This window comes from Xiphophorus hellerii, chromosome 24 (genome assembly GCF_003331165.1).
Source record: "Xiphophorus hellerii strain 12219 chromosome 24, Xiphophorus_hellerii-4.1, whole genome shotgun sequence".
Classification (NCBI taxonomy): domain Eukaryota; kingdom Metazoa; phylum Chordata; class Actinopteri; order Cyprinodontiformes; family Poeciliidae; genus Xiphophorus; species Xiphophorus hellerii.
Genome location: NC_045695.1, coordinates 11,551,209 through 11,694,550, shown reverse-complemented (window position 1 = coordinate 11,694,550; position 143,342 = coordinate 11,551,209). Strand labels below are relative to the sequence as shown.

The 143,342-nt window shown below is 38.3% G+C and overlaps 8 protein-coding genes and 2 long non-coding RNA genes across 16 annotated transcripts in view; 5 read left to right on the top strand and 5 right to left on the bottom strand.

Annotated features, from left to right (window-relative positions):
• nid2a (nidogen 2a (osteonidogen)) overlaps window positions 1–3,250 on the bottom strand; it is a 25,161-nt gene extending 21,911 nt beyond the window's left edge. Inside the window, exons 1-3 of the mRNA XM_032557224.1 lie at window positions 2,858–3,250; window positions 1,591–1,776; window positions 1,296–1,412 (exon numbers count right to left, since the gene is read on the bottom strand). Of these exons, the coding sequence (XP_032413115.1) occupies window positions 1,296–1,412; window positions 1,591–1,776; window positions 2,858–3,250 (696 nt within the window). The remainder of the gene's footprint in view (window positions 1–1,295; window positions 1,413–1,590; window positions 1,777–2,857) is intronic.
• A 3,886-nt stretch (window positions 3,251–7,136) lies between these two features.
• ptger2a (prostaglandin E receptor 2a (subtype EP2)) lies at window positions 7,137–23,440 on the top strand. Its single transcript, XM_032557052.1, has 3 exons — window positions 7,137–7,310; window positions 9,493–10,467; window positions 20,162–23,440. The coding sequence occupies exons 2-3, from the start codon at window positions 9,589–9,591 to the stop codon at window positions 20,438–20,440; spliced, it is 1,158 nt and encodes a 385-aa protein (XP_032412943.1). The 5' UTR covers window positions 7,137–7,310; window positions 9,493–9,588; the 3' UTR covers window positions 20,441–23,440.
• Window positions 11,400–19,149, bottom strand: LOC116716169 (uncharacterized). Its single transcript, XR_004338400.1, has 3 exons — window positions 18,594–19,149; window positions 12,226–12,231; window positions 11,400–11,411 (listed from the first exon to the last, which is right to left on the bottom strand). It is a non-coding gene; the product is annotated as an uncharacterized LOC116716169 (long non-coding RNA).
• A 7,455-nt stretch (window positions 23,441–30,895) lies between the features above and the next one.
• Window positions 30,896–53,721, bottom strand: LOC116716204 (uncharacterized). The gene is made up of 3 exons (XR_004338408.1): window positions 53,372–53,721; window positions 42,088–42,184; window positions 30,896–30,980 (listed from the first exon to the last, which is right to left on the bottom strand). It is a non-coding gene; the product is annotated as an uncharacterized LOC116716204 (long non-coding RNA).
• An 831-nt stretch (window positions 53,722–54,552) lies between these two features.
• txndc16 (thioredoxin domain containing 16) lies at window positions 54,553–72,512 on the bottom strand. Of its 4 annotated transcripts, none has more exons than XM_032556482.1 (21): window positions 72,420–72,512; window positions 62,340–62,408; window positions 61,879–62,056; window positions 61,659–61,741; window positions 61,500–61,573; window positions 61,138–61,212; window positions 60,771–60,892; window positions 60,544–60,634; window positions 59,892–60,060; window positions 59,635–59,804; window positions 59,486–59,546; window positions 59,267–59,384; window positions 59,036–59,182; window positions 58,894–58,953; window positions 58,414–58,612; window positions 57,759–57,895; window positions 57,507–57,591; window positions 57,099–57,240; window positions 56,363–56,532; window positions 56,081–56,271; window positions 54,553–55,127 (listed from the first exon to the last, which is right to left on the bottom strand). In XM_032556482.1, exons 2-21 carry the CDS (start codon window positions 62,397–62,399, stop codon window positions 54,925–54,927), a joined length of 2,535 nt encoding a protein of 844 aa, XP_032412373.1. In that variant the 5' UTR covers window positions 62,400–62,408; window positions 72,420–72,512; the 3' UTR covers window positions 54,553–54,924. The 4 variants fall into 4 exon arrangements, with proteins under 4 accessions (XP_032412373.1, XP_032412374.1, XP_032412371.1 ...); XM_032556483.1 differs by lacking the exon at window positions 72,420–72,512 and adding an exon at window positions 62,748–62,844; XM_032556480.1 differs by lacking the exon at window positions 72,420–72,512 and having other exon boundaries at window positions 62,340–62,609.
• On the top strand, window positions 63,652–75,596 carry gpr137c (G protein-coupled receptor 137c). The gene is made up of 8 exons (XM_032556484.1): window positions 63,652–64,354; window positions 68,634–68,683; window positions 68,808–68,915; window positions 69,029–69,167; window positions 70,088–70,237; window positions 71,442–71,567; window positions 71,653–71,777; window positions 72,443–75,596. Exons 1-8 carry the CDS (start codon window positions 63,980–63,982, stop codon window positions 72,726–72,728), a joined length of 1,359 nt encoding a protein of 452 aa, XP_032412375.1. The 5' UTR covers window positions 63,652–63,979; the 3' UTR covers window positions 72,729–75,596.
• Window positions 75,597–76,880: 1,284 nt separating this feature from the next.
• acp2 (acid phosphatase 2, lysosomal) lies at window positions 76,881–84,230 on the bottom strand. Of its 3 annotated transcripts, XM_032556487.1 has the most exons (14): window positions 84,104–84,230; window positions 81,917–82,115; window positions 80,274–80,369; window positions 79,530–79,616; window positions 79,387–79,447; window positions 79,216–79,307; window positions 79,040–79,138; window positions 78,846–78,935; window positions 78,362–78,445; window positions 78,222–78,270; window positions 78,019–78,107; window positions 77,564–77,670; window positions 77,314–77,489; window positions 76,881–77,219 (listed from the first exon to the last, which is right to left on the bottom strand). In XM_032556487.1, the coding sequence occupies exons 2-14, from the start codon at window positions 82,004–82,006 to the stop codon at window positions 77,074–77,076; spliced, it is 1,266 nt and encodes a 421-aa protein (XP_032412378.1). In that variant the 5' UTR covers window positions 82,007–82,115; window positions 84,104–84,230; the 3' UTR covers window positions 76,881–77,073. The 3 variants fall into 3 exon arrangements, with proteins under 3 accessions (XP_032412378.1, XP_032412376.1, XP_032412379.1); XM_032556485.1 differs by lacking the exon at window positions 84,104–84,230 and having other exon boundaries at window positions 81,917–82,324; XM_032556488.1 differs by lacking the exon at window positions 84,104–84,230 and having other exon boundaries at window positions 77,060–77,219; window positions 77,339–77,489; window positions 81,917–82,327.
• A 1,090-nt stretch (window positions 84,231–85,320) lies between these two features.
• Window positions 85,321–99,133, top strand: LOC116715828 (insulin receptor substrate 2-like). Of its 2 annotated transcripts, none has more exons than XM_032556513.1 (3): window positions 85,321–88,181; window positions 88,477–88,973; window positions 96,257–99,133. In XM_032556513.1, exons 1-3 carry the CDS (start codon window positions 85,501–85,503, stop codon window positions 96,259–96,261), a joined length of 3,183 nt encoding a protein of 1,060 aa, XP_032412404.1. In that variant the 5' UTR covers window positions 85,321–85,500; the 3' UTR covers window positions 96,262–99,133. The 2 variants fall into 2 exon arrangements, with proteins under 2 accessions (XP_032412404.1, XP_032412403.1); XM_032556512.1 differs by having other exon boundaries at window positions 85,322–88,181; window positions 88,474–88,973.
• An 11,586-nt stretch (window positions 99,134–110,719) lies between these two features.
• Window positions 110,720–115,772, top strand: lig4 (ligase IV, DNA, ATP-dependent). Its single transcript, XM_032557120.1, has 3 exons — window positions 110,720–110,800; window positions 111,719–113,792; window positions 114,185–115,772. The coding sequence occupies exons 2-3, from the start codon at window positions 111,724–111,726 to the stop codon at window positions 114,843–114,845; spliced, it is 2,730 nt and encodes a 909-aa protein (XP_032413011.1). The 5' UTR covers window positions 110,720–110,800; window positions 111,719–111,723; the 3' UTR covers window positions 114,846–115,772.
• Window positions 115,773–118,599: 2,827 nt separating this feature from the next.
• Window positions 118,600–143,106, top strand: LOC116716157 (transmembrane protein FAM155A-like). Its single transcript, XM_032557033.1, has 3 exons — window positions 118,600–120,037; window positions 137,813–137,984; window positions 139,243–143,106. The coding sequence occupies exons 1-3, from the start codon at window positions 119,351–119,353 to the stop codon at window positions 139,539–139,541; spliced, it is 1,158 nt and encodes a 385-aa protein (XP_032412924.1). The 5' UTR covers window positions 118,600–119,350; the 3' UTR covers window positions 139,542–143,106.
• Window positions 143,107–143,342: the final 236 nt, after the last annotated feature.

The window sequence follows — 143,342 nt, the reverse complement described above, 5'->3', positions numbered from 1 at the left end:
TTATTTGTGATGAAAAGGGAGGATGAAAGACTCCCAGCTGTGGATCTCTGCAACTCCTCCAGAGTTACTATAGACATGTTGAATGTTATTGATAAGTGATCGTCTGAACGGAGCTAATTTAAATACCTGCTATGCAATTGATCTGTCAGAGATGGTAAGTGGGTTGTATTATTTATTTTTTTACTGAACCCAAACACTGGATTCTACACTTCTACATGTTAAGGTTTTCAAAGTCAAGCTATTACCTGACCCTTGTAATGTGATACATTAGTAGCAAAGCACTGTGTCCCTTTTTATTTTATATATCATGCTGTATATTTAAGATTTAGCGTGTTATGTTGGTAGTTTAGGTAGGCTAATAGCTAAAACCAATGGTATTGATCTTCGGTGAGTAGGTTTTTGCCCTCCAGCAGGAAGAAGGCGGGATCTTGTGTGTGGACAGCCGTGTCTTGGTGGATTGGCAGTACTCCTTCCTTCATTTACATAATCCCAACAAAATACATTACAGGTTGCTGTTTTAACATAACAACGTGGATTTTCAAAGCATGAGTTGTGAAATACTGTAAATCTGGTCAACTTGCTTTAGCTTATATCTTGTGGAAAGGAATGAAACAGGTGCACAACATGCAGCTAGTTTAGCCCACTTATTGCGCCATTCATCATGGGAGCAGCAGCTGGAGCTGGGCACATCTGTCAAACAGCTCCTGCAGGGAAATCCTGGTTGAATTTTTTGTTGACCGTTTTAATCGTACGGACATAAGACACATACTTTGTGCACTTACTATTTGTTGGTTCTAGCATTTGTTGAAGACTTTAGTGATAACTGTTGATTCATTTATTGGTAGTTGCAAGGTAAACAAACGTGACTCAAGTTGTAGCCTACAGCTAAACTCTTGACCCAGTTTCAGCAACTTATTTCCTCTCTACATTCCTCTCAAAATCCCCAAACTATATGAAACAATATTTCTAGAAACTTTATGAAGACTAGGTAACAGGAGAGTTGGTCTATGCTTGAGTGGGCAAGGTTAGTGTGGGAACTGGAGGAAGGAGTAATGGGTTGGTAGGGCAGGGGACTCTTTGATGACACTTAAAGATGGCCTCTGACCCTTTAAAAAGGTTAAGAGGCAGATTAGGAGGGGAAAGGTGGGGGTTATGTACCTCCCACCTCAGGATTAGTATGAGCGAAACACGATTTACAGGAATTTGGGACTGTGTGTCTCCAGAACACCAAAGTCCGCTAGCAGGGGGTTGAATTTGGACAAAGATTGTGAGTGTTGTACCTTTGTCTGCCTTACCTTGTTGGTAGCGCCAGTGGCTCGAGCTTGTTCTTCGTACGCAGCGACGTTTTCCCACGTTGCCACCACGGCGTGTGTGGGAGTGAATTTTGCATCTGGGAAGCCCCGGTGAACCTCCTGGAGGTGTAAGATGAATGAACCAACGGATGAAGAGAGGAGAGAATGACAAATGAACAAGGGAAGGACAATGGAATGCACTAATGGAGGATGAACCAAAAGGGGAAGAAGCCAAATCTGAAGCACGGTTTTTACATTTTTGAAGTTTGAAAACCAGACAACTTCAAATCCGACATACCTGAGCAAATCTGTTAAGTACACTGGGTGTTTCAGTAAGGCGGTAGTAAATGTTTCCTCGTCCTCCACTTGTGTCAATGTCGGCCAGGAACGGAGCCACAACGGGGAAGTCTGTAGGCAGACCATCATCAACATACTGCTTTTCCATTGGCAGGTCCTGAGCCGAGACGATGCCATTCGTGGCCACCTAAACCAAGACACAAATCTTTGGTGTTAAAAATGACTCCAAATGAACCCACATCCCCTATAAGCCACTGGAACCCCCGGGAACCACATAATGAACCTCTTCATTACCTCCCTAAACCACTGAAACAGCCCCAAGGATCCCCTGTCTGGACCTGATTATGTTTAGGAAACCAGCAAACCACATTTAAATGACTTTCAGTCTGATATTATCCTTGATGGCAGAGCATGACCAATAATTCCTGTGAAGTGTGATGCAAAGAAGCACAAAATGTGAACAATTAGAATCAGAACATAAAATGATTACTGCCCACACTGACGAACTTTTACTAGAAACATCCCTGTTTAGTACTCACTTTATTAGGTACATATGTTTAATTACTTAATGTTTCCAATTTAAATGTCAGTTTAAATTGGGAAATGGCAGTACAAAAGCTTTTAAATGACTTGATGAAGTTCAAACCGATGTTTGTTCACTAATGTTTTCAAACCAACCCTTGCAAAACAGCTAAATTTATGAAGATTAAATTGTTGTAAAAATTGAGAAAATTTATAATTTTCCTTCCACTTCGCTAAATAGACCTCATAATAGATGATGGTGGCAACAGCGTATTGTCATTCATTCATTTTTTTTAGATTTTTATTAGCAAATTTAAAAATAAATTACAACACGGTGGATTCTGTAGTTTGGAAATCTGTGTAATCTGTTTCTTACCTTTTTTGTTATTATTATTACGACTAGAAATGATAATTTATTCATACAGAAAAATCTCTTGAAACTTACAAGAGGGACCTGTTAGATACATCAGCAAATGACATAAAAATAATAACAGCGTCACCTGGTTCGTTTATGATTGTTGAAGTACATTAATAATATTCTAACATTAAAAAAAATCTATAAACAATTATAGCTAAACAGTAATTTTCTTTTCTTTTGTTTTTTTTTTTTTTTACATCTTTTTACTGCAGGAAGTCTTTCCATGTTAAGGAGAATGACAAACTGGAGCAAATTTGCAAATGCATTAGAACAAATTAAGCTGTTACAAACTAAAAATGGAGGAAAAACTAAATAAAAAGTGACTTACATAGAGCTGGGAAAAAGGGGAGTCAAAAAAGTAAAAGGGTCTCGGTAGGGTCAGCGCTCTGGATGTCTCATCGTCGCCCTCTGGTAGAATTAAATCTCCGTTCAAATCCCCGAAAGGGAACAGATCCGTCCTCCGGATGGCTGTGACCACACACACGGTGCAGCTCCAGCAGCACAGCAGAGCCGCGGTCAGCATCGCTCCTCTGTCCATGGGCAGGCCGAGCAGCTCTGGGAGCACAAACAGCCGGACTCGGAGAGCGGAGCAGCGGAAAGGAGGAGAACCCCGCCGGGACCCAGCCGCTCCTGCCGGGGCGGGAGGGAGGAGCTTAGCCGCGCACTGATTGGTCACAGGCGGGCTGAGTGACACGCTGCGTCCCGGTGCTGGAAGTAACATCTGGCTCGAATTAAGAGAAAAAGACAAATGGAGCATTTTTAATCCGGATGTAACAGTATCCGTTTCTCAGTACTCATGAAGACATATGGTTCCGTAACTATTTTAATACACACACGCACACACTCAAAAACTATAAACTTTCAAAAAATATTTCTATTAAGATATTACTAATGAATTAAAGAAATCACAAACTTTAATTTGTCGTTTTTACTTTTATTTATTCAGCTTAATCAAGTCAGCGACATCAATCTGACTCATTTGTGCCATCTAGTGTCTGCACCAGTGAAATGCAGCCTCACTTTAAATCCTGTCCCACTCCTTAAACTTTTCCACATTTTGTCACGTTACAATCACAAACTTCACCCTATTTGGCAACACTTTATTTAAAAGGGTGTGGATAAACACGATATATGAAGGAGTTTTCATGAATGTTCATGAAGACACTTCACAAGAAGTGTAAATAATAACTTTTAATGCAGTTACTTTGCATTAAAAGTGTCATTATTTATCAAAAAACGCAACATTTTTAATTGACCTTGAATGTAACTTTTAGTGCAAATTCATTTTAAATCTCAGGTAGAAAAAGAGCAAAAAACCAAACAGCTTTTAAAGTCAGTGTATAATCTTGTACCATGTGAATCTTCTCATTTCTGTAGCAAATGTTGACAAATTTAAACAATATATTGTGAACAAGTGTTAAATTTAGGTCATATTCTCAAGTGTTTCAAGAAGAGAGCGCTGTCTGAAACACAAAGTTGGTGATTACATGGATAAAAAAAGAAAAAGGACTGAAGCTTAATTTAAAAAAACCCACACAATGTTTCTTTGGAAAAAAATAAAACAACCAAAAAGAAGGTAAATACTAAAAAGTAAATGAGAATCATCATCTAAATGTTACATGTGCTTTATTACGATTTCATGTGATAGATCAACAAAACGTAGTGCAAGATGATTGTGAAGTTTAGAAAAAAAATATGTATGGTATTCAACAAAAAACAAATGTAGAGAATGCTTCTCAGATTTTCAAATAAAATAGCAACAAAATTATGTGTCAACAAAATAAAATGTCAATATGAGACACATCTGAGTGTCTTCTATCAGAACAATGAAGTTCAGATTTAATTAATAATCGAAATGTGTAATTTCATAGCGAGTTCATGGCGTAATTACTCAAATAAATCTACAGGTGGCGCCAAAGGCAAGCTTAGATTCATTTTCCTTGTGGCTGCGCATGTTGAGTTAAACATGCAGTAACATACAGTTCGCTGAATTAAACTTAAAAAAGTTAACGCACTGGACTATACAGAGGTGGCTGAAAACTGAATAATTCTGATATTACATTAATCATCCTAAAAACTACGTGTGTTTACCGAATGCTGGCTGCTCAGGTCTCAGTGGAGACATTTGATATTCAATAAAATTCAATCAATAATTCAGAATCAGCAGGGACTGAAATGCGTGCTGTAAAACCAAGGGAGTGGGAAAACCAAGGACCTTAACGTGACACAGCAACCGAGGCAGAGAGAGCTGGGAAAAAACGCAACAAGGAAGGAAAAAATAAAAACCGCAGAGAAGGAAAAGTGAAGGTAAAGGAAGTAAAATATGGTCCCATGTTACTGAGGTGAAAGAGGTGAAGGGAAGCGAATATGGAGCAAAGGAAAAAGGAAACAGCAATGTGGATAAACAAGTTGAAAGATCAGGACTTTCCTTTTAGATTTTTGAAATCTGAACCTGAACGATTAGTTATATAGCTCTTACTTTATAACAACTCTAACCAGCTTAGAATGCTTTCTAAATATATTCATATGTCTTCACATTTTATTGTGATTTTGATTGAAAAGTGAAATGAAAATGATCCATTTACATTTGTGCAACTTGAAAATCTAAATTTTATACTTTTACAGAACCATTTTTTGCAAGTTTGTGCAAAAGAAAAGCCGCGCCAGAGCATGATGCTGCCACCATAAAGGACAGTGTTTCTCAGATAATGTGCAAAATCTCTTTTTTAATTAAGAAAAGTTGAGAAAACCTTGTATTATCTTCCACTTCTCAATTATTTCCTTTTTTGTGTTGACCTATCGTATAAAATCCAATCAAAATTCATCATGTTTGAGGTGAAAGAATGAAAAATTGTGGATTATGAATGCTTCTACAAGGCACTGAATATTCTAAATAACTGAAAGTGGGCAAAAAGAGAGCCGAAGAGAGACCAGGGATGATGAGACAAAATTACAGCAGAACCATTAGGGATTCATTAATGGGCCTGAATGAAAGCACTTTTGCAATTTAAAGGCTTTCAGCATACATCACTTCCCATTTCAAGACCAGACAAGCATTTTTTCTACTCTTGATAATAGGTAAAACGATGCGACAACAACATTTCAATGCATTATGGAACACTTAATATGTTTTCACTAACATAAGCAGATGTTCTGCGTCTTTGTGGCTGGCACCATAATGGCTGTCTGTTGCCAAAAAGGAATCCAGCAGAACCAAACCCTGAAAAATAAAAATAAATATTTCCAAAAAAAAACCCCGACCATTTTTAGTCACTTGTTGATTAGTTCTTTACTTTGTTGTGGCCGTAGGGGAATGGGGCCAAGCCACTGATTGTATCTCCGGGTCATAAGGGACGTATCATAAAGAAGAGAAAGTTAGATGGGAAATGAGACGCTCATATCTAAAATGTTGTAGGAGGAAACCCTTGGGACACTTTTAGGAAGCAAACACACATCTTTCACGCTCCACATTTTGACCCAGGAGAGTAGGCGCATGCACACATGCACATACTGAATGCTGCATGTTCTCAAAATATCACATAGCAAAGAGGAAGCAGTTTCTGCAGAAGGTTTTTAGAGATATGAGACGTTTCGCTGCGGCATGTACAATCTTAGCTGTTTTTTTTAAAAGAATTGCAGCCTCAGGAGCTTAAACGGGTCGCAGCGTGCAAAACTCACACCAAGATGACCGACTGTTTAAAACAAAACGAGTGTAAAAACTCTGAATTGCTTCAAACTGGGAGATTATGTCACCAGAATGCAAAAACACCAACAATAATAAGAAACTAATGTTCTCTTTGAGACCTTATCAGCCGTACGTATCAGTATATTCATTTAAAAATGTATTTCTTTAAGTTTTGCAACCACAGGATTACAGTGAGGTGGACAACATTTTCAAAGTTTTATTGAGTTTAATTCATTTCTAGTTTTGGTACAAAGTATTAAACATTACAATAATATATTATTAATTTGTGGTGCCAATTTGCAAAATGTTTTTAGGTAAATGTAACCTTCTCAGAATTTAAAGAAGAGAAACTTGAAGACTAATTTTAATTGTTTTGTGCAACAAGTGCTTTCTTTTTTTTAATGAAAATTATCACTTGTAGCTGGATAAAATTTAAATAACACGTTTTTGTGAAGATTTCTATTAACATTTTGAGGCATAATTTATGTAGTCAGTAACCTGTAAATGTAGAATGTCTGTAGGAGGAGGAAAAAATCTTAAAAGAAAAGATTTACATTTACTAATCCATCTCTAAACCTCACTTCTTCTCATAAAAGAAGAATAAGATCTGGGGAGTTTGTAAAATAATTATTTGGGTTAGCACATTTACAGATAGTGGTTTAACTGTAACAAACTGTGGAAAAGTTGAACAGGTAAAACGATTGGGAGGGAAAAAACTTTATTTATTTCTGTATATTTGTTTTAAATCCAGACTCCCGTTGAAAGTTCCATGTAAACGGATCTGCATACAGAAAGCTGAACATTACCGAGGTACTTCCCAGAATGCAAAGGCGTGGCGGCCAGCTAACCAGCTCAAACTTGCACAGCGGCTGTGGGCGTGGCTGCGGCGTGACGTCACCGCCCCGCTCTCTGAGCCCCAGTCAATTCATGCCCGCTTCATCACATCGCGTCGCGCCTCACCCCTACCAGCGGCTCACCTTCAGAGCAGCGCGATCCCAGAGGAACCAAACTACACCTGGATGTTTAGGAGCTGAACTTGGTTTGTTTGAATTAGAGGATGGCAGAAACGCGCTGGAGGGATTCACTTTGACGGCAGGTGAGAACTTTATCATCCAGGTGTTTTTGGTCGCTGGGGGGTCCACGCGGATCTGACAGTAAGGGACACGCGCTGGGTTTTTTTCGCTCCGTGTAAATATTTCCGCGATGTAAATAAAAACGCTAGACAATGCTTTACAACCCGCTTTGGCACAATGTAGAAAAATGAAATTAAAACTCCAGGTTTTAAACAAAATTCTTCTTGTCCAAACATTATTATTATTATTACTATTAAGCCTTATTTTCTTTCTCTATATACATTTTAATCTCGGAGTATGTTCAAAAGCTGTCATTTGTAGATTTGACGCAGCCAACAGCTGGACACATCTGTTGGAGATGCGGTTTGTGGCTAAAAGTTGGAGGCAATTCTTCCTCTTCATATTGATTCAGTGAGATCTGATGCCCCCGTTCTTCAGCAGGAAAAGAGAAAGCGAGTCAGATAAATGGTTGCAGGGCCACATAATCATGCAAGTTTCAAAGAACTATGTGCTTGGAAGAAAAGCTCACAAACCTAATTTGGTATTTAAATCCCATTTTTACCTTTACTTTTACTTCCACTTCACTTTATGTGAGTAAATTGTTTTCAGTTCTTGTGTGTCCAGCCCCTATGAAAAATGAGAGTTTCCAGCTTCTTGTTTTAGCAAAAAAATTAAATATGCATTTCTGACAAAATTCCCATGAAGTTTGTCGCTATAAAATCTGGAAAGGTTGACTGAGTTTGAATCCCTCCTTGAAGCGACGTAATTTGAGCATGGCAGCACCTGCAGGAATTTACAGGTCTAATGTTCGAGCAAGAATTGTTTCCGAAACAAGACGCTTGAATATCTGAGCATACGTGCATTTCATGCATTTCTCAGGAAATGGGATGACAGTTTACAGTTCAGCTTGTCAGCTGATGGCTGTTAAATCATAAGATGAGGAACTAATCCTGGTTTCGCAACTCTACAACTGGAGCAGTACTGAATGTTGTAAAATATGCAACGCATTACTTCTTTAATTACAGATGTACTAACTTAACGTATGCTCCGTACAATGCAAGTTAATCTACACAAAGTGATGAAACATCAAATTAGAGCGGTGCAGTGAGTCGGTTGTTGACGTCGAGTCCAAACAGTCTGAAACTCAGGGAAAAAAGTAAACATTATTTACCGATGAGACTTTTAGGTTCTTTGTTTGATGGCGGTAGATAAGCATATAAAAGCAGGTTTTACAACCTTGGAGCAAAGTTATCTGATGTTCGAGCAGAATCAGAGGATCTGCTTTCCGTAAAACGGTTCTGCAACCTGCAGGAAGTTAAAATGGGTTAAATATATGAAGGTAATTTTGAGAATAATTTTCCCAGCATAATAATAATGAGGTTACAATGATTTTTTTTGTTTTATTCCATATTAGGCTTAAACATATCTCCTCTTTTACATAAACATGGCAGGTTTAATTCAAGAAAAAGTTTTTGTCGATGTTCTAAAAACGTGTTTTATTAATTCAGTCAAAACAAGTGTATCAGTAGTCTTGTAGATTTTGAGACTTTCCACTAATTTCATTTTGTTGGAGTGAGAAAAAAACTTTAGATTGTAAAAATTGTAGACTCCTTTACTAGGAAATGAAATGTAACAGCAGCCGCGCTGATAACGTGATTGGTTTTACTGAATTGAACTCTTTTTAATCAAACTTCAAATAACCTTACAGGAAACATCTTGGTCTGCACAATGTTCTTCCAAGTGGTCAGAATTTCATGAAATCTCATTTAAAATAATCGTGACTAATATTTGACTATTGACTATTTTGACTGGACTATTTTTCCTATGCCAAAAGAAAAAGAAACGCACGCTGGACATGTCAGGAAAAAAAATGGAGGCCAGAGGACTTTTTATACCAATACATTTGTACCATAATTTGGATATTTTGTTGCTTTGATAACTGATGATTTAAGGTCATTCTTAGTTTTTGCTTTTTTTAATAAAATGTATAATTTTGATTTTATGACTACTGTTCTCCATAATTCATTAAAGTATCTAACTACAAAGAGAAATGAAATGATATACAATGTTTTGGTATGTTAGTACAAGATTTTTAGGAAGAGATGAAATTGCAACAGAATATTAACTACCTGCTGGATTAGCTAATGAATTGTTTAATTGTTGCTGCGCTCAATCTCTAAAACACTTTTCTGTTTGTTTTAACAGGATGGCTCCAGACAACTACTTAAAGATCCATTTTTAAGCTTCTGCTGAAATTGCAGGAACAGTTTTTCATTAAAGGAAAGAAGAAAGGCTTCTGCCATGTCAGAAAACAAATATACCATATGCCACTCCGAAGACGATATAAAGCATAATGAATCCCCAAAGATCAGCGCCATCATGTTTGGCTTAGGAGTCTTTGGGAACGTTGCTGCCTTGGTGATCCTGGAAATCCGTCGGCGAAGGGACTCGAGAGCTAATGACAGGCGGCACAGAGGATTGTTCCACATCTTCATCAATTTTCTGGTGTTCACAGACCTGGCTGGAACCTGCCTGACCAGCCCCGTAGTTCAGATTGCCTATGCATGGAACAAGACCTTGGTTGGGATGGCTCCTATGTGTAGCAATACTAGCAGTGCTGTTGACAGCTGCACTATCGGTTCTAGTAGCAGCTGCACTAGCAGTGTGTGTAAGTACTTTGGCAGCAGCATGACCTTCTTCAGCCTGGCCACCATATCGCTCCTCTTCATTACAGCACTGGACAAATGCTTTGCAATAGGACACCCCTACCTGTACAACCGGGTTGTCACCAAGAAATGGGCTTACATCACAATCTCTGTTATGTTTCTTGTATGTTTCCTATTCTGTTTGCTTCCCTTCGTGGAATTTGGTACATATGTGCAATACTGCCCTGGCACATGGTGCTTCATTGACATGAACCCCTGTGACATTAAGCACCGGGTCTATGCTAACTTATATGCCACAATTATGCTGGTGTTGGTGCTGTCGATTGTGGCCTGCAACGGTTTCGTGGGGTACCAGCTGTTCCGGATGTACCGCCGTCGCAACAGGCAAGGCTCAATGATGAAGAGCATGAGATCCAACAGCGAGCGCAAGGTGTTTGTGGCTCATGAGGTGGAGCACCTTATCCCACTGGTCTTCATGACTATCATCTTCATCATCTGCACATTGCCCATGGTGGTAAGATGACACATCTTGATGTTATCACTTAAAACATCAATCCTAGCAGTAAATGTCGATGTGTAGTTTTCTCAAGGTATTATAGAAATGCTTAGTTTTGGGCTCAGAAGATAATTGTGGTGCCAAGATAGGTGATTTGTGTCTTCCACCCAATGATAATCATTAAGCATCACTATGCAATAAACTATGCAATACTATGATTTACTAATCATAGTACTTCAACAAAGCTTCTGGCAGCTATGATTAGAAATGTACCAATCAGAAATTGACGGAGTTCTGACCTAGTTTCAGTCTACTACTAATAACTATAGCTATTGGTGACAGAGTGGACTTTTGAAAGTCTTTAGTCTTTATGAGCAATTGATAGAGTTGTTAAGGTCATTTCCTGGAAACTGTAGACCAGGGGTTGGAAACTCAAGAGGCGAAGTCCTGCAGGTTTTAGATGCACCTCTGCTCCAACAACTGATTCATATCATTGGATCACTTTACCTTTGCTCTTCTGTTTCCAAAATGCTGCCAAAATGTACAAATCTAACATTTTCCATACTGGTCACAGATCTGAAGCTCAAGACAGATGAGATGAGTCTTAAACAGAACAACTTAGATGTAATGTGTAATATATTGAGCTTGGAACTTGAAAAGGTCAGTTGCATAACTGCAAAAAAAATTCACAAGTATAAAATGACGTGACAAAGTCTATTTCTCTACTGAGAGCCTGACATGCATCTGAAGAAACTGCTTTCCTGTTAAATAGCTTCAGACACATTTTGTGCTTCCACTAACTTCATTTTAAACTCCTGATGGATAGAAAAATAGGCTAACCTTGAATATTCTTCCCTCAGGAACACCGTCTACACTGAAGAGTGTTGTCAACGTAACCTAAGGAATCATGTGTGCATTAAAATTAGAATATATTGGATTTTTAGCTTTCTAAAAACTAATAACTAGCCTTTATGCAACATTTGTAAACTAAGATTGAGCGCAGTCTTAGTTTACGCTCACCTTTTGCTTTTGCTGCAAATTGAGAATGGATTATTAGCTTATTAATGTTAAGCGTAGAGATGCTGACTGACATAAAAAACCAAACCTTAGAATCATTTTGTGAGGTCATAAACTAGGTATTTCTCCCAAATTAATATCAGAACACATTTTGTCATCATATGATAGTGACAAAAATATACCATCAGCGCAGAATGAGAACTATAATTGAAGAAAATGGAAAATATTTATGATAGTGACTACCATTATCTGCTTCATTAGGTGTCAAAGGTTAAGGTAAAATGTCAGAAAAAGTCACAAACTCTCAAATAGACAGAACTATTTTCATTTTCTCATTTTGAGGTAAGCAAAAAACCTTTGACATTTACCACTGTATGACTTCTCGTATATCTGATCTGATCAATATCAGCTAAAAAGTGAAAGACTAAAAAAACTTGCTCTGTGGTTTGGTGTTTTGTCGGTCAAGATCTCAACAGAAGCAGATGCAGTTTATCGCTTCATTCTGGTACAGGTTTAATATCTGCTTTATTGCATTTCTATTTCATATCGGCCAGAAACAATGGAACATTGATGGTGCTGATGCCAAAAGTTAAAATACTAGATTGATACATCTAGCTCCCATAACAAAATACATTTATGTCATATGAGATTTCTATATTTAATGCCTAAATAAAACATCTAAATACATCACACATTTTAAAGATGAAAACCATCAATAACCCATTTGAAATAGGAATAAACAAGAAACACAAAGCAAACTTTGTTCTAAAGGAAAAACGTCTTTGCTACCAGCAGGCGGCAGATACAGCAGCTGATTATAATTGAAGTTTAGGGGAGTCAGGATGTAATCAGTAATATCATCAGGAAGCTGTTTGGATGGGAACTGTAATGAGACGATAAGGGTATCTGGCTTTGAAATTGGAATCATAAATTTCACTAATATCACATCTGTGATGTGTCTGATAACAACCTAGAAGGGCTTAGCTAAATAACACTGCGTCAACCTAAAAGAAACCAGGTTTGTTTAGTTTGGCTAGCTGACAGAAATGTGATGATGGAGCTTTAATTTACCTGGTATCATTTTCTCAGCAGAGGATTAGCTGTTTACTGCTATGTGGCGGCAGTAAGAAGTTTGCATGCTTTCATCATGGGCCTGGATGTCATTTTTTGGGCGTTTAATTATAAATATGACATTTTCTATTTTTTGGTGGCATTAGGAGACATTTTTGGTGGTTTTTAAATATAAGAATATCAGAAAATAATAATAAATCATCTGAATTAAGCATACAGGCTCTTCAATGTTTGGTTAAATAGCCCTCAGCATGTTTTAGAGGCTTTACACCATTTAATTGTGGCTCAATATTTCATCACTTTTATTGGTAAAATTGATAAGAGTCCATTTATTTTGGAATTTTAAGCCAAGTCAAACATGTTTTCTAAATAATGAGGTCAGGCTTATTTGTGAAACTTAATGTCAGAGTGCCTTGTTGGAACAACCAATTCTGTCCATTCCTATCCAATTTCAATTTCTTAATTGAATTAATCTAGATTGTTTCAACATGAAGTTGAAGAAAATTTAAGCTTAGTTCAGAAAGTTGAGCAAAACCAGTGAGATTTTTGGATTCAACACATCAAAATGAGCCTAAAACAGCTGAAAAACCCCCAGACAATCTTTTGCTGTTGACCAGTGTTATCATTCACCTCCAATCAAACAGCTGGTTCTCTGAAAGCTCTAGTTGTACAACATTCATGGTGATAATGAGTGTATGTAAACATCTGAGCTGCCCTGTACACCGACAGCCAGTTTGATTAAACAGATATAATGAATATCTGAAACAAGCTTATGATTAGCAGATGCCAGAGCTGACTCTGCGCTTTCCCTAGACTACCTCTAATGGTTTTGGCACAGACAGAGGGGATTCTGGGTGCTGCAATCAATGAGTACCCATAAATGACTCATCACCCAGCCATTACGCTGTCTCAGTGCGACTCCTGAGTAATCTGTATGGAACCACATTGGTTTTTAAGTGACACTTCTGACATGACATGCAAAATCGATAAGGTTTTCCATGCAGCGTTAGATGCTGTGCACTTAAGTGTGGACAACTGTAATGGACCAAAGTGCCGTCTTGTGCATTGTTGTCTCAGCTGTTGCTGGAAACCATCGTCTCTGCAGCAAAAGCTAAATTCTGCTTCGAGCTTGGTTTTTTAAATAGTGTTGTTAATATTCCACAGACAGACCACAGTAAGGCTGAACCAACTGTTCAAGCTGTGTTCTTGAAGACTCTTGCAACAAACACAGTTGAAGTAATTTATTTGATCAAGCAAACATTTTACTAACTTAACACTTTGGTATGCGACACTGAAGCATTGTGACAGTTTTAATGTACTTAAAAAATTATCTTTACTATAGAGTAAGTGGAAAAGTCTTCAAACTGATTCATTGTACAACCTCAAACTACAATGTATTTTATTTACTTATTATATCACCACAAAGTGGCACATAAATACAAAGTGGAAGGAAAATGATGTGTTCTTTTTTCCAAATATATTTTTATAAATAATCCAAAAGTGAGGCATTTATGCAATGACGACAAGTGAAAGCCATTAGAAGTCCGGTTTAAAGTTTATCACAAGTAATAGAAAACATGCTCAAGAATAGAATAGATTATTGATCCCCAATGGGAAATTGTGTATTTGCTGACAAGCTACTCAAACCAAGGTGTAAATATTAGTAAATACAGATATAAATCTATAAATGAGTCCAGAGAAATCTTAGATTAAAGAGTTTGGTATTGTATAATCTGATGCATACAGGTAGGAATGAAGACGTCTTGGATGAATCTGTTTAACAAACATTACATAGATGATACAAATATTAGTGCTGCTATTTAAATTGCCTTCCAGCTCACAAGGGTAACACCCATGTAGGCAAATAGCACACTGGGATCGGCTTTCGTCGCCTTCTCATCAGGAGGCAAAATAAAACATAATCTGGGTAACAGAGGAGAAACAAGGACAGCCAGGTAAAGGCAGCAGGGCAGAGTCTAGAATACTAAATTATATCAGATTCTCTGCAGTTCAGGATGAACATGAGTAAGGATTTGTTGCAAAGATAAATATCTAGACAGCTGGGCATTTTGGCAGCTCCAGCTCCAGATGCTTTCCAGTCTGCAGAGGTCATGACCTGCAAAGACTGGTCCAAAGAAAGAAAGAAACAAGAGACAGGACCACAGGGGGACAAGGCTTGGCCAGATTAGCTTGAGGAGATAATCTGGCCAATGATAGCTGATCCGATTGCAGAGCGGGTTCAGATAAACTCCCATAAGATTTCAATAGAAATACAGTATGTTGCAACAGAGAGTGAGTCTCCGTTGGTCTGATTAACCTCTGACCTTTCTAGCAAGATCCAAACACAGACTCAAGCTTGACAGACGGCTAGCTCAGAAAAAAGTAAACCTTAATAAAATAAAACCGATTTCAGCTGAGAGATTATATAAATGTTCTGAAGCTATAGATAACCTGAGTTTGAGTTTAATAATAAGAAACTCAGGTCACAAGTGGGCCCAGAAGAAAGAGGATAAATAAACAAAAAGCTTCAAGTGACGAGGTTCAGTAAAGCGGAATAGACTGGACTTTGGCAAGGCCTTCGGCAAACAGCAGACATTCCCATCGCCCCGTGTTTCACTATTTACACACTGATGATTACAAGTTTATACACAGGAGAGCCTTCACGTCTGGCTTATTTCCTGTCTATTATCACGTCTCGTCATGTAATGGTAGTTTCAAGTCATCAGTATAAATCTGATCATATGTTCAAAACCGTTCCAGTAACGTGTTTATATTAGTTTCCAAACAGCAGGATGTAGGAAACCTTCACCAATATTGAGTTCTAGAAGGCTAGTTCAAAACAGTCCAATGCTTTGCTCTTAGCCATTTTGGGGTATTTTTAGCTGTGCTTTGGGTCATTGGGTCCTGTTGGAAGACCCATAGGCTGCAGTGATAGTCTTGGGATCTCATCATGCCTTGCACAGATTCAAGACACCCCGTGCCAGATGACGTAAAGCAGCCCCAGGATATAACCAGGCCTCCTCCATGTTTCACAGCAGGGACAGCGTTCTTTTCTTGATATGCTTCGTTTTTGCATCTGTGCACAAAGAGCTGATGTGTTTCGGCAAAAAGCTCCAGTTTTGTCTCATCTGTCCAAAGGACATTCTCCCAGAAGCTTTGTGGCTTGTCGATATGCATTGTGTCCAATTCCAGTTTAGCTTTTTTATGATTTCCTGTCAACAAAGACGTCTCCATTTTATCTCCAACAAAGACGTACCTTTACCTTGGAGTTTACCTTACATTTCTTTAGACATTGTTATAGCCTCTTTGGTTACCATTTGTATTATCCTTCTCTTCAATTTGTTATACCCTTTAGCTTAACATACTTGTCTATAACGCCTTTCTAATCTCCTGGGAAAACTCTCCTTGGCTTCCTGTGGTTCATGATTACAAGCTTGGAGACACCTGTAATGTAGAGGACACACCTTAGTTTAACATGGTGCTAAGGTCATGTCCCTCTTTTCTAGAGGTACCATTACTTTTGTCCAGGCCTGGTTGGTTAGTTACGTTTTTTAACGATTCTGTTGGACCATAATTCAGAAGCAATATCTGGTTAATTTTAAGTATTTTTTAATTTATTTTCAACTTATTTTCAGTTTCAAGTTATTTCAATGACCATTGTAGGCTTTTTTTTTACACTGCTCAAAAAAATAAAGGGAACACTTAAACAGGTGTTTAACACTTAAAGTGTTCCCTTTATTTTTTTGAGCAGTATATTAACAGACGGTTACCAACAACTTAGTCCACATGTGTATGCCATATATTTTAGATTTTATTAGGTAAACTCATACTTGCTTAACTACCTACTTTCTAGAACTACATATTGTATTGAATGTAAATATTCATTGGATTTATTCAAATGTCAATGTGAGTAATATTTGAATTTGCAAAGAACTGCTTCGATGTTTGAATTGATAGATTATTGTATTTCAAGGACTATGCATCTAAACTCTGTCCTTACCAAACAGATTTGGTCAGCTGGATGGACTTTCACTGTCCTTGATTCCCAAATATGAAACTTCAGCTCAAAGAAATTTTGTTTTGGGTTAATTGAACCTGTTTTCATGATGCAATCCTAATATTGTGTAGCCCAAATAAGTTTTTGGTGAAAGGTTGACAAAATGTGAACAGGTTCAAGGAGGAGACTTATTGAAAAATTGTTGTAGATATCTGATTTTAACACACATTCTGAATACAAGGCATAGTTCTGCATTTTTCAAGCTTTAAAGTTGACAGACTTCAGTCATGATAAGTGTTTCATAGCTGCCCAAGGGCGCACATTTAAACCTACTACAGCAGATGAATAATTTACTAAGAGCCTTATATAAATACTCATGGGGGCTTAAGAAAGTGACACCACAGTCTACACACTGACTAGACTCCTGGATTATATTACATTTTTCTTCCAATATGAAGCTGCAGCATGATGATGGGTGTAAATGTGAAGAGCCTGCAGTCATATTTTATTGCATTAATGATTAAAAATGCCGAATAGCAGCGTTCCAGACAGAAAAAGAAAGAGACTCGCTCATGGAGAGGTGGAGAATGCATTAGTATTGCTTTATCAGGACCAGTCCTTCAGTTAGAGCTCAAACTGAAGATGGTGTTCTGTGATCAGCCTCTTCCCATTAAAGTCTTTATTACGCTTCCTGTTGCTGCTCAAAGAGGAAAATAGTCTCGCAGTGTGTGTGAAGCAGATTGCATGGCTCAGCCTGGATAAAAACAAACAAAAAAACTGTTTTTGTTTCTCACACATGTTTTGGACTGACAGTAATCAGAGAAATGATACCATGTGGCAATAAAAACTGGTCCGAACTCAGACAAAACAAAAGCATATGGACATTCTTGTTTTTATAACAGTTTCTGAAATTTACGCAGTATTACAGCGGCTTGTAAACTCTCAAGGTAGTGGAACCCTTTTTTTACGTTCCACATTAACAGCTGCTGATGTGCCGCTGTGCAAGACTTAATAGGCATGTTAAGCTGAGGAAAATGCAGCAGTTCAACAGCAGCAAATAGCCAAGCTATTAGCTGCATTTTTGTGCATCATTACTCCACAAAATAGATTAAAAAATGCAGTGGAAAGCCAAAGATAAAAGCAGAAGGACAGAGAAAATGACAGTAAACAGAGGAAAAGGAGAAAATGATAAATGGAGAGAATATACTCACTCCACAAAAGCTGCTTTTATAACTCTATATTGTTCCTTTCTGACGCCCCTGAGAGGGACGGTAGTGGCATTTTCTAAACCTGTGAACTAGTCACAGCTTCCATGGATTGTATAAAAAGCCGGTTCCCAACCTTGGGGCCATTGCTCCAGGGAATTTACCGCTTCTCATTTGGGCTGTCAAAGTTGCTGATTTATTCCACCCAACAGGGGGAAAAAACAGAGAAACCTGCTGCTCAATCTTCACACCAGGAACACCAATCAAATGGTTTCCTGTAAAAAGGCGTCTTACTTTAAAAAGGTCAAATACGTCCTACTATTCTCAATCATGGAGAACAGGAATGTAAAAGGAAAACCAACATTTTGGAGTTAGTGAGGGAAAAAAAATCCGTTTAATTTTAGTTTTGAAGGAAAACATTAAAATGCAATGAAATACATAAATGGTATAATTATAATCTGTGGATTTTGCAACATTTACTGTTTGACTTTTATCAGCATTTACTTTGAGCACATGCCAGCTCAATCAGTCGGCTAGAAGTTGAGATTGAAGATTAATAGATTAGATGTATTTGTTTTAAAAGCATAAACTTGACTTGTTTTGATAATTTAAGAGGAAACCAAATGTATTCTTACAAACCTCTACAGCACGAGTCAAACTGGAGGTCTGGGGGCAAAATGTGACCTGCTGAAGCTTTTTATGTGGCCCTCTAGACTCCAAAATATATCCATAAGTTGTATTTTTTCACAAATCTGCAAAATTCACACAAAATCAACAGATCCCCACAATTTTTCTGATTTTTGCTGCAAATTTTTCTCAAAATTGGCCAAAAACATTGGGTATAACTAAGTAACTGCTGCCTCAGCCTTTCTTGATGTGAAGTTATAGTCTGTGATCGATACATCGAGTAATAAAAAGTCACATTTAGCGTCATAGATTTGCACAAATATTGTAAAAAAATTACAAAATTTAATCTAATCATCTTCTAAATTTAAGAAACAAAAATCTTTCAACAAGCACTTCTCCACTAATCCTCTGAAAGTGAAGTTTGTTGTCTGCTAAACCAAAGATAATGTGAAAAATAGCAGTAGAGAAAAGCTAGCAATCTTTGTTTTATAGCATCTAATTATTTCATTAAACGTGTATCTTGTGTGTAAACCGAGTTGGTGGACATCAGCAGAGGAATGTCAATTTGCTTCTGGCTCAGCATTAAACATCCGGCACTTATAAAGCCACAAAACACACAAATGAGAGCTATCTGTTAGTCATTGGCTTGAAATGAACTTTAATATCTTGAACTGAGAACATACTGTGTGCTCTGTAAACATCCTGTCGCCACCTTACTGTCTGCTTTACTGAGATAAAATCAGAAGGCTTTTGTTAATGTCATTGCAACAACGTATGACAAAGATGTTCTTTATGTGGTTATTTTGTTGACAAGAAAGCTGAGAAGAGAATCTAATCCCTTTATCTTCCTGCACATTTGCAGAAAATATTTCCTATAATATAAAAAAACAAAACAAAACAGGTGGCTGCAGTAGTAAAAACACTTTTCTGCTTGGAAAGGCAAAAGCAGTTTTGATTCCTTAAATTATTAATGGGACATGTTGATCATCACGTTTTCAAACCACCAACAGAATAGTGGAACTAAAACAACCAGTGATTGCCAAAGAAGTCTTTATTTATTGCGCAATAAAAACCAGATTTCAGAAAATTAGCATGATTCCCTGCATTAAATTATTTTACAAACAATGAATACAAATTAAATTTTGGGGGGATTTTATTTGTAAATAATAAACAAAGAATTGAAAACCATTCGCTTTACATTTTGTCACATTATATCCGTCTAAAATACAGCTCTGGAAAAAATATAGAGCCCACTGCACTGAACCCCACTGAAAACCTCCTGGTTTTTCCACCAAATCTTGATTCCTAAACTCTTCCTGAGTTAAAACATTAGTATTGTTGTTTTTAAATGAATATGAACTTGTTTTATTTGCATTATTTGAGGTCTGAAAGCACTGCAGGCTTTTTGTAATTTTTCTAAAAACAAATGTTTGAGACATTTTGTCAGTAGTTCATAGAATAAAAGAACAATGTTCATTTTTACTCAAACATACACCTATAAAAATTTAAATCAGAGACACTGATCATTTTAAGTGAGCTCTTAGTTTTTCTATAACTGTACATTAAATTTGTGGTTGTTTAACAAAATGTGAAAAAGAGAGAACTGTCACGTAGTGAACTGTGGTTGTCAGTCACAATGAAGCATTTGGTCAGTACTACGAACAGAAACAAGGAATATCCAGTTTCTCAGTACAAAGAGGTTTCCACAAAAATAGAATATGGAAACAGCATGGGGGAAATGAGTCGTTACGGTCATAAAGCTAATTTAACACAAACTTCTCCATTAATCTCACAGATCCGAATGTTCTACAACTCTATCAGAACCGAGGAGAACCATGAAAATGACCTGCTGGCCCTCCGGTTCCTCTCCATCAACTCCATCATCGACCCGTGGGTCTTCATCCTGCTCTCCCCCAGCGTGTTGCACTTCTTCTGTTTGTCGGTCTGCAAGACCCGGCTGGGGAAAATCAGAGGCTCTGTGAGCGAGACGACGCTGGCAAAAGGCAACTACCACGTGGAATTGTCTCGGCCGAACATGTGGACCAGTTGTCCTCCCATGGAGGAAAACATTTGATCACAGCAGTGCTGTTTGTGACTCCACGTTTCTATTTATTGCAAGTGTGCAATCCTGCCTGCCTGCAGGGCTCACACAAGCTGGAGAAGTTTGACGGACTGCAATCATTTTCCTGGGTGTTTCCATTTCATTATGATAGTAATAACAGCTCCACTGGGCAATTAAAGACCACTCCCACTCACTTTGTGGTTTTCTGCGTATTACCGTTGAATCCACAAAGACTTTTCTGACACTGTCATGTAAGGTTGCTTCTACTATTTACTCTCAGTGAATTAATTTACCAGTAAAAGCCAATTTGCTCAGCAGATAATCAGATGGCGCAGCTTTGTCTTTGATGGGTCGAACTAAACTGAAGACACTGAAGTGAACTAAATACAAAGATAAATATCACAGCAGACGTTCTCAGATTACAACCACAAGTTTTAGTGTCTGTGACAGACAAACAGAAAGTACAGCTTTATTTCTTCCTCGTCCCTGCTGAGGCCACAACACGTGCTGCCACCACAATGTGCCATTTTGTGGATGTTCAATGTTGTTTTTCAGAGCATCTTCTTCCACACATTTGCAGCAAACGTTGGCACCAAAATGCACCATCTTCCTTTATCTTCACCTACTGGTTTTATTTGGTCAACCACATAAAATCCTAAGAAAATACCCTTTTATCTGAGGATGTAGTGCGACATTTGATCAATGATAGCAGAGAAAAACTGACAAATTGGTTTTCACATGCCAGTTGGAAAGGTCAAAGGCCAGAAAAGCTCAGAGATTTTTTGGGGTCCAAACTTTCACTCAGGGAATGAGTGAACATTTCTAAAACTTACTCTCTTGCAGTTATTTCGTTTTTACTCACATGTTTATTATGTAGCATAAATATATTTAACAAAACTGTTTTTTGTGAGTTTCCATTATGGTTTGACTTGAAAAAAAATCCTCTGTTTGAAACAGTGTTGGGGTCGCTGTGGCTCAGGCGATAGCAGGCATGTGGAAGGCGTACTTTCCTCATCCTGAAGTGTCTTGGAGCAAGTTTCTCCAAATAGGCCACCATCTTGCCTGGCAGCTCCACTGGTATTTTTATGTGTGAGTGAATGAGAAACGCTGTAAAATGCCTTGTTGAACTGCAGTTAGTCAATTCTGTCCTAATATATTTGTGTAACTGTGTTGCGACTTGTTAAATTGCTGCAAATAACTTCAGCATTGATGCTGGAAGAAAAATCATTTCTTTTTTGGTGAGGGGTTGTGTGGAGCGTCTCATCTGCAGCATACATCGATTGTACCTCAACCTACCTCACTTTTATTTAAATAAACATCCTGACAAATGACAAAATACGCCGTCTAATTTAAAGACATCACCTATCAGTCGGTTACTTATATGTTGTGTCACTGTAAAACGGGTTTACTGATTTACTGATAATTGAAACAACAGCTTATTTGTTCCCCACAAAGCTCAAAATTATAAACACAATCTTTATGTACTCTGTTTAGCCTTCCTGTTATCTACTGCTCTCTCTCCCTGTCTTGCAGAATGATGACATTTTTGAGTTTTTCACCGATTTTTATCAAGCTAAAAATCTGTCAACTCTTTCCACCCGTTAACTTCTTGGTGCATCACTGACTTTCATCATTTTCATCCACATCTTGCTTTAATTTAGGATAAATACAAAAGTGTCATTCAAACTGCTTTAGGAATTTAAAGGAACATCTTGAAATGTTTTTAAAGTCCTCTTCAAAAGGAAATAAAGACCTTTTTAAAAAAAAAAAACAACCAAACTTTTAAATCCTCAAACTGACTGTAAAATTAATCTACCAAGTGGAGAAAAATCCTAAAAATGTCAGTTTTCTTTCAAAACCATGACATTTTTTTTCCTGGCATTGACTGCAAATGTCAGGCTGTAAAGACATAGTGGAGCTTATTATATACCCATCAATAATATTCATAATTACATAAGATTAATGTCAGATTAAAGTGAATTCTTGTTACGATTTCTTTGTGTTTTTATGTGGTAAAATATTTATTGTTGCAGAGTCTGACAGTTAACTACTAAAAGACTTTTACTAATAATCACTGTGTCTCTTCTTCCAAAGTTTAAATAGGAGCCCGTGGTTTGGCAAAAAAAATCCTCAACAACACATTTTTTGCGGCCGTTTCTGCCATAAATCTGTCATCAACATGAGCTGGAGTTTCTGATGTTTCCTACAGCAGAACAATTTAAATTTTAACAGCTTTAATTACATGACAGACAGTTCTTAGCAATGTGTGAAAGTAGATTCTGTGAGCATCAGGTAAATTGGCTTAGTGCTGAAAAGTGAGCTTATTGTATCTGTTACTCTATTTTTTAAATGTTCAGTGTTTGCCATCATAACCTACTGCTTCCTGTCAGCAATATGGATGGTTTTTGCTATAAAGGTCAGTGATTTTGTGAGTGTGTGTGTTTATTTAAGCTTGCAAATATCCATTTAACATGTGTGTGTGTGGACGTATGTGAGCAATTGTAATGTGAATGAACAGTGTCAAACCATAATGCTGCCTATCTGGTTGTCTGTACTCTCCAAGTACTGTAAGATGAAAAATTAATGCACTGAGCACACAAGCATGTTCGGATGAGTTTTATGGCTTGTGTAAATAAACATCTCATCTAGAAAATATTCTGTCTAACCTGCTTGGTAACCCGCAATGCACAAGACGACACACACACATTTATCCATGTTTTCTGGCTTCTGTAATGTATCCTCAACAACTCCAGTTCCTTAACTTCCACCTAATAATGTTCAGACTTACAATTAAGCCTTGATTAACATCCCAATAAACACTGAATTAGTGGAAAGTCCCCCCAAAAATGTAGAAAAACAAGATTTAACGGAGTTTCAAGATGAGTTCCAGATGTAAAGGGAACACTGAATTGTATTTCAGTTTCCACTCTTTAACTTTGAAAAATGTTTCCTGATTGTGTTTGAATTCTTTGTTTAGGACAATTCCTTCTTTTAATAAAAATTAAACAACCATTTGCCAGTTTTTGCTTTGTGAAGGAAAGCTTGTGGAAGTAATTTTTTTACAGTGCATAAGTGAAAAAGAAACATCTGAAAAGTGTGGGGTCGAATTAAGCACCTTTACTCAAACACAAATAGAAAACAACACTACAAACTTCCTTTAAAAAATACCCTAAATTGTTTGTTTGTATTTTATTTTGAAAGGGGAGGAAGCATGGATTCTATTAGCATGTTTTCAGTGAAACTTTTATCCACATTATGGATTTTACATCTTTTCTTTTTCTCTATATTCAGCTTTTCCTACATTTTCTCATCTTTTGCCATAGTTCAGTTTAACAAGGTTTTCTCCAGGGTTTCAGACAATAAATGTCACCAATAAGCCAGTCTCTTAAATCCCGTTGTTTAAAGACCTTCAGTCGTTTATTTCTTTATTTATTGCAACCGCCAGTCTGGCTGTCATAAGCAGAAAGTCTCTTGGCATCAGAAACTGTAGATGGGTTTTTGTGTTACTATTCCCAAAGAAAAGAAAAACCGTACAAGTAAACAAAGCAACAAAAGAGTAGTAGAGATGTTCCTACTTTAATAATTTGAATGAACCTTAAGGGCACTAGTGAAAGCTGAGTCTTTATAACCTGTCCATTGTTTGAGGTTATGCAACAGAGACTCTGCGAGAATTGAATGACTCACCTTACTGCCATTATAAAACAACAATAGGTAGCCTGCATAATGGAATATTATAAATTACAGACATCCTCACAATCACTTAAGTAAACTGGTAATCATTCTAGTTTAATAGGATTATAATAGGATTCTAAATTTACATTTAAAGGGGCAGTATCATGTATTTTCAAACACATAGTGTCATTTTATTATTGCATAATCAGTAATTGCATAATTGTTATAAAAATGTTATATATTTCAAACTCGACTTTGCAATTTAACACCTTGAAATTGGGCCTATGTCTCTTTAAGAAACTCCGCATTCAGGACGTCATCACAACATGGCTCCTTTATTAACCCTTTAACAACATTTTTATCAACGTTTTACTGAGAAGTAGCTCCTATTATGAATTAAGCAGACGCACAGTTCTACCAGGCGTTTGCTAATTGCTGCTGGCTAGTCTGAAGGAGCTTAGGGGGATTTAGGGATGCTCTGTGAGGCAGAGGCCCGCAAGCTTAGAAACTGTGGCAAAATATTACATTTTGCTTCCTGTTCTGGTTCTTCAGACTGGAGCAGCTCATCTGTAGTTTCCTGTTAGAGTAAATAAAATCACAACAACAACAGTTTAATTTTAGTTTAAGATGCTTAAACTAAAATTTAATTCAGCTGAATGTGAATGTCTGTTGAATTCTGCTTTTATAGCAGATAGAGTATCACTGAAAGGACCTCAGAAAACAAATCTCTCTTTCTTTTAAGGCCTTAGCATTGTGGTTTCTGTTTCCTTTGTTCGCTGAATCATGACCTACATTCAGTTTCCAGTAATAGTAGCACAAAGACATCTTCACACCTACATATAGTCATGCAATACATGAGTATACTTATTCTCTGTGAACTGGACCGCAGACATATACTGTATTTACTAAAGTATTCTCCACATTTTTCAACTACAAGCTTCTGAGAATTTTATTGGGATTTCTTCTTCATAAATTAACACAACGTAGCAGAAAATTATAAAGTGAAAGGAAAATGATTCATGGTATTCAAAACTTTAAATATGCAATAATCATTAGGAATATGTGAAACATTTCCCTTCATTTTTCTGGTTGTGTTTTAGGATTACAGATTGACCTTGTCATTAGTAAACATATTGCAGAATGTAACAGGTTAATAGATGGAAATAAATGTTTTTAATACATTTATAGCTGAAATGTTGATATTGGTTAAATTTTATGAGCACAAATGTAATTTCCCCCCACATGTAATTTACTTTATCTGCTTTCTAACAATTACAATGTCCCATTGATAAATATTTAGCATCTTAAATGACAGACCAGACATTTGGAACGGAGAAGCCTAACTCAGTTTATCTACATTATTGATTAGATGATCAATTAACCCTGTCAGGTTAATTAGATAATGAAGCTTTGATTAGGTCAGAGGAAGGGAAGCAGGATGAAAGGACCTCACGTGAAAATATTCATCCACTATAATACATTTGAGAAGGTTTTTCCATGTATTGAGTCATACCAGCAGATATCTTGACGCCAGCTTTGTAGTGAACCAAAACCCAAGCAGAGACAGAGCTGGGAGTGAACGCAATCTAACAGAATCACAGGGTGATTGGCAGTAAATGGCACACAAATGAGCGGGAAATGACGGCAATTAAAACGAAATCTGATGTGCAACCTTTCCACAGCCAAGAATAAGGGGAAGGAAAATTACGTTTTCCCTCAAATGTAGAGTCACCAATGACTGATTTAGATTGTAGTTTATTAGGTTCAGTGGAAAAAAAGATGTTTATATCCACTGTATAAAAATATATTTATTCCCCTCACTGTCCTGTTTTAGTACAAATGTATTTCTTTAAATCATGAACATTACAGTGGAATTAGTTGGGTGTTTTTCTACAGTTGAGGTTTGATGCAAATTATTTCATAACCTGGTAAAGACCTGATAATTTTAGTATGTTCTGGTATGAAAACTTGAACCAAAAAGAGTGTACTTTCTTCCTATGATTGTAAAATCATATTTCCAGATTAGAAAATGTTCTTTTTAGTCACTTAGAAAGTCCAACCTTCTCCTGTGAACATTCATACCTTGAACATTTCGTTTTATCTGCTTCTGAAAACACTACACTTACTGTGACAAAGTAAATGTAACATTTAATTAAAAGTTGATTAACCAGTTTACAAGTTAATCCCTAAAAAAAGCAATAGCTTCACATGAGGGAGCTTGTTTTTGTTTGATTTTCATTAGACGAATCTTGTCACTTTTTCAGAGGTCTATTTAATGAGTGCAATATGAATAAGGTGATTAAAATTACAACAAAAAAATTAGATTGAGTTGAAGTTGGAAAAGAGCAACGCTAAAAACATCTGAGTATCAAGTAAAAATGTTCTAATTTTACACATTTAAAGAGTAACTGCTGTCTTCCAGCATTAGACACAACACTAAAGCAATCTCACTCTTACCTATTAAAAATAAGTAAATACAACATGAGATGAACATCACATAATACTGTTCAGTTATTTCTGTAGTCACTTATTTAGACTATTCCACAGAGTCGTCTATAAAACCTTTTAAAATGCCAATAATACAGAGCAATACCCTCTTGAAAACCAAATGCAGTGTTTCCTAGCCTTTGGCCAACTATCAAGCAAAGTATAGCAATATAACAATTTTTTCTGGACAATAGATTGTCCTAGAAGTTGCTGCAATAAATGATAATGTTGTTTTTAAACCATTTTCAAGTAATATAACAGTAATTGCATAATAATGCAAGGACACAATCTCAAAGATCAATAAACTTTCAATTCTGATGAACACTTAACACTGGAACTAGAAGACAAAGTACATAAACAAAACCATAAATAAAATGAGTTATAGAGTCTTTGTAAACAAAATTGTTCTTCAAAAAATGGCTAGCTGAGCCCAAAACACTAAACTGATTTTGGTAGAAAGAGACAAAAGAGAAAAACAACAAATCATGCAAAATTTTACATATTATACTAAATAATAAAGACAGGGAAGCAAAGCCTACCAGTGTGATCCACAGGAGGTGTAGGATGGAGATTCCCACACTCATGTGGTATATCAGTCTTCCAACAATGTTTGCTTCATTTCTACTCTTTTTGGCAAAGTTTCAACAAAATTTAGCTCTTTAACCGTCTTAGCACGACGCTCAGGTAGAGCGCAGCAGATGTCACAGTCGGCCAACTGGGTGACCCATCAGCTCTTCGGTTCATGAAACCATAAAAAAAGGTAAACCAGTGACCCACCAGAACCGCAAACACGGTAAAAACTGCATATTTATATTCACTCTTTAAGTCTTGGTCCATTGTCAGCCAGACAATGCGCCTAAATACAGCAGCAGATAAAAATGTGGGATTTTCAGCGGTTCATCGGATCAGGAGATGCACTTACTTTTTGACTGCAAAACTCACAAGAAAGGAATTATGAGTTGCTGTACATCTTGTGATTTTCAGATCCTCTGAGTCTTGCATGAAACCTTTGCGGTAAAACAACCAAACTTCCTGTTTTTAACCACAACTAATTCCACATTAGTCTCTAATTCTGTCAAATGACTACCAACATAATTACTCTGCACTCTCATTGCAGATGATGTTTCCTTCTTTTCAAATGTAAAAGCAAGGCCTTTCTACCTTGTTGGTCAGAGTATGATGCTCTGGAAATTTTGAGGGTTGGTTGACATTTGTAGGCGTACCATGACAAGAACGTGACAAACCTAAAAGTTTTTATAATGTTTTGTGAGGATTTGTGTTTACTGGTATATAAATAAAAGAAACAGGACATTCTCTTTTAATAATGTAGTTGAAGACGAACGCAGAGGTGTGAAGTTCGTCAGCCGTCTTCTTAAAACAGCTATATACTGTATGTCCCTGTGTCACAGTTACTTTAAAATTCATGAAGGAAGTCATGATGTAATGAACAGATTAAGCATAATGGTGTTAAAGTGTCATCAGTTTGTATTCTGGGAACTCAAAAAAACAAACAAAAAAAAAATCCGTTGTACCCTAAATGAATTTCTTGTGCTTGTTTGCACGTCCAATTAATTTGGACTGGTGCCTCCTACTATTGTGCAAGACATGAGCAATGTACAAAAATATGGCTGTGCGTCACAACTTGTTGTTGACACCAAAAATGTGACATTAGTCTCTATTTCTCAGCTTCCAGGTCAGCTCTAATTAAACACAAATTTCAACAGTTTTTGAAGACAAGGTCACATTTATTCACTCCTCGTTCATAATCCAAAATATTTAGCTCAGGTAAACCTATAGTGTATTGTTCTACACTAAAAAGATTATTCATGCACAATCTTAATTGTATTTGTGAAATAATATTGCCAATTGACACAATTTTGCTATTTTTTTTTTAATAAAAAAGAGAAGATAAAAGATTTTACAGACATCCTTTAAATGTTTTGCTGGTATCAATACAACTCTGGATTGAATTTAAGGTTTAATTTAATGTTTTTGATAAGTTACATCATAAAAAGTGACTTTATTGGAGTGGTGTTGTTTATGTATCGGGCAGTCAGTGGAAAAGAGTAGAGAAAGAAGAACCGCCTCAGGCTACAGTGTTTGAAACACCATCTGTATTCCTTGAATGAAGGTATAGAAAAAAAAGATAATAAAAATGCAAATTGTTTGTTATTTTCAAACTTGCCTACAGGCATTTGTGTGAAGTCCCACATTGAGCGAGAGCAAGTACAGAGAGATACAGTATATAACTGTTCACAGCTTCAACAACTATAGGCCCAAGGGAGGTGATGCATGTTATGTACGATGCGTTACGATGGTCTGGTTGCAATTATGGACTTTCTGAAAGACACCCGGGTCATCCTGCTGCTTGGACTGTTATTGGGGAAACTTTGTTTCACTTTTCTCCCACTGGCTGGGTAAAAGTAAACTAATTAGCTGATTTCCTCATCTTTAACCTTTCACTAGCTGTTGCCAGTACAGCGTCTTCCAGTTATCTAGTTAGGCTCATATGTAGCTGCCAGTCACATAAATGTAATAGAAACATCCAAGCACATATCCTAGTAACTGCATGATGAAACACAGACAGAATCACTGGTAGAGAAACCTTGAAATTAAATTACAGCAAATGAGAAGCCCAGTCTGGACTATTTTGTTATTTTCTATAAAGTCTGCTGTTCTGACATTCCTTTCAGCCTTGTCTACACTCTTTAAAGTGTTTGGTAAATATGCAGTGCACACAAGATACACTGCTGTCCTTCAAATCAAAAAGAGTTATAGCAATGTCTTTTCCTATGCTAACAGGAACCCAGTATCTTCAAAGATATTTGTTTTTTCTAAGATCTAGGCAATGGTTATTCCCAAAAATATAGATATGGTTTAAATGCCTGTCCATACACGGCAAAGTATCCCTTATTTGCTCAGAAAGTCTTTAAATATACTTAAATAACATGGTAATTTTTTGATTTAATCTCGTCTGTAATAGAATAACTACATAAAATTAAAGGAGAGATGCTATTCTATCTGCAAAGATGAGTTACAAGGATTCGTGACCAAAGAAAATGGGGAAAAATATAATCTGCTTTATTTTTACCTGTCTAACCTAAAGTTGTTCTTGTTTCCCAAAAGTCTTCCTCTGATTCACTGATCAGTCCTCCTGACTACCCATTCCCCAGAAGCTTCATCTTCTGAGAACAGTTTGGAGATCATCACCCTCCAAGAATCAGTAGGGAAGCTTTTATTTTGTCTTATGCTACTTTCATCTAATTGTTCCTGCAAATTTTTTGTCTATTTTTTTTTCTGTTGAAATTTGTTGAATCTGGGATTTAATCTGGGAAATCTACAGAAATTCTCTTGCTTGTTTAAATGTCTAAAAACATGACTTCTAGATTGTCTTTAGGTAAAAGTGTGTCAATGGATGAATGTTTGATCAAATTTGACTGATGTTTGATTCTTTGACTTAAAGAAGAAGGTGATCTGATTAGAAAAAAATCTAAAAATCACATTTTAACTTTCATAATCCAAGGATTCCTTCAGAAAAATTGCTAAGCCCGGTGCTAGGGCAGTCATTCGTCCAGCAGCCCGTCGTGTTTTGAGTTATAAAATGTTTAAAGTTGACAGGAAATTTGAAGATATCACCTGATAATCATGTGTTATTGAAAGATACCTGAACACCAACTATAAAGTCTTAAAAAATGCAAACATTTTAAAAAGACTTAAATAAGCAATGCTTAGCCTGGTGGGACACAAGTAAAGCCTGGTGACCCGCCAGGCTTATAAAATACTGGGGAAACCCTGCAATGGAAAAGCAACAACACACACTCCCTCCATAATCATTCCCATGCTGCAACATGGCAACAAAAGAGTCATACTTTAAATAAGATTATCTCAGAGTGCTGTATATGTATCCACAAAAAACACACTTTTCAGATTACTTTTAAAATTATACTAAAAAACACACCATATTTCCCTTACAGTTATGAACAGCTATGTATGAATTAATCCTAATAAAATCCCATTAAAACATATTTTTCATGTCTGCAGTTTGCCAAAAGTGGAAAAGGTCAACACGTTATTGCAGGACACTGACTGTATTTAGCAATATGGGGTAAGCAATGAAATTATGAAACACATGAATGGCTTAAGGTTCTTGTTTTTCTCTTTTTGCATATTCTATGTAAGCGGACAGATATCAGATTTCAAATATTTAATGGTCACTAACACCTGGGAAATTTGAATACATATTTTTCTAGAAATGTAAATTCCCCAGCAGCGATCCTGTTAGAAACCACAAACAAATGTGTGACTCACCTCAACTAAACTCACCATCAAAGCTGTTTACAGAGTCAGAGGTACTTGTTGCATTCTTTGACGTTTTCTCATTGTCGTACTTCAACTGAAATGAACAAAGAAGCAACAGGGATTTATTTTTTTAAACATCCACAGCAATGATACAAAAGTACAAACTTCCTTCTGTTAAAAATAGAGATTTATAATATAACTTAATTTGATTGTTTTTGTCATTAGATACTGCTGCCCCAGCAGATTGATGATCAACAGTTCCAGATCAATCAATCAATCAATTAATTAATTAAGTTTATTTCAGCAACAAGGCAATTCAAAGTGCTTTACATGATAAAGACACAAAAATACAAAGTTATAAAACATTCAACAATTGAGAAAACTAGTCAACATTTGACATTTTGTCAAGTGCCATTACTCATCAAATGTTTTGGTCAAGGTTTCATTGATTATGTTTCAAAAGCAATTCCAAACAGGTGGGTTTTTAATCTAGATTTAAGGAACTCAGTGTTTCAGCTGTCTCAATGTTTGGTTCTGGTTCTGGGGATGCAGACCCAGGGTTTCCCCCAGAAAACTTGCTAAACTTGCTAAACTTGCTATGGCATTCATCCAGCCCACCGACATGTTTTTGAGTTAAAAATGTTTAAAGTTGACAGGAAATTTGAAAATTTCATTTGATAGTTATGTGTTATTGGAAAACTGGACGGTTAATACATAACCACCAACTATAAAGTCTTAAAAAGAGGCAATAATTAAAAACACTAAAATAAATGAACAGTGCTAAGCCTGATGGGTGCACAAGTAAAGCCTGGTAGCCCACCAGGCTTATAATACACTGAGGGAAACCCTGCAGACCCTCCAGACTATTAAGAAAAAAAGCTCAGTAATGATGGACCTTTAAATGTTACAAGTAGAAGGTTTTCCAGATGAGGTGTTGCAAAGGCATTTTGATAAAAAATAATACTTTAGAACCTTTTCAAAACATTGATTACAGAAGCTGTAAGTCATAAATTACTTCAAACTGATTCTTTAGTCAGTCAGACGACTGACTAAAGAGTGCTAACAACAGACGGAAGAACTGTTGATTCTTGAAAACATGCCAACTAAATCTCTACTCTTGTTTTTCTCCTCCGTCATAAAGCCGCTTTCTCTGAAAATCAAAACCACTGTCTTCTACTGAGTAACCCAGATGTGGTTCATGTGCAGAAAACAGCAATGAAAACAGAAGCAAAATTTCGCAGAAGCTCCAGTAGAATGAGTCAATGAGAGAGAGGAGTTATTAGCTTTGGACGGATTTCCCCTTCAGCCCAGAGAAATGAGGAAAAATTGCCCAACTTATGAATGTCCACCTTCAACAAGCAGTCTCTGGACACCTAGATAAAAATAGCAGCACAAAACCCCAAAGCTGTGGTTCAAAGCTTGATGTTTGTAAAGCATTACTGGAGCACAAAATCAGAATGAAAAGTAAAAAATTCACATGGAATCCAGGAAGCTTCTGACGTCTGTGTGTATCACTTCACCCACTTATACTATGAAATATTACACGGCAATTCCCATTGTTCTCAAGTCCAGATGTGTGACCACCAGTTCCACTTCAACTGATTTTTTTTATTTATTAAAAAGAAAGGATTTAGTTTTTATGTTCCAATTGGATAATTGATGGGTGATTCTCACAGTTCCAGCACATGTGGAACCAGTTTTTCTGTGGTGAAGCGAATTAATACATGCCAATATGTTACAGTTACTCAGTTTTTAGTAAAAATGTTTAAAAAGAAACATTGTTCCCCACTTATGTGTAAGATAAAGAAACACGTTTTTATTTCAGGTACATGAAATACATATACATAATTCAAATTATTCCAGTCTAATTTAGTTCAGGTCAGTTCAGTCCAAATCAAAACCAATTGCTTCTATTAAATTTGACTTGGTTTGCTCCAGTTTAATGAAGGTCACTTGAATGTTTCAACTGATCTGCTCTTCTAATTTTTTCCTGTTCAGATTAAATATTTTTATTGCAACATATGACGAAACATGAATGATGCAAATTACAAAATACAACTAAAAAAACTAAAACTTATGCACAACACAGAAAATGCTGCAACTATATATATTAAAAAAAAACAGCAGATACGAAACACTAAAAACTCACTCCACAAAACAGAAGTGCTCCACACCACTAGGTGGCACCAGATTTGGTAGTTAGTTAGAGTATCATCTAAAAGGTTATTGGAAATAGTTGTTGAATTGAAAATTGATTCTAGATTTAGTTGGTGCCGCCAAATCATATCGGAGCAAACCCCGAGTAAGAAATGTGTTATACTTAATGTTTTTCACAATAATATAGAACAGCAGCATATTTATGTAGGTAATATAACCGACTCTAGAGTCCCCCTAGTGGTCTGGATCAGTTTTATGAAGGAAGTTTGCAGTTTGGAGTTTCATATTTGCTGTTTTTGCTATTTAAGGGTTAAATACTTTTTAAACAGATTACACTACAAGCCTTGGAGCTGCCCTGCAGTTATCTACATGTACTAATTAAAGCTGATTATAATTAAAGTTTCCCAAGAAGGCAATGCAGTCAAATGAAGATATTTTGGATTATATAGTTTCCATCCATCAAACAGCAAGTGTGGACAAGACTGAATGACAGATTAAGAGAAAGAATTTAACTTAAGAGTTTGAATGAAATGGGTTTTTTTTTGAGAAACAGTCTAGCTTAAAACATGTAGGAAAAAAGTTTCATAGATTTTCTGAGAACAAATTATACAGGTTCAACTCAAAAAAGTATTCTCTTTTTTATTTAAATTTAATTTGATGATTTGCTTTTCAGCCCTCATCTTAATGTTAAACTAAGAAAGACCTTTAAATAAATTGGAAGAAGATCTGGTTCCAATCACCGGCTTTAGGCAATAAATTATGATATTTAACAACTACAACATGTAGAGCAATGTGTGAAAATCCTTTCATGACAACATTCCTTTTTAACTTTTATCCCCTCTTCTGCATCCAGTCACAAGTTGCCACATATTTTGAAGATTATGGCAAGAATAAATCAGTTGTCTTGAAGAACAAAAAGGTTAATAAATAAAAACAAGAGCTCAAAAAAGAGAGTATTCCCACCAAAGTTTTTAGTATATTTTTAAAGTGCTGACATCCAAATTACATCAATAAGGTCCTCTAGTTTTTCACAAATCTGAAAAATTCACACAAAATCAACAGACCTCCACATTTTTTCTTATTTTACTGAGCAATGAGCAATTAATAAAAAGTCACATTTAACATCATAGGAATTTGGTAAAAATTCCTTACTAATATTTCTAAATTAGCATCACAAAATCTGTGATTTTGATTTCAAAAAACCAAAAAAACATTCATAAAATCCTGGATAGACTGGTCAGTGTGAATAGATAATATTATTTAATTTTAAGGGAACTTATTGAATTGATATTTTAACAATTTAATGGTTTTATCAATACATTCTGGCAAAACCGGTCATTTAAGAACAATCAGATTTTTGATCAGATGAAACTGAGTTTGACGCCTCTGACCTAAAACAAACCATTAAACCCACTAAGGACTGGCTGTGACCCGTCAGGATGTATCTGTTGTATTTAATCCAAGTTAAAAAGCAAAATAAATGTGTTTTTGGACTCTGAACCAGCTGGTGAAGTGGTGAAAAGGGTGAAAAGTCACTGGTCTAGACTGAATTTTTCCAGGGGACAAGTATGACTTTTTACCCGAAATCTAAAAGTGCAACAACAATAACAGTGTTTTCAAAAAGAAAAACAAAATCATCTTTCATTTGTTCCAATTGAAATGAGCCCTGGCCAAGAAATAATAACATCTGAGAAGCAAAACAAAAAAAAAAAAACAGAACAAGAAATGATTCATAGACGAGTTTCAACATTTCTTACAGTTAAGTTCAATGAGCCGTTCCCGTATTTTCTCTTCCCCCACTGCAAGTCCAAACACGTCCAGTTTCACCCTGCAGTCGTCACTCCCTCCTTCATTTGCTCACTCGGCTCTTCACAGACTGTCAGAGTTTACTGTAACCAGTTGAAAATGTCAAATACTCCTGATGTTTGTCGGATTGATTGAAACCAGAACAAAGGCGCGAGTGGCTCCGTTTGTCAAGCGCACATATGTGTTATGTAACGGCTGTCTGAAAAAGTGTTGCTGTTAAATCTACCAGTGACCTCCAAAGTTTGCTCACTGCTGTGAACTCATTAGAGCTGAAACGATTAATCGTGATTAATCGATTATTGAAACAATCTTCAATTCATTTAGAAATCGATTGATCTTTATACAGACTCAAAAAAGGCCATTTGCTGAAACAACAACACAGTCAGAGCAGGAATTACGCAAAAACAGCCCAACAATTTGCATTTAAGATAAGAAAATGCTTACACTAAAGGAAAGCTATGTTAATTTTAGCCCCATCTCAGATCAACCACAGAGGTGGAGGTGTGATGGTGGGGGTTTTGTTGCAGAGGTTATGAAACCACCATTAACTCCTCTGTAAACCAAAAATACTCTAGAGTCAAATATGAGGCTTTCTGACAGCTGAAGTTTAGTCCAACCAGAATCCCAAACACAGAAAACAGAAAAATAAACACAAATGTTGCAATGATCTAGTTAAAGTTCACTGGTTAACAAAGCTGTGTTTGATATGAAAAGAGATATTTCACCATATTGTCAGAGAGCTGGAGCAACACTGACAACACAGCTAGTTTCATAACCAAATGAATCATTCTTCCACACTTTAAATAAATGATGGCGCTATGGAATCTGTGGTGGATTATGCATGTTTGAGGTTAAATTTAAATCTATTTTATAAATGATTATTTTACCTTCTTTGAATCTAAAATGCATTCCTGTCACAAAACTGAGGGTTAGAAATCAGCAAACAAAAATTACTTAAAAGTTTGAATAGTGTGGTAAAAATTAAAGACATTTATTCATCTTTAAAAAAAATTTTTTTTTAAGAGAAAACTGAAATTTAATTTCTGTATAAATTCACAGATTATTTTTACATGCGACTGAGGAGCTGCCACCATTAAAAACACAAACTCTGACTCGAAGATGTTCAGTTTCTGCCACAGGTGAATCATCAGATTGTAGATACTGGCTGCAGGCTACATCCGTTCGATATGCATAATTAGAATATGTAATGAATAACGAGGAAATTCCCACACAAACCGGCATTTTCTATTTATTAATACATGCCACATGCTCTATGACAAACAGTAGAGCTTTGAAGATGTAGATAAAATTTCCTGCTTGTAATATATATACAGTTTGATCAGTTTTTGCCTTTTTGTCACTTAAATGTTTGTAAGACAACCTAGGTACATTTAAAAAGAGGTTTTTATACTGATTCTGTTTATTTATGGTACTTTGGTCTGTCACAGTTTTACTGGACGATAAATTGTCCCAGAACTTATTACAATATAGGATAATATTGTTGTTTTAAGGTAATTTTCAAGTAATAATGACATTCTCGAGACTAAATTTTTAATTCTAATAAACATTTAAACACTGGAACTGGAAGACATTTGAAATATCCAAAATAAATAAATAAAAAAAACCCAACAGAAATAACAAATAAAATGAATTATGAATTCTCTGTAAACAAAATTATCTTTCAAAAAAGGGATAATTGAGACCAAAACACAACTTTTATCATTCATTAAAAAAGAAAGAAAAGAGAAAAGTGATAAATCAAGCAAATGAAAATTATTGAGTTTCTTTTAATTTATCATGCGATTAATTGATTTATTGTTTATTGCCTATTGGTTCTGTTTTAACTAGCCTGACCTGCAGAACAGGAAAGGCGATTTCTGACAAAATGAATTAAAAATAATAAAATAAAAATCAACACGTCATTCCCAACATTCAGGAAGTCACAATAACACAAAGGCCTATTTCATATTTATCTAAATAAATAAATAAATATAATTTTCCATGATTAAATCTGTTGTAAAAGGACTCAACAACTGGTAAAGTTTTTATGTAGAAAACATTTTTTGAAATCACGTACTTCTCATAATTTTGTTGGTCTAAAACATTAAAAATAACACACATTGAGGTTTGTGGTTAATTCTGACTAGGCTTCATATATTTCCTATTTTAAACATTATAATGAGGGAAGGGGAGGAAAAGACCCAAATACAGCAAAATAACAAACAGTCCAAACAAACAAAAAATCCAACATTTAAGAATAAGAATGGAAAAAAAGTGACTAAAGATTCATAAGAGAATATTTGACACTAATTTTTGTCTCAATATAAGTCAACACTTATTTGAGGAGCAGAGAGCTGGGAATTTTTTTTATCAGATCATCTCCCTGATGATGGGACATCATCACATCCCGCTCCGTCTTCCCACGCTCCGCTCATCCTGGTTGGAAAACAGAATCACGTCATTACAGATCCCTGTAAACTCAGACCAGCAGGATGTGTCTGTTTTCATGCTGATGCTTATGACACGGCAGCGAAAAACCACAGCTTTGCCCCGAGTGTGTGTGTGTGTGTGTGTGGGTGGGTGTGGGTGTGTGCGTGGGTGTGTGTGGGTGTGTGTGTGTGTGTGTGTGTGTGCAAGGCATTGCATCTCTGTGCAAGGTTGTGTGTGGAGATTCTTTCACTTGCACTCCTTAACATCACATGGTACTTAGAAATACACACCTACTGAGGATTGCAACACAATTTATACCTAAAGTGTGTTTTTTATTGCCACGTAAAACCAACACAAAGCAGCAGATGCACTGAGAGGTTTTACCCCGTTATTGTTTTTACAAAATCATTAATAAAATTAACAAAAAGTGGAGATTAGTATCTTTATCGGTCCCAATTTTGAAAAATATTCTAGATCAGGTATCGGTGATAATTTGCTGGATCGATTCACCCTCATTCTGCGCTTTACGCTCTGAGCGACATCATGCTTTATTATTTATTTTATGATATATTTAGAATTCCTAATTGCACTTTCTGAAACATTCAAAAGAAAGTTTTGTTGCAGTTTATATAATCAGTTAATTTATAATTTTTGCCAGTTTCTTTATTATTTATTTTAAATTTGCTGTTATAGTCCTAACTGCACTGACTGAACAAAGGAAAGTTGATTTTACAGCTATTGGTGTATTTTAGTGTGTTGTACTGGTGCAGATTATCAAATAAATATGTAATTTAGTACATTTAAGTTTAAGTTTTTAAAAAACTAAAACATCTTGTACTGTTTTTCTGAATCAGATTCTATCAGCTCATACTAATCCTCAGATATCTGGATCAGTATCGGAAGTGACAAAAGTGGATCAGTCCATTCCTAACAAAAAAATTGACAAAAACCTTTTGTTAAAAAAGCCTTTTTTTTTATCCTGACTCATTCATAAATAATAAAAATAGTAAAACCTCAAAGGCGGTGCATACTTTTAATAGTTGCTGTAGCTTTTAAGTTGAAGGGGGAAAAAAATTACTTTTACACATTAAAAATTAAAAAAAGACAATGATGGCAGCATCATGATGTGGTGACAAAAGAACAGAGAAGCTGATTAGAGCTGATTATCACTGGTTTTCTAAGTGATTAACCAGTTATATAGCTTTAAGTTGAACTGGTGTCAACCCCAGTATTGCAATAATAATATTCCATATTAATTTTATTAGTTAAAATGTGTTTGTTTTTTTTACCACAATGATTTATTTCTCATTAATTGCTTTGAGAATTTTGGATTTTTCCATAATAATCAGACGCATTCGGCACAACGGGACGAGCTCCATGTTTGTTGTATTTGGCTCTGATTGGACGCCGGGTCTGATGAAATAAATCCCCACTCGGTGGTCCTGGAGTAAAACCAAGAAACAGCTGCTGCAAATAAAACAACTTATGGAAGTGGACAAGCTGAAGTCGGAAAACACAGGATGCAAATATTTTCATTACAATAAATGTTGCCATGTCGATTTAATACTGTTGATCCACTCCCTTTCTGGTTCCTCCGTTCTCTTCGACCGTCCTCTGATAGCTTATATTCAGGACTTCCTGTCCATATAAATATCCACAGTCCCGCTTATCTCTTATTCTCCAACATACACAAACCATCTCGTAGATTAGCCGCGATGTAGCTTAGCAATTGACAACACACGCTGAATGAAACGACCAATTTCAGAACAATTAACTTCAATCTGATATCTTATTGCTGATAAACCAGCTGTTTCATTACACTTCCTGCTTATAAAAATAAACATTTCCTGCTCTGTTTATTCTGAAGTTTCAGAAAACTTGACGTTTAACCGGCATTACTTTCGCCACATTACTCCATAATGTTTTTTTTGGTAGAAAACGTTTTTGTCTTGCATCCCTGCTCTTTAATCCACACATCTGGAGAAAATAGGAGATTGCTGTAAAACACACGCAGCGCTAGAACTTCGTGTTGCTTTCAGCCTCTTGGCAGTTTTCCTGATTAGCTTCAGTTGAATTTCTTTGAAGTTTGGACTCAATTCCAGGTTGTACTGCAACCTTTGTAACCTTTCGCAAATGTTTATTCTACAATTTCCTTAAATAAATACATCTGTTTTACACTTTAAAGGAAATATGGTGAAACAGATCTGAAAGGAATTTTCAAAATCTCGTTTTCAGATCACATATATATTATTAAATACATGTTACGAGGTTTTATTTCTTGTTAGCATTAGAGAAGGAAATAAAGCTGCTTTACAGAAACAATAACCTGACTGCAAGTTCAGTTTTTTGATGAAAGGAAATTGAAAGCTGCCAATATAAATTCAAGCTCAATTTTTCCAAGTTATATTTATTTTGAGATTATCAGTGTAATACATCATTGAAGATATTTTGTTCAACAGTGTTTGTTTTATTCTAACTGTATCAAATATTTACCAAACTGTGATTTCTGTGGATCCTCCACAATCACGTGTCCCTATGGTAAATTTTTTTTTTTTTTAAATCTTAAACTAAATGATTGTTATTAAGAGTTAAAGTCAATTATTGCTGCAGTTTTTCCTTCCTCATCCACTTTGCAAAAATAACATGAATGCTTTAAAATTTTCTAATTATTATTAAAACCTTACAACTTTACTGAAAGCAAAATGCAGTAAAATGTTTTATGCAACCTGCATAAAAGGTGCAGTATATTAACATTCATGTTGTTTTAAATCGCCTTCCTCCTCAATACACTCCCTCAAGGAAAACATCCTGCAATCTTAATGATTTAGACATGAAGCAAATAAAACATCCATGCCACTGATTATAGTTTTTATATCTGCTACCCTGTCTACAAAAAACAAAGAGAAATCAGATTTAAAAGAAAAGAAAATTCAAGATAAAATTCAGAAAACATTTCACATGGTTCAAAGAACTGACATCTTCTCTCAGTTTCCTTTCAACGAAACAAATGATTTTCTTTTGCGATGTCTAAAAACCAGTTAGCAAGACGAAGCACTGGTAGAGAAAACCCTTTTCACACCGACCGATACGAATCATGCTGTTACTCAAACTGCTGCGACTCTGGTGATGTCGTTCATTTCCAGCCTCAGGTTTCTCATTTAACCCAATCGATCTGCACAGAGGACGTCCACACAAACAAACAAAAACGGTAAAAAAAGAACAAAACTCAACTTTGCTTGTTTGTGGTATGAAATTCAGACTGATGTCCCAGATTAAGACATTTAATACACAAATAAATAAATAAAGTAATTTATGTAGTGTATATTTGTGTATATTAAAAAGAAGTTGTTGTTCTAATTATTGCTGAACAACAACTGATTCTGGCGTTTTATCCCAACTTTTGCTGTTTTGTTTTTTTTGCAGACTAGCTTAAGCACTGCCAGACTCAAAAACACAAAAACATAGATATAATTATAGATATTATATCTATAATTTCAATATGTTTTAGTTTCATAAACGCACAATGTAGTTGTAGTTAGTTATAGTTTTTCCCCATTAATTAGCATTTTCATTTATTTCAGTTTACAAAAATGTTTCCTCCACTTCAGCTTTTGTTATTTTGTTAGTTTTAGTTGACTATAATAATCTTTCCTCCACCTTATGGTCTCATTTATTTGACTACCCTGGAGTTAGCTCATCTCTGTGACAATTTTATTAAGCCTTTATTGGTCACATGTGACCAGAAGACTTTCCTCCACTTGTTGTGGCAAACTTTAAACCGGACTTCTTGCACATTTCAACTACACAATGAATAGTTGTCTTTTACCTGAGCAGCAGATTGGGCTACACAATATAAAGAAAACATCCACATGCAATAACATTGGTAAAATGACAAGACTTGTGATAAATAATTTAAAACATTCATAAGAAACAGATCCCAGATCATATCATTTATAAAGTTCTGCAGACATAACCCATTTTGGTAGGGACTTTTATTTTTCCTCATTAAAACTAAAGAAATGATTCCAGCTCTAAATAAAGGCACTGATGTGAACCTTAGAATAACAAAGCTCTGGCTGATTTGGGTTGAACACCCTCATCAGTTACGGTACACACATTCACTAAGCATGAAACGGTGCTGAAACAGTCTGACTTATAAACCTCACTTCATACTTTCAGTTTCTTTCCCTGCATCTAAGCCTGGCGAAATAATAAATAAATTACTCGCTCATGATTTATCATTTTTTTATTTTTCTACCAAAAACTGAGTGATAAAAGTCTTCAGTCTGGTACTTCGGTTTCATTTGCCCATTTTTTTAAAAGAATAATCATGTTTACAGAGACTTTGTCTCTATTTATTTTGGATATTTAAAATGTCTTCCAGTTTTTTAATCTTTAAATTACCGTTATGTTACTTGAAAATGGTTTCAAAACAACAATATTATTGTTTATCGCAATAATTTGTGGGACAATTTATCATACAGCAAATTTTGTAATTGTAACAGACTTACCTGCAACCTGATTAGAAAATGTGTTCATGTCGCCATGGAGACAACAATACTCACACATTATAAACAAAATTTCTATACTGTCTAACATTGCATATATTTAATAGAAATGTAAGTATTGAAGGACAGACAGCAGCTGTTACTCTACGGATGGAAGCTTTCGTCAAAACGAGAGACGTTGTCCTGGGTTTATCAACGTCTGGGTTTCTTATCAGAGGAAGCAGACTTTCTCTCTTTCCAATCAAGAACATAAACACAGCAGGACAATCCTGTAGGACAGAGACAGGGGAGGATGTTTACCTGGTCGTACATGTGGACGCATTGAGCCGGGCACAAAGGGGAGGATGTTTTCCCTGCAGCAGGTTCGTATTGGGCAGTGTGGAGTAGAGGTTGAATCCTAAACAAAGACATGTACGGTTTAGCAAAATGGCCTGTTTCCTGCAGAGAAGTTGGGTTTGTCTCAAGAAACAAAACTTTATCCATAAAAATGACATCTACTGTTGGGGCTGAACATTTAATATGGAGTTTCCTTTGGTACTTTCAGAGTAAATACAAACTGAAGTTTCAAAAATGACAATTTCATTTATGGAGACAGAGCTGTCCAGACCAACTTGGCCTTATATGAAAAAGAAAATGCTTGATGGGAAAAACTGCTGTCAAGCATTTGAGTACGTCGCTCTTTTCAAGGTCCTCTCTCCTGAATTTCAGTCCAGACTTGTTTTCTAAGCCACTCCAAAATATATACTTTGTCTATTTCAAGCCATTTAACATTCCCAAAGCAATTTTGTAGAGATGCACAATATATTGGCATTAACATTAGTATCGGCTGATATGAGTCCTTTTTATATCGGTATTGGCCTGATAAATAAAACCGATTTTTATTTCCATCTTGTTGCCGCCTGTTTCTGGTAGCTTTTTCCCCAAAGGTGTCAAAATGGTAGAGAAATAAATATATCAATAATATCGGCCCAAATTTTCATATTTGTTGCTCCTCATAATTTTGGTAAATCGGTCACTGCTACAGAATTTTACCATGATTGCTTCAAATTAAGATATTTTAGCCTACTTCCTGTTGTCAGACTGGTATTTGCTGAGTTATTTCTTGATTCTACAGGTAATCAGATCTCAGTGTGGCTTGTGAAAAGGAAAAAGTGAGTCAATTCATCATTTAGAAAGCAGGGTGATTCGTTTTCTTACAGTGCAAAGTTAAGATGTTAAATTATTTTGTATTCTATAGCCGTTATTAAAATTTGTTTGAAGAAGACACTTTTTTACAGCACTGTAGTGTGTCATTTTATTGCTCTTCATGGCGTTAAATGAAGTAACCGCTCGATTTCGGCTCCTGATCAGGACATATAATACGTAATTTAAGTTAAAAGTTTAAACATTAAACTTCTGTGAAGCACATAAAGGTTATAACATCGACCCAAAGTCTGTTTTACCTCCGAAACAATGACACACGAACAATTATTTTTAAACTTAACTCAGAAATCCTTCATTATTACTTAAACACACAACATCTGTTTTTGCTAATTCATCAGCTTGTCAACTGGAGTTGACTTTGGATGGACATTAGCTTTTAAAATGCTGGTAAAGATTAAAATAGTCCAGGTTTGTGGTGAGCATGCTTTTAATGAAAACATCTGGAGCCCCATAAATCCCCACTATCAAACTTTATTAAGTAACATATGGAGGAGATATGGATTCAGCTTTTCTCTGGTAAATCTCGACCTTCACAGATATGCCAAGCTGAAATTGACTAGAGGAAATCTATTAAAAGAAGCTGAAACAGAAAATGCAAAACCGTTTCAATGAAATACAGAAATTAATCGCTAATTATACATATAGATGGCACTTATACATTATATATTTTTCTGTGGAAGGTAAATTAAGCCCAATTGTTTATCATTTATCGTCACAATAAATTACAATTCATATTGTTAACTTGACTATTTTTTTCCAACTGTTTTTTTCTTGAAAGTATCAATAGATATCAATAAACTTTAAATGCAGTAACTGTGTGAAGTTTAGTGAAACAAATCCCACTTGAAATGTGTTTTATGAGCAATATTTGAGTTTGAGGAGCTTTGAGGAGCCTTAAAAAAACAATAAATAGTTCTTATCGTTACTTTTATCATCATCATCACAACAGCACCACAAAATATTGTGATAAAACTTGAAGTCCATATCAGCCAATCAATGAGCAATATCCATTTTCCTTGACAGTGATTGGTTGTATCACCAACAAATTAGCTTCTTCACTAGTGCTAAATCAAATTAATGCATATTTAGTGTTTTAACTATTAAAATTGGTAGTTTTAAGTCTCAAGTATTCATGGATTTCAGCTATTTAAGAGCAGTTTTCCCTCTTAAATATGATAAATCCAGTGTAAAGTAAACAGTGAAGATCCGTCATAATTTAAGACTTCGGAGAAAGTGTTCATAAAATCAAAACAGAGCTCTTTGGTATCAACTTGACCCAAAATACCACCAAGGCAGACTTTAAATGAACTCACCACCTCATCCAGACACCAAAACATATGGTGCAGCGGCTATTTTCTGCCTCAACTTCCTACACATTTGTCACTGAATATGATGAAACAGAACCAAAATGGCTTCCTTAGTGTTTGTCAATCTAATCAGGAATGTCAGCTGAACAGCAGGGACGTTTGCAGACGCTGACCTCTGACTGAGACGCCTGGCGTTAGGACACCATGTGCTGCTTGCTACTTCTTGGTGCCTGATTCTCAGTCGCCAGTTTTTCTCAGTCCCAGAGGAGCTGCAGGAATGCTGACCTCTGCTCTTCCTTATTCTGGTTTTCCTCCTCTTCTCAATTAGTTTTCAATAAAAACATGGGCTTTTTAATCCTTCTTGTATTTGTGTAAACCAAATCCTAATCTGCTGTCCAACTAAATACACAATCTGAGGGCGCAACATCAATCAGCGCTTTAACCGCTGGTTTTTTGGGAGCACTCAGAGGAATGGCTGTTCCACAAGAAGCCGAGATAAGACGTAATAAAATCAGGATTGTGTTTCATCCAAACTCCTGACAGGTTGCAGCTTGGACTATCAACACCGAAAGCAGAAACAGATCAGCAGAGGGAAGTCAGATGGAGAAAACATGTTTGTGTTTGGGATTTGGAAAGGCTTCCCTCTACCGTTCACCCCTACAGGAGCAGACATTGTTAGCATTTTAAGCTAACAGCGTTTTAATGAAGGAGATGTTTACAAAGGGGGATTAGCGGGAGTTATGAGATGAAAGGAGGAATCACATGGAATTTCAATAAAAGTCATTCATGGATCATTAAAGCTCTGGCTCTAAAAGTCTCACATACTTCACCTTCAGCTGAAGACAGATGGATGATTGCTGAACTATGCTGTTGCTTCAAAGCAAAAGTTTCTCAGCCCAACTAATCTGTACAAATTAGTACAACTAATGAAGAGAAATGCTACAACAAAACGCCTTGGAAAATTACTCAGAACCGCAAATGTGACCAAAAAAATAATCAGAGGTGCCTGGTGACTCCGGAGGAGCTGCAGAGATCCATAACTCATGTATGATGGACACAGCAACATGAACTCAACTAAAAAAAAAATAGACAGCAACATGGCTGGAATTTAACACAACCTTAGACTTACTGAGTATTTGTGGAAACCAACCAATTTAAATGGAAAATTAACATTTTGCCAAAAGAAACAGTCAAATATCCAGCCAGAATTAAACCAGAAGCTAATTGGTGGCTAAAATATGCAATGGCTGATGTTTATGTATAATTTTGACCCATTTTGACCAGTAATTTAGAATTTAAGTAACAATGTAACAATGAAGATACCCGTTTTTATTCAGTAGATAAACTGGGATTCATCTTTCAGGCCAGTAAGTATTGGTTATGAACATAATCTCTAATTATCTCACCATGTCAGAACTGATTTCTAATGAGTCTTTTGATCTTTTTCAAAGAAGCGTTTGAATGGCGTCCAACAACTAACCAATAAATGAACCCAGACTAGTGGACCTCTCAGCAGGGTTGCTGTTAGAGGAAGAGAAGCGGCTCCTTTTCTGGGTTTTTAATGGTAATTACTTCATTACTTAAATGCTCCAATAAGTCTCTGCAGAGTGTTTATGTTATGGGAATGTGGTAAAACTGGTCTACGGTCGTTAAGAGCAGACGGAGTGGAGTGGATTGGAGAGGTGATGTAAGGAATTTGTTTGTCCAGAGTCAACGTAAGGTCAGATTGGCTCCTTCCAGACTTTTTTCTTCAGGTTTGTTCTGCTGGAAATAGCTCTGAAGCTTTTTCTGTACACTTTAAACTCCTTTTTGGATTCAAAGGCCTCCCCAGACTGCCGATGATCTAGAACGTCTTATATGGGAACTATGATTTTACATAAATAAAATGGCAGAAGGTGTTTTATACCACAACATACAAGGATAGAAAATAAAGATTAACTTTGAGATTAATCTCTAAAATTTTCTAGAAAAAACAGAAAAACATTTACTAGAAAAAAATTAATAATTTTTAAATAAATCTCAGTTTTCAAAAGAAAAGGAACATTTCTGACCTTGAAAGTGAAGGTTTGCTAGAAAAAACTGAAATTTTGAGATTCATTTCAAACATTTTTATTAAAAAAAATGGAAATTTCTAAGTTTGAAAAGTCAAAAATGTGCTTAAAAATCCACATTTTTGATTATTCTCAGATTTTCTAAAATAAACAACAAAATTCTGAGCTTGAAAAGTGAAAATTAAATAAAATTTTGAGACTAATCAGAAATTTTCTAAACAAACGAACAAAAAACCAGAACATTTCTGAGTTTTAAAAGTCAAAAATTTGCTAAAAACACTGAAAATTTTAGATTAATCTTAGATATTTTCTGGAAAAAGATTGAAAACTCAAAATTTTTAAAGTTTTTTTCTAGCAAATTTTCAACTTTTGGAGCTAAAAAATGTCCTACTGTTTGTCTAGAAAATTTCAGAGATTAGTCTCAAAAATATCTGAGATTTTTGGTGGAAATTTCCTTCTTTTTTTCCCCAATATACCTTTGTAGCTTTATCACCAGAACGGTCTATTTAAAGTTAGGAATGTAAAGTTTAAATCAGGGTTAAGCTATGCAGAGATCTATGGCTCCTGTGAGAAAATAGTAGGTCAGAAAATCTATAAATGATGCAAATCAAGTCAGTAGTGACAGGAAGAAAAGTCCTGCTAAATAATCTCAGAAGAAAACCACTTAGAGTTGAAACTGCAATGGAGGTTCACCTTCAAACAGGAGTTATGATGAAAAAGTTTGCTTCAAATGGTTCTACAAAGTGTTAACTCATGAAGTTGAACATAAATGCACACAATACTTTTCAGGGTTTACAAAGTTGAAAATCGTATTATTTTCCTTCCACTTTGCAATTATACACTATTATCCCATGCAATCTTAATTACAGCTAATTTCATTGCAGTAATTTGACAAAATGTGACAAAGTTCAAGCAGTATAATTTTATAAAAATTATCCTGGCATTGTGATAGCAGCTTTCTGTGCCTTAAACTGGAATCTTGTGGTTAAAGATGGATCATGAAGTCCAACACAGAGTCCCTGATGGATTGCAGAATGTACTCACTCACACGGCCTTGTTTGCCAGTTGAGCAGGGTTTACTAACCAAACAGGCTGAGTCACAGCAAAGAACTCTGAAAAGTAGACACATATTTCAGACAGTATATAGATATACCATTTGTAGAGATAATTCTATTTGTCCAAACTACAGGACTAAGCAGAGAGTCCAAAATGTTTCCTTTGACTGGGTCTTAAAACAAGTAAACCATGCCAAAATAGACACACACTCTCTCCATTGTGTTTTGGGTTTTCTTTGGGGTGATTTGCCAATGCCACATGCTATTGGTCAGGGACTAAAGATGATATCTTGAGGGTCCAGACCAAACATGACACCATACCTTAAAAACTTGTCCATGAAGTCCAAAAACAGAATCATAGACATGGGAGTTTTGACTCCAAATTAGTTTTCTAAAGCTTCCTTGGCAGCACATACTCCAGCAGCAATCCCTCAAATTACTTTGAGACAGTTGTGACAGTTCTCCGGATTCCAGAAAAACCCTCATTTGGAGAGGAAAAGAAAACTCCCATGACCACATCAGCAGTTGTACAAGGGTGAATATCTGTTCTACTGTTCAATGCACAGGAAAAACATCACGCTGTTCACCTTGAACTAGCGGTTCAGCAACGGGTCAAAGCCTTGCAGAGCTAACTCTCTTAAGAAGGCCATCCCTCAAAAGGTGGAATGCACTTCATGATTCCTACAAAGCATGCAGCATGTAGAGGCGTGTCAACCACAACCAGCCCAACGATCCAGTCATCAGCATCAAGGAACAATTCTAAAAGTGTTTCCTCTTCCACCAGATAGTTTTTTAACTACCTTGGTTATGGCGTCTCCTTCTTCTTTACACTCTTCCTTTACCATGGTGATTGGTGTAAGGAGATCCTAAAAAATGTCATCCACCCAGATCTTTCCCAAAAGCCAACCACAGCATATAGGGTAGTACCTGTTTTCTCATTCTGAGGTCTTTTAGCTTCTCAATAGTCTCCCCATATTCCTCCCATCCAACCGGTTTTCTTTCTGTAACCTCCTTTTGGCTAAATGGTATTGTTGCAATCTCATCATAAATGCCTCCTTTTTCAGCTGTAATCTCCTTTGATGCCCACCGACTGGTTCATGTTTCCAGATTTCCTTAATCTCCATTGAAAGATGAGAAAAAATTCTGGATGAGTGAGTTTCAGACCTCCCACATAGGATCCTCTGCCAGACATTCCCAGGTAAACCTCACAACCTGTTGAAGTTTATCTAGCCTGTTCAGCAGCCTCACCAGGAACAATATCCATGAGGTGGTTTAGATTAGGGATCAGTTACGTAAAAAGATTTGTGTGAATTACCATCTCTGGGGCAATAATATCACTCTGTTCTTGTTAAATCTTTGCACCAACAAACATACAATTGAAATAGGGTTTCACTTTCAGAGCTGAAAGGTGCTGAAAGGTTTGGCATTGAGTTGCTGTGAGGACCTGGAGGAGGGAAAAGGTTTCTCTGTATAATGATGTACGAATAGCCCCAGAGACTCAACTTCCAATCAGACATGGATTTTGTCAGAGCCACAGAGATTCTGCACCAGTCCTCACAACGTATTGTTCTGTCTCAAACCAAATCAGGCCATTCTGGAGCTACTGAAAAGTCACAACAGCTTTGCACTCCAGAAAGATTTGTGCCTCCTGTAGCTCTGATATATATTTAAGGTGATAGTCCTGCTGGAAGATAAACCTTTGCCAGAATCTTGAGTCTTTTTGCTTCAAGAAGGTTTCCTTCCAAGTTCTGTTGAGATTACTGTCAATTATTCACTTTCCTATTCCCATGTTGCTACAGAAAACACGACATTTCCCAACAGCTATTCTCTAAAGCCAGCTTTAATGTTTCTCTTCCCAGAATTGCATGAAAACCTAATAAAAGCTTTTTAGTTTATCACTTTTTTGCCTCATGCAGACACAAACAGTAAGTTTCTCATCTACGGCTTATTGATCAACAACCACAAATGGTCTTCTAAGTCTATTTTCAGCTACATTAAAATACAAACGGTTCCTCTCATTTGTGCTGCTTGTATTTGACCACACAGCAATGACAATGGGAACACAACTAGTTTTTTCAAATCTATGGGTGGTTTTAAAAATACAACTGGCTCCCCCTGTTGACTAACTAGCAGAAGCAGCAGCTTTAGCAGAAGTCAGGTAATATATCCAACTTAACAAAAGGAATTAACATTATCCCAAGACACTTCAATAAAATACATTTATGACTTTTGTTTTGCCAGAGTTAAGTTGGCCTCTCAAAAGTTAGTTTAGGAAGGAGATGTTTGATGTATTCGTGTTTGTGAGAACCCAGATTAACTAGCATCCCATAGGAGTTTTTTTTTGTTGTATAATTATGGTTGAGAGTCTCGTACTCCTGAAGTAGGGAGTATATATTCCCACAGTCGTTTTCAGGAAGTATTCCCAACAGGATTTCTTATCTCATTAACCCGGCTGCAGGTTAATGAGATAATAATAATAAATAATAAACAGATTTATTATTCTGTGGCATAATAAATCATAATTTATTATGCCACAGAAACATTTACATAAAATACAGGACTAATACCATCAAGACTTGGAATGATACCATTCTGTCACAAATGCACACGTAAATAAAAGCTTGTAATAAACCCTAAAGACAGAAACCTTTATAAACCAATTTTTAAAAACAAAACGTCAGTTCTGCAGTTTTTCCATCGCAGTATCTTCTTGTTTTTGCGTTATTCCTGCTTCCATCTGGATGCCATTATCACAGAGCATATGTGATTGCATAAACCAGAATTGTAATCTAGAAGATTCCTTATCCTAAGTTTTATCTACCACAAAGAGAGCTGGAACAGTTTCTGTGCTCAAAGTTTAATTATCTTTAAAGGTAGACTTTTCATTTTCATTATTATTAGTCAGTAAATACCAGCCTGGCTCAGAAAAACTGTAAACATACTCTGACTTTTTTCATGCAAGTCCCCAGGAATAAACTGTATTTTCTGAAGAATGTGCAGAGAATTGAAACCAGATTTTCTCACCAAACAGCAGGAATGATTTACTTCTCATGACGTGCCGCTCTCTTGGCAGGGATCATTACAGAGCGGCACCTCTGTACAGCACACATGAGACCTCGCATGGAGCCGGAATATGATGTTTAAACCCCCGTTTTGCTCACAGAACATCAGTACAACCTAACAAGGTTTCCTGATAACTATTCAGAGTCACATCTCAGATGTGATTTTGAAAATAGTTGGTTTTAACTCCATATTTACAATATCTGATATTTCCACAAACAAATTTAGTCTAATTTTTGAACTGGCTTGCTGCTGAAATGAAACCTAAATAAACTTGGTTTGACTTGACTAAAACTGAAGGAACGTTTTATTTTGGCTGCGGCATATAAATGAATTTTGGGAAAAATTTATTAACTAGCTGGTTGTCAGAAAAACTGGTTACATTTCTTCGTATTTTGGTAGATTTAAAATGTTTAAAACGATTTCAGTGACATCTTAAGCCTTAATCAAAACCAGTTCTTGTTTTGTTTTGTTTTGTTTTGTCTTGTTTTGGGGTTTTTTTAAACAGATACAGCAATGAAAGAAACTGTACATAGGTTGAAGAATGAACAACAAAAAATAACAAAAACTGAAATCTCCCACACTTCAATTCTGGTAATAATCACATAAACATTGCAATTTCTCCCAACTTTCTCACCATAAAGTGATTGTGCAAGTCTCACTTTATTCCACATAAACATTCATTGTTCTTATTAATGAGAGTAAAATTACCTATGTCCTTAAATAAACAATGGCAAGACCTGTTCAAAGTCATGTTTCACACAAAAGTAAGCAAAACATTAACTGTAGCTTGACATCTTAATTTTTCATCTAATCTAGATCATCCAGTTAATCTCAGTCAGCAGACTCAAAAACAAACGTACCAAAGGCAGCACTCATAACTGTAAGCACGTTGTGAACTTTACTGCGCAGTTTCTGTTTCCCGTCATGATTCAAACGGTCTGTAAAGATCATTTCCGGATTCAACAGTTGAGCTGTCCAGAGTCCTGTTTTCAAAAAGTCCAAACACACCACCGGGTGTGTTTGGTTCCCTTTCTCAGTTACTCTGCCAGGAATCAGGAATGCCAAATTTTACAAGGCAGCATCAGGAATGAATTCCCATTTCCAAGCTGGGATTGGCACACCAAGGTCAGCTTGATAAAATTAATAAACTCTCTCAGCTCCAAACTCTGGAAAAAACAGTCCCACATCAAACCTTGTGTTCTCAGAAGTGAGTGTTGATTTAACACCCCCTGATTTAATCCAGTTCTGTGGAAGAACCAAAACAAATCCAGCAGGCTGAAATTTGTCTGCAGAAGCAGAAAAACAAACAGCAACGTGCTTACAGTTTTTCAGAGGTTTGTAATCTGCTCACTGCAAGTTTGATGCTGATAGACGTGAACAATTCTCTGTAAACTGAATGGAGGGGGAAATCCACTCCAGCACAGAAACACATTTACTGTCTCACAACTGACTTCTGAAAATTATATTCCTTGAAATCAGTTTCCAACCACAAGAAGAATCAGTTTAATCCCTCTTTGATGCAAAATAACTTTATTCTGGATTTTTTTTTTTTTTTTTTACACCGTGACAGCAGGCTAATCCAATCCAGTTATGGTCTAGTTCAAGTTTTTTTTTTCCAATAAATCTGCAGATTTGATTTGACTTTGATGCAACTTCTTATGAGTAAGCACAAGGCCAGCTTACTTGTTTTTTCACAAAAACTGAGCTCTGAATAAATGTTCAATTTCAGAAACTATAAGAAAAAGAGAGTACCAGTTTACAAAAAAGTACATTGAAAAAAAAGTCACTTGTTGCGTTTACTGACCAAAAACAGTTGGAGTTCTTAAAGGAGGAGAAAAAAAACTTTGCAGTATTTGATCAAATGATTGACTGATAAACCCTAATTTATTAAGTGACATATGCATCAGATTGAGTCAGGAAATTTCAATTATTGGCAATATTTAGTGGAAGTAAATGAAAACATGAATGGCACATATAAATTGAAAATTAAAAGCTCTAATAAGTTAGCTGGACAAATAAAGATAAGAGTTGTTAGATAAAACTGGCAATTTATTCAATGCTTTTCAGTAAAAGTAGAAACAAATATCCAGTAAAGACAAGTGACCCAAGTACTAGATGCTGTGGTACTCCATCACTGATTAGTGTGCAATAAAACGTTACTAATTTGAAAGAACTGAATCTACATACACCATCATATTCCCATTCTCGTAATTTATACAGCATGTTTAAAATTTAAGCAAAATGCTGTCATTTTGGTTTTATTCAATGGGATTTATTTGACCAAGGATTTGAAAAGATTTGGGTTAGCTGAATGTATTTGGGCAGTTTTTTAAGAAATATGACGTTTTGAGATCTTATACTACACTACTGTTGACCTGACCCTAGAGGTCAGCCCACACAGCAGGACAGGAAGTACAGTGCCGGCTGTTTTTCTGGCATGTATAATGAATCTGATCTCCACAAGTGAGTTTTCTGCTTCCTAGCTTCAAGCGGCAATTATTTTACAGAAGGAAGCAAAAGTAATATTTGGAAAGAAAAGAAGTGGAGGTTGAACCCATTGAGAGGAAAAGACTTTAAAACTTCCACAAAAATGCTGTACTGTAGGCATTGTCGTTTTTATTGCTTGCAATGCATACATCATGGTGTTTACATTCTATTAATTATGTATATACTTACCAAAACAGAACTATAATTAAGTTATGCTAGTGTGACAACTGTATATATCTAAAGTAAGTTATGCAGAAATCTCCTCTTGAGGGAAAATAGTATTTTTTCCTACAGTTTTACTCTTTGCTTTTTTGTTTTTGTCAAAAAAAAAAAAGGTTTCAGATGTCTTTTCGCTTTCTTTGGCTCAAATGATTCTTCTATTATAGGTGGTACTTTGATTTAATATTTTCTCACAAACCTTACACAGCAGGTGGCATGATCCTGTTCTGTCCTCCTCCACCTCAATGGACTACATTTTGGTCCTACTATCGTCTTCTTCCCTAAGAGACAAATCCTTGATATCAAGTTCCGGTAGTTGCAATAGACTAAACTCTGCTGACTAGTCATAGGAAAACAAACAGCACATAAAGATACTGTTAAAAAGTCACTTTCATTTGCTGAAACTTTACCTTTTCTGTATAATAAAATGCATTTGTTCCTTTGTGTATCCTAAAAGAAACAGAGCCGTCATGGCGGCGACGCTGTCAGGTGCGTAGCTAACATTAGCATCTAGCGTTAGCATCAGCTGCTTCCCGCTATTACAACTGGAAGTTTCATGACAGCAGAGGTTTTTTATTGCTTTATATTATAACATTTAATAAACTACATTTACTCACAAAAACCATGGTTGAATTCACTCAAAAGTGTACATAGTGTTTTTAACCATCTCCGTGTCATGCTGCGCCACCCAGCATAAATCGACGCTACGTAGTTAGCTTAGTAATAATATATTACGCGCACGTGCGCTTGGAAATCTGCTATTTACGCAGAAGGTTACGCCAGTTTTTTTCAAAGTAATGGCCGCCAGAGGGCGCTCTGAAAGTTAGGAAAACAAGAAAAAGTACAAAATAAATGTTTCAATCATACATTTAATCTGTTTTTTAGCCATTAGTATAAAGTTTCTGACAAGAAAAGTCCCAAGAAACTATCCAGTAGAGGACACTGCGGCAAAAAACCTAAATTAAATTAAATTTGATGGGATTAGTATAAAAATATGACATTTCTTTTATAATAAGAGGGGCTTTGTGGTGAAAAACTTCCTGGTAAAATATTCAACATCAGATTAATAAAGTCATAATTTTTTGATAAAATTTTCCATCAGTTTTTGTTGCCAAATAAAATGAGAAAGTATGAAGCATTCATGCTAAATGAATGTAATAATTGTTAAATGGTAAATAAAAGTGAGGGAGAAAAAGATGTAAAATTCAATGTTTTTTTATACATGTTTCCCATAGTATTGTTTGTTCTGTTTAATTTCTTTCACATTTTAATTTCTGTCATAAATAAAATCAGTTTTAATGTGGCTATTGCTAAAATAAAGCATGGTATTTAAAGCTAGTCGGCAAGAGAAATAAGTTCTATGATGCAAAAGACAAAAAAGAAATCATATCAAACTTTATTTGTAAAAATAGCACCTGTTTTTATTAAAAACAACATAATGAAATGCATTCAACTTGATGCTGAACCGTCTTTCAGTCACAGATACTCAGTTTGCTCAACAGTCTTCAGTAGCAGTTGAGGTTAGCCACAAACATCTAACAGTGACATATGCAGCTTGTAACATGTAATAACTGTCTTCTTATAAGTGAAATAATCTGGACTATTACTTTTTCATTATTATTAATGAATTATTTGTTTAAAGAAGCTCCTATATCTTGCTGACAAGTTGCTTGAAATAAGATAAAACTAAAATATTTGCAGTAGAAACTAGACTAAAGTATTCAGTAAGACTTTGTGTGTCATTTACATTTCTTAGAGTTCAGAGTGAAATTTTGAATTCATATCAAGACGGTCGTATGGCATCGTTTTAGTCACCAAATGTTCCTCGACATTCACTTCCTCTGTCTTCACTTCCTCTTCTTCTGGAGGACGGTGGTCGCCTTCCTGCATGTCCATGACTTTCAGGAAGTCGTAGAACTCAAAAGCAGGAGGCCAGCTGTCCCCACCCAGCATCCCTGTGGCGACAGGGCAAAGCCGTAGAGTTCAAGGTAAAACAGATTTAAAACTCCCATTGCTCCAACAAAAATGGTTTTTAACCCAGAGAGGCTGGAGAACTATGTTTGGATTTTAACAATCCATGTTACATTATTTTGAATCTGTGAAAGGAGAAGGAATAAATCATGAAATAAGAGCCTGCCAACTCTAATTAGAGCTGAAATCTTCACTTGCATGGGAGATGCAAGACTGAACGTAAAGAAAATGGCAAAATATCGGGTTAAAATAGATTGCTTTGTACAGACAGAGTGGTTCTGTACTCCTCGTGTTTTCTATTAAATGATCTGATGACGACCCAGGGCAGCACGTTCTGGGGGCGGGGGGTCGCCACAAGCGCTTAAAAAAATTTTTGCCCAATTAATAAACAAATGTTCTGCATTTTAGTTGCATTTTCATTTGTTTGGGAGTCGGCGCCCCCTTGTGTTTTCTTGCACTGTCAGAAAATGTCGGTGTACCACTGATGAACGTTAGATTTTATTGGCAGCAACAGATTGTGTGTTAAACTAAAAGACTGTTTTATATTTATATACACATATTCAAGAAAACTGCAAAACAGCAGAAACACAGAGTTCGTTTAAATCTAGAATAAAAACCCAGCAGTTTATAAATGAAACAATAACCAACATATTTGATGTTGATGATGAGACTCATCAAAATGTAATGTTGGTTTCTTGTTTTCTCATTTGTTGACTTCATGGTGTTTAAAGCACTTTGAACTGCCTTGTTGCTGAAATGAGACTAAAAAGTGATTATTAAAATTCTAAATGTAGTAATATTGGGTAGATTGTTTCATAAGTCACTGTTTTCTAAAAAAAATTCTAACCATTTGCTGTAATCTTTATGTGGCACAAACACGTCCACTGTTATATTCAATATTTTAGAATAATTCTAGGATTTTCTGTCCTCTCAGTACCTGCTGGTGACTCCGTCCCGTCCTCCACGCTCTGCAGCCACTGCAGCACAGAGCCGGCCAGTATGGGAGTGTTGGGTGGATACTGGTAGACTTCGTCTCCACTGGGTAAATGCGTGAGCACCAACGCAGGAAGCGGCGGCAGAGAACCGAGGTATGAACCCAGAACAGACAGACCAGCTGGAGTGCGACCGCTGAAACAGACGGAGTAAAGCTGTGTGTTGTTTTCTGATGCGAAAGGAAATTATTTGTGTTTTATTTTTTAAAATTGATGGCTATTTGTACAGGTGGATCCAGCAGGGCAGGTATCGCTCCGTCCTCACGCCTCTCATCTGGTCCACCAGAGCCTGGTTCTGCCTCTGCCCGATCTCATCCTCTTCCTCTCCCACGAAGAGGAGGAGGAGCGCTTTACCCAGCGACAGAAATGACGGCAAGTTTTCCACGGTCAGCTCAGGCTGGGAAGAAAATAGGAATAAACGTTAATACAGTGATCTGAATCTGTAAAATGAAGCATGTAAACGAGTGTAAAACGAAGATATTGAGAAGAAAACATTGTGAGAATCAGAAGGAAACCCAGTTTGTGCTAGCTGTGATGCAGCAGGAAATATTCAAGCAGCAATTATTTCTCTAAAAGAGGCAAAAGCAACATTTGAATCTGCTGAGGAGAAAAAAGCAGCATGCAAAGAAATGTCGCCTCACAGATTTCTTTTGTTTTTGCTTTTTTGTCGAACATTTCAGGTCATCAAACCAGTTTAATACCAACTAATGTGGTTTGATTGCAAAAGTTTAATATTCCTGGAAAACCTCATGTACACTGACGCATATCGCGGAAGAGTTATGATTTGGGCTTGTTTTGTAGCTACAGAACAACTGATACAACCTTTTATTCTACTATAAAAACAAACCAAAAGAAAAAACAGACACACACACAGACAAACTAGTTTGTATTTCTACACGAAACTGTACTGACCGCTATTCTTTTCCCCCCAATTTGCACCTAATCCTAAAGAGACATACATACCACTGATTGGAGCAGTGTAGTGTGGATTTGGGTGAGCAGATCTTTAGATGATGATGTCACAGGCAGCGCTGAAGGGTGGCTGAGTTTCCCCCAAGAAGGAAACAACAACACCGCAGGAGGCTCCACATCGTGATCCACAGCCCTACAGAGAAAATGTGGGAAAAAGTTTATTTGCTGATTTATTTGCTTCCGGAAGCCGTTTGTGACGCCACAACTACAAAATATTCAGCTTTTACTGTTTATTTAATTTGCTACCCCATGTTTTAGTCATTTTGACTCAAATGCACTGGAAGAAACTTTTGCGAATAACTTTTGACTCCAGCAGCGGCATAAGAGGAAAAACAGTCAAGAAGAAACGATATAAAAACAGCAAAAAAAAAACACGTGGAGTGAATTTAAAGTTGGTACCATTTCTCCACCAGACCGTCTCTCAGCAGCCCAGTCAGAACTTCTCCAGTTAATAACTTTGCTGCTTCAGTGAACATGGACAAATCTGGGAGAGGAAGAAAAATCACAAATCAGATTTTATCAGATAATTCTTCAACCTGACCGGTCTGACCATTTTCCATTCTCTGCTATATTGATATTAATAATGAACTGAAGCCACCAGTACACTGTGATTGTTCTATCACAATAATGTTTTTCACAACAGACTCCCACCTGTCTGGCTCTCTGTCCTAAACAAACCCAGGACCTTATGAGGCCTGTAACCAGCCAGGTCAGGGTGAGGAACTTCCTGAAGGAAAGATGTCACTTCCTCATTGGTGGACAGCAGCAGAGGAGAGGCCATGCGGCTCCTGGTTTGGAAGAAATAAAAAAGAAACAAGGGCATAGTTTAAGTTTTCTTACAATAAAAGTTGGAAATTTGAATTAATCCCACAAAGTGATCAAGTAATTATTAGCTGAATTACCAAAAATTACATCAAATTGCTGTCGGTTGGATTCGTTTTAAATATTCAACAAGCTGAGTGGAGATAAACTTCGTCACTGCAGACAGAGAGTCTGCATGGCATAGCATGACGTGAGATTAAAAAAATAATCATTTGAAGCTGCAACATTTGCGAAGCGTTTTCATCAACTTTGAAGCTTTAAAAGTCTTGCAACAGAATATTATGACGCGTCCAAAACGCTGTGCGGTTCTGGATCGGTGTTCAGTGTATGTTCTATTATATTGATATTAATCAAATGCATTAAGTTAAATCAATAAATCCCCACAGTTTAACTAGAAAAACATCCTTTCTGTTGGATTCATAAGCTCGTTTGTGTTTTTCAGATAGTTGAGATGAAAAATTCAAAATTCAAAATGTTTTCTTACATCACGATGAAGCGGTGCAGCGCCTCCCCGGTCAGCGTTCCGGTGTAGCGCTGGGCCGCCTGCTGAGGTTGGATCAGCAGAACACTGGGGAACTCCGTGATTGGCTGAAACGGGACGGCTGTGCCAGGCTGAGCGGCGCAGAGGTCGGTCCACTCTCCACAGTCGACGACACACATCTGGATGTCGTCGACCCTGGAATCTAAAAAAAACCCCCAAAAAACAATCATTTCGGAAAATAAAAATCTGCTTTACATGAAATTAATTTTAAATGTAATTTAACTCCTCTGTGTGAATGTTTGTGAGAACAAAACCGTTTGAGATGAAACAAACTGGAAATCATAACAACTTATTGAGAAAACTTCATTCATTCATGCCTTAAAATGTTTAAAATGTAAATTCTAAGCATAAATGTGAAAATAAACCTCTTCCAGGTTTTGTTGTGAACACAAACTGCACCTGTTGCAGGTCTCATCTGTTTACCTTCAAGTTTCTCTGCAACTTCAATGAAAGATCCGAGAAAAGCCATTGAAACAGCGTCCCCTGGTGGCCAAAATGACATCTTCAAATCACAGCGCGACAAACTGAGAAGCAGACTCAAATTGTGTTCAGATGAAAGTCTTACATTTGAGGTAGAACAGCACCACCGTGAGGCTGCTTTGTGCAACTTCAGAGTGGAAGTTGTCAGAAGTTAGTTGTGTGACCGAGTCCAGGTCCAGGAAGTGACCTCGGTTTCTGTACACTTCTGCTGCGACTTCATCGTCCAGCTCTCCTGGTGACACACACGTTCACACTCCTCTCTTTTCCATGCATCAAGTTTTGATTCTCTGGAGAAACATGGAGCAGATCTTCTAACCTGAATGTGAGTCTTCCTCTTCTTCTTCTTCTTCTTCTTCCTCTTCCTCCTGCTGCTTCATGAAGAGCTCCAACACGTCATCCAAGCTGTGTAAGGTCAAATATTTCACCTCAGAACTCTGCAAACAAAAGAATATACACAAATATTTTTATATATATGTGACTTTTTAAACTGTAAATGAATGAAGCTGCAGGAACAATTAAATTAAATAAAAACTACCTTCTCAGGCTGTCGGTAGGCAGCGTTGTACTTATCAGGGGTTTTAACTGCTGGGCTCTGCCTGATAAACACAAACATCAAACAAAACCTGAGTTACTTGAACCTGATTTACATGTGGTATGTTTTTAAATCTGGTTGGTTCTGCACACCTGTGCACCAGCAGCAGCAGGGCGAGGCCTCGCAGCCTCCAGGCCAGAGCGCTGGCCGTGTCCAGGTCCAGGTGTTCGGTCGCAGGGTGAGAAAACAGGAAGACCTGAGGCGTCAGCTGGTAGGGGAACTGCGGAAGTGGGACTGCCGAGGGATCGATGAACACTTCAGACTGATAAAAAGGTGAAAACCCAAATGTTTCAACATTTTTCTACTAGAAAAGTAACCATTCCAGCTTTTTCTGATGGACTGTAAATACCACAAGTGGGGCCTCCATAAGCTGCAGGAACGTGTGCAAGCTCAGGGTGGACAGGGCCGTCCTCATGCGTGTCAATGGGCAGCGCTCAGAGGTCACAGGGGTCGTGACAGTACCATGAACTCTACAGTGGACAAACCACACCCTGGAGAGCTGGGACGATTCGTTAACTCTGGAAATCATGTTATTACTGTTTTACAGCTTCAGTTTGTAACTTCCAATAAAAAGTGTGGTTTTCACACATTTGTTAAAAGTATCATTATGTCTTGATAATGTAATATTAGATAATCGGTGAAAGAATTTTGCTCCTCTGCCTTCTTCCAATGCTAACTGTAGAAATACAAGACTCAGTCAGAAACGACCAATCAGAGACAAGGAGGAGGGTCTTAGCACTGTCAATCATTTCCTCCCGCTTGCTCTCTGCTACGTTACAGCTTAGCCACAAATGTTAAAGCTACCTAGCATAGCCACTGATGACAGCAGATACCATTTTTCCTGGAATAATAAGTTGTTTCTTCGCCATTAGCACATTGAAACTGATTAACAGTGCTAAAATCCTCCTCCTGGCTCTGATTGGTCGTTTTTGGTTGGGAGCTGTGTGTACTGCAACTTTAACTATAATAGATGATTCACATGAGAAAAAAATAAAACATACCCCAACTGCTTTAGTACCGGACCTCCGGTTATGAGGATGAACTGATATTTGGATCCGTAAACGTACGCCGTCTCCATCAGCGATCTGTGTTCTGAGAAGCATATCAGAGACACCATGTGGTTTATTTATGTTTGATTTCTGTCATTTAGGAAAACTGATCAGGTAGGAGCGGGCTTAACAGAACAAAATCACCGCAAATCTGTCATTTTGTTGCTTTAAATATTCACCTTGAGTTCCAAGACTGCGAACGTGACCGAGAACAATGTCCTTTTTCCCTTTGGCTGCCTTCTCCAAGGTCAAGAGGTCGGCGTCCGTGTGGACGTACTTCACCTCGTCACGTAGAATGGCGCTGGAGGGCAAAGAGGCAAAGCAAAGCAAAACAAACATCAACAAATATGTGGTGTAGCTTTTATATTAGCTTCTCTGAGTCAATTCCAATACAAATACACATCACACTTTTACAGTATTTTTTAAAAAAAATGGTGTCTGTTGGTCTGTCACATAAAATCTCAATAAAACCTGTTTTTGGTTACGACACCATAAATCTTCAAGCCATATCACTCAGTCACAGTGCAAATTGGTGCTTATACTCACAACAGGACTTCAGCCACTATGGAGTTGACATCGAAGACGGTGTCCAAGCTGAAACTCAAGAACTCTTTGCCGCCTCTACAAACACAAAGATGGAAAACTGCAAACAGTTAGGATAACACTAATGAAGTCAGCAAGCAAATAATATCCTTCTTTATATGATTGCATAATGGTCATGATTACTGAAGCAGCTTTGGAGAGCTTTTAAGCTACAGTAATTTGCAGTCATCTTTGGACTCATTAGTTTGTGGTTCTCTTCATTTCCACTGAACTACAGGGATTTAATAATTTAAAATTCTGGAGATCGTTTACAGCAAACATGCTCTGAAAGCTACGACTGATAATTTTGTATCCACACAACCTACCTGAACAGAAAAGCTTTGTGTTGTTGCTTTGCGTCTGTACAGTATGCTTGTACCGGCTCTTTTTTACATGTGACCTACAAAACACAACTTCATTTGTTGTACTTTTATACTAACGTTTACAACAAACGGAGCAGACATCATGAACAAAGCTCCTGTCACCTTGCCGACTAGCACTCCGTAATCCTGCAGAGCTTCGGCTGATTTCTCCAACTCCATCAGGAAGAGAGAGATGGTGGGAGAAACTAGAGACGACAGAGGAGAAACGGGAATTATGTTAGGTTGACTGTATTTAAATCCAATCAGATTAATTTATGTAAGAATATATTAGAAGATATTTGCCTAAAAATAAACTGTTTGGTTTACAGAACCGTGTGTTTACCTTGTTGCTGAAAATAGAGGAACATCATCTTCCCAGACAGCAGCCTTTCGTGGAAGTCTGCAGCTGTGATTTCAATATGGTTCGACATATTGGCCTTTTCATGGCATCCAGCTGAGCTGATCCACAGCAGGACGGCAGCAACACAAACCCAGATCCTTACAAGACTGCACTGTCCTCTCTAGGAGAGAAAACACAGTGACTGGTAAAGATAAACACAAGACTATTTCATCAGTGGAAGAATACATAACACAAACACTTCTGAACCATGATGGTGTATTTGGAAGGGGTATTAATATCAACACAACACCAGTCTAACCTTTAATAGACGCATGAAATATTCAAAATTGTCGTTTTATTAAGACGTTTTAAGTTTTCAGGTAAAACACAGAATCCATACGTTAGTAACTTAGCTTGAATTATTACATTTTTAAAATAATTTTTAAAAAACACCTGACATTTACCTGAGAAGTACGAGTTCGGGGAGGTCGGGGGTCATTTGGTGGCAAGTCTGAAGAGGCCATTTTACTTTTCTTAGAAGAAAAAGCACAAAAATCCCAAATAAATTCCATATTTTGGAATCTCAGTTTATGTCAGCAGCGATAGGATATTCTGCTTCATCAACTAATAGCAGTCTGTGTGATCGCCCATATATATTTCTTGTTCATTTTTGACATTTACGTTTCTTGCACCAGAAACGTACTTTTAAAAGCAAGATGCTCAATGCTATGCGTTAAGAGAGCTGCGTTTACAGTAAACGCAGTGTTTCCTTTAATTCTTTCGAAATAAAAGCAGTATTCTAAATGTTCAAAGATGAAAACTACTCAGTGAGATCTTATATTTTGTTACTAAATACCAATAATAACACATACCTTGATTCTGCGTATTACATTTAGCTTCAAATTGATTATTTAAGGTTAGTAATCTCGCAGACTCTCAATTTGAAATGACCACGATTTTACTTTAGAATTTTCATACGCCATCTTGTAAATTGCTTGTACGCCTCACTGCCAGCAGAAACGCCCACTTGCTCTTTGTAGACCAATCATATCCACGTATAACTCTCACTTGAACCAATCACCACTCACAAGTGAGAAAGCGTTCGTAGACAAAGACGAGTAGAAGCACGTAGGCTTGAAACGATACGTCACCGCGTCCGCCATATTGTGAAAGGCGTTTTATGTGGAAAACGAACATAAATATCGGAAACGAAGTCTACGCTCAGTAGATATTTATGACTCATACACAGTAATCTATGTTGATTTCAGAATGAAAAATAGCGATCATTGGGTCAATACTGAACAATAATAAAATAATAGAACTGAGTGGTTATAAAACTCACAATGATGGCGCCAACGTAAACGTATCAACAGACTCTATATAATAATAATAATAATAATAATAATAATAATAATAATAATAATAATAATACGTTATGTGGGGGCTTATGCGGAGTCTATGGTTTTATGTCTATGGTGGGGTTTTGGACGTACAAAGCTGACATCATTACTGACCAATGGGATGGATTTGCTGTGGAGGCTGGTTGCAGGGTTAGCCAATAGAATTTCAGAATGGAAATATAGGGGTGTGGCCTCTTTTTGCTCACTCAGGAAATGTATGTTGGAAACTAGCTTGAAACTGTGGCTCAATGCTCAGCTCTATCTCCACGTAGTTGATCGTTATCCTGAACCAAAATGGCGAACACCAAAAGCCAGTTTCCGCTTTCGTTCGAAACAAGGGGGTTGGTCTAAAACTGCATCACAGCTGATCTGGAGGTTTTCCCCCCCTCAAGTTGTTTTTTTGCAAAGAGCAGCTTTGCAGACAATCACAGAGGCACCTCTCTTGTTTTTCTTTGGCTCCTTCTTGTTATTTTTTTAACTTAGCTCATTTTAAATGTCGAACCATTCATTTATTCACTAGTTTTTTTCCAATCGGAGAGCCAATTTTTGGGTGAATAATGTCACTTCTTTTTAAAAGAAACTGTTTTTGTCTCATTTTTGCGCTTGAATACCGTCGCCTTTTTGCCCTGCATGGTAAATGCAACCCAGGTCTGACCCACTTTTAGCGTCTTTCCCCCCGCACCTCCCACAAGCATCAAGCGGAGATGTTTTCGCCAGGAGAGGAGGTCGATTCCGATTTGTTTACCTCTCTGAAGGAGTCATCCGGAGATGCGATCTCTCCAACACTGGAGCTCAGTTTGACCACCGTCTACACCGTCCTCTACTCTTTCCTCTTTGTTTTCGTCTACCTGCAGCTCTGGCTCATCCTGCATTACGGCCACAAGCGCTTCAGCTACCAGAGCGTGTTTTTGTTCCTGTGCCTGCTGTGGGCAGCGCTGCGGACGACTCTCTTCTCTTTCTACTTTAAAAATGTGGTGCAGGCCAACCAGCTACAGCCTCTGGCCTACTGGCTGCTCTATTGCTGTCCCGTCTGCCTGCAGTTCTTCACACTCTGCCTGCTCAACCTCTACTTCACACAGGTATGTGTGTTTCTGTGTGACCCGATTTCATAAAAACAGCTGAGCGTGCAGTTTTCCGGGTATTTCGTGTTTAACGACCCACTGTCAAAAATGGGCTTAGATCGGCCAATTTGCAGTAAACATGAGTTGACCTTTTGTGGCTTGTGTATTTGTTTTAATTTAAGCTACAAAAAAGTCAAACTTAAATGCATTTTGATGGGATTTTATCTGGAGAGAGCATTACATTGTAACTCTGGAGGAGCTGTAAAGATCCACAGGTCATGTTTGAGGAGCTGTTGACAGGGCAAATGAACTGCATTTGCAGAACTGCACAAATTTCATGTTTATGTGCAATATGCGATACACAGGGGCGCCATAAAACGGCAGAAAAATGACTTAGTCAGCATCTTCTGTATTTATAATCAGCTGCTGCATGAGCTAATATGAACAATACCAGATTAGGGACCCCTGCCCTTCTGTCTCTTGCCCACAGTTAATATAAAAGCCCTCCAGACTCTTTGAGAGCACCCCTATAATGAGTCGACATATCTCTCAGAATATACATAGTTGCGCCCCTGGCTGCACATCACCACCATGTTGGTGATCAAACCTGAAGGAGAGGTGGATGGAGGCAAATACTGAGCAATACTGCAAGAAAAGGCTCCAGAAGACTTGAGATTGGGGTGGAGATTCACCTCACAATAGACAAAAGCCTTAAATGGTGACACTGCTTGAAAGTTTATGTTTAAATGTCCAATCTGACTAAGCTTGAGGTGTCTAGATATGCAAAGTGATTAGACATGCTAAAAAAAAAACACTGGTCCTGACTGGTTCTGTAAAGTATTTAATTGGAGTCATACATTTCAGATTCTTATTTTGTAAAACTGTTGCATCATTTTCTTCCACTGTGTTGATCTATCCCATTATATCCCAATAAAATACATTGTAATTAGTGGTTGTAAAACGTACATGAAATCGCAACCGGTTGCCTTTCTGCCACCATTTTGGACCAGTTTATTGGCCATGTCGTTGTAGTCTTTGCACTTTACAGCACAAAAGTTATCAAGCTGTTTTAGCTCACATGTCACTGAACTCTTGCTGCAGCACGGCCTCTTATGTTCACCTAAAAGGTCTTTCAGCAAGCACCAGATGGTCCAGCATGCAGTGGGGCATGTGGTGGGGTCTTGAGGTCAGATGTTTACATACAGCCATATTAATTTTGGTCTGTGGTAAGACTCCACTCAAACAAATGTTTGAGTAGACCATGTGTAGTCACTAATTATGTGAAAAACAGGGGGGAAGGAACCCAGTTGTTTGGTTGCAGCTGTTCAACACCTGTGCTGTGCACTCCAAATATCAAAGACCAGCTTGTCTCCTCGGTTTGCAAAAGCCTGGTCCACATTTACATGCATTGTACAAAAGGAAGGAAGTTCGTCTCGCTGGGTGAGTCGTGATTTGCTAATGCAGCTCATGGTGTCATATGACTGCTGAATAAACATGGTCACCCATCCGCTGACTCTGGCCAACTTTTGCATTCATGTTAATCTTCAAGTTGGTAGATTTAAGACAGAATTCAAATTTCTTCTACACATGGCTGAGTAATTAACCATCTTTATTGTTAATTACCATCATGCCTCTTCATTCCTGTCATTATATCTGTAGGAACATGTTTATCCCAGTCATGAGAGCATGTGACAGGCCAGCTCAGCGATGAAATTGTTCCTGATTGTGGTTTTATACGTCTGGCTGCTTCAGGTCTGAGTAATATATCAGATTCACATTTTGTTCCACAGCTCAAACTGGAAGCTGTTGTAGTAGTTTTTATAACAGCAGCTGCTCTTACTAAAGCAGAGGTTTTGGTTCTGATGTACAGTTTTTGTAAAGCTTTGACCAGCTAATGTCAATTTGGGTCCATTTTAACTATAACACACAAAAAAATCCAAATATTTTACTTGTTGTTACTGTAAAAAAGTGTTTTTTAACACACAAACTGATAATAGAGTTGACATATTATAGGTTGATAGTGTAGATATCGTGCTGCTCTCGCTCAAAACTTCTCACAGTCGCACATTAGCTGTAATTATCTGTATAAATTGTGTTGCCATATCATCCAGAAATAGAAAAGAAATATTCACAAACTAAAATTGTTTCTCGCTTGTTCTGTGAGGAAGTTTGAGCGTTAAGACGTATTTATGTGAACGTCATTAAATCTGTGTTTTACTAAAGGCGAATTGAGGCTAAAGAGCTAACTAGCATGAGAATGCGTTCCCATTTTATGTAAATTATTTTTTTTTTGTAGATGATATTCTGATTTGCCACATAACCTGCTCCAATTTGCAAAATTTCAAAAGGAACAAAATCACAAATTTGACACAAACAATGCTATACAAGCACTATTTCTTCAGGTAATCTTGGTTATTTTAGATTTGGAAAAGTTGATGATTTTTGCTAAAATACATTCTCCATAAACCATTTAAAATTATAGAGGATTCATTGCAGCCACACACTTTCTTTAAATGGGTAGAAAATTAACTGGCTTCTCCAGAATTTAATGGGGAAACATTGATTATTTGAGTGACCTGCATTGGCACAGGAACATATCTAAAGGACGCAGGTTTGGCCAAGGTCAAAGCTTTCCTTTCCTGACCGTCTGGCATCGCTGCCCTCCATGTTTTACACAATTCCCTACATCTTCACAGCTTCTCTGGTCTTCATAACCCAATTAAATCACTGACCTGGTTGATTCCTCATGCAATATCTTGATGAAATTGTAATTATATAGAAGTTAAGGGACATGCAATGTATTTATTTGCAAGTATCATATGTATTTTGGACTATAATTTAACCTTTGATGAATTTTGGCATTGGCTGGTATGAGATTCTTGTGATATAAAAACTTCTTACACAAAAATCTGAAACAAGACTATACTGCATGATCTAACAGCTCTCATTCAAAACAGAAAGCAGCAATTATTCATATTATGAAGTAGCAGAGTTACCTTAATAAGAGTGGTGCCTGAATTTTGTAACATTTCTAAACAGTTTTGTTTTTCATGGAAGTGGAATTTTACTCTAGAAGGGCATACAGTTGTAGCACTTTTTTGGAAAGCAATCTTCTATCATAATATATACTTGACTCATAGACACTAACTGCACTTAAATATCGTGCTGATCAGACCCAAAGGCCTATTGTTTACTTTGCAGAGCAAATATATTTAACCAAAGTTGAGAAATGACCCGTACAGTTTACCCCCAAAGTCATGGAGGGCATTGAAGGTTGGTGAAAAGCTAACGGACATCGTGTCACAGCTGCCTAACATCCAGCATTGCTTTCCTGACGAGTCAGTTGTAAGTCCTGACTTTGTTTTAATAAAGGAGCAGATGGTCAAGTTCATACTTGGCTGCCTTTGCTGGGAAAAGACATAAAAATTTCTTGCGTGCTAAGAGGATACGTAGTCTGAAGTGCATTCATACACCGAGCAGAAAAAGTAGACAAGGCTACTGAATTGCTTTGTTGACTGCTTGCTTCATCTCTTGGTTACAAATTACCCCGTTGTGGCCTACTTTCACCATACTGGCAGACCATGTGAGTGGGTGTTGGTTTAAGATGTTTGAACTAAATGTTGCTGATGTATTTAAGGACTTTTGTGGTCAGTATAAGATGGTTTCAAATATTGTTATTATTAATTAAACACTGCAAGTCTTTGAAAAGAGAAAATGGTACGTAGAGATTGGACAAACGACATAAAACATCTTATATTTCAAAATTTAGTCCTTGAAAAACTTAAGCAAACTGGATTACTAAAGGCCCAAAATTTGAACTAATGAACAGTTTTAGTAATTATGTGTTTTTTATGCAGATGATAGTCAATTTGACCAGCAAACTGTTTGACATCACATCACTGTTTGCAGGAGATTTTCTTCATACCGCTTCAGATTTGTCTGTTGTACATCCGTGATTTAAAGTGTTGAAAAACAAGAACGTATGAAACTGAAAGCAGATGGATTTAGGGGGATATGGATCATATTTTTAATTCTCTGGAGAGCAGCACGGTCTGAGGAATCATCGTAAATGCCAACATATTGCTGATTTTCGTCAGCATAATTCAGCCTTTCACTATGAGCTTGTGTTTGAATACTTCATTGAGCTCCAGGAATTTCCCTGAGCTTTGTTAGTTCACACTCTGGTTCTAAAACAGGCCCACTCCGGCTTTCGGCGTTTCAACGTAGGTGGGATCTCTGTGAAACGGTTAAATTCTGCATATCTTTAAAGGAACCTCTCATGTTTTTCTTTCGCCAGGTGATGTTTAAAGCTAAAGCCAAGTATTCGCCTGAGCTCACCAAATACAAGTAAGTCTTTGATTGGTTAGGAATGAAAATCAGAGCCTTGTTGGGTAATTTTGATAGCTGATAACAATCATTATCCTTTCTTCTTCTTATTATTATTATTATTGTGCGACTCTTCTCTCCATAGGGTTCCTCTGCGCTTGTTCTTTCTGTGTCTCAGTATATTTTTTCTGGTGGTGAATTTAACTTGCGCGTTGTTAGCTCAAGGAGCTCTGATGCACTCTGACCCACCAAGGTAAGCAATCGTTCAGTCATTTCATATCTAGCTTCCACAGGAAATTATTTCTCTTGTATGTTGAGTCCATTTTTTCTCTCTGCACGTCCATGTGTTGCTCTTTGTTTGTACAGCGATGGGGGGATCAGACATGCAGTCTTGGCTCGAGTCCTGATTAACGACAGCCTGTTTGTCCTGTGTGCCATATCTCTTGCTGTGTGCATCTTCAAAATCGCCAAAATGTCTTCTGCCAACGTTTACCTCGAGTCAAAGGTAGAAAGAAAGGCATCATTCACCAGTTTTTGCTTTTTGAGCTTCTTTTTTTAGAGATAAAGTCAAGTTATTATTAAACATTACTGTTGGATTGCTGTTCTGATGAGTTTCTGTAATTTGTTTTTGGAAAAATTAACCTGAAGTCAGAACTGAGATTTGGAGACACGGGGATTTCTTACCAACCCAACCTCAAAATCCAACATGGCTGCCATGTTTTAAAAATCAGACTTTCAGAGTTCAAAGTTGGAAAAATAACTGAAAAGCCAAATGTTTACCAACTCCAACTTCCAAATCTAAAATCAACATTTGTATGGCATTGATAATTATAGTTATAAAGCTCAAATAGCTAACATTGAAGCTAACAACGTTAGCTTGCACAGCGACTACCAAATCCCATGGGTTTTCTGACCTGTATCTAGATTATACGCATGTCTTTTTAAGCTCTGATTTCAACCTCCAAAACAAATAAAAAGTGCCACATTTTCCAATCACATCTTCACATTTTGAGTCTTGCTTGAAACTCTTTTACATCTAGCTAAAAACATTTTATTTGTATTCCAAGCTACAGTTCATGTGCAAATTCTGTGGGTGAAAATTCATTGATGTCAAACATACAGGAAGCAGCTTGTAAGCAAAGCTAACAGACTGGTGATGCTAATTCAGGCTAATTCAATACTTATTATTTCTGCTAGCTAGAGCATCTTGTTGTTTAACATAGAAATAAATTAAGGAGAGAGCATCACACCATTGTTAGAAATATTGTACATTATATTAAACTAATGTAACTTGTGTAAGCCACATGGTAATATGCTTAAATTCATGCTTCAGGCTTATAATTAATCGTTTTTGTAATGCTTGTTGACCTATATTTGGTGGTATAGAGCTAGAGCTTGTTATGACACAATGACTCTTCCCTCCAGGGAACATCAGTGTGCCAAGCGACCGCCGTAGGAGCCGTGGTGATTCTCCTCTATACTTCCAGAGCCTGCTACAACCTAGTGGTGGTGGCCCTGTCGCCGCAGGACAGACCCAGCCCCTTCAGCTATGGCTGGTACAGCGTCTCCGATCAGGTACTTCTACCTACTGGCTTTTATAGTGCCTTGCTAAATGCAGTGCTAATCTGGGTCACATGAGAGCCATAAAATCGAATTTATTGGACAGGGTAGTGCATACTTTTCAGCTAGAAAACATTGATGTTTGTGATGAAGACGAAACAGTGAATATTTTATGTAGCTGGGGTGTTTGAGTGCATATACAACGCATCTTTAGAGAATTAGTAGAGCGGTGCTTAGCAGGGTAAAGGGTTTTGTCTGGCTATAAATAACCATGTCTGTGTATCCTGACCTACATCAGAGGGTGCAGGCCTTGAGACAGACAACACATGTTGAAGGAGTTCCTTGTGTTTGTCGGACAATATAGACTCAATAAATCAATATGGGTATAATCTGACTTTAGTTCCTATCATATAAATTGCTAAATTTATATGATATTGCATGCTCTGCAAATTTTCTTCAAGATTCTTAATGTTTCTCAACAAACTACAGTTATGAGTAGCCTCTAATCATGCCTGTGTTGTAAATTTCAGACTCTATATGACAAAGATCTAAAATTGATCCAAAAGAAGCAGCAAAAATGAAGGGATTTAATGACCAGCAGGGGGAGACACCTGCAATTACACAAGAACTTCAGGAAATAAAAACAAGCGTGGATTGGATGCCTTGATGTTTCAGTTTTGTAAATCTTTTTATATAAAAGATCATGTCTGTTTTATGCATGCTACACTTTTCAGATTATTTCAAAACTATGAACTACTTTGTATCGGTCTGAATCCTGAATAAATGCATTGGAGCCGGGTTTCCCCCAGTGTTTTATAAGCCTGGTGGGTCACCAGGCTTTACTTGTGCCCCCACCAGGCTAAGCATTGCTTATTTATTTAAGTATTTTCAAAATGCTTGCATTTTTCAAGACTTTTTAGTTGGTGTTCAGAAATTACTCTTACAATCTTTCAATAATACAAAATTATGAAGTGATATTTTCAAATTTCTTGTCAACTTTAAACATTTTTTAACTCAAAAACATGACCGGCTGCTGGACGGATGACTGCCCTAACACCCAATCTTAGCAAGTTTTCTGGGGGTAACTTGGTGGAGTTTGAACTTTTAACATGACAAAGTGAGGAAGATGAATGCTTTGGTGGATTCATTCTCTCTGTTTGCTTGGTGACATCAGGTTTCATAATTCATATTGCAAAATGTTTGTGTTTGTGCTTTAAAGGCAGACACACAAGTGATCAGCGGTGAGGGATACATTGTTTTTGGGATTATTTTGTTCTTCTGGGAGCTGCTGCCCACCAGCTTAGTGGTGGTTTTCTTCAGAGTCCAAAGGCCCCACCAAAACCTGGTAAACTGATCATCTAGAAGTCAAATTATGCTGCAGATTTCTTCTTCTTCTTCTAGAATAAAAACCTGGACTCTGTTTCTTTCAGGCGCCAGGCGGCATGATCAACAGCCACAGTTTCAGCTCTAGAGCTTATTTCTTTGACAACCCGCGACGGTACGACAGCGATGACGACCTGTCAAGGAGCATCAATAGCAGATCTGATCGGGCCAGGTGAGCACCAGCACAAAGTCCAAATAATCAACATCAAAAACAAATCGGCTGCAGACAGGTGGAAAAAGATTCATGTGCACCAAAAGAAAGTTGTCTGTATTTTATGTATATGGAAATGAATGGCAAGTACACAAAGTATACAATATGCAAAAATAAAAAAGATTATTAAATTATTAGTTTCATGTTTTTAAGAATAAATCTTACATGTTTTCCTCTTGAGTAGTTCATATTCTATATAAAGAACTGGATCTTTACAGCTTTACATCTTAATTTACAGCATTCTTCACCTGTGGTGTCCCCCAAGGCTCAATTCTCAGCCCACCTTTGTTCTCCATATACAAAGCTTACTTCTGTTTGGTTTGGCTTTAAAGTAATAAAAAATATTAAGGCATCTCTGCACTCCCAAAGAGTTTCAGATTTTAAATCACTGAAGAGATTAGCATGTTCAAACCTATTAGATATTGCTTACTCCCAAATTATCACTGAGGCCAAGCGACTTGATGCTGTTAGATGTAGTGAAAACACAATGAAAGAAATGAGAATATTGGGCTTTTGCCGTCACTAAACCTACATTTTCCCTATACTAAATATTTTTAAAATCAATTTTACCTATTTTTTTTTAATGTTTGTTAGTAAACTTACCTTCTTGTCCCTTCCATTCTCAGTCTTCTGTCCACTACGCCTCAGATGGCAACGTCCAGCTGGTATGGCTCTATTCAACGCAATGGGAGTCTAGCACCGGGGGTGGCCTCCGCCCAGCAGCCGCCTCCTTCCACGGCCCCACTCCTGTTTGCCCAAGGAAACATCCAGAGTCACCATCATCACCATCACAACTATTACTCAACCCCACAGAACAACAACTACCAACATCATCAACATAGTAACTATTATTCCACGCCGCAGAATTATTACTGCGGATCTCAGACGTATTTCTGCACCCCACAAAATTAAATAGGAACCATTGAAGACTTTGGATAAGAAGATTACAAATGATTTTGTTCCGATTTTGCTTGTACAGCTGCATCAACCTCAGTACTTTTCAATTAAAAGTGCTGACCACACAACTGGCTTCAACAACTGTGTGAAAATGTGGCGATACAATAAAGCAAGAAAGTTGGAACTACAAGAATACCAGCTTTTTTGAGGACTTCAGCACAGAGGAGTAGCATTTAACCACCACCAATAGGTGGAAAACAGGAAAACTGAAAACATTTCTTTTGAATGCTTTGGTTAGGGTAAAATAGAGACTGGAAATATTTGTGGCCAGATAATCATTCCACTTTTAAATTTCAATTGTAAGGAAACATTGGCAGCCGCTAATTTGCTCATCCTAAAGCTGTCAGTCAACAGTTCGGGCCATAGCAACACCGTTAAACAAAATTTGTCAGCCTTGTTCGAGGTATTGGCTCTTTTACAGACATTTTACAAAGTCTTAAAGGCAGATTTCTGATTTCTCTCATGACAGGAATTAGTTCATGCTAATTCGCCAGTGCCTGCTGAAGTAGGAACCGTTAGTTGTGGTAGCAATAAGCCAAAAAAAACAACAACCTCAAAATCAATTAAATAAATTATAACTTTGTATTGTTGAAGTCAATTTATCACTTTTATTAAACTGTGGTTGAGTTCTGTTGAAACACAAAGAGAAAAATAAAACAAATGCTGTTAGGAATTAGCTTATGCTAATTTGCTGAAGCATGGAGAGTTAGCATTGCTAGCATAAAGTCTAAACTCTAAAGTAAAAATGTAAAACTTTGTGTCACTTAAGTCAGTGTGTTATTTTTATCAAAAATGGGACTGAACTCAAAGAGAAAAATGGAGAAAAAAAAACTGATAAGAAGTTTGCCAGTGCTAGTTGGCTACTCACCGCTGTAGTCAGTTGTGCTAGCTTTGCTAACAAATTAGCCAGAAGAGAAAAAAAATGCTGGAAAAGTAAAATTGACAAAAAATAAATAAAATTAACGTTGCATCACTGAAGCATATATTCTTACAAACTAGGCTTAAGTTCTGGGGCAAAACAAGTGCTAATATTCTGTTGCTAAAAGGAAAAGAAAAGTTAAAAACTTAAAATTAAAACAAATATGTAAAATGTTGTATCCAATTCATTGCTGTTTTCAACTTGATCTGAATTATTTTGCAATACAAGGAGAACTGTGTAAAAAAAATCTCATTAGGAGTTAGCCAATGCTAGCTTGACAGTACTTGGTGAATCTGGGATATTAGCACTGTTAGCAGTTAGCAGAAGATTTTTTAAAAAGCTGAATTTAAAATAAAAACAATTGGAAATACTACAACTTAATCCAGTTTATTAATGTTTATCAAATTGGAACAGAATTTTGTTGCAACATAAATTGAAAATTGCAAAAAATAAAAAATAAATAAAAATACTGCTAGTTAACTCATCAGATGCTCAATCGCCACTACATGGCTAATGGCTCCATGTGACTTATATAAGCTCCTATAACTGTTATCAGTGTGTACTCCTTAGACTCCATACATTTCTGTAAGATTTATATCTAGCTAGCTACCAGATGTGATTGGTGTTTGCTCTCATTGCCTGGTTTCCTCTGTTGACTGACAAAAAGTCATTTTCAGTTTTCTTGATTGATTACAACATGGATTCCTTAGTCATAAGTATACAGGAAAAACATGAGGTTGGGGGTGAATGTGAATCCTTTCAAGGTGGCGAATGTTTGAGTTTAAACATACGGCTGTCTGTTTTCAGAAAGCATACGAAGTACAAGAAAGCTTGTTCGTGACCAAAAGGATCTTTAATATGAGTTTTTGTGAGCTGTGAGGCAGAAATTTGCACTTAGTGGAAGATCACCTTCAGAGAAACAGGCTTTTGAGCCTGGAATGTAGGTTTTACTTCTCATATCTTCTATTTTCTTCTGTAATTGTATGTACTCTCTTCTATTTATCCTACAAGGAAGAAAATGTCAATGTGCCATCACATTTTGTCATATCAGATAGTTGCATTCCTTAAAGAAAATATTTTTGCACATGAATTAGTCAGAGGACTTATGCTTTTGTCTGCTTCCATGCCAATCAGTTTTATATGCGTGTTGTGATATTTTTATTGTAGGTGGTGTGCGTGTGTTTTCAATATTTGTCTTTGATGTTTAGTCAGCTTTTATACATCATTTTTATTTTCATCAGATTTTTTTCTAACATATTTTGTAGCTTCATGTGTTTCCCACATCCTTCCTATGTTTTTGTTGTTTTCACATCACAAGTTTTCTTAATCTTATGACAGCCTGTACTATTTTTAAAATTTTATTTCATTTGTTTTGTGGTGTTGTTTACAACCCACTTCTTGAACCAAAATCACTGCGTCTGTAGTTAATTACTAAGAAATACTCGCTGATGTCAAGCAAACCCAAAGCCTGGACCGAGAAAGTGTTTCTTATGCTGCTGTTTGCGCTTTGAGGTTCCATTGCTTGTATCACCGAGTCATATCGGACTTTAAAATCCAGTGAAGGAGCCGAAGTTCTCGTCGTTTGGGTCCAGCTTTTTAACAACTGTGCGAAATGCATGTTTCTGCGTCTGTGCGCATAATTTGCCACCGTTTCTCTAGCAAATCTGGTATTATTTGTGTGAAAGTGTTTTTAATTTGTCTCCTACACAGAAAATGCAGTGATAATTTCCCTATCAGTTGTTTTATGGTATTGATGGTTATATCCGTGGCCATACTGAATGTAACCAAATCACTAATGATGTATGCAAGAAAAGCACTACCATGTTTTAATAAAGGTCTACTGCACTGTTTAGACAATAGTAGTAAATATAAAATGTCAAACATAAACTGCAAATCAAACCGTTGCACAATGTCCTTATTGTTTCTGCTGCAGAGTTCGACTGTTGCCGACCTCTTCCCACCAGTATACACAGTCTGTCATGTGGCAGATTTTATGGATTAATAAGATTAAGAGAATCATCGTAACTGAAACTGGACACGAGTCTGGAAGGGCATGACCAGGCAGGGTTGCTGTCCTACCTGTATGAAGCTTTTTTCACTGGAAAACACTTCTGATGTTGCTAGAAATGTGAAGTTGTTAAGAATTTGCTAAGAGCTAAAATTATTTGGTAAACAGAAAGACATAGAAAGTACCATAGCAATGAAAAGATTGGCCCAGTTAAAGTCCATGATGAGGAAAATAGTGACGGAAAGGTGAAAATAACTTTTTGTACTCATGTACAATCTTTAAAGAAAAAAAGAGCTCAACCTGTACTTTTACTGAAATATCTGTACTTCTACTTGCAGAACATTAAATGGTGAAAATTGACGCTTTTCCATCATTTGCGTTATAAACGTGGCCTCAAAATAGTCATTTATTTTTGGTTAGAAAATAAACGTTCATTAAACATCAAACTGGAATTAAAACAAACACTGTATGACAGATAATTTGACATAGGAGACACTGATAATCTTAAAAGGACCCTGGTGAGTCAGTGTGCACCAGGGTGCACACTGATTAATACTTTCCGGTTGTTACGGTACAATCTGAATGTTTATGACACGTAGTTAAAAAGAACCATTTTATTCCCTATTCTTGTCATTCAGCCTTGTTAAGCCCCTAAATTTTATTTTCCCAGTGTGTGATAAGGCTGTAAATCAAACAAATTGCTTCATAAATTCTTAGCTGAAATATTGAGTGTTGAAATCTACGATGAAAAACGGTACCATAACATACAAGTAAAAAATAATTAAGGCATCTTGGTCATCAGACCTTAGAATTACCAACCAAACAAAGCCCAAAACATCCAAGAATAAAACATTTTCACAGTATTCCACTGCAAAAAACTGAATCTTACCAAGAATTTCTAGTCTAGTTTTTAGTGCAAATATTTTAATACACATGAAATAAGACAAAACTAACTTATAATCTTTCAGCAAGATATAGGAGTTTGTTTTAATCCCTTAATATTGACAAAAAATTCTATTTCCATTGGCAGATAACTTCCCTTATAACAAGATATTTTCCTGTGTTATAAGTAAAATAATCTGCCAGTGGAACCAGAACTTTTTAATCAATATTAATGAATTATTGAGTTAAAACAAGCTCTTATATTTTGCTGAAAGGTTATCTATAAGGTAGTTGTGTCTTATTTCAAAAGTACTAAGATACTTGCAATAAAAACTATTTTCGCAGTGTCCAAATTCGATGCAAGGCACAGTGAACTGTATTGATAATTCCAAGATTATTGTCACTTAAAGCTTTTCTTCTTCATCATCGCTGCTGCTGCTGTCCCAAGAGGCGAAACTCGTCGATCCCCGAAGCAGTAGCTTGCGCCTCTGTCAGGATTCCTCTCCGGCTTCCTGGTTGATCACATGATGGTATCCCCTGTTGCTATTGGACTCCTTGTGTCGGCAAATGACTCCGAGGAGGACGGCGATGACGGCGAGGAGCAGGCAGCCGGACAAGGCCAGGCCGATGATCACTTCTTTAAAACGGAAACAAGAAAGAAAAGAAATGCAGTGAGGACCCACCAGAAGCTGATCGTCAGTGTTGACGGCAGAGGCACGCAGGAATCTCACGTCTGTCTCTCCCCTTTGACGGCACCTGACATTCCTTGTCCCTGTCGTCTGAGATGAACGGCTTTGTGATCCTCACAAAGTCCTCTAGGGGGCAGACATGAGCGCAGCCTGGCAACTGGACTGGGTACGGCGGCACGCTGGTGTCGTTGCGGTAAAACATCGACACGGACGCAGATCTAAACACACACAGGAAATTAGTGCAAATAATCTCTTATTTAGTGACATATGATCTCAAAAATAAAATACCAACCCGTTGTCTTCCCTGTACAGTTCAATTATGTGGCAGGAGGCGTAAGGCGCCTGCTTCCCGTTGAACACATTCAAGCTGGCCTGAAGAGCAACTACGGTTGTGTCATGCTGTGTAGCAACCAGAAAAAACAACTTCAATCAATCAAGCTTATCTGTATTTCATTTCAGGCAGTTCAAAGAGTGTTACATCATAAAAATATAAAAATAAAAACATCATACGTTTATGTAACAATACATTTGGTTAAGTGCCATCATCAAAAACATCCATTATGTTGGTCAATGTTGCTGTGATTATTGGTTTAAAGCAATTCTAAACAGGTGGGTCTTTTCAGAAATCAGTGTTTCGACTGTTTTGCAGTTTTATGGAAGCTTGTTCCAGATTTACAGTGCATAGAAGCTGAATGCTTTAACTTCAGAGTTAAAAACCTAAATTGGTGTGAATCATCAGTATCTCACCGCTGAGAGCATCATCAGTTTTAATTGTCGTTGTGGGTGTGGGGCGGCCATCTTGGTGAGATTCTTCACAATTTCCCCCAGCAGGAGACCTGGAAGAGAGACAGCAGCTCTCACTTTTCCATCAAACTATTACTGATCAAGAGTGACAACATGTTTTTACATGTTTGTGGAAAAATCCTACATAAATCTGAAAACGTACGTACCTCCCTGCAGGCGACTCTTCTCTTGTTGTTTGTAAATCCCGAATAGGACCTGCGAACATTCAGCATGAAAAACCACTTTAAACTTCTTCAATACCATCAGAAACCACAAAGAAAAGCCGAGATGTTGCTGCGACTTCTACCTGAAATCCGAAGTCTTTCAGAAATCTGAGCTTCTCCATGACGTCGGGAGTCACCCAGTGTGGAGCGGACATGTTGTGTCGGGACTGAGGACGTAAAGCAAACACGCACAGTGACTAAGACATATAAAACAGAGATGCCCTGAAGAGGTCAAGCAGGTTTGAGCGACTTTCTTTGTGTAGGTTTTGTTTAGACTGTCATATTTTTGTATCGGTTGGTATTATTTCTAAAGGTGAACACCTAAAAAAATGACCCAAATTCAAGATAAAGGACATTTAAGGTGAATAATTTGCTTATTTTTCAAAGAATTTTCCATATTTAACGACTGACAGCATATTTTACCCTAAAATGCTGTTTTTCATGATATATTTATAAATAAAAGTCACATTCTTTCTGTATTTTCTGATTCTGTAGCCAATAAAAAAGCTGAAAATTGCTTAATTTTAAATGCTGGTTTTACTTTTGTGTGTGTGTTGGGATTTTTACCTCGCAGAACAGTGTGTCATACACACTCCACACTGATTCCACAGTTGCTGCCTTCAGTCCTGTTTTATTTTTTACCATCTCTATAAAGTCCTAAAGAATTAGGTAGAAATAATTACTTTCCTTGGAAATTAATACATTATTTATAACAGATTTTACTTAAAAGAATTCTTTTAAAAAGAGGAGAAATGATGTACCCGGTATTTTGTTGTGACATTGATAAATTCTGCTGTGTTTTCAGTCTCATTCATCAGCTGTTTGTAGCGTGGACAGTCGTTCAAAGGAAATGAGAGCAGCTGAAAAGAAAAATAATAACACAAAATCAGGAATCTGCAGTTTCAGCTGGAGCATCGCATAAACCCAAAACACCAACCTTTTCTTCGTTTTCCGGTACCGTGTGCACCGGTATGGGCTGCCACTTTAAACTGGGTTGAAATATCTGCTGACCTTCAGGGGGGTAGAGGCCTACGCAAAAAAACCCCGACACACTGAAGGTTAAGGATTACTTCATAAAAAAGGAAAGACAGAATCCAGTTGTCCAGACCTGCAAGGTTGGCCTCAGCACTCATCAGGGTGCGATCAACGTCTGTGCTGCGAACTAAAATCTGGTGGAAGAAGAGAAAATGTGCTTAGGTGTTTGCTAATTCTCAAGTGATCTAGAAGAAAGGTGGTGTTTCCATGTCTCACCTCGTGGCGGATGTAGGATTCATTGAGGAAGTCTTTGTACCGCGTCCGCAGATACTGGCCCAGCTCATAGTGCTGCCTCATCCCGACCTTTCAACACAAACCAGAACCACCAGAAATCTAATCAATACACTCATTTAACTTTACTGTACTTCTAGAATCAGTAACTAGTTACAATTACTCATATTTACTTGAGTAATTTTTTTGGAAAAAATTTACTTTTTGGAGTATTTTTAACTGCGCTGTACTTTTTACTTTATTGGAGTAATTTTTTAACGAAGTATTTCTACTTTTACTTCAGTAATTTTATTATGAAGTATTTCTATTTTTACTTCAGTAAAATTGATTCTCTCCCCACAGTGAGTAACTTCACTGAATGAAGAACAAGCTTGTTTTAACCTGCAGGTTTTGTCAAAGTTTCATAAACTTTATATCAAAAGAATTTGATTAGGATTTTTTTGTTATTTTGTAATTATGTTATTTATTTAAATTACCTTAATTTTGATACCCCAAAATACCCCAAAGTTCCACAAAATTTACATTTTGGTCTATCTGATGATATAATTTTTAAATATTAAATGATAGATGTTTGATCAGTATTTGAGTTTTCTTTTTACCAAATATTGGCTACTTTTTACTTTTACTTGAGTAAAAGTATGTTGAAGTAGTGCTACTCTTACTTGAGTAAAGTTTTGTGTACTTACCCACCTCTGGCTGTAGAGAGAGCAAAACTAAAAGCTATTTTACCTGCGATAGCTGTCCAAAACCCTGAGGCCAGGCGCTTTCTTGGTAAGGGTCAGTAGGAAAAGCTCTCACTGGTGACCTGTCACCATGTCGATACAACTGGAGGAAGGAGGAGTCGAAGGAGGTCAGGCAACATGTAGACAGAAATAACAAGGATCATGATGTCATATATCTATTATGGGATATGGTTAAACAGGTCGTTTTTGCTGATTTTAATTATTATGGCTCTTTTATGCCATCAGGATTCAAATGAACCAAAACAAACACTTGTCCATTCAAACCGAAGAGCTAAAGTGAAGGACGTCCAAACTGAAAATGCAGAGTCATCAAAATCATCAGCTGACACCTTCGTTCCACTTTTATCTGTGTCATTAAAGGTTTTAGTAAAGTCAGCTGACTGCAGGAATTTCCAAGTATCTGCCAAAAGTTTATCATTCAAAAGCTGGTGGGTCCAACAGCTTTACAACCAGATTCTTTAAAACCAGTTTGCACAGGTCAAACAACCCACCACAAAAGTAACATTTCCATTACAAACCAAGGGTTTTGTAATCATACCTCACTCTCCTTGCAGGCTCAATAGTCCAGTAAAACAGGTTAAAGTATTTTCTTTGACTTAGTATCACCACAACACTGCTGACACTTCAAATAACATGGTTTCACTACTCAGTTCTCAAGCCACCACAGGGAAGTGCGGCTTGCCGGTTCGTCCCACATGAGCTAACACCCCAAACTGATGCATCCATAACAGCCGAAAAAAAGACAAACCAGCTGCACAAACTCTATTTGTAGGCTGGATTATCCCTTTATAGAGTCTTAATCTAGTTTGCTTCAGGTTTCAGAAACTAGGTGACGGTTTCTACGAATGCGCATGACCTTTTACCTTTATAAGCAAAATTAGCAACACCTGTAAAAGATATAAATGGGAAAAATGGTCTTAAGATCCATCTTTGCACAGTAAAACATGACTAATCTCAAAAGAATTTCAGTCAGAAAGCCTGTCTGTTTTGTTAGGAAAATAAGGCAAAGTAGATAAGAATTTATTTGAATAGTAAAAATTGTATTCAGTTATATCTTGCGTGCTACATTGTTTTTTTGTGGAAAATGCTGTTAAAAACAGAAGTGAAGGATGGCAGACTATTAAGAAATAGGAAGTGACTTTACATTTAACAGAGAAGAAAAACATGATAATGCCAGATAATAGCCGTTCAATAACTTCTGTCTTCCTGATTACATTGTGCTAGCTGAGCAGACTGTTCATATTACTTTATGTCTTTGTCTCTGCAAAGGTGTCATCTTACACTTTGTTCCAAATATGTTATTCTGAAATAAACATTAACATTACTTAAAAATTAATAAAACACATATTGTTTTAATATGTAGTGCAGCTTTAGAGAGGCTTAGCTAGCCCTATAAACGAAAAACTGTGACATTATTCAAATTAACGTAATCCAAAATGGTTTATTTTCGAGCCGAATTAATACAAGTGAATCAAACAATTTCACAACACTCAAAAAGTTGCATAATTAACCAAACATGTTGACATAAGCGCAAATGAAAACAATATTTCACACATTTTGAAGGCAATTCTGTAGAGTTCAGCCATATCCGTGCAGGTCTGGACAGCTTACAACATTATTAACACTCACCACTGTAGCATAAATTAGCTGTCTTTCAGCAAAAACTTGTTCACATGCAGAGGCCAAAGAGACGAGAAAGAGAGCCGCCGTGGACACCATGTTTCCTCCGCTGGTGGTTCGGCTCTGCTGCCGCCGCGCAGTGTTGGTTGATGGTTTTCTTTTCCTGCTCCGACGTACAGAAACGTAAGCTAGCCGCTGCTAGCATCGACTTCGGAGAAAAACGGAAGTGACATTAAAAAAATAAAACACGTCACGTGAATAAACTGTGAATAAAAATCGTTTAACAAAATGCTTAATTAGCAATATCATTCAGTTACATGAAGGATTTCGACGAATATTTTAAGATCTTGAACGATGAAAGATAATTACACTTTGCTTATCACCACTTATGTTTTGAAAAAATACAAACCGGAAGTGTCTTCTTATTTGTCTTCCGTTTTCCGCTTTTAGAGTTTGACAAGTGTGTTGGAGATAAATCTGTCTCAGTATATAATATAGTCAATATTATTTAATAATTTTACAATAATATTTAGTAATGTAATAGTTATTATTATTAATATAACATTTATAAAATTTTCCAGTCTCCCGATTATCATAGACATTAAAAGTGTTTGAAAACTCCAGCAACTAAGTATTGCAAGAATATTTTACGTTTTCTTATTTTATTTTATTTTTTACTTTTGGATCCATTGTATTTGCATCAATACATATCAATACATTTTAAAATATTAGTAAAAGTGTGCAGTGTTGTGTAGCTGGTTTCCTGATCAAGCCTGTTTAAAATTGATATTCTTTTAAGAGCAGTATTCGTGATGATATAACATGCAGTCAAGACAATATATTAATCTAAAAAAGACCCCAAATATATTTTATTGTCACTTTTATTGTTATAACAATAAATCATAAAATACAGGATACAATTTTAAATTCAAAATCGCTTTTGTTTTTGAGTGGATTTTTAAAATAAAAGGCGTTTTCTGTCTTTTTGCCCCTAGATGTCAGTATTGCCATGAGCAGAAGTCTGGATGCTGGGTGAGCCGTTTTGGGGTTGTTGTGTTTTTTTTTTTTTACCATAATTGGTCTGGAGTAACAAAAACCCAATTAACCCTCTTTTTGGAAATAAAATATCAAAAATATTACTTTTATATGCTATTATTGTTTTGGATTTCTGTTTTTCTCTGGTTGTTTTATCTTAACAATAATCTCTTTGTTGTTGTTGGGTTTTTTTGACTGAATTTTGACACTTTATCCTGCATGTTTACGGTTTTGCTTTCACGAAAACTGCAGAGGTTAAGCCCTTCTAAATTAACTCCTGTGCAAAACAAAAACAAGAAAAGGAACAGAAGTCCAACTTTGAGAACAATAGTGATTGGGACTAGTCAGGATTAGCCTTAATCTGGTGAATATTTGTGGTTGTTGTTGCTTTTTAGGGAGCTAAGACCCTCTTCACTCTGACACCTTGGATTTTGAGGTGTAATCTGCTTGATGGGGGATTAATACAAAAATAAAAACAATCCCCACATGGATACAAATTCATGATCCTGGAGATCATGGACGGAATTACTGACATAATTACCAGGATGATCTGATGAGCAGATGTCTCAAGCAGGCATTTCACAGCTTTTCTGATTGTCTTTGTGATCCACATGGTAAACAAAAGTACCACCCTTCTTGAAGCTCAGATTAGAAAATTTGCATGCACACATGTGGGATGAAGCGCAGCAGCCATCTGATGGCAGCATTGCTTCAGATTATGACTGCACTGACTGAAAACCTCTGACGCAGTTGCTCAAGAGTGAGTGAGATGGCTGTTTTTCATTCAGAGGGTTCATTTTGTACAGATACAGCAAAGTATAAGCATAAGCACAGGAGAATATAATACGCTGAACCAGTGTTTCAACCAAATGTTCAGATTAGAGCGGGAATGCTGAAGGAATGAAATAGGAAACACATTGTTCCGGTTGGTTAGGGATACCCACAGGTTTAAAAATAGGCCACAACAGTCCTTATATAACAACTGGGACGTCAGGGTTGTTTACATTCTCACGGCCTTTACAAATGACTCAATACGCATCATTTCTGTTGCACATTTCAAATCCTAATTAATCCAAATAACCCCAACACGCTTCAAAACAACACTTAATACTCAGGAATGTGTTTTTAACAACTGATCTGCGAGATTAGCAGGTGACTCACAGATGCGCCAAAACAAGCCTCTGGAATGTGTTTTTCTGTTTTGCAGCTCGCTTTCATTTCGCCGTGGGATTTACGGGAGTTATTTACACCGGCGTGTGATGCTTCGGTTTCTGTTTCTACGTGCGAGTGAAGCGTTGGGAAAGCTGGGGCAGCCTGGGGGATTGTCTCTTTTGAATGGCTGAATCAGCCAATAAGCGGCGAGGCTTCCGGTGATGGACGTGCGCAGAGTGTAGACTTTGTAGAGTAGAAGCCGCACGAGAAACCCCTGACACCCGCCAGCGTCGCCGCCATGTTGTGATTGGCGTTTCTGGCAGTTTAAAATGGGAAAATAAATGAATTAATAAATGTCTAAATAAATAAATAATAAACAAATTAATTAATAAATAAGTAAATAAAAAATCTATTAATTAATTAACTAATCAATTAGTAAGTAAGTAAGTAAATAAATAACTAAAAAGAATGTCTTGGACACTATGTACCATTTGCCTAGCTCCTTAATCCTCACATTTTTTCTAGCTAGAAGTGTCGACTTCTCAACAACTATAACAACAACAACAACAACAACAATAATAATAATAATAATATTAATATTAATAATAAAATAAAATAAAATAATAATAATAATAATAATAATGGTGGTTTGATATTAGAAAATTTTTTGCTCAGATCCCTCTTGAAAATGAGATCTAGATCTCAACGGGGTTTACCTGATTAAATAAAGGAATATATATATAAAATATATATATATATATATATTTTACCTTAAATTTAAGATAAAAAATCACTTAAGTAAATTTTAAGCATTCTATTCTGTCATGTTTTGTGTGTGTATATATATATATAAAAATATATATATATTCATATTAATTCATATTCATATTTCATTTTTAGAACTAAAATAATTATTGGTTCTAATCATTGTAGAACTAAAATGCTCTGAAAAGCTAATTTTAGTTCTAAAATTAATAAATATATTTTTATACAACAATGGTTGATCAAAATTTTATGAATGTAATTCTTATTAGGACGTTTACAAGGAAAATGCTGTTTCCAAGGAGAACTTGACACTCACAATATGGTGGACGCGCTGACGTACCTTTCCTACGGGACAAGGACTGCAAGGCGACTTCTTTTTATCTTTTTCTATGGCGCTGCTCCTGCAGGACGCCCCGCCCCGCCCCCCATGACTCCGTGTTTTATTCTGTTTTTAGAGCAGCAGCGTCACATGTTGTTTTTCTCCAGCATCAGAGCAGCCACTGGTCTACGCGCACTGCTCTGCTGTTTTTACCGCAGCGGGCTTTCTTGTCCGCTGAGGAATATAGTAAACGGGTAACCTTTTGCAGTCTTTTCTTCTTTTTTTTTTTACTGTGAGCCTTTTTTCCTCTTATTCCGGAGAAATGGCAAGTCCTCCGGCGACGGGAGGACACCTGTTATCTAATGGGACGAATGACGTGAAGAAGTGCGGCTACCTGAGGAAGCAGAAACACGGACACAGGCGTTTTTTCGTGCTTCGGGAGCCCACGGAGCGCTGTCCCGCACGGCTGGAGTACTATGAAAGCGAGAAGAAATGGAGAAATAAGTCCGCCGCCAAACGCGTCATAACTTTGGACTCCTGTCTGTGCGTAAACAAACGCGCCGATGCCAAACACAAGCACCTCATCGCCCTCTACACCAAGGACGAATACTTTGCTGTGGCTGCAGAAAACGAGCAGGAGCAGGAGAACTGGTACACCGTTCTGTCTGATTTAATAGCAGAGAGCAAAGTGTTTGACAGCCCTGCTTCCACATCCTCTTTAGTGGGGTTTGAGGAGACCACTTACGGACAGCTTACCCCTGCAACAGCTACCTACAAGGAGGTATGGCAGGTCAACTTGAAATCCAGAGGTTTGGGTCAAATCAAAAACCTCACCGGAGTCTACAGGCTGTGTTTATCCAACCGAAACATCAGCTTCGTCAAGCTGAACTCTGAGACACCAGCTGTCAACCTCCAACTCATGAACATCAGGAGATGTGGCCACTCAGACAGCTTCTTCTTCATAGAGGTGGGCAGATCAGCAGTAACCGGGCCAGGGGAGTTCTGGATGCAGGCGGAGGACTCAGTGGTAGCGCAGAACATCCATGAGACCATCCTGGAGGCAATGAAGTCGATGAAGGAGCTCTCTGAATTCAGACCCAGGAGCAAAAGCCAGTCAGCCAGCACCAACCCCATCTCTGTGCCCACCCGGCGCAACCTCAACAACCTCCCCCCAAGTCAGACCGGGCTGGTGAGGAGATCCAGAACCGACAGCATGGCTGCCACATCCCCAGGGAGGAAGTTCACATCCTGTCGGATAAGGACGGCCAGTGAGGGAGATGGAAGCGTAACCCGGCCAGTGTCCATGTCCATACCAGTGGGTGAGAGTCCTACCAGTCCCAATTCTGGAAATCACCTCATGAGGTCCCACACCCTTAGCAACGGGCGCACCTGCAGGATACTGGAGTCTGCATGCAATCTCCATCACAGTCGTTCAATGCCAATGTCCAACTCTCCTCCTGCTGCCTCCAGTCCCATCAGCTCATCTCCCAGGGGAGGAACAAGGGTCTCAACTCCTGACAAAGCCAGACGTCCTTTCAGCTGCAGCGCCTCCATATCCGGTTCCCTCAGCGACACTGGCTTCCTTCTCTGTGATGATTTCAGCTCCAGCCCAGGTGAACACAAGTTTCTCACTCTGACACGCAGTGACACTCCTGACTCCCTGTCCAGCACACCTCCATCCCGTGACCTGAGCGACCCCTGCGGCTACATGCTAATGGAGGGGGCTAACGGCAGCAGGTCCAGCTGTGGGATCGAGGGTCAGAATTGTGACAAGGCATACAGGAAGCGAACACACTCCCTCACCACACCACGCCAACAGAAGGTGGTGACTCCATTGTCCTCTGCTTCCTTGGATGACTACACTCTAATGAGGATGGCCCATGGGCAAAACTCCCACTCTGCTTCACCCAAAGTATGCTACCCTGAGGATTATGGGGACATAGAAATTGGTTCATCCAGGAGCTCCAGTAGCAACCTTGGTGATGATGGCTACATGCCCATGACGCCAGGTGTAGCACCTCAGTCTGGCAAGACGGATAACTATGTACCCATGAGCCCCATGTGTGTCTCAGCACCAAAACAGATTGTCAACCCCAGGGTGCATCCTCAGGCAGCTACCAATGGCTACAAGGCCAACTCTCCCTGTAGCAGCTCTCTGGAAGACAGTGGATACATGAGAATGTGGTGTGGCTCCAAATCCTCCATGGACAGTCCTGACAGACACAGCGAATACATGAACATGTCACCTGGAAACCCACCCCCTCTGCAGACCCCTCCTGATTACTACTTAAGCCCTCTTGCTGGGGAACCAGCGTCAATTAAGCCGGCTTACCAGACAGGCTCCCTCACACTGCCTGCAAAACTTCAGTCATCCAAGAATGAAGACAGTGGCCAGTATGTGTTGATGAGCCCACAGAGTTCAAGGCAGAAGACTGGGGAGTCAGACTATTATTCAGTAATGCAGCCATGTGCAGTTCAAACATCACCGCTGAGCCCCTCAGTCCCCTCCCCAGTCAGGCATCATCGAGCAGAGAATCTGTCCTACAGAGGGAGGCTGGGGAGACCTAACAGGCTGTCTCTGGACACCCTGAGGACCCTGCCCAGCATGAATGAGCATCCCCTGCCCTTAGAGCCCCGCAGCCCTGGCGAGTACATCAACATCGACTTCAACTGCAACAGATCTTCCCCACCGTCTGCCGTATTCACAGAGAGCCAGTCTTCCTCTCTGGGGTCCAGCGGCGGGCGCCCGGGACGGTCATCTCTGTCAGACTACATGAACCTGGAGCTGGGCTCGCACTCGCCCAAGGGGGCTGACACTCCGGTTGAGCGACTGGCTACCCTGCCTGAGCTGTCCTCATGCCCCTGCTCAGAGGACGATGTTGTGTACCATGTAGAGTGTGAGAAAAGCTCCAGAAGCTTTGTTGATGAGGTGAAAAACGACTATACTGAGATGACATTTGCGATGACTAGCTCACCCCCACAGCTTGTTCCTCAGAACTCAAGGTATGTGATGAAATGTAGTGCTTTTCCAGCATTATTTATGGTCATATTACATCATAACTTAATGGATATAAAGTCATGCAATGATTATGTGAAAGTTATTTCAGTCCAGACATGAACCTCTTAAATGCTCAGTTTTCTGGGGAAGAAAATCAAATCAGCTGTTTAGGAAAATTCAATATGGTTTAAATTGGATAAAGCATATAGTAAAGGCTTCAAGTTTATGTTCTAAATATATGAGGGAGTTATTAAAATGTTTGTGCATGTTCATGCTATTTTGAACACTGTGTTCCAGCAGCCAGAGCTGCAGGGAGAGAAGGCTATCTCTTGAGGACCAAGGTGTTCCTGAACGGATTGGGGTCTTCCTGCTTGGAGCAGCAACTTCCCCAACCGTGGACCCAGACCGCTCTGCCAAGGTCATCCGGGCCAATCCACAAGGGCGAAGGCGCCACAGCTCAGAAACTTTCTCCTCCACAGCCACAGTGACGCCGGTCTTTCCCTCATTCGCACGCGGCGACGCAGTGAAGAGGCCGAGCTCGGTGGAGAACATCTCGTCCCGCAGCAGTGAGGGTTCCGATGAGGAGTACGGCAGTCCCGTGGCCCGCCACAGCTCAACCGGCTACTCTAACGGACTGAACTACATTGCCTTGAACCTACTAGAAAACAGGGATGTGGAGAAATGTGGAGACCTGGTTGGCTTTAAACCCACCAGCAGCTGCAAAGGGGGCATCAATGGATTACACAACACACCTTACGTCTGTTTGGGGTTCAAGGAGACTGCAACCACTGCCAAAGGTGAGTAAGGAGGCTGGTCTTTACTCTTTTGATATTTCTTTGTTCTAGTAACAGTTGGGTACCATTGGAGACACCTCCAATCGATTGATGCCGATCTTGGTAAACTGATGATTATGAGTTGTTTGGGTTTAATTTAGTCTAGTTTTCCTCAAGAGTCAACTGGTGCAAAGTGGGATCAGTTTTATTAGGGACTTTTTAGAGAGTATAGTATGAGTAGGAAATGAATTGACTCAAGGCTTTCCTTTATACCAATTGAAGTGTTTTTATTACTAACAAATGCTACACTAAACAGCTACTACAACTAGTTCTCACATAGTGAAGTGAAAAAAGGCTGAAGGCATTTCCTCTGACTTCAAAGTAGCTCTGTGGATTTCAAAGCACATAAGTAGGAGGAAACTCCTGCAGCTTCTCATTGGCTCCGAAGTCTTAACACCGGTTGCGCTTGCTTCCAAAATTTGCCTGTAAAAAAAAATGAACACGATGTTGTTGGAACTTCACAAAACAAAAGGGCCGTTTTTAGACCTTCTTTGGATTCTTCCTGCTGCTTCTGCGAGCTCCGGAACTGTGTGTTCCCGTCTTTTCCCTGATGCGTGTGAATGCAACGCAAGGCTGTGGTGAAACGTGACCAGGCTGAGAGCTTGGAAGTAAACAAGCACCATGACAGAGCAGCGCTGCTGCTGCTGCTGCTGCTGCTGCTGCAGATGTCAGGAGTATGCAAGCTAACTGCACAACTCTTTATGTTTATTATTGCAAACATTTTGGCTATTAACTGATCAGAAGAATTGCAGATTCTTGACATGTCATCTCCGGCTGTTGTTTTTCCACTTGGGCAGGCATTCGGATGTGTTGACCTCCACAAATGCCCCCTCTCACACTATTCCCACTCTCCTGCGATCAATACTCCATCCCAGAATATCCCTGTGAGCCAACTGCTGGCAGGCAGTGGTAAACAGGTCTGACCCCTGCATCCCAGGGGACCTCGCGCCTGCCTGTGAGCACGTACAGGGTCGAGTTTGGGGGAGGGGGATTGGTGTGTTGAACCCCAACATGAGAGTGCTTGGTCATTATATCACTAAAGGTCACGGTTTGCTTTTCCTGAAAAGTTTCAATGAAAGAGGTCCCTTTTTGAATTTTGCTTCGTTTTTAGCACATGGTGGAGAAAAATACTGCTTTAGTTCTTCATATTTGCGCAGTCAGTGACGTTGGTAAACAAGGTTGATTGCAGCAAACTCTAGTTATAAGATGCAAACTGAGTTTGAAAGCCTTCATTTCTACTCTCTCAAGGTTTAGGAGTTGTTTTTTTCACAACAGAATAACAGTAGCTGCACCGCCCCTCCCCCACTTGTTGTTGCTCACTGCCACTTAACCCAACCAGTAAAATATTCTGCATAAGCACTGAAAATTACAGTGTTAGCAGTATTTTTATTCCACATTATTGCAAAAATAACATAAAAACTAAGAATTGACTGTTTTAAAGCAATAATGTCAAATGTATCGACGCTAGATACAGAATGCATGTGTCATAAAATGATAAATTATGTTTACAAGATGATTTGTAAATGTATATATGTTTGGAAAAGCATAACATGTCAGTTATGATTCAGAAAAATAAGGAGTCAAGGCAGCTTTCGGTAAAATGGTTGACATGTGTCGCAGCTCCTGTTTCCTTGAGGGTGAAAATATTTTTTACTGCACTCATAAAGCTTGTCCCTGACAAGTGAGAGGGAGGAAGAAAAGAAAGTACATACATGAGGAGTGTTGCACGTACGCATGCAGAGCGGCTCCGTCTCCCTCAGATCTATAGCAGGCTTTTGTTTTTCCAGCGGTTTGCTGCTCGTGGGAGAGGAAGCCAGTAAATTCGTGCATAATGGGCAGGATGGCACGTGCACTCTGCTGCCCTTCTGCCTCATTAGACTGCTGCCAGAAGTAAGACAGGCGGAGAGTTAGGGGGGGATGGAGCTCGGTTTTGGATACAGAGCAGTTGGAGGACGGGTGTTTGTTAAGGCTCTGCTTTGATGAAACTAGTTCTGCTCTGGCCCGATTTTAAGCCTCTGATGACAAGTTGATTGCTTGTCTAGTGGGTGCTCCGTTATGTTGCTACTGGGGCTTTTGGCGCGGAGACTGTTTGATGCAGCCGGACGTCCTGCTGGGCGTTCTGACCCAAAGCCCTGCAGTTTTTTATTCCAACTAAACTCCTTTGCGGATGTGAAATCCAGTTTGGCTGGGTGGCTTACCGGGGCAAGGACCCTAAGCAAATTAGCCGTAACCGAGCGCAGATGGCCACCGCTTTGTCCAATGATGAGTTTTTACCTGGACGTAAAAACTCCCACCTATTATGTCAACTCAAGACACCCGGCAGTGGGGTCAACAAGGGTTTGTTTGCGCCACTCGACCCATGTGACCTTGTGGCAGTGTTTACTTCTGCTCTCCAATTGACGGCCGTGGCTAGCCGCGGCTCAGTCAGGTGGATGTTCTGTACCAGACCCAGATTAGCGAAGTCAGCCGTCTCTGTTTCCATCTCCACGTCCAGGATAATCTCGATCAGCTGTGGATCATAGCTGCTGGAGTTTGATATATTAATATTTAGAATTTAGCACCAGAGTACGGATGTGATTTTAAAAAAGCGGTAAGACGGCTAGAGTGGCAGATGATCACTTTCCAGAGCATCGAGGTTGAAATAAAAGGGCAGGAGGGGTTAAACAGCTGCCACCCCAGTCTATCTTCACTCGCCATGTCAATTTCCACACCTCATGCACATATCGACACCGCTGCATTGACAGCCCACCATCTGCCGCTGCCACGGGTCGCAGAGAGCGCCCCGTCAACATGGATGGAGTGTGTGTTAGGAATTTGCAAACCAGATTAGAGACATCCACATCCATCTCTTCAAATCCCGCTGACCCACCCCCAACCTCGACGTCATCCACTCGGTGGTAGCGTGAATGATGTCATCGCGGAGAGGATGCTGCACAGAGCGTTTTCACGTATTTCTGAGCTCCAGTACACGCATCGCAGTGTGTGATGCAGATATGTGAAAATATAAAGATTACGGCATGTAAAAAAAAAAAAATTCATATTTTAAATAGTCCAAAATGTTTCTAGGAGAATACTCAGAAATTTTTAGATTAATCTAGAAAAAACAATAACATTTCTGGTTTTAAAAAGTAAATAAGAATTTTAGAAAAAACTGAGATTAATCTTAGAAATCTTTTTGGGGAAAAAAAACTGGCACTTTCTGATTTTAAAAAGTCAAAGAAAGTTCTAGAAAAAACAAGGAAATTTCTAGATTAATTTCAGAAATTTTCTTTAAAAAACAAGAAAATGTCTGAGTTTAAAAAGTTGAAAAAAGATCTAGAAAAAATTCTGAAGTTTTTAGATTAATTTCAGATTTTTTTTGAATAAACAAGGAAATTTCAGACAAATTTTCAGATTATTTTTAGTCATTTTCAAAAAAAAAAATTCTAAATATTTTCTAGCAAATTTGCAACTTTTCAAATTAGGAAGTTATTCTATTTTTTAATGAAAATTTACACTCCTTTGCTCTATTTACATAGAAATGGCCATAGTACATTTCTTTGCACCTTTATTTATCTCCTGATTTATTTCATCTGTGTGTGATCACTTTCTAGCTTCCCTTCATTTCTTGTTCCTGTATATTTTCCCTTTCTGGCCAATCAGCTTTTAGTTCCCTGTTCTGGCCAATCAGCTTTTAGTTCCCTGTTCTGGCCAATCAGCTTTTAGTTCCCTGTTCTGGCCAATTAGCTTTTAGTTCCCCGTTCTGGCCAATCAGCTTTTAGCTCCCTGTTCTGGCCAATCAGCTTTTAGTTCCCCGTTCTGGCCAATCAGCTTTTAGCTCCCTGTTCTGGCCAATCAGCTTTTAGTTCCCCGTTCTGGCCAATCAGCTTTCAGCTTGAGAAAACCTGTTCCACAGTTTAGGAGACATTCTGTACTAAACCTTCAGCATAACAATAAATTCTTTAACCCCATTAGGTTAATTAACTAAAACAGGAAGTGGTTCAGCACACTGTGTACAACTTGGCTGTGGGTGAAATAAGGCCCTGCCAATTATATAGTAACAGTTTGTTCCATTTTTTTCTGTTTTTAATTTAATTTTTTTTTAAACTCTTACATCCTAAAACATAAAATTCTGAAAAATAAAACAAAAAACGATGAAATAAATTAACTCAGAAATTTAAAAAAATTATATTTTGTATCTGCAAACTTGTTTAATTTTTGTAGTCCACCTTTAAGCCTTTCTTTTCTTTTTATTTTTTATATTTTCCACAAATATATTTATGCTTTTTTTTCTTGTTACAGACCTAAAATCATTACTTTAGCTGAGGGGAGTTAAATAAAATCATTCATTTGATTAAATTTTATTCAATTTTGTTTGTTTTTGTAGAATCAAAATGCAGCAAATGTCATCTTGAGAGTACAGTGAAATGACGTTGTAGGTTAAATGTGCGTATTTTGTCATCTGTGCAAATATTGGCACACATTTTCCCCATCACTTTCCTTTTGGGATGCTTTGCATCGACTTAAAAATGAATCAATACAAACAGACCACCTGGTAAATAGTTTATTTACTTACACGGTGCTGTTGGCATGACGACGGCCGGCTCGTGGAGCCACCGGTGGAAATCCAGAAATGCCATGTTACATGATCTATGGAGAACAAACATACGCACGTAGCCCCAAAGGATCTGGTGTCAGAGTTTCCAGGTGGCATGTGTGTGTGTGTGTTTATGTGTGTGTAGTTTAGAGGTGAGAGGAGGGAGGTGGGCGCTAAACTAGGCCGGGATGTTCCAGACAGAAGCGCTAACTGCGTGGCCAGCGTTCCCCACATTTAGCCGGCCGCGGCTCCAGAGTAGATTACAGCCTCTGCAGGCGGGATTAGATGGCTGAGGGCTGGAGGGGGGATTGATCAGCGAGAGCCGCCGTCGGTCAGCAGCTGGGGAATACGTAACCCAAGGTGTGAGCATGTGCTCGCTGAGTTTCATCATTAAAAACACCTCAGAAATGCAAGATTTTACTTAATGTTAGATAAACAAAATGAAACAAACAGTAATAAATAAATTAATCGCTTAATAAGTTTATAATTTTTCTCTTTTTTTCCTCTCTTTCTACCAAATACTTGACGATAAAACTCTTCAGTCTGGTGATTTGGTCATTTTTGAAGGAGATGTTATAATTTATTTTATTAGTTGCTTTTGTTTTATTTATTTTGCATATTTAAAATGTCTTCCTCTCAAAGTGTTAAATGCTTATTATGATTTAAAGTTTATTAATCTTTGAAGATCATATTGCTTGAAAATGATCTCGGAGCTATAATATTATCATTTATCACGATAATAAGTAAAAATAAATAACCATGTTTTGTTATATTTAGATTAAAAATATGATTTAGATACATATATGTAATGAAAATATAGAGCAAACACCTGGTGATTATTGTTTTTATTTTCATAAAATAAAAGGTTTGTGTTTTTTTGTAAAAACTGTTGCCATTCTTTTAAGCGAGGAAAAAGTGGCCAGCAACACGTGGGGGAGGGGCAGCACCTAATCTTTCTATGCTCCATGCAGCAGAATAAGGCAATAAATTTGAAATATCATAAAGACGATTTTTCAAAAATGATTTGCTTCCCTTTGCTGTTGTAGAAACGGTTCATTATGTGGAAGCAATAAAAAATGATATTGTGTTTTTTCAGCCTGCTGATTAGCAATGTGCAGCATCTCTTCTGTTCCATACAACTAGTAACTCTGGGACTTTTTTTTTTCACTCTTCCTCCGTCCGCTCAACCTCCTCTCACACGTGACCAAACGCTGCATGAACATCTGCCAAACGCAGAGTTTGTGTCTGAACACTTCATATCACAGATGCTGCTGCTTGTTGCCTGGCCTCCTGCTCAGTATCCATGGCAACAAGGGCAGCAGAGCGACACGAGATCCCCCCCACCCCTCCCATCGTCGCTCTACATCCCAGGTTATGTAATTATACGAGTGTTGCAGAGAAGCAGCTTTCTTCTCCAACACACACAGATATGTAAAGAGGAAACAGCTGGTGCATTAGCTTTAGTCGGAAAAAAAAATAAAATAAACTCCTTCCCCTCTTATAAATGCACACTTGAAACACTTCCTGTCAGGAGGGATAAATGACAGAGCCACTAATGAAACTTAAAAAAAAGGCGTCCAGAACTTCCTGTTCTTGATATTTAACAGAAACGTGGTGTTTCTTTCCTTTTGCGGCATGAACAAACAATCCGTCTCTGTGAATGGGTTCACGCTGTACAGTACGAGAGCAACACTGTGTTCCCTCCACGCTCCTCCTTCGTCTGCTGTCTCAGAGGCCCGCTTAATTGGCGCCAGTGTTTGTGAGAGCAAACCGGGTTGAGACGGGAAAAAACAAGAGTTAGATGTTCTCACGTTGTAATGATGATTCAATCTATAACATTTATTTATGGTTGGTTTGTTTTTGATGCAAAGATTTAAGCCAAAAGATAGTTTAAATTTAATGAATAAAGAATATTTTATGATATGTAAAGTTTACGGATGAGCCGATCCACTTTTTTCACTTCTGATACAGATATCTGAGGTTTCAAGGTTTCCCCCAGAAAACTTGCTAAGCCTGGTGGATAGTTGGCTAGGGCAGTCATTCATCTGTCATTTTTGAGTTTAAAAATGTTTCAATTCTTAAAAAGGAAACATTTTAAAAAGACTTACTGTAAGTAAATAAGCAAAGCTTAGTTTGGTGGGCCACAAGTAAAGCCTGGTGGCCCGCCAGGCTTATAATACACTGGAGGAAACCCTGGGTTTAATATAAGCCTATACCGATCTGATACAAATGTAATGTAAAATTAATAAGGAAGTATGAAGCATAGAAGTAGACTGAATAGATTTGCTACACAGTGTCACCACTATCTGATCTAAAAAACAAAATTTACGACATCGGATCCGATACAGATATTGATATCGGATCGGTGTGTCTCTAATAAATCAGAAACGAGGATGAAAACAATCCTATTAATGTAAACAAGAAAGATGACAGTAAATCCTCACAACTTAGATTATCTAGAATAACATTTAATTTAATCCTGCCCTATTTACACTTAATGCCTATATAAAGAGCAACAGGTGGGGGAGGGCCACTGTAAGTTTAGAAATTGTCATACCTTGATGCCGTTACTAGTATTGTTTTAGTTTCTGTTTATATTTCCTGAATTGTTGATTTTGTTGAAAGTTTCCCACATTTTTCATTAAATTCCTCTTTTTCTCGTCTCTTCCAGACTGAAGGACTTCGCTTGTCCTCGGCTTTGGCGTCTTGACCTGCTGCTCGAAACAAAAACAAGCAAGAAAAACACAAGAAAATAGACATTTTGTTTTGTTTTTGCCCCTTCGTCGGGCTCTGTGACCCGAAAAGACTGTGTGGACCCATCAGCATCACAAGCCGCCTGCTTGCACACACACTTGGGGAAAAAAGCAGGTCACCATCTATGCATGCAGTGTATCGCTGAAGGCAGTACAGGTGTGTGTGTGTGTGAGAGAGAGTGTATGTCGGATGTGTGTTGGTACGTCTCGTGTTCCCTGCACTTTGAGAGGCCATTTCTCCTGTGACCTAAATTTTGGCACAAGCACAGAAGCGAAGATAGTCAGACAATAACAAAGCTCTAATGGTACCAAGTTACCGTTTATTTACTTGAGGGTAGATTTAGTGTGCAAGTGTTTGTTTCTGAGAACCGTAAAACCTGCTGCACTCTGCAGGGATGGAACACCAAGGTACACTGAGTACATAAAACTAGAAAGAAAAAAAAGTATATATTGTAGTACACATTAGACGTTTTATTTATTTTTTGGATGATGAATGTTTGATAAGACCTACCCGATGCCTTAATGTGTATACTGTCCTTAATGTTTCCTATTAAATAAGAGATAAATATTCTATTAGGGTATATTTGTTTAGACCTACATCTCTATATTATTATCTTGTGGAAAGCAAAATGCATAGTTTACCATTAAATATATATTATTTCTTAAATGTACAGAACCAGTTTGGCTGCTTGAGAGCTGATTAAAGTATTTTCTTAACGGATAATTTCACCCATTTTATGTTTTTTGTCCAAACATATTGGACTAGTACAACTATATTTCTAAATGTTTATCCATGTCTTTTTGTGACTTAGCTGAGATCCTCTAATAATAATAACACCAGGCACTATTCCTCAGTCACTTGAGCCTGAAAACCTCACACACTCCTACCTTCAAACCAAAGGCTTGCTGTTCGGGTCGACGCAGGCCTCCCTGCTGTGATATCATTTGACTGTACAACTGTAACACTGAGATGATAACGAAGGGGAAAAGCCAACACAAACTCAACTTTAGATTGGAGGCACAGTTGAGACGGTTTAACCTAGAAGTATTGAAGGAAAAAGTTAAAGAGTAGCACCACCGTGGAGGCTCGTGGCAAGAGAAAACTTTACTATTTAAAGATTTTAAATGTGTAAAAAAAATCATAACTCCTAGCTAATGCGTGCTGGTCATCTCCAGTAACTGCTAGTAATCTACAGTAAGGAAACTTGGTTATATTATTTCTGTAAATTACACGTACAACTAGCAGGTCAGTGATTGTTGTTTGGTTTTGATCGCCAGAACCACAATCAATGGAAACTGGTAGAAAATTGACATAAATCACTGAAGTATTTAATCAAAATATAGTACAAATGGAAGGAGGCGGTTTGACATACCCAAAAGCCTTTGCTAATATTACCAACTCTTAGCTAGCTGTTGTCAAAAAATATAAAAAATATGAAAATTAAACTGCTTTTTTGCTGGTAAGAAATGAAAGAAAATGGCAACTTGCGTACAAAATCGGATTACAATTAGTGAATAACCTTGAGCCTTTGCTAACATTATTAACTGTTAGCTAACAAAACTCTTGATGTAATGAAATTAGCTTAATATTTTCTTGCTTCTAAACTATCAAATAGTTTAAAAATATATCTAAAGTGAAAACTTTGAGCATATGGATGAATGCTAAGATGTAGCATAAAGCAAACTGCCTCAGTATACTGCTGTACATCCATCACAGCTTTGCTAGCATTAGCTAACGTTAGCTGCTGTAAGCTACTAGGTTGTACTAGTAAATGTGAAAACTGTCTTTAATTGAGTGCCGTATTACATTGCTCCATTTTCATCTAATCACAGAAAAATTCAATATTTCTCCAGTTTTGAATTAAAATGAAACAAATAATGGCAGGAAGTCAAATTAGCAATCCTCCAAAAATGGTTGCTGGGGTATTTGAAAACAGTTTTTATCGCCGTTTATTACGACTGCTGTCTTTTTGAACTCTTCTGTGCCGACACCAACTGGCTTCAAACCCCTTAGATCTACAGTAGATTGTAAAACCTCTACATGTCTGAATGTATCGCTGATTTTTGCGGGGCCACCGCAGATTTCAAATGGTTTTGAAAGTGTTAAATAATATTGGAGCTGTACCAAGCTAACTTATGGTATCTATTTATCTTTAGAGTTTGTACATATATTGTGTAAATAGAAAAGAGTTTACCTAAAATATTGTATTCTTAGATTTGACCTAGGTTGCAATGCTATTCCTGTGTAAAGACTTTGGCTACAGATTTTTAAAACGGGAGGGTTTGTTTTGGATCTGTACAGTGTATTGTATGCTTTTCTCCCTCACAGTCTGATTATATAAAACAAAAAAAACTTGGTTTATTTTATTATAGAGATCTATTTGCCTTGTTGACACACTTTACCTAATGGCATATGCAATATTGACATGAATCAAAAATAGTTTACAACTATGGAACCAAATGTAACATTGCATTGATCCTTTTTTTCCATTAAACTGGAGCTCTTTTTCTCCTTTTGTATATGTTTTTTCTTTCTGCCAAGTGTTTTTCATTGCTGGGAATTTTGTTGTTGACGTGTCTGGAAGCGTTTTTCCCATTTCTGTGTCTGAACGGATCGTTCTTTACTTGGATTGACTCAGTATGAATGTGTTGTCTTCCATTGTACATAATTCAATATGCTGTTTATTGTGATGCTCACAAGAGATAAATATGATTTATAAATTCTGGTAAAGTATTGCTTTTGTCTGTATTAATTATGGATAGCACCCAACATAAATAAATAATTTAAAGAGTCACAACTTTCTTTTTTTTTTGTCTTATCCATCTTGAAAATTTGACTTTCTAATTCTGTGGTATAATAGGTTGGCACTGACTCAAATCACTTCCTGTACACACACAGGATATCCTGTTTCTGTCGCGTAAGGAACTTTTATTTGACGGTGGAGGAACCAGGAAGCTATTTGTGAGCAAATGACTTCCTGTCAAAACAGTTTTCCAAGATGGCACAGTTTGGAGTTCAGGAAGAATTCACCTTATGACGATTTTTAAAAAATGAAATATTTTAGCCTACTTCACGTTATCAAATAGGACCAATAGAGATTTAGCTTAAAAAATGCGATTAAAACTTTATTTTTACATAGATAAAGTCTTAATTTGAATTTTGCATTTATTCAGCTATTAGCTTAATCTAAAATGTGTGTGTGACATAAAAAGTGACCTTTGATGGTGTTCTGTACATTGTGTACAGAACATAAACTCACACATGCATTCTGCAGGGGGCAGGCAAACCTCCAGCTGTATTAATTAGCAGCTTGACACAATTATAGAGACGTTGCTCTGCTGCTAGGCAGAAACGAGCTTCATATAAAAACCCAGCACCGTGCCGTCAGTAGGAACACGCTGTTCCTCACTCTCCTCTGCACAGATTACATACTGCAATGGAGAATGTAAACAAAAAATGCAAAAGACTCCTCTGTGCTTTTGTCATAACAGTTTAAATACAGGATGCTGAGTTTTCTTGTTAGGCCTTTAGCAGACTGGGATCCGGATGGGAGCGTTTGTAGACCAGTAAACGTCCTGCTTTGAACTGGGAGGGCAGGTGTTGCTTCCTAAATGAGATCACATTAGTGTGGTTAAATTAAAAACCCACTCCTAACTCAATAAGTGGCTGAACTAGGATTTGGTAATTTTATTTCTACTGGACATACAGAGGCTTTCTAACTAACTAACAGCACTAAGGTCCAATCATGTGACTGGATGGTCCTTATTTACTTCCTTTAGCCACTGCATTGTGAATTAAAGCAGCGTAAAAGTAAAATACAGGCATGTGGGTGCAGGCTGCTTTGGCTCCATTGGGCTTTTTCCCCCTGCTGAGGTTCTTCAGGGGATTGGGAGTCACTGGCCCCATTATTTCTCCCTGAATCAGCCTAAGGAGGGTTTCAGCCAGGCTCAGCGAACTCTATGGCGCAGCGGCGTGCAGGGCGGAGCTGTGACCCACTTACAGCAGCCAGCCTTGGCTCCTCACGGAGGAGAGGACCAAGGCACGCAGCACGGATTATCCCCCATGAAAATATAACATACTGACATAAATCGTAGAAATGTCGCATGTTTATACAAACTGTTGCCTTTAAATCGCTATGAACACACAGCCAAGGTGTCGACTGTATGGAAGAAGATTACAGCTACTGAAAATAAAAACAAATATATAACTTTAATCTCAGAATTCAGATTTTTTTTCCCCTCAAAATTCAACCTTTTTTCACAAATTCTGACTTTAATCTCAACAGTCGAACTTTTATGCTCATATTAATGTCAAAATCCTGAAGAAAAAAGTCAGAATTCTGAAAAAAAATTATTCTGAAGAAAATGTTCAAATGACAAAAAAACAAATCACAATGTTGCAGGAAAAAAAAGTCAAAATTCTGAAATTAAAGTCAGAATTCTTTTTTGTTTTTTGTCCTAATCCTCCTCTCTAATGGCATCTTATTTGATTTGAGTAAAAAAGAAAAAAAAAGATTATTGGTACTTTTGTGTATCATAACAGAAAACTATCCATAATAATGCAACTCTGGTGTTAATTTTTCAATGGAAACATATTTTTCTGTACATTTCATTCCATGAACTTTTCTACTGAATGTGTATAAAAGGACACAGTTCTTCCAAAAGAAATTTCAAGTCAGTTTTCTGTGTTTACTTCTGGAAAAAACAACAATGAACCTTGTTATAGTTAGCATAACCCCCTCAAAGCTGAAATAACTAAAGTGAGATGCATCCTTACTGTCAGTTGTGAGATGTTTGAGGGGTTTCTTTCAATCTACAGCGTCTCATTGAGATCCCTGCTGTCTTCATTGAGGAATGGTTTCCTTCTTGCAGACCTCCCAGTCATTTTGACTGCTCAGGTTTGTTATACTGTAACATGATGTTGTGGCAGAACCATTTCACACATTTTAGGGGTTTTGTAGACTTGCTTGCTTGGATGGTCAGACCTGGGCATTCTGACATTTCTGGACTATTTCCAGGAAAGTTTTATTCCTTTTCTTTATGTTTTCATTTCCAGCAGTCTGACTTTCTCAATACCTACGAGTGTAAGCAGGTCTGTTAGGGCTTTGTTGCTAAGGCTAATACATTTTTAACCCTCTTTTCTCCAAATCTCTCGTATTATTCAGAGCTTTATCATGAAGTCATCATTATACTCCCCTTGCTGAATCAACAGACCACTCACACGCTGTTGCTTGTGTTTAAGAGAGATGGAAAGATCCTCTTTCTGCTGCTTTGTACTTTTCAGACCATGGTGTTCAAACTCGACGTTCTTGGACAGCATGTGGAGATCGAGTCTTTTCGCACTGCGTACAGCAGACACTCCTGCTGCTGTTTACCAACTGGAAGACTCCAGCCTCCCAGTCTGCATGCTGGCTCATCGGCCGATGCTCACAAACATGTTTCACAATGGAAATTCTCAGGAATGACAGTGCTGTGAGAAAGCCAGTATTGGGTTGGCTTGCATCTCTTTGGTGACACTTTTATGCTCCAATAGTCCTATGAGTAAATTGCCTTTTTGGTTCCGGTTGCAATATAACAGACAACTTCACTGTATTCACTACAACAAATGCCAACAAAAACCACTGCAGCTGATCAAGCAACGGTCTAGATATTATATTTGAGGTGGACACACAACTTGGCCGTGCCACCATGACTATAGAGGACTACGATTTTGATTTGATCTAATCTGATATATATCAATAAAAACTGCTTTTTCATTGCAAATTCTGTGATCAGACAAATCTCTTTCAATTCTGAGAAACAGCATGCAGTAAACAACCACTTTAAACACTTTACTCTCTAACACTTAATCCCATGTGTTTGAAAACATGGCCTGCTGAGATTTTTAGCCTGGAGTCTTTCATCGCAATCCGTCGCACAACACGCAAAGTGAGATTAGGAGTTATGATGAGTTTGCTGCGCACATACAGTCATGCACATAAATCCTGGGGGATTATTCATGTTTCCATCTGCGTTTCTGACCTTTACTGGGCGAAACACAATCAAAGAGACACTGAGCTACAAAGACGTTTTTTAAATTTATTTTCTCATGTGTGTATCCACAAATCAGTGCAATCTGAATCTGGGTTTTATGCCATTGTGGGCATGTGTTTTGAGTTATTGTGCTTTGGCAGATGGATAATATTAACAGAGGCAGTATTTTCATGTGGTTAACAAGGGCACTTGCCCAGGGCAGCAATGGAAGGGGGTGGCCACAAGAAAATTGTGACAAAAAAGCTTAAAAATGTTTAAAAGTCTAAAGTCAATAATTTTTGCCACTGTGGTTCATCATCATCGTCATCGTATCTTTATTCCAGACCCAATTAAGGTCCTTAGTAAAAGGATAAAACAAGAAAATAAGAGAAAAATAAAAATAAAACATGACATAATATTATTCACTGAGTCATGATGACGCCAATGATTCCACAATGTCACTGTACTAAAAACAGGATTTACTAAAATGTCAATTACAGATGCATAACATGAAACAGACAGTCTACATATGCAGACAGTCTACATAAGCATTTGTACATAAGATTCCTTAGCACAGCTGCACATGTGGGTACAGCATTCAAATGTTCATCATCTGTAAATGTAAATATAATTGAGGCCGGTTGGGCTGAAGGCGGCGTTTGCCCAGGGCGGCATTAATATAAGAACTGTCACGGAAACCAAACATGCAGCTAAACATGCATGAGTCTAAAACACGTCAGAGCAAAAACATACTTGTGTCAAATATGTCTTCGGTTACACTTTGTAGTGGTGTCAATGAAATGCTGATGCTAATGAGGCTTTTGCTTCAAGCTTGTAATGTAAAGCTTGTAATGCTTGGCATGAGAAGCTTTGGACAAAGCAGTTTATCATGGCTCACAACCAGGCTGGATTTCTGGATTTGGAATGATACAACAAATGACCTAAAAGCTGCAAGACAGACTCTTTGTTCACATTTACTCTCATTTAAAAGAAATCTCAGATCTAGAGCATGGCTAAAGCAGTGCCAGGCAGATTCTCTGAAAACAACAGCTAGATCGTGTTTTTATTGACTTTAATTATCCCTACTTGACAGCCAGTGACATTTCTCTGCGTTTGTAGTTTAAAGGAATCAGAGTCATAGATTTGCATCTCTGAATCAATTCTTTGCTCTTCTGTCCCCCAGCACTCCCTGACTTTAATGAACAAATAGTGCATTAATCATACAACTCTTTTTTTCATTATTGATTTTTCTAAACCACGTCAATGTGATGATTGTTTTACTTTATCTGCGTATTGGTCCCTGAGGGTCGGATCTGCCTGAGGCTCAGGTGTCTGCCTCCAAGCCTGAGCCAGAATCTGACTGTTTCTGACCTTTAGTCCCACCCCGGCTTGTTTACCTGCTGAGTGGAATGTGGAATTATGTAAGGCTTAATCTATCAGAAAGTACACATCCCTGAGTTACCCAGGCCACAGGACAGCACACACACACACACGCATACACACGCACACTGACTTATAAACAGACAAACAGCTCAATAATAATACCCCTTTTCTTGCTTGTCTGTTTTACATAAAACAATGATTAAATAAAGTATCATAATAACAGCTAAGTTTTATTACACAAACACAAACAAATTTTAGCAAAGGCTTCTAATGCATGTGCTTTTATGACCAATAGTAGGGCTTTTATAATCACACAACTCAGATAAAGGCCCACTCAGCTTATATTTGACGGATGCGCTTAGTGGAAACACACACAATTGTGTTGATTGTTCTCATGGAAACGTCCCGTCTTTTTTTCTAAGTATTTTGCGCATACATCATTTTAAATGAAATCAATGCTTCTTTCCAAAGCTTTCTCTGCCTCAAACTAATGTCTGATTGTCTTAAAACACCTGCCACTATATTCACTAAGATTTACTGAGAAAATATTGTAATACAGTTAAAAACAAAAAGCCATAACACTATTTAAAGGGTCAGCATTATGTATTTTTCTGGCACATAGTTCCATTTTGTAGCACAATCAAGTACTACAGACTGGTTAGCTTCAGTTTTTATAAAAATTCTATTAAATATGACCTAAAATAAATTTAATGCCTCTGTCTCTTTAAGAAACTCATGCACTTTCTGAAACTTCAGGAAGTTATCACAACATGCCTCCTCTATTGACCCTTTATCAACATTTTCAGCAGTGTTTCACTGAGAAGCAGCTCCTCTAATAAGTCTAATGTTTGCTAATTGCTGCTGGCTAGTCTGAAGGAGCTGAGTAGGGGAGGAGCTGTGACTCGAAGGCGGAGCTAGGTCCGCTAGGCGTTTTGAACCGCTTAATGGTTGCCATAGAGATTAAGTGATTTTTCAAACATGCATGAAAGAATGAAAACAACACACCAGGTATGTTTTCTATGATTATATAACATAATAACATGATGTAAAGCAAAAAAAGTTGATTTTACATAATACTGATCCTTTAAAACTAGCATTCAGTCCACAAATGGTGAAAGTTCATCTTGTAGCAATCCTAAACATAAAGTATATTTATACTTTAGAACGTTAGAACGACTCGGTCAAAGTTTTTTATTGTGTTTGTTCATTTAAAGAAAAACCTCCACGTGTCGTTTTTCCAAGAAGCGACACGTGGAGGTTGGTGGGTGCAGGTCAGCGCCTGTAGGAATCAGGGACTTCTGGGCGAAGTCATCCTCGGTGGTCTGTGTGCGTGCACGCAAACCTGGTAAATCATCTGTTTGACACGGCAGCCACAGGCTAAAGCTTACAGAACATGGCAGACTCAGACAGACACACAGTCGAAGGGGCTTAATCAGGGGTGTCCGCACGCAAAGATGCTGCAGTCAAATCCAGCCCAGTGGAAGAGATTGTGCCCAAGCACATCAGACGTAAAACAGGGTTAGAAACAGAAGAAGAATGAATAAGAATCTGCCAACAAATTGTTGAATCAGTGCGTTAAGCACAAGGTTATCTGATACAAATGGCAGCAAGGTTGTAAACAGAGCGTGACCTTTCGCATCAGACCACATGCTTACACAGCTAGATAGACCTGCGGGTGTTACAGGAAGAGAGGTTAGCATGCTGTTATGCTGTTAGCTCACACAGTTGAACCAAAGTGGAGTTGTAACTTGAGTTACAAGTAGCAGAGGATTTAAAAAAAGCTGCAGATCAGATGAAGACCATGTTTTAGGAGTTTATAGTAATGCTTTTTGTTTTCAACTGATGCATCTCTTGCTTCCATTGACCTGAAAGTTGTTTAGTTGAATAACTGATGTTGAGCATTCTTCTTTCAGGTGTGGGTTAACAATCCACGATCCACTGGTGTTTGCGTTTTATCACTTGTTTTTGTTTTTTCATTGCTTCTGACCTCTTTTTTATTGCCATTTGGGTTTTCCAATTTCAGTTCATTCTTCTTGGTTCTTTATAGTGGTTTTGTCATGACTCATGGCCCAAGTTTATTCATTTTGTTTTTAGCTTCTTACTCATTTTTATGCCTTGTTTGTGCATTTTAGTTTATTTTCTAGAGTTAGACTTGCTTTGTGAAGTGCTTAGGATGCAGGATGTCATCGTGTTTGAATGTGATTAAAAAAAATAGTCTCCAAATAATTTATGGCTTGTCACATTATCATGGAGCGGAGTGTGTTCACTCCTGTTGTTTTTGAAAGCAGGCAAGAGCGACCATGTACGATCGAATGATCTAAATGCTTGTTTACAAAACGCCCTGATTGTAGTTACTGTAAAATCACTGCCAAGCATCTTAGATTAACTCAAGGTCTGAGGAAAACAACACACGGGTTTAATGGAGGGCAATAAACAGGATGATTTATGGGTAGTTCCTGTGTGAACATTAAACATGTTGATAAGAGAGTTCATCCTGACATATCACTGGAGGGAAAATGATGGTGGATTGATGCGTTTGAGTTGACATCAGTATGACAGAAGATGCAGAGCGGGTTTGTTCCTGATTCCCACAATCAGCTCTGGCACAGTTCTGCGGTTTGAATTCAACGTCACGCTGCCTCAATGTAACTTTACTTCATTTCAGTGTTATGTAAGGAGTTATTTTGTGCAGCTTTATAACTTGAAGCAGGGCGACTGATGGTGTGAATTTGGATAAGGTGTACTAAAACCTGCTGCAATATAAATTCCAAGAATGAAAGTAAAAAGCTGTTCACACACCTTGAACCTGTTCACATCGGCACAATACAATCCTTGATTTTAACATGGATCCTTTTTCCTTCCATAGATATTTTTATAGAAGACCATGAGGAAAACTATGTTCTATTTATCCAAGATCTTAGAATAATCTAACATAACCATGTCAACGATTGAGCTCAGTGGCTATGCTAACTACGGTTCGGCCTAAAAGATGGCGCATTAACCCATCAAATGTGTGTGTGACTGATTTAACGAAACACAAATCATCAGAGGTGCAAACGGAAAACTTACAAGCATAAATATTTGGAGATTTTAGACATTTTCCCCACATGGCAGCCATGTTTGATTTGGTAATCAATCCTATATACTAAAAACCCACCTGTTCAGAGTTGGTTTTGAAATATTATAAATTAAACATTAATCAACATTTCTGATGCATAACGACTGCATTTGACAAAATGTAATGCTCCAATTGTTGACTGTGTGTATTTTTGTGGTTTTAAAGCACTTTGCTGCTGAAATGTGATACACAAATCAACTTGATTGATTGAAGTGACTCCCAAACTCCATTGTCCAAAAGTCACGTTCCTTTGTCTAGCTCAAAGGTTAGCGGCAACAAGTCAAGTTTTATGACTTTCTACCTCATCTTGCTCACCCCACAACGAGGGTCTACGCTCTATTTGTGGTCCTAGAAATAATTACACAAGCCAAACATCGACACCAATTCTGATTCCCAATATCTTTGCAGCAACATTGCAGGTTAGCAAAAGCCACTCAGAAGTCTGTAAAATTAATCTTTTACCAAACCAATCCAATCTCTACCCATCTGTCCACATTTAGTTTGATGCTGAAATAGAAAAGTCAGCTAGCTGAATCACCTCTAGACTCATGATGTAACCAAGGAGGACTGGCACACGGCTCAGCTGTCTGTCTCGACAGGGCTTTCACTTGAAAGTAATTTCCAAAATCCAGCGAGACAAGGAGTGGGAGAGCTGTTAGGACACTCCGACTTATGATTGAGACTAAATAAGGGAGACGTCCAGACAAATATTAAACAGACGGGCAGCGCTCTAATTTTAGTCATTACATTTTAGCTGGGAGAAGGAAGAAAAAGCCTTGCACAGTGTTGTGTAGAGTGTAATTTAGGTGAGCTGAAAACCAAGTCAGACTATTTGCTGATGAGTTCAGTCATGCCTTGAGGCGGCGGTGGATCAGAAGAGGTTTCCCCCCCTATTCTGTTTACAAAACAACCACTGGGAATGCACATTAGGGACTGCTTGCGTTGGGAACAAAGTGTACTGAAAGCACACTCTCATACGCCCTTCGATGTGTATCAGTTAAAGCCGCCTCTGCTGCGACACGTTCGCCGCTGCAAACACAACAAGCTTTGTGTTGGAGCACTCAAATCAGGTGAGAAAAACAGCTCCTGATGACCTAAATTACACAAGTACTTATTGATCCCCTGGAGCCAAATTCAAAACCCGCACAAGCTAAAACCTGTGTTGATACTTCGGGAAAGAATAGACTTTTATATGAATTAAAATACTGTTTAGGAGTAATGGTATGCACCATGAAACAAACATTTATTTCCAGAAGCTTCAGAGGACAAGCTGGCTTTCATTATTTGAGCTCTTAGTTTAGTCAGGAACGTGGCTTTTTCAAAATTACAAATATTCACAATGGTGAAACATGGTTGTGGCAACATGATGCTGTGGGGTTTGTTCTTAGGTTTTCTGCCTCTACATCTTTAGCTTCCTGCCGTCAGACAAGAACACCATTCAAATCGGAAAAAACTAGGAGATTTTTTGGCGCCCGCTGTAGCGCAGCGCCCCATACATCACATGTAGTGCATACCCACTTTTTGCGCTAAAAAGTAAATACAGATTATTTTTTGCTTGCAAATAAGGAGAGAAAAAGTTCATTGTTTATGAGTAGCTTTGCGAGGAACTGTATCTATCAGAGCAGCAGTGTTTCCGTTGTGTTTCTGGAAAACTCCCCAGTTATAGTACATAATCAATGAGCAGCATTTGGGTGAGCACACTGATGCATCATCGCACAGCAGGGGGGACAGGAAGTGTTTACGCCTGTCTCTGCACCAACAGTTGGTGTGAGTGAGAAGCCTGACGCGCTGCATGATCATCATCAACACGCTCTTTTCCCTCTGTTCTTCCACGGAGATCTCCCTCAGTCCTGGATCAGCTCACTACAAACATCCTCCTCCTCCTCTTCGCTCTCAGCGAGCTGATGCATGCCACGGAAGCAGTGACGTCACTTGTTTACTGTCTTGTAGGTCGCCCCGGAGTTGCAGTGCAGCACCTTATCCAGCAGGGCTTATGTAACTTCCCCCCCTGCCTTCTGCATGACTGGCACTTTGCTGTTTTTATTCGCCATCTCTTCTTCTTCTCCCTCATGTGCAGGTGCGTGCCCTGACACGGCAGCCATGTTTGGCAGCCTGGCGTTATTTCACTTCCACTGGATTGTTTGTCTGGTCAAAGCGCAACGAGTTCACTGCTAACGGAGCTCCTCCTTCCACACACATAACCCACGGTCCTCCACTGCAGCAGCAGGAGAAAAGTAAACAACTGTGGATACATGTGACTCAAGGTACACTGCTGCCAAGCACCTACGGTGGTACGTCGCCCCCTAGAGGAAACACAAAGCTGTAAACAAAAAATGTGGCTTGCTTAAAAGCAAAATTAATAGATGTATTTTTTACTTTCAGGGTTATGTTTTTTTTAAATTGAATTATTATATATATTTATACTATATAAATAATAAAATATTATGTTATATTGTTTGTTTTCAATACATTAGAAGTAGCACCAAATCTGCAAATCTTTTGAAAACAGCATTTTATACTTATTCATTTAATATTTTCCTAATATTAGTATTTATTTAATGATCTGAAACATTCAGATATGATAAAATACAACAAAAAGTTGTTATCTATCTGCAAAATTACACGTTAAAATAAAACTAAAACTAAGGACAATGTGAAGTTGAGGCATATCCTCGGATTTGCTTGCAGAAACTTATATATATACATGTACTCAAATATAACATAAATCTGATTGTATGATGGCCACCAGACTTTGAATTATTTCCTGAAATTATATTCCCCAACAAATAAGTAGTTGATTATCTCCCATTCACCACACAATATCCTGAATTTAAAAAAAAAAAAACATTCAGCAAAAATAAAAGCAAAACCAATAATAAAACAAGCAGTTTAAACTTAAACAAACATCTTTAAGTGTCTGCAGACCTTGGTCAAATGCGTGAAGTCAGTATGACTTTAATAAATCATTACTATCTTACTGAAATGACCCATGAACAAGTAGCTGACTGTGGACTCTAACCCGGGCCTATTTTACATAAACAAGATAGTGAACAGAACCATGTTTGTATATCCAGTTAGCAGAGGTGGGTAGTAGTTACATTTACTCAGTTACATTTACTTGAGTAACATTTACTTCAATTAGTCGTATTACTCTACTGTACTTTTTACTTTTACTTGAGTAATATTCTCATTAATTGTTGCTACTTGAATAAGATTTCTGACTACTCTAAGAGAAAAATGCATTGACAGAATAGTTTAAGTCAAAGTGAGACTTTTGGTTCATTTACAAGCTTTGCTGTTCTAATTTTATTAAGCATCTCACCATTTCTAACACAAAATGTAAAGCTTGTATCTGTTTTATAAGCTTTATATAGTCAAAAATCGATTTGGAAAAGTAATTATTGATTGTAATACTGTCATTTATTTGCATTTTTTATTTTAGTGTTTAAAACACTAGAATTTGCTCATAGCTTTATATTTTTCTCTATTTGATTGCATAATTTCTAAATATTAATCCAGATTTTCCTGCTATGTTAATATTTGAGTAGCCTTTATATGCTTTTAAACTCTTATATAGCTTTTTTGATGGCTACTTTTTACTTCTGCTTGAGTAAAAATATAAAATTTCTATGATTTATTTTATTATTTTTAACCGTAAACAACCTCACAGTCAGTGTTCCTCAGCTGCGCCCTCTGGTGGTATATTTCACAATAACAACATTTTAGTTTGGCATAATTGTGTTTAATTTCTTACCAGTACATATGTAAAAAATAAATAGATTTTTTTGGGGGGGGGGGGGATCCATGTTTACAGGTTTATGTAGATAATGGCGAATGCATGATTTAAGGTCGGAACAAAAATATCTCAACGTGTTTCTAGGGGACCACTTTGTTGGAAGTAACAGGATGTAGCTGTGTTGATATTTGTTGGAGGAGCACTACAAACACGGTAACACCTTTTAACTCATTAATTTGTCTATTAATGTTTAAAATATGAGTGTTGACGTGCTTTTAATTAGAACTGAAGAGAATTAAGGTTACATTTGAACGTCTGTCGCTTAAGTTTTGTAAAAATGTATTAAAACCAAGGTGCTAATTAAAATAATAACAACAAAGAACTAACTTGTAATATGTGAACGTACTAAATTAACGTAAGCAGATATAAAAAGTGAAGCTTAAAATGTCGCTTGTTTTATTTTATGGTGTTTGGTATTAATAAACTGGCCTATAGTGGGATATTGTGGACATGTCTCAACACGACTGAACGCCGTTTCAGTAAAGGTTAACTTCAGTACTTTTAGGCATTCTGGACCACATTTGACCAACTCTGCTTTATGATGTAAAATACTAAAGTGGGTGAAACCTGAACGGAATTATTCTGCACTAATATTATTAGTATGTTTTATGGTATTATAATAGCAACAAAAAGTGATAATAAAAGGAGTATTTGTATCTTCTTTGCAGACTTTTTTAGGACCTTGATAGTCCCAAGTCCAACACTCCTGAATCAGTCCTGGAATGGGTTAAAATTAATAGATCAGTTCTCCATCTGTTTTTATGCCAATATTACCCTGCTCAGCATGTTCTTTCTTTTAAGAAATGTATTCCACCAGGGGGCGCTACTTGAAACGGATTCACGGTGGCTGATTGCTAAATTATCACTTGTAAATGTTGTTTTATGTTACCAAAGAGCGAAAGTGATACATTGCTTCAATAATTATTGATATACTAGAATAGAAATACAATCCTTATTTGTATAAATTCAGTTTGTTGGGAACAGAGTGACAGTCTAATGGAAATCACATATACACATGAAAATAGGTAATAATAAAAGCATTGTTTTTAAATATCTTGTTGTCTATTGTAGACTTAATGATGGAGGGAACTTCCAAAAATGGAGCGGCTGCTGCAGAGCCCAGCGTTGCTGCTCAGGTTCCTTTCCTTCACTTGTGCACAACTTTAGAGAAAATCCAGAAGTCCAAACTCCGTCCAGATAAATCCAAGATCCTTGGGGATTTCATTGAATCATGGCGGAAATTTCATGCCGCCCTCCACAAGGACAATCCGAAAACTACAGACTCCTTCTACCCTGCTATGCGCCTCATCGTCCCGCCTTTTGAGCGAGAGCGAATGGCCTATGGCATCAAAGAGAGCATGCTAGCTAAGCTCTACATCGATGTTTTAGGCCTCCCAAAGAATGGCCCAGAAGCCAGTAAGCTCCTGAACTACCGTGCTCCGACTACATCCCAAGGAGAAGCAGGGGATTTCGCCGGCATGGCATACTTTGTGCTGAAGAAGCGATGTACCAGCCAAGGAAACCTCAGTATCAAAGAGGTCAATGACTTTCTTGACTCAGTGGCCATCAACAATGCCAGCAAGCAGAAGGATCAGGTGAAAAAGAGCCTGCTGCACCTCATCACTCAGAGCTCTGCTCTGGAGCAAAAGTGGCTTATTAGGATGATTCTGAAGGACATGAAGCTTGGAGTCAGCAAGGAAACTGTTCTCCAGGTCTTCCACCCGGACGCTGCAGAGCTCTACAATGTCAACACAGACTTAAAGAAGGTGTGCCAGCAGCTGCACGACCCCTCTGTGTCTTTAAGCGAAGTCTCAATTGAACTCTTCTCTGCCTTCAAGCCAATGTTGGCAGCGGTGGCCAACATCCGCAACGTCGAGAAGCAGATGGGGAACAGCCCCTTTTACCTTCAGACGAAACTGGATGGGGAGCGGATTCAGCTTCACAAGGATGGAGACGTGTACAAGTACTTCAGCCGGAACGCATTTGAATACACGCAGCAGTTCGGAGGATCGCCGCTCGAGGGATCACTCACTCCTTACATCCACAACGTGTTCAAAAGCAACGTTGTAAACTGCATCCTGGATGGCGAGATGATGGCATTCAACCCGACGGCGGGGACCTTCATGCAGAAAGGGAACAAATTTGACATTAAGAGACTGATGGACGACTCTGAGCTGCAGACGTGCTTCTGCGTCTTTGACGTGTTGCTGGTTAATAACCAAAAACTTGGCAAAGAACCGCTGAAGAAGCGATATGAGTTTCTCCAGACGGTCTTCACCCCCGTCAAGGGTCGGATACATGTGGTGCCAAAGACAGAAGTCGGAACAATGCAAGATGTTGTCAGCGCTCTTAACGATGCCATTGACAACAGGGAAGAAGGGATTATGGTGAAGGACCCTTTGTCCATCTACAAACCTGATAAACGAGGGGAGGGTTGGCTGAAAATAAAGCCGGAGTATGTGGACGGCTTGATGGATGAGCTGGACCTGCTGATTGTTGGTGGTTACTGGGGGAAAGGAAGACGGGGCGGGATGATGTCCCACTTTCTATGTGCTATTGCAGAAGCGGCAAAGCCTGGTGAGAAGCCGTCGGTTTTCCACTCCTTCTGCCGAATTGGCTCGGGTTACACCATGAAAGAGTTGTATGACCTTGGGTTGAAGCTTGCGAAGCATTGGAAAGTCTACCGGAAAAACGACCCGCCGGCATCCATCCTCTGTGGAGTGGAGAAACCGGAAGTGTACATCGAACCCTGCAACTCAGTCATCATCCAGGTCAAAGCGGCCGAGATAGTCGGAAGCGACATGTACAAGACCAACTGCACCCTGCGGTTCCCCAGAATCGAAAAGATCCGCGAGGACAAAGAGTGGCACCAGTGCATGACTCTGGCAGAGCTGGATCAGTTCCGCAGCAAGGCGTCCGGGAAACTGGCCTCGCGGCACCTTCACATCGACGGCGACGAACCACAGAAGAAGAAGCGGAAGCTGCCTGTCAAACCAAAGAAGGTGGTTGGCGTCATTGACCACTTCAAGCCCCAGGATCTGTCCGGAGTTTCCAAGGAGACGGACATGTTTGAGGATGTGGAGTTCTGCATCCTGAACGGCACTGAAGGTCACCCAAAGTCAGAGCTGGAGAAGGGCGTGGCCAGGTAAGATCACATCCATCCTCCCTCCATCCTTTATTTCCTTTCTTCTTTTGTTCTACCTTCCTTGCTTCATTCCTTCCACTGTTCTGTCCTCCCTCCTTCCTGCTTTCTTTCCTTCTGTCCTTCCTTCTTTTCTTTCCTTCATTCATTGTTTCTGTCTTTCTTTCCTTTTAACGTTTTATTTTTAAGACGTTGACTGACCCAAACCAGGATCAGAAACAAAAATGGAAATAGTGTGACACAACCAAATTTTTTGAGCATTTTTCTATGTTTTTTCACTGGAATGGAATGAAACAACCATAAAAGTGTCTGTCTTTTCATTTGTTCTTAATCACATAAATGTTTTTCAGATACTTTTTAACAAATAATTGATTGTGTGGCCATCTTGCTGCCAGGTGTGGCGGCATTGTGGTCCAGAACCCGGGACGGGACACTTACTGCGTGGTTGCCGGCGTGGAGAACATGCGCGTGAAGAACCTGATTTCCTCCAATCAGCACGACGTGGTCTGGGCGTCATGGCTGCTGGAGTGCCTGGATCAGAAGGAAGTGGTGCCATGGCAACCGCGCCACATGATCCACATGTCGCCCTCGACCAGGGAACACTTCGCCAAGGAGTATGACAGCTACGGCGACAGCTACTTTGTCGATACGGATGAGGAGCAGCTGAGGGAAGTGTTCAGCAGGATCGACGGGGAGCAGGCGGCGATGGCGTCTGTCGGCGCCGCGCAGGTGGAGGAGCGTTACGGCTGGGACGACCTTCCCACCAGCATGTTCAGACCCTTCACCTTTTACTTCCACATCTTGGATCCGAAAAGCGCAACAGGTGCTACCTGTCTGGACATCAGGGCGCTGGAGGTTCGATACCACGGAGGAACGGTGGCGAAGGCGCTGGAGGAAGGAGTTTCTCACGTCGTTGTCGAGGAAGAGACGAGACTCCTGGAGCTGAGGACGCTGAGGCGCCGCTTCAGGAAGAAGTTTAAGATCGTTAAAGACTCGTGGGTGACCGACTCCATTACGGCAGGGCATCCGATGGACGATGCTGACTACCTGGTTTGAAGCTACAACCGATTAGCGAAGTTTGCATTTTAGCTGATTTTAACACAAAATCTTACCAAGTCATTTTTCGCCGAGTTTCTTATACTAACTTAAGTTAGTATAAGACAAAACTAACTTATAAATAACCTTTAAGCAAGATATAGGAGCTTATTTTAAGTAAATAATTCTTCGGTATTGATGAAAAAGTAGATTATTTAACTGATAAAATGGGAAATATTTCTTGTTACAGTTAAATAATCTGCCAGGAAAACGAGTATCTTGCTGAAAAGTTGCTTGTATGTTTATTTTTTGTCTCATTTCAAACTAGACAAAAATACTTGATAAGATTTTCGATCAAATTAGAAATAAAGTTAGAAATTAATTAGTGTTATTAATATACTTCTCAGGGTTTTAACATAGTAAATGTTTTCTTTATGATTTGAAATTGAACAGAAAATTATGTTTTTATCCAGTTTAATTTAGGAAATTTTATGGGATTTTATGGACATAGGAGTGTAAGAAAAATGATACCTAGTGAAACACGGTGGTGGCACCATCATGCTGTGGGGAGGTTTATCTTTTTAGATGTGTGATGATATGTATGGAACGAAAAACTGAACTCTAATAAAACATTTTTGTCTGAAATGCAGAAAACAGCACCACCACAGCATGATGCTGCCACCACCATGTTTTACTACGTGTTGGTCTAAAAGTCTAAAAAGCTGCACTGAATATGTACATTTATTATAGAAACATGCACATGAATACTACATTCTTGGTTTTTAAGAGACACTATGTTCCTGCATCTATATGCTTTTTAAATTTAACTATTAAACTATTTTTATTATTTTATTGCCTTATGATTGATCAATAATGAATTGAATCCTATCCACCTGTCAGATTGAATGATTTGTTTACAGTCAATAAATTTTTTGTTTTATTTCATCAGCATGTTTATTGGCTTGTTTTTAATAGATGACCTTCAAAATAAATAGCGTCAGAGTTTTTAAATTACGTTGGATTTAAATTATGTTTTTTGTTCAAAAAAAGTTAAACATTTTTATGGGAGCCGTAGCCTTTTTGATTTCACATGTATGTGGGCATTTGGTGGAGGATCTGTGATGCTGTGGGAATCTTTCTCTTCCTTTCCAATGGGTAAGATGAGTAATAATAATTGTAAAACTGTGGATATTTCTAAAGAGTAAATGTGTGGTAGTGGTCTGTCTTTTTCTAACTGTCTGCAATTTGAGTCGCAGCTTCAGAGAAGAATTACCCCGACCGCTGCCGGGAGCTTTGCATCAGAGGTGCGGCCATGTTGTTTCTGTCTTCAGAAATGCCAGCAGTGAGTCTGGGGACTCGGTTATGTGTTCTAACCTTCATCAGCATTGCCTCTTGGGTGCAGGTAAGCTCCCTGTAACCGCCCTGAGTGTTGTTGTGTGTAAATGCTGCGTGAATACATTTTCAACTGAGTTGTAAAATTCTTGCAGGGGCAGTAATATGTAAAATTGACTTTTTTTTGGCTTTAAATCCATTTATAATCATCAAAAACATACCTGGAGTGTTGTTTTGATTATTTCATGCATGTTTGAGAAATCCTTTAATCTCCATGACAACCATTCAGCTGTTCAAAACACCTGGGTGGACTTAGCCCCGCCTCCAGACACAGCTCTTCCCCCACTGAGCTCCTGCAGACTAGCCAGCAGCAATTAGCAAACACCTGGTAGAACTGCACATCTGTTATGGGGAGCTTTTATGAGTAAAAACATTAAAGGGTGGATGTGACAACATCCTGAAGAGCAGGAGTTTTTAAAGACACAGAGGCCCAATTTCAAGGCATTTAAATATGACTTAAAACTTTTTTTAAAAGTCAATTACCGTTTTTATAACAGCTGATATTAACATAGTTACTTGATTGTGCTATAAAATGGCACTATGTGGCTGGATAATGCATAATACTGCCCATTTAAAGCATTAAAACAATACATTTAAAGGAGTGGAGAAAAATTTGGTGCTTATAAAACATGTGGCCCACTAAGCACTCTGTAATCCATCGCCCACTCTCGACTATTTCTAGGTGATTCAGAGTGAGCATTTGAGTGACAGGCTTTAATTAGAGGTACTCAACTAGTGCTTACTCCTGCGTGGAGTTGCAAGTGTGAAGCCTTGACCAGCCCAACTGTTGGCCGTCTGAAAGAACTTCCAAGGAGACTTTATCGTTCTAAAGTAAGTGTGAACAAAAAGCTTAAGTGCTTTAAACTGCCATATATATCGACTATAAAGAAAGTGCTATATAACGGCTTTTTTCCCTCATTGCCACTACAATACATTGAGGTCTGTGGTTATAACTTGATAAAATATGGGAAAGTTTAATGGGTAGTAAATTTGTGATGGTTTTGCGGAATTTCAGATGAATAGATTTGGTAATATGTCTAAAAAAAGAGCCAGGTGTGGAGCAACCTGCTGTTAAGACAGCCGCCATATCCTGCTGAACTGCATCTGCTGGTACAATATTACAAAATAAAACAACTCTCATGAACTCCTCCTCAAGGCAAATGGCTTCTGTGCGCTTTGTATTTGGCCCCTGCTTGATTTCAAGCTTCCCAACATTTTCTTCTTCATCTCAATTTTATCTCCCCCGTGGCTCTAAACAGGGAAGCTCATAAAAAAAAATGGTTTTAATGCGAAGTTTAAGCTCCAGTCTTCGTGGGAACATTGTAGCGCAGTCGCTCTGACTTGATGCGCCCTTGAACGACGGTTGCAACGGCTGTTGTGCGCGCGCATAACGTCAGAGTTGGAGAAGCTTCGTCAGGTTCACGAGATTACTGGGGGAAGATACCGGATATCAGCCGGCAAGACCTTCAAAATAAAACAGCAATGAGACTGAAAAGCACAGGTGGTCCTTACGTTTGAAATTTGAAAATTTGAGCTACTATAAAACATTCTAGAAAATTCGGTTTGCATATTTCATTATGAACGTAATGTGTAGCACTGTTATGGTTACTCTATCTACATCATCCACACTAATAACAGGAGGGGGGTAAAACTGAGCCGGGTAGGGAAAGATGCATTCAATTTCCCCTGGAAATTAGAATGTCTTTTTCCAAAACTGTTTAAATTTTCAGCCATAGTGTTTACAATAAACTGTATATTTTTAAATTAACTTTCTTTTTTTGTAAATTCAGTATTCATTTACTTTTGGACCAAATATAACACTGAAATTGTTTTCAAAATTGACATTTTTTATATTTTTATGATTTAATAATTAATTATCAGCTAGTTTTAGTTAATTAAAATCAGTTTTACTCTTTAAACGCTTTTAGTTTAGACTCTTTAAAGAGCAACAGGGGACAAAGGACTTTGGGTTTTTTTTTTTCTTTTAACTTTCAGAGCTGTAGTCCAATAATTTAAAGCTGAGTTTAATGCACATCATCTGTTAGCAGTAGGATTTTTGATTGTTTGTAATTTTGTTAGCCAATTCACTGTAACTCTGAGTACTTCCTGAAGAAGACTATCAAAATATCAGGACACTTTATAAAGTTATTTTTCTTTTAAAGAAGAAGCATAGTTCATATTTTTATGTATGTGTACATTTAAAAGATATAATTTGAAACATGGTGGCAGCATCTTGCTTTGGGAATGCCATAGTGCCTACGAAAAGTATTCACTACCATGTTTTACTTTCTTGCTGCTTTTACAAATCAATCATAATCAACAAAATCTTGGATTGAGGTCTGGTCTTTTTTTTTATTAAAACATATAAAAAGTTATTAACCCTACATTAATGTTTAATAAATATGAACAGAACAAAAGTCAATAATAAAAAATTAAAATAAAGTAATGTTTATATTTTTTGCTCAAGGAACACAGTAACTATCAAGAGTCAAGACAAGAAAGTAATATACAATAAAATGACCCCAAATGTAGCCCCAAAACAGAAAAAAAAAAAGACAAACGGCAACTTGTGATATCTTATTTTGAAATTTACAACAGGAAGTAAGGCTACGTGTCGTGGCCGAATTGACGCAGGATGCTGCAAACACACACCGTCTCTTGGCGGACATGGCGGCAACTTGATGAAGACGGCGAGGGCTTGAAAAAGAAAAAAAGACGTCCGTAGCAGGCTGTAGCTAGGCCCCATCGCGCTGACACAAAAAGGCAACAGTCCTTCGCCATGTTGGAAGACGATAGCGCCCTTGTCCGCGCACGACCGAGGCCGGGGAAAACGTAAGCGCGTCAGTGAGTGTTTCTAAAAGCGGAGTCGCGGCTACGCAGAGGAGCGGAGCGGCGCCGCGCGGCAGCTCGGGGCGGACGGGAGGACAGCCATGGAGGATGCGGCCCGCGGTCGCAGGAGTCTGATTACCCACCCTGCCCACGCTCCTTTGGATGGGAATTTCCGCTGAGCGCGACGGAAAGCCGGGACAACCCACTAGCCGACTCTTAAGGGGAGGAAAACGCGATCGGCTCCCGACGTCCATGACTGTTGCGGCAGAGGAGCCCCCACGGTGGAGTCGGCCGGTTCCCAAAATATGACCAGGGGTGCTGGGACGTGTTGGCAGCAAGAAGACGACGACGGCTTCCAAATCTGGCTCGAGCCCCCTCGCGACCACCAAAAGCCATTCACCGACTCTGAGAGGGCGCAGAGATGGCGACTGTCCTTGGCATCTCTCCTGTTCCTCACCGTCCTCCTCTCTGATCGCCTGTGGTTCTGCGCCGAGGCCAGGCTGGCCCGAACCCCGGACAAGTTCGCGTCCTCCCACCTCCGCTCCCCCCACACCCACTCGGTGCACATCAGCCTCACAGAGAACCCCCACGCTATTTTTCTAGGAAACTCCACCAAACATCTGTGTCGCCTCGAAACTCGCCACCGGGACAGTTCGTCCGGCGACTGCTTCGCCTTCGCGGATGCGGACGACCTGTGCCGCGGCCTCTCCGACAAGCAGGGCCCGCGGGTCGCTAACATGAGCGACTTGTACCTGTCCTTTTGTAACTCCTACTCCCTGCTGGACCTGTTCGACGGCTCGGCGAGCCCGGACAACCTGAACTGCAGCGTCCGGGCGCTGGAGGACGGCGACGCGACGCGATGCGGCGAGTGCGTCCAGGCGTTCCAGCGCTACGACCAGCACGCCCAGGAGAAATACGAGGACTTTGAGCTCCTGACGGAGAAATACGAGCCGGGGGCTTATTCGGTGAGGACGTGCATGGAGCAGTGCAAGGTAGGTGGAGGGGAGGGGATGCAGGAGGAGGGGGTGATGTGGTGGCCATCTGTTGATTTGGGCCCGGATAGATGCCAGTTTTGGTCCTCCTGCTCCTGTCGCCATGGAGACGGGTGTCAGATCCAAGGAGACTCCCGGTCTCATTCATCTCCTCATTGTATTTAGTGCAGATGGAGGCCCCGCTAGTGAATCCCTTATTTTTTATTTTATTTTTAGCGCAAAATCTGCAATCGGCCTCAACCTATACAATAAGGCTGATAGCTTCTGCAAACATCCCTGTGTGTGTGTGTGTGTGTGTGTGTGTTGTCGCAGTCCGACAGGTGTTCACCGTGGCCGCCCTACTCCACATCGAGTGCAGTTTCATTAAAGTCAAGAGGTGGTTTCCCTGCCTAATGTGCCGGAAGTCCATTTTTTATGTGTGTTTGCTCATCAGCAGGCCGCCCGTATCCTCTGGGTTTGTTTGATTTGCCTGCGGCTCAGTTCAGCACCGCGGACAGCACCGAGCTGTTTCTTCTTCTTCTTTTTCTTCTTCTTCTTCTTCTGCTGAATGGCGCTACCCCGGCTCCATTCACAGAAGCCCTGGCCAATCCCAGATGGCCTCCATTCACCCAACTAGTAACAGACTCACATTGCATTGGCGCAAAAACTAAAGAAACTCAAAAAACTACCAGATTGTCTGACTTTATTTTTATACTGTTTAGTTTTTAGCATCTTTAGGACATAATCCGTTGCAAAAAGTATTCCTATCCATTCAAATGAGACATTTTAGCATATTATAACTCCAATATTTCATTTATTTTATTGGGATTTTATGAATTAGACCAACACAAAGTAGTGGATGATTGTACTATCCACATGGTGAATTATGGTGGCCGTTTATAAATGAGAATTGAGAAGAAATTTGAAAAGTGCGCATTTGTATGCATCCGTCGTAAATTGATGTTTGTTGAACTAAATTTCACTTAAAAATTAAATGTTTGTCAATTTTCTGTATGACTTTAGTCTTAAATTACAGCCCCAACTTTTGTTTTCGTTGCAGATTGGATGGAAAGAATCAGTTTTTAAATCTTGGCACCCTCTTGCAATTCATCTGGACTTTGACTAGACCATATAACGCTGATACGACTCTATTTATATGTCTGCTTTTAGAGGATAAGTTTCAGTTTTCTTCTTTCTGTCATAATGTCTGTTTTCCTGAGCTTGATTTCATGTTTTTATCCTCCAACAAGCTCAGATCCATTCTCAGAGCGCTCACCCCCTTGGCATTTGTAGTGAAAACAGTCATTTAGTCATGCTGCTAATTTCCTTAACAGTGACCATTATCCTTCACCTTTGTTGATTATAGGTTTTCTCCTGGCCTTTTATGTGTTACAGAAAAAGCAGCATGACTCAAACGGTAATGTGGCGCTCTGATGGAGTTAATGGCTACCTGCCTTGGAGAGGGTTAGCGGTTTAAGTTGACGGTTTCGTGTGTTTTCCCTGTGAGATCAGAATCCCCTCGACCCTCCGAGCTGCAAAGTGTGGAAACATTAAAGAAGCGGATCTGCGCCGTATTGTCTCGCTCACAGGAAGCGTTTGCCAGGAGAACGATCTCTGACATTTTCGAGTCGTTTCGTTAAACGGGAGCGTCTCCGGGGGTCCGCAGGTGGTGCTTTGATTCCTCTAGCCTGAGGTGAAGCATCACACGGCGAACACGGCCGGCGTTTGCGGCTCCTCGCAATGGGATCCTCCATCATCTGACTCTCTGGAAGCCCGCCATTCATTCATCCATCCATCCACTCATTCATGCTGACAGCACATTGAAAAAGCAGAAGTAGGTAACGGCTCACAATGTCAGGAAACAATGAAGCTTCTGACGTTAACAAAGCCGGCCACCATTGAGACGTTTTCAAAAAGAAACATTATTTTTGCGATTTCCCAAACAGATAAAACAGATGTAATATCTCAGACATATCTCAGCCTTTATGTATTGAAGTTGGGTTTGTGTTTGAAGGGAGAAAATGAGTTTTAAAAGTAAAATGGACCAACAGTTGATCTTGAGGCAGTTAATAATTGATAAATAAAACAAATTCTTATTTATTTTCATTTTCTGTAAGGCGACAAGCTTGTTTGAAGGCATGTTTGTCTCACTACTTGAGGTGTTTGTGATATTGATTCACGTAAATTAAAATAATTACCACTCTTCCTTAAAGCCATAATAAATATGAGGCTAACACATTTTAATTTGTACCAGATTGAACATAAAGACATAATAAAACACAATCTAGCCTTTATTACTCTGTAAAATGATTGAACACTAATCACAAGTATACAAAGAAGTAATCATAAACATTCGTTTTGCTAAAGCGCTGCACCAAAATGCTATTTAGCATTAGCTAATGCTAACACGCTAACTGCAGTTCAAATTACCATCACTATGAGGACTAATTTAATTTTGACATGTTCTATAATGTCCTTAAATATTGTATTTATGTTTATATCTGGTTCTTTCCTGCCCACATTTTTTTGTTTTGAAATAAGCTCTTCAAAATAAGAGCTTGACGTTTAACTACTTCAACACAGATGTCAAACTTTATTCAGCTGAAAGTTTATAGAACAGTTAAGTAATTTATCTGCAAAAATTAATTTAGGGGAATCTAAGTGTGCTAAATGTTTTCAAAGTTAACAAAAACACTGTTGGCGGATTAGTGAAAGTTTGCCCATCACTGCAAATTGCACGTCTTGTTTTTTTAAAAACTGGAAAAACTTTATTTGGTTGCAAATTTTAATTTAAGCCACTAGATGTCACTATATCATACAAATACCCTATTAATGTTTAGTTTTTAGCCAAAGTATAAAGTACATTTTAGAGGCTACTCATATTTTTGCATTTTTAACCTATTTTGCTGTTGTCCTGGTAGTTTATATTGAAAAACATGAAGTTATTTTATTTTATTTTTTTGTAGAAAACAGACCTCAAGAAGTTGGATAATTGTCTGCGGCTACAGAAACTCCTCCAGCTGTCTCTTGGCTACCCCCACAGAGTAGCCAGGCGCAGTTTCTGTCAAAATGTCTACGTAGGATGGGAAAATTGCAGTTCACTCAACAGTCTGCCTTGTTTGTTGTAATTACTGTAATAATAATCATCTGAAATGATGCAAAAAGTCACCTTTTTAATCAAATAAAACCTACTTGTCCCCGGGAAAAACCCCCCAGCTGCCCTGAAAGCCCCTATCTTCATTTCGGATCTCTCCAGGAGGAAAATGTCTCGGCGCCTGCCCAACATTATCTCTGCACGAGACCAAAATATCCACACTTTTTCAGAACTCATAATAATTTGACAAGAATAATGAACTGGCAGTGCAGGTGTCTGCACCCGGATCCTCCCTGGTACTCATTTGTGGATTTGAAAGGCTCCTGCATGACTAAGTAGTCACAGAGTCGGTGAAACTCAGCGGCTCTTATCTGCCTGCTTCTCCTAAAACCTCTTTTTTTTTCCTCCCCTGCATGTTCCTGCCACTTCTGACCCCGCTTTCACTACATCAGTACTCCAATCCCTTGCTCCACACGCTCTTGATATCAAACTGAAACACTGATCTTAGCCAGTGATGCGCTTAAGTGAGAAGGAGGACATAAGCCGCGGCGTCCTACGGCTCTAGATCCTTGTCATCCACACACATCAGCATTGATCTCAGGTCTTTACTGAGCGGCGATACCAGGAAGTTGATCTCTATTGATTCACACTGAGCACTCTGTGTTTCCTCGTCCTTTATTTGATAGTAGGCAGCTCCTGCGACCCAAATAGGGCGAGTAGCTGAGCGGTGATGTCTCTATCTGACTGGACCACATGACCTGTTTACGGATTTTTGCTAATCTCTTCCATGGTCTTGAGATTTTATGGGTTTTGTTACAACCAGAAACTGCAATTTTAGTCTTTTTAGGATCTTGTGTGACCCTTGACCTACTGTCCCCATGGTGATACAGTGATGGTAACATCATGAAAAAAATAAATTCCTACAAACTCTGATACTTTTAAATAAAATCCAGAGGAACCAAGTGGCTTTAAAAGTTGCCTTAATAGTAAATACATTCCAAATGTGAATATTACTATTTTTCACATCAGTGCTTGTTGAACAGAGAATATCAGGAGGTAATTAACTTAAGTTTTTATACTGTTTTACAGCTAATCTTATTCTTTATGGAGTTTTATATCACTAATTCCCCACTGTGGGTAGAATATTACCAATAAACAGTGATATTCAGTAATATAATTAGTAATTAACCCCGATTACCAACCTTCCGCTGTCATATCCAAATACATTATTTCTATCTTGAGTGTTTTGCCATATTTAATGTCTGATATGTTTGGTCTGGATCTGTATTGTTGTGGAGAGCCCTGAATGCTTTCACCAGTGTCTGGCCTCAGTTGGCCAGCATTAAACATTTACAAGCTGGGGGACATAATGGAGCATTAAGCAGCCAGACAGACACCTAGTTTTGCTAAAAGGAGAACAAGTATTTCATTTACATTCATCAGAATCCTCCGAGGAATATTAATGCTGTTTGGTTGGAAACCGATGATTACCTTTGTAAATCTTTTGGGACTGTTTTTATAAAATAATCTGCTGCCAAATTGTTGAGGTGTCTCTGAAATCTTTTCGCTCGGTGATGGTTCAGGAGTTGCTCTGCAGTTGCCTCAGTTGTGCATCAGCGTTCTGGCTTTGATTCTGGATCTGGCCGGTTGACATTTGCTTTTGTTGCACCGATTTTTGCCTGTAGACTGAGAAAGGAAGGAGATTGCATACAGGAGCTGCTGCTGTTGCTGCTGCTTTGATTTGCTCTCACTCACCCTACGGTACCTCCCATTTGATAAGACATTTATGTGGCTTACTAAAGGATTCACAGTTTTATAATTTTTGTCTTGGTGCAACCGCAAACTTTAACGTTTGAAACTGAGCCTACTAAACCTTCAGTGCGTCGGTGACTGACAGACTGTTGCAGCTCATTGCACTCCCTGCCTGCCCGAGTGTTTCCGAGAACCCACAGCGGTGCGCTCACCTGGGTTTTCCGCCATTGTGGCTTCCTGCAGCGTTTGTGGATGCTGACCTTGGAGAGGGATTTGTCCCCGCGCAATGCCTGTCCCACTCCGGGACAGGCACATTTATGAATGGGCCAAGCCCTGAGCTGAATGTTAATGAGGATGGGAGAGAGGAGACAGGACGCTGCTGCAGGGGAAAGCTTCACAGCTGTGAGCTTCTGCTGTCCGCCGGGGAGCGGTTCAGATCCACCTGAAGCAAAACAAAATATACGTATAAAGGTTAACGTAGTTCACCTGTGTGGCGTTTTAGTTACAGATGAGTCATCTATCTGATAATGTTGTCAGTGAAGGCTAGTGATAGTCGCTGTTAATAGGAATACAATTGGTTCTGTTTAAGCTTAAACTAAATTTCCTACGGTACAATTTAGATTACTTAAAAGATTTCTAGCAACATCTGCCATAATGTTAGCACTAGAAAACACTTTGACTCCAAACAAGGAAAATCAGTTTTCTGTAAGTTAAATTAGTCTAATGCACCGTTTTTATTTAAGCCAACCAGCTCCAGCTAGCTAGCTATACGTGTTTTGCCATGAAGTTGCTGCAGACATTCAAATGGATTCAGTAGCCTCTTATGTAGCACTGAGCCAGATTTGGATCAGCATCTGGAGTCTGCATTAGGGCACTAATCATAAACATTAGTCCTGCTAACGCTAAATTGATATACCAACATGGCATTTAATGGAAGCTGATGCTGAAGTACTTCTACAGCAATGCATTCTGGGCACAAAGTAAACATCATAAGTGGAGGAAATGAAACTGCTGTGGAAACACTCTTCACCCACTTCAAAATAAGAGCATGAATATAAATGTGCAACTTCTTCGTAACTAATACTTCAACACAGATGTCAAACGTTATTCAGCTGAAAGTTTACAAAATGACCAAATAAATTAACGCTTTAGAATTTATCTGGAAAAATGTAAATATGTTTACATTGTGCTAACCGAAACATTACCTTCTAATGGGGTTTCTTCCGGGCCTGCCCTGTGTTTACCTCCATCCATTTCCCCACCTACTCTAAACTCCTTCACTTTCCAAACATCACCACAGCATGATCCTGCCACTACCATGTTTTGTTGCTTCATCTTTTGGCTTTGTTTTCTTCATGTTGTTCACCGATTGATAATTATGTGACTTTTTTTAAAGCAGTAGGTTGCCCTGGATTTTATTTAAGCACATCGGTCACTACACACACACTTCACACTTTTCAGATTTTATTGATGAAAAATGAAGTATTGTTTTTTACAACTTTACATTTCTATGCTACTTTGAGTTGATTTATCACATCAATCTAATAAATACATAGAAATGTCTCATTGTAACTGATAAAATTATGTTTTTGTCAAAATGGGAACAGTACTGTTATTCAGATATAAACCTTTTGCAGGAACTCTCTTGCTAATATCCTTCAGTTTTTTATTCAAAATATCACTGTAGTTATTCACATGTGGTCCAATTTTTCTCTGGTGAAAAATAATCATATTAGCTGTGTCAGGAAATTATTTTTGCGGAGAAAGTATGTGTGTTAAATTTATTTATTTGTCTTTTCTAGATGTTTTAAAGAGGGAGGGGCTAAGCTGCATCAAGTGATGGCAGTTTCTCTGTCGACCAATCAGGGCTTAGCGCTTGATTCAGATCTACTGGCAATATTTAAATTTGATTAAAAATGAACGGTCCTGACTGGATAGATAACCCTGTTTAAAGAAGACACTTTTTCACAACTGAATATTAAATAAATAAATGTAGATTCCCGTCTTGTACCTTTGCTTTCTTTGAATTACTGTATGTTGTCCTGAAGAAAACACGGACAGATGTGTCTTAGTGACTAATTCTTTCAAAAATCCTCCCCGGAGATGGCTCGCATTTAGCTGCCAAGCTGTTCTCCTGTTCAGGCAATAATGGAACATGCAGAATTTAATTATAGTCAAAACATTCATTAGCTTGCCTTCATAAACTGTGAGAAAATGAAGATGTTTCAAGCAGGATGTTCTTTTCCCATGAAAAGGATCAGACTAATGCCTTCATTCATTTAGTGCGTGACATCAATTAGTGAGACGGTGCTATTGTCTGCGTACATATTTAAGTGGATTGTTTTTGCTGGGGCAGATATGAGGCTGAAAGCGCAGTCCCGTTGCTTTGTGTTAATGTTATTTCATTACACAGCAGAGTTTGGCTAATAAAACGTGTATTAGAGGCGGGGTGGGGATGTTTGTAGAGCGTCGGGGGTTTGTTGGTTACTCTTGCGTGATTATAACCTGTATTTCCTATTAATTCGACCGTATAGACCTATTTCTATCCAGCTCTGGTGTATGTATATTCAGATTGTCTGCTAAGCTCCATTAGGATGATTGAGGATGATGTCTTGTTATAGGAATTGCCAGCCACATAATATTATTTTTTTTGGACTTTATGTCTCTCTTTAAAATCTCAGTTATTAAGCGTAATCAAAAATTAGTGTATAATTGGAAGGAAGAGCAACAAATTGTCTAAATTTGGAAATTAATACTACTTTTCAAGTAATGCAAACAGAGTAACTATTCTGCTAATCTAAAAGAAGCTAGCTTGTGTAGCTAGTCTAGTGTTAAAACCTTAAGAAGAGTGACAGGTGGCACCGGTGTACTTTGTGTTTTGGCTTCTTTTAATGAGGGAATTGTTTAGTAGCTTCCTTTCAGCTTGCTGACCAGCAGTGTGCACCATCAAGTGGGGCAGGGGAAGAGCTGTGGAAATATATATGCAATAAAAAATGTTTTATTGACATTCTATTGAAAAATGGGATATTAGAGATGATTTATATACCAGTGCTGCTCAATAATCAAAGGATTTGATGTATTGGTGTTACATCCAAATCTTAATTAATTAATTTTATCATTGTTGACAACCATTTTGCAGGTTTTTATTGGTATTTTGATGATCTGTCCGTGGAGTTGAGCTCCCAGTCTTTGCGGCTGAAAGGCCTCCTTACAATCACCAGATTCTCTCAAAATGTTAATATTAGTTTCAGTTCAAATGAACGAATTAAAAAGATTAATTGAACCAAAATCTACCAGGGGTATGAATAAATTATTCACAAAGCCAAGCTATTTCTTGTAGCAAAGCCAAGAAAAGTCTTGTAGCTTGGCTATTTCAAGAAGAAATAAAAAAGGCTCAGAAAGGTTGCATAGGTTCTTTATTCAAACGGGACCTCAAGATCCAACATGGCCACCCTGCCTGTAAAAACTAATAATTAGCTATAATACAGCAGTTTCTTAGCTCTGTTCTTAAGTTTTTGAAATCCTAGTGTTGAATCTTTATTACTGATGTTATTGAACTGAGCATGAATGTTGTGTTTGGGTCTCAAGCTACCAACCAACACAGTTACGATTGTAGTTCTGTATTGTTTTTGTATTCTTCCATACGGTACATTTGCTTGGCCAACTATTCTGTTCTGAGGCAGCTTTTTAGACAGAATATCTGCTGGTAAAGCTCGATATCATTGGTTAAAAATGCAACAGTAACAACTTTACTGCTGAAAACAGGAAACTGATGCAGAGCATTAGCAACTTCCTGAACCGCAACGCTGCAGACGAAACACGTAACAATCTGGCTGAGAGTTATGTTCCATTTAGCAAGTGTAGATTGAATGTCACCCCATTATCAGAGCCACCAACGATCCTCCTGCTCGACCTCCTCTTCAGAACCTCTCCCGGTCGGATCCGCAGAGTGGCCACCTGAGCTGAGAGCTGCTGCTGTCGGGACCCCTCTCCCAACTCTTCAGTGGCGTTCAGATTAGAATAGCAGTTGCAGCAATTTAAAGCTTCTTCTCATTTCCCATTTGGTTGCATTGGCTTTTGTGCTCGACTGCAAATATTTTGTCTACCAGATTTTTAAAGGAAATAGTTTGTCCATAAGTTAAATGATTGATTGTGTTGCGCAACAGTTGGTTGATTTAACAATTTGGGAACCAGATGACTATCAGGAAATAGTTTTTAGTCTCTTATTGCTTATGAATACCCACCTGATAAAGCTTAGTTCTTAAATAGATGAAGGATTTAAGTTCAGTACTGCATAGATTTGAATACATGTGTGGAATAATATCAGATAAGATGAGTTTATTAACAAAAACATGAAACATTTCAGTTAAAATAGTAACTCAACTAAACTAGGAAATGGAAGAATTATGAAACTAACCTGCTGAAAACAACAACCATTAAAAAATGATGAAATTATGTCACATTTCAATATGAACTGCAATGAGAACCCAAAGTGGGAATCTGAAAATGAACCAAATTAGCCTTTAGCTAAGAAAGATTAGTTTACATCACACAGCAGCACAACATTTTAGGAAATAGTCTTTAAAGCTCCATTAATGACCATATAAATCATTTGGAAGCATCATTTGTGTGCTACAGCAGCGACATAAAGCTCTTTAGCCAAATTAATAAAAATCATTTAGCTTAGCATTAGCCTCTACGATAACAAATGCCGTTTAGCACATTTCATGGACAATTTTAAGTAGTTTAATGTGAAAAGAGGAACAGAAAAAACTCGGATAAAACATAGTGAGCTGAGTGAAAATGACTTTACTTATCATTAACCGTATAAAACAAATGTTTACACCACAAGCCTGCTTATGACATGGCATGTCTGCACTCAAGCAATTTAAAAATCCTGCAATACACAGTCCAAACCCAATGTTTTAATACCCACCTGTCATGATATATTGAGCAATCTGGTGTAAAGTTGTATACGTTGGTTAAAGGTTTGTACAAGAACTTCATTCTGGGATTAATCGTTTTTATACCAATCATTCATGGCTGGGTCCCAACAGTTTTAAAGAAAAGGGGTCCAAACATTTATGATCCTCAGAGGGAGAACTCTGGATTAAAATTTTTCCAATCGACATCATTACTTGCTCAATGATACCTGATATGAATTATGAATGAATCTTATTTCCTTCCACTGAGCCAGCATCTTAGAGCTTCATCTTTTTTAGTATGGAAGTCTTTAATTTTTGAACATAATCATTCTATACATTTTTTGCACTGACTCAGACTAGGATTATTCTCATTTGAAGTGGAAAACGTGCTTTGCATCAATTTCAAAAGTTTTTACCAACAGCTTATTTTTGTCATAAAACATTAGTAAAAAATATACATTTAATTGTATATTTTTTTGTAAATTTTAATTTATTTCTCTTAGATTCTTCCTTTTGGTTTGTACACTTGGAAAAACAAAATATAACAAAGTATTTTTGGTCTAATTTCTTGTTCAAATATCTTATTCCACTTGAAATAGACAAAACTGACTTACAAATAACTTTTCAGCAAGAAATAGAAGCTGAAAAGTGGAACAAGACATTTTAATTTATAAAAAATGTCTTGTTTCACTGATATTACTTCACTTTTAGCTTGTAATTTTTCATCAATAGTAAGTAATTATTGACTTAAAACAAGCTCCTATATTTTGCTGGAAGGTGACTTGTAAATCAGTACACTTGAAATAAGACGGAATGAAGATATTTGCACTAGAAACTGGACCAAAAATACTTGGTTTTGTCTGCATTTGAGTTTTTTCAAACATGATATTTTCTTATTGCCTGGTTTACATGAGAGTAAATCTGTAATGTTTTACAAAAGTTATAATTGCTACAATTATTTCTTTACGCTAAAATGCCAGAGTAATGAGAGTGGAAACCTTGTTAATTTGTTTTTATTAAACTTGTGACGTTTATATACAGTAATATTAGGATTTTAAATAAATTGGTCCACATTTTGAAGCTCTTGTGTCTTCATAAACTTTTTATTTCAAGAAATTTTAGCAAAATGGAGCCTCAAATGTATGGTTTCCTTGCATGACATCATGAGAAAAAAAAATCAGGAAGAGAACTGCAGCTCTCCATAGATCTGATTAATCCTTGAATGCAGTTGTTCACCATAGAAATGTCCAGTCATCATAATAAGCTTTATGTCTCAGAGATAAACATGTTTCCTTTCTTTTTATGTATCTCAGCCTCAGTAGAAAAGCCAAAAGCCTCACTAAAGAAAGCTCAGAGTTGAGCGTGGTTCACCTCTAGACATTTATCTGTCCATCTTCATCGTAGAGCAACTGGTGGATGCGTTCATGCTGGAGTCACCACTGTGACCTCTCCAGCGCTCTCTCTGAGCTCTAATCCACCTACCAATCCTCTAAACCTGCAGAGTTGAGGGCTGCAAGTCTGCTTCAGAGCCTGGTTCAACCTGGGTGTTATAAACTTTGATTTCTAATGCATGGGTTTAGTTTTATTTATCATAAACTGACTCAGACGTATCGTTTTTTGTTTTTTTAAAAAATTGAGCCAATTTATTGTGACGCAGAAGCAGGTAGATGGTAAATCCTCCCATGCACATTCATGATCATGTTTTCTCAGAAAGCATCCCTGAAACATGCTTCAGGGAAATGGAGCCGCTTATCTCAAACTTATTGTATTCTCATATGAAAGTCAAACATCTCCAGAACGCTATGACTCCATGTTCTCTGAGGTTCAAGCTTTCTCAGAGCCTATCAATATAATTGATGGATGGTTAATCATGTTGTTTACTGACTGGGTCATTTTAAATCATCTCTTTATTCTGAATGATTGTCCAGTAAAGTCCAGATAAGTTTATATCCCTCAAAGAATTAACTTAAATATATTTTTTATTCAACCACAAAGTTTGTTTCTGAAATGAGCATCTCCAAAAAATAATAAAAGTGAAATTGTAGAGCAGATATTTGAGCATTTTAGATGCTAATCAGCTGCTTCTTGTCTTGTATACAAGAGTGATTGACAGCACTAAGACCCTCCTCCTGGCTCTGATTGGTTGGTTCTAATTTGGAATGTTGAATTTCTGCAGATGGCAGTAGAACCACAGAGAGGAGGTACTTTTACTGCATATTTTCCTTGCTCTTAGTTCCTCCTCCTCTGAGGATCAGCTGTTGATCAGTTGTTAATCAGTTTTTCTGTCTCATCCTCAAGTATTTGGCAGGTTTTCTCCACCATATTTAGATCCATTCCTTTTCTCATAATTTCTGGCCAGTTTTTATGCTCTTGTTCACTGCAGGAATGGTGTGTTCAAGGGCCTGTGCAGTGTTAGTTTTCCTCCCTCACCTTCCTCCAGCCACTCTCCCATAAAGCTAGATTAATGACCTGGATGACTAATAGTTGTCTCGTCGACAGACTTTCCTGTCTCCCGACTTTCCGGAGCACATTCCAGCTCCTCCACATCAACCTCCGTTGACCCTGTTAAACTGAGGAGATGGCCGGACGAAGAAGCAGCAAATCCGCCAAAATTGCACACCGTTTAATTCGATGGGGCCGCTCTGTCTCGGAGTCATTTTCCAGAGCACCTGTATACAGTACGTTACATCAGCGGGGAATTGGATGGGAATGAGTGCGGACATCAGCACCGGGGAAGGCAGACAGTGTTTGCCTTTCCTGCCGGATTATCCGGCGGTTGCGTCAGCGGCTTGAGGCGGACTCTCAGAGCGAGCTGGAAGAGCATCAAAGTCCTGCATCAGCAGAAGTTTTCAGGGTCAATTGTGTCTCTTTTTTGTTGGTAATAATCGACTAACAATATTTAAAGTTAAACAAATAAGGTGGTTTCCCATTAACTTTAGCCAACCTAACCTTAACCCTAATATCGCAAAATTCCCTGAAGGTTTTTCTGAATTCGCCCCTCAAAATCAATGATTCTGATTGATTCTGGTCACAAAATCCCAAAGGGACTAATAGTTGTTGCTGTTTTATTAGTTTATTATCAACACATTCTGGAACAACCAGCCATGTGAGAACATTCATGATCAAGTGGATTAGGTGATCCCTTTTGTTTCCCCACTGTGAGGCTGGAAAACTGCCACACTGTGGAGCCGGGGAAAAGATAAATAAATAAAACGCCGGGCCCTATCATCACACAAAGAAAAGCAGCTGAAAATAGTCCAGGTGGTGCGAGAGCCGCTTCCTGCTCAACCAGAGCTGTGATTTGTGCGAGTGGTAATGATCTGTGTCATTCAGCTTCTAACTGGGATCTCACTCTGCAGCTGACTCACATGCTTTTTATAGCCGCTGCCGCCGTCGCCGTCTCTTGTCATTCCGCTTTCTAGCCGCCGCGTGCGGGCGTGAGTGTGTGTGTGTGTGTGTGTGTGTGTGTGTGTGTTTACGTGTGCGGAGAGGACCGTCCTGCTGGGAACGAAACGGAGTGTTGATACTTCACAGCAGGTTCAGTTAAAGTTTTTACAAACTGTCGGAGCTTAAGCCAACACGCATGGCTCACTTGGCGCTTGATTTGCGAGGTATACACCACTGTACTAATAAATGCATGCGCTTTATTAACTTTGTCACCTCTTTTGCAAGTTTTTGCTATAATTAAAGCTTGTGGATGCAGGTGGAGTATAAGATTGTTCTGTTTGCTGCTTACATTGGTGAGGAAATGATTATATCTCAACTCTTTAACCTTTTCAAGCCATCAATTGGTGGAGGTTAAAAGTTCATCAGAATAACATAAAGCTGGATGGGCAGAAATTATCCAGATGTGCAACACTGGAAGAGACATGCCCAATTAATCAATTACTTGTATAGTAAATTTAAATTATCTTAAAATGTTTTTCAATTGGCTATTTTATTTAGAGAGAGATCATAATCCATTTTATTATGGTTTCAGTTATAAGTAGTTTTTATTTCTGTTTTGTTTCCTGTTTTATAGTATTTAAAATGTCTTTCTTTTCTAGTGTTAAGTGAGTTTTACAAAATTAAAGTTTAATCCATGAGAGACCAAACATGCACTATTATGCCATTATCACTTAAAATGGTCTCAAAACAACAATATTATCATTTCTGGGACAATTTATCATCCAGAAAAATTAGGTTTTGTGACAGACATTTAAATGCTGAGTTTTCTGGTTTTACTTTTTATAGATATATGTTTGAGTAAAATGAACATTGTTCTTTTATTCTATTAACTACTGGCAACATGTCTCTGAAATCCCAAGCAAAAATTTACTATTTATTTGCAGAAAATGAGAAATGGTCAAAATTAGGAAAAAGATGCAGCGCTTTCTGACTTGAAATAAGTTAATTTTAAATTAGAAACAACAATAGTAATGTTTTAACTCAGACATCAATATTTGGTGGAAAAACCATCAGGTTTTAATGCAGCTGTATGTGATGACGTGTTGATATCTTGTGGCTGCAGATCACTTGGAGCTACTGTGTGCTTCTTATATAATGGAAATCACTGTAGAGAAATGTTGGACACCACACCTTAACATTGCTTTTAACCACACCGCCAGTTGGACGGCAGACGTAGTAGTGGGCATGTTGGGTCTGGAATCAGCTGAGCGCTGACCAGCTTAGTGCGCTGCTCCATCTGCGGCTCTGGGCTCCGGTGCATTGTTTGAAGCAGCCTAAGCTGCATGGTGACAGAGACTCTGAGTGCCAGGTTCCCATTCACACTGATCACACATTAGACTGATCAAATCAGACTCTAGGCCTGCTTCCTGACTAACTCAATTTGCTCTTGTACGCTTCCCTTTTCACGCTGTGCACGAGCACATCCACACACACACACACACACACACGCACACGAGTTGCAGACCTGGATGCACTTCTTCTTCTTCTTCTTCTTTTTTTTTTAAAATGTGCACGCACACAGACAGCAAAAGCCGGCAGCGAGCGGGGCAGCACCCATTGAGCTTTAATGAAAAGCAGAAAAAGCCGTTACCTTGGCAACTGCCTGCATACATCTACAGGAGGACCCAGATTTCCTGTCTCGCAGCGGCCGTATTGTTTTGGTTCTCTTTTGAAAAAGCTGCGGCATCCCTGCGTGGATTGTCTCACCGCTGGGAGAATTTATGCAACATCATCTTAAATTAAGCAGCATTTGTTTAATTGGGGGAGAAACAGGAAGTCCCGCCCACTTTCTATTACAATCCTTACCTTCAACATCTCAGGCCGGTTGATCTTTTTAGTGATTTTTAGCCGGTTTCCCCTCCACGCTGTTCAGCTGTTGAGCTCTTCTACAACAAGAACACAGCTGCCAAACGCAGAGGATCATGGGAATTAATCTGGCTGCGTGAATCATCCACAAAAGCCCCCCTCTAACACAACAAAAGCTGTAAATGCTATAGTCTGAATGGACAGAACACGTTTTTTTCACCAAGGCAATAAAAGCATACAGAGTTGACCTTTTTTTTCCGTTTTGCTTTGAAGCGCCCAGACATTTCCTCCATAAAAGCACACATGAAGTGTAAACACGACGTCCTGCATGTCGGCAATATATTTGATTACACAAAGCACACTGCTCTTCCATTATCGTTCTCATCACCGTCGCCATAATCAGATTACTCTAATTATTATAATTGTCTGCGCAGGGTTTGTTATCTTTGTTTGCTGGCGTAAACAGGAAGCAGATCCGAGTCCCCGCATGGGGAAGGGATGAAGATTTACCTCACTGTGATTCAACCAAACATCCAAACTGTGATGAACCTGACGGCGAACTGTCCCGCCTTTCACATCTCCAATGCTCCTCTGTGCTTCCATGATTAGCAACGTTGGCAACATGTTCTCCGCTGAGACGTTCACAGCAGTAAAACTTCTTGCTTTTTCTCATTTTGTCACCTTAAAGCAGCAAACTTTACATAAATTCCCATTAAAATACAGTGCAGCCAGCTTAATTCTTAAGTTTTTAACTTACATTTGAGTCTAAATTAAAAGATATGCATTGATTTTCTCATTGTTTGAAGTTAAATCAGACCAAACTTCTCTCTTTTAAGTTAGTTAGAATTTCCAAAATTATTTCTATTTGCTAAATGTCGAGAACATTTATTTTCTAACTTTCTTTCCGGTGGTGCATGTCAGTCTTCCCCAGGGCAGCTTTGGCTACTCTGTAGTAGCTGCCTACACCCATTCACACATGAATGTGTGCGTGAATGGGTGAATTTGGATTTGATAAAGCGCTGTACAAGTACACGCTGTCTTTCATCCTATTTCTATTTCTCATTTCTAGCATTGATTCCTTCCTTCTTTCCCTCTTTGTCTCAAAGCTCTACCCTTTTTGCCTTTTTTCTGTCATTCCTTTTTTTTTTTTTTTTTTTGTAACCCCTCCAGGGGGTCTTTTTGTGGGCTCTAGTGTCCCTTTTCATGAAGTAGGCTGACAGGAAAGGGGGAGGGAGAGGGGGGAAGACATGCGGTAAATGTCGCCGGGTTCGGGAGTCGAACCCGCGACAGCCGCGTCGAGGACTTGAGGCCTCCAAATGTGGGTCGAGCTAACCCCTACGCCACCACGGCACGCCCTTTTCTGTCATTCCTTTCTTACTTTATATTCCTCCAATATTTGGGTCAGGGTGTCCACACATCCTTAAAGTTTTGAATTCGTGTAATTAAGGCCATAAAATGTAAATTAAAAATGCCTTTAATACATTAATCACAGGTTTGTCTTCACAGGACTGTTTAATCTTGTATAGTCTTTGTATTTTTTTTCTAATAGGTGAAAGTTTGAGTCACAACCCTGTGTTGATCTATCACATAAAATACAAAAAAAAAACTTACATTGTGAAAAATGTTCAAAGTTGACTAGTTTTTGCTATTTTTATATATTATATAAATAAAATATAAAATACATATTTAAATGCTAGAGAGACCTCCATGATAATTTTGGGCTCTACATTTTTAATCAAGCTTTTCAGCACCAGGGTTTCCTCCACTGTTTATAAGCCTGGTGGCCACCAGGCTTTACTTGTGCCCCACCAGGCTAAGCATTGCATATTTTTAAAAATCTTTTTTTTTAAATGTCTGCTGTTGGCATGAACTAGTTGGATACTTCAGATCCACCTTTACAGTTTTTACAAAACTTTAAAACAAACAATTGCTTTCATTTAAAACAAAGTATTCCTGCTGCTGTTAAGATGATTGAACACATGGACTAACATAGTTCTAGTTTATTAAGGATCTAATAATATTTATAAGCAGAAACATAGTAATAAGTCGGTGGTTTTCAAATTTTACACAATTTTGCTCGACTTAATTGGTTAATCACAGGTTTTATTTGTCTGATATAAAAGTTTTACTTGCTGATCTGAAACTTTTAGGTGCAACAGAAACACAAAAACATTACAAATCCTTAAAGATGTAAATACTTTTAAAAGCACTTTAGTCTCCTATGATGGGTCCCTCTGCTGAATAACTATAATATAATAACAGCTAAAACTAAGAACGATTCCCGACCCGGTTTTGGCTGCATCATGCCACCATCTGTCTGCTTTAAATCTGATAAATCTGTCCATCTAATGTGACTTCCTGGCTTAAACTAAACCAGAGGAAGCTCTTCCTGGAAGGAGAAAACCCGTTTTGGCTTTAAACCGTGGTGACACACACCAAATCGAGCAAAACGCCTGCAGTAGATTACAAGCAGCTGGTTAGCCTGGCTATTATCTCCTCAGCTTTCACTGCATTAAATGCTGGGTTTCTTTGTGCTTGTCAAAACATTCCTATTAGATGCTAAGTGGTTTAAGCAAGCAGGTAATTACTGCTTATTATAAAATAACAAAAGTCATTTGGCTCCTGTTTGGATGTGATATTAACACAAGCTCTGGGTTTTCTGCCCAGCAGAGGCAGAAAACTTCCTCCAGTCCTCAAGGGGATCATGAACCTGCATCTATTTATGTCATTTTCCTCCCTCTCTCTCCTCCTCTTCCTCCTCCTCCTCCTCAGATGGCCTATAAGCCCTGGCTCTGTGCTCAGTACTTCCCCAACATCAAGCAGTCTTGTCAGAGGAAGATACCGTGCCATCGGTACTGCCTGGAGGTCCAGCAGAGCTGCCCGTTCATCCTGCCCGACAACGACGACCTGATCCACGGCGGAAACCCCAGCTTCATCTGCACAGGTTAATATGCATGTGTGAACACTGGCCTTGACTTCCTATGGCTCGTTTTTTTAAGTAAACATCATTTTATGAAATGATTCAGAGAATGAATTCATCCACTTATTGACTCCACGGCGTCCCTGCTGGAAGTCGTCTTTCTGAAGGTTTTCTGATGACATCTAGTGGCTGGATTGAGGACTGCAGCGAGCATCCAAGGACATTTTGAAAACTGCATGGATAAATTGAATTTGGCTTGTGTCTCTGTATTTACTACAGTTTATTCAGTTCTAACTAAACCACAGAGGAGCTAATGTCGCCTGAAGTCGGTATCACTACCTGTCTGAGGGAAGACGAGCGAAGTTTTCTTTTACTCAGTGCCGTTTCAGCGTGAAAATGTCTCGAATGATGTTTAGAAAGCGACAATTTGGACAATTTTTAATCTTTTGTGAATTTTCTCTACTCTAAATAATGCATACTGGCTCAACTATATACATATTTGAATAAATGTCCTCTAATTTGAATTTTTTTTATTATCCGGTTCCATAGATTTACAGAGGGTAAAATAAGTGTTGAATACATCACAATATTCATACTAAACATATATTTATAAATGTTTACTATGAAGCAATCCATACATAAAAAGAAAATTAAAGAAATAAGTTAAAAAGGGAAGTTATGTGTAATAATACTTCTATTTATGGATTACTTGGTTTATTATCAACACCTGGTTCAAATTTCACTTAAAAATGTTTACTTTGAAAAATACTAATTTTACCTGCTGTATTTTATAACCATGCTTCAACTCTGTGTCAAACGTGAATGAAGTTTCTTTCTTCTGCCAAGAAGAGCGGTCAACTTTTCAGGGTTCAATTTAAGTGGGGTGTGTTTGTTTTTGAGCCTGCATGTAAAATTCAGACGGTGCCGATCAGATAATTTGAAGACTGAAATTCCAGCCTTTGCTTCCGGTTCTTTGTTCTAAAATTCACTGAAGACGGGATTAAATTTTTCAATGAAAGCCTGAAACATTCTTATAGATGGGTGTATGTAAACTTTTGATTTGTACAATTCATTGCAATTCAAAAGCAACAAGGCCACACTGTGATACACTGGATTGAAAAATATAGTTATTGCCAAAAACCCACACAACATCTGGTTTCATTTTCTTAACTTAAAGCTTGTTAGCAGGTTGTTGATTGTGTCTGCTTGTTAAAAGTCTTGTTGCAGCCCAAACACAGCCGTCATCTGTCAACATTTTCATCCTGTGTCATTTCTTTCCCAGGGCTCCTGGGAGACCATCCATCAGACGGCGAGGCGGAGTGCTGCGACGTTCGATGGGACTCCAAAATGGACAGCCCTTCAGGCAGCACGCTTCAAAGGACTGCTTCTTCCTGCCAGCCCGAGGGGGCTTCGGTCACTTCCGCCGCCAGCCCGAGACTGTGCAGCGGGCGACTGAAGATATGCCTGCTGGCCCTCGTCCTCCTACAAACTGTCATCATCATCTCAGCCTCGCATAACTCTACGTTGCTGGACGTGGCCGCCATTTTCTCACCGGAGGAGGCCGCTCCGAACGAGGAGTGAACCCCTCGATGGGGGGTGTCGGGGAGCGGGGTTATGGCTTTTTACAGTGTCATGGCCGCCAGGGACGCATCTGGCGAGACGTGCCAGAGATGTCACCGCGATCTGCTGCCAAACGAAGCGTCAATCACACAATGCAGGAGGGCTTGAACCGGAGATCACTGGGCTGGGAGCGGACATCGACCCAACCGAGATGTTCGGGGACCACGCCCTACGAAGAACTGACCTCTTGCCACTAGAAACCTGCTCTTTGTTTCTATCTCATCCAAATGTTTTCTAGCATATCGTCCCTGTTTTCCTTCCTCTCCTACCTTCCCTGTCCTCTGGTTTCAGTGTCTGGGTGGGTGAAAGGACATTGACGACGTGTGCATTCCAGCTCATCGTTACCTTTAGATTTTTGCTGCACTTTTTCCCCCTGGGTGTCAGATTATTTTGACATTTCCGATCTGTTCTTCTCTCAATCCTTCATCTCCATTGGTGCGCCGTATGTGTTGTTGCTCAAGGGTCTGTTGGCATCAGCTCATCCTTTAGTTGTGGGTCATGCTTTCCCTCAGAAATGTGGTTCTCCTGTGTTCTGTTGTCGAGCTTATGTTTTTTTTTTCTACTAGATCTTTTGTGAACCCCTTACAATGGCACATGCCTAAGCATTTTAGGACCTTAAGTGCTCTGAGACTCGCTTCCTCCTCTGACTTGTTCTGCAGTTGGATAAGTTGGGAGTCAAGTGGAAAAGTTGGTGATACTGCAACTGTCTGAGGCGTTTTCTTTAACGTTTTCTTTTTAGTCTTTGACGGGACGCTGCTTGTTCTAAAGTGTTTAGTTCACCTTACACCACAGTGGCTGGTCTTACTGATTAAATTGGTTGTGTGGGAGAACGCTGGAGTTGCGAAAGGCCAGAACACAGGGAGCCTCACTCATCAACCATGAACCTGTCTCCATAAATAGGCTCTTCCCACCAATCGGTTCCACTGCTTAACCAGAGATGGTGCAAAACCCACTTCTTAACTGGCCCAGTTTGGGTTTCCACAACCAGAAAACAACTTTTACTATTCATCTCAGTATTCCTACAAAACAAATGCACGAGTATCCCCATCTTAGTTATTAAAAGTTATAAACAAACTGCAGATTTGACTATAATAAAAGACAGCTGGGACTTATTAGAACATAGCAGAGGGTGATATCAAAATAAACAGCAGGAGGCAGAGTTGTAAACATTTGCTCTAAACTTACAAGCATAAGAAAAGGCATTTATTGTTTGCAGCTGTTTTCCTGTGACCCTAAACCGCTCTAATTCTCACCAGTAAGCGCTCTAATTTAGTAAGAAATTACTTCATGCCTCAACTAATAAAGTGCCTCTCTTTACACACAAGAATAAACACGATAAATAAACTTAAATTAAGGTGCAACAAGACAACTGAGTCAATGTGAAAGATTTATTGTGATAAATGTTGAACTCTAAAATTTTGTTTTTTTAAAATTTCACTTTATTTTCACCAAAATTCCTTACTGCTTTCACCTTACAAGGTGTCAATTAAAATACCTCAATAAAATAGTTCAAAACAGTTTGCAGCATCAAAATCTAAATTCTTTAGATAGAAACTCAAATTTCTACCTTTGATTAGATGACCCACAATAGTTGGAATAGATATTATTCCAGTTTGAAAACTTTACATGGGAATTATAGGATATAACTTGGATTTACCGGGACATATCCATGCAACCTTCTCAGCTCGACGCGGGAACAACGAAGCACATGTCATGGCAGGAGGATGGGAAGTCATGCATAAAAAAACTGCAAAAATCAAAACTGTAATTTTGACCAGTGGTTTTAAACCTGTGTGAAAAGCGGCCATCACCTGGCATGTTTTTGGATAACTTTTTAACCAGATTGGTGGCATGTTTGGCTTCCCATAGAAGGCGATGTCGCTGTTGTTTCAGTTCCGAAGCGCGAAAGTTATTGGAAAAGCAACAACAACAAAAAAAACCCGAATCCCTTCACTTCAGAGTTTTTCTTTACAATGTGCCCAATTAGCAACCAGAACGTACATTGTCTATATGTGTCCTGGTGTGCTGTTTAATCAAGAGACCATTTCAGCTCAACACCCAACCGGTTGAAGATACTCCCATTTAAATTGTAGCATCTCCCAAAAGTTTCCGTTGACATTGTGCAGGGGGTTAAATACACAGGGGTGAGGAACCAACCTATTTGCCTCTAAATAAGTGGAGTGAAACCTGCGTGGGATCCTATTTGAGTCCTCTTGTAGAGTACTGGAACTCAGGAGTTTTCTGGCCGCTCCAGTTGGCCGCAAATATTTTACTTGACGAATGAGGCTCCCGGATCTTTGGGTGATGTTTGGCCCAATGAGGCGTCTGCTGGCATCAAAGGGGGAGAAAGTGGTGAAATCGAAACACTTCAGGGTTAAGCTTCTTCTTCTAGACAAGTTCTCCTGCGGTCAGTTTGGCTTTTCAGGATCTCAGAGTTCGTACAAGTCAGTCAATCAAACTACCTACTCTGAAAATCACCTGACGAGTTGATCAGTTACATTCTTTATCTGACTAGCAAAGAGTCAGTGTGCAAGGAGTGTGAGGAGTTTTTAAAGGGCTGATCCATACACTTTTATGCTGTTTTCCCTATTTTCAAATGGCGCCTTCTAGTCAATCATCTTTCCCCCCCCTTTTTTTTTTTACTAGCGATAGGACAAAAACAAGACATTTATCCAAAGCCGAATCACTGAGAAAACATTGCATTAATAACATGGTTGCTTTCTAACAGCTGATCTGTTCTAATACTTTTAGTGATGGAAACATTGTATGAGTGACTCCTCTTCGGCATAAGATAACAACCGTTAAATCCGTCCCAGTTGGATGACCCTTGACCCTTCTTTTACGACCTCCCAGATGGGAGAAGACATTCTCTCCCCACATGTTTGGCTCCTCCCATATATTTGGCTCCGCCCCCTTAATCATTAGCTGACTGAGTCCTGTGGATCTATGCAGATGAACCCCCCGCCTCAAATCTCCCCAGCCACTGTCCTTCGTTTCCTCTAGTCCTTTCTGTTGTAAATATGTCCTGAGGATGTGGGATCCCCTAAAAGTCGCCCCTTCCTGCCTCTCCTGGTGCCCCTCCCCCACCCGTTGGAATCTCTGTGTTTTCTGTTCGGCTCCTTGGTTTTTGTCTGTTTTTTGAGATTTTTGCCACATTTTTCTGTTGTCTAAAGCAGTGGTGTGAGTTGATGAGTAGGACAAAGTTGGATGTTTAAAAGGATGACATAAAGAGGTCTTTAAAAATATATAGATATATATATATATAAATATATATATATGAAAAGACAAAGCTTGAAATGAGAAAAGGTTTAAATATAGAGAAAAAATATGATAAAAGTTGTCATATTGTCATACTAGAGATGCTTTAGTTTGCTATTTTACTTTCTTTTTTTTTCTACAAAAGACTTGGATGAAAATTATTTATAAAAATGCGTCCCACAAGTCATGACCTTTTTTGGACGTGAAACGAATACATTTATTAACATTTTGTTCAAAGGAAAATAAATATAAATTATGTTAAACATGACTTGTGTTTGTGCCTTTTTAATATCGGAGAGGTCAAAGTGTTTAGTACAAATGTTAAAGCCATTCCATTGGATATATTGGTATATAAATACATTTACTTATATGGGTAAATTTCATTGAGACACATGGTATTTTAATCATATATAATTTTCTATTTTCTCCAACAATTTTGATTGCTATGTTTAATTGTAAGAGTACAGGGAACTGTTTGCAGAATTTAAACAATTAAGATTTTGT

What these genes read in the sequence shown, in the direction of transcription:
- lig4 (XM_032557120.1), top strand. Translation starts at nt 111,724, where the DNA reads ATGATGGAGGGAACTTCCAAAAATGGAGCGGCTGCTGCAGAGCCCAGC. An exon ending in CTGGAGAAGGGCGTGGCCAG is followed by an intron (nt 113,793 to 114,184) that starts GTAAGATCACAT and finishes TCTTGCTGCCAG; the next exon opens with GTGTGGCGGCATTGTGGTCC.
- LOC116715828 (XM_032556512.1), top strand. Translation starts at nt 85,501, where the DNA reads ATGGCAAGTCCTCCGGCGACGGGAGGACACCTGTTATCTAATGGGACG. An exon ending in CTTGTTCCTCAGAACTCAAG is followed by an intron (nt 88,182 to 88,473) that starts GTATGTGATGAA and finishes ACTGTGTTCCAG; the next exon opens with CAGCCAGAGCTGCAGGGAGA.
- ptger2a (XM_032557052.1), top strand. Translation starts at nt 9,589, where the DNA reads ATGTCAGAAAACAAATATACCATATGCCACTCCGAAGACGATATAAAG. An exon ending in TCTGCACATTGCCCATGGTG is followed by an intron (nt 10,468 to 20,161) that starts GTAAGATGACAC and finishes TTAATCTCACAG; the next exon opens with ATCCGAATGTTCTACAACTC.
- gpr137c (XM_032556484.1), top strand. Translation starts at nt 63,980, where the DNA reads ATGTTTTCGCCAGGAGAGGAGGTCGATTCCGATTTGTTTACCTCTCTG. An exon ending in TCAACCTCTACTTCACACAG is followed by an intron (nt 64,355 to 68,633) that starts GTATGTGTGTTT and finishes TTCTTTCGCCAG; the next exon opens with GTGATGTTTAAAGCTAAAGC. An exon ending in AAAGGCCCCACCAAAACCTG is followed by an intron (nt 71,568 to 71,652) that starts GTAAACTGATCA and finishes TGTTTCTTTCAG; the next exon opens with GCGCCAGGCGGCATGATCAA.
- LOC116716157 (XM_032557033.1), top strand. Translation starts at nt 119,351, where the DNA reads ATGACCAGGGGTGCTGGGACGTGTTGGCAGCAAGAAGACGACGACGGC. An exon ending in CGTGCATGGAGCAGTGCAAG is followed by an intron (nt 120,038 to 137,812) that starts GTAGGTGGAGGG and finishes CCTCCTCCTCAG; the next exon opens with ATGGCCTATAAGCCCTGGCT. An exon ending in CCCCAGCTTCATCTGCACAG is followed by an intron (nt 137,985 to 139,242) that starts GTTAATATGCAT and finishes TTTCTTTCCCAG; the next exon opens with GGCTCCTGGGAGACCATCCA.
- acp2 (XM_032556487.1), bottom strand. Translation starts at nt 82,006, where the DNA reads ATGGTGTCCACGGCGGCTCTCTTTCTCGTCTCTTTGGCCTCTGCATGT. An exon ending in ATGACACACTGTTCTGCGAG is followed by an intron (nt 78,446 to 78,845) that starts GTAAAAATCCCA and finishes TTACGTCCTCAG; the next exon opens with TCCCGACACAACATGTCCGC. An exon ending in GTCAAAGGGGAGAGACAGAC is followed by an intron (nt 77,220 to 77,313) that starts GTGAGATTCCTG and finishes TCCGTTTTAAAG; the next exon opens with AAGTGATCATCGGCCTGGCC.
- txndc16 (XM_032556480.1), bottom strand. Translation starts at nt 62,447, where the DNA reads ATGGAATTTATTTGGGATTTTTGTGCTTTTTCTTCTAAGAAAAGTAAA. An exon ending in CCCGAACTCGTACTTCTCAG is followed by an intron (nt 62,057 to 62,339) that starts GTAAATGTCAGG and finishes TTTCTCTCCTAG; the next exon opens with AGAGGACAGTGCAGTCTTGT. An exon ending in AGAGGAAGACTCACATTCAG is followed by an intron (nt 59,183 to 59,266) that starts GTTAGAAGATCT and finishes GTGTGTCACCAG; the next exon opens with GAGAGCTGGACGATGAAGTC.